The 121,896-nt window shown below is 43.0% G+C and overlaps 6 protein-coding genes across 9 annotated transcripts in view; 3 read left to right on the plus strand and 3 right to left on the minus strand.

The window, feature by feature from the left end:
• Positions 1 to 57,416, plus strand: part of LOC310857779 (A-type voltage-gated potassium channel KCND2-like) — a gene marked incomplete at both ends in the record, with an annotated part of 74,981 nt that extends 17,565 nt beyond the window's left edge. The window contains 5 exons of the mRNA XM_083763658.1: positions 44,983 to 45,145; positions 48,236 to 48,337; positions 50,231 to 50,329; positions 53,090 to 53,325; positions 57,254 to 57,416. Of these exons, the coding sequence (XP_083619784.1) occupies positions 44,983 to 45,145; positions 48,236 to 48,337; positions 50,231 to 50,329; positions 53,090 to 53,325; positions 57,254 to 57,416 (763 nt within the window). The remainder of the gene's footprint in view (positions 1 to 44,982; positions 45,146 to 48,235; positions 48,338 to 50,230; positions 50,330 to 53,089; positions 53,326 to 57,253) is intronic.
• On the plus strand, positions 1,407 to 2,441 carry LOC310857973 (nudC domain-containing protein 3-like; the record flags this gene model as incomplete). Its single annotated transcript, XM_083764018.1, has 1 exon — positions 1,407 to 2,441. One exon carries the CDS (start codon positions 1,407 to 1,409, stop codon positions 2,439 to 2,441), a length of 1,035 nt encoding a protein of 344 aa, XP_083620144.1.
• Positions 57,417 to 60,234: 2,818 nt separating the features above from the next.
• LOC310857064 (melanopsin-B-like) lies at positions 60,235 to 66,482 on the minus strand (the record flags this gene model as incomplete). Its single annotated transcript, XM_083762674.1, has 4 exons — positions 60,235 to 60,300; positions 65,361 to 66,125; positions 66,214 to 66,294; positions 66,402 to 66,482. 4 exons carry the CDS (start codon positions 66,480 to 66,482, stop codon positions 60,235 to 60,237), a joined length of 993 nt encoding a protein of 330 aa, XP_083618800.1.
• Positions 66,483 to 70,927: 4,445 nt separating this feature from the next.
• On the minus strand, positions 70,928 to 92,944 carry nt5dc3 (5'-nucleotidase domain containing 3). 2 transcript variants are annotated; one of them, XM_083763660.1, is made up of 14 exons: positions 92,543 to 92,944; positions 91,786 to 91,970; positions 90,694 to 90,768; positions 90,283 to 90,338; positions 90,107 to 90,197; positions 89,622 to 89,759; positions 85,829 to 85,889; positions 85,532 to 85,634; positions 83,095 to 83,196; positions 81,719 to 81,800; positions 81,148 to 81,234; positions 80,094 to 80,219; positions 79,173 to 79,237; positions 70,928 to 74,068 (listed from the first exon to the last, which is right to left on the minus strand). In XM_083763660.1, the coding sequence occupies exons 1-14, from the start codon at positions 92,850 to 92,852 to the stop codon at positions 73,819 to 73,821; spliced, it is 1,731 nt and encodes a 576-aa protein (XP_083619786.1). In that variant the 5' UTR covers positions 92,853 to 92,944; the 3' UTR covers positions 70,928 to 73,818. The 2 variants fall into 2 exon arrangements, with proteins under 2 accessions (XP_083619786.1, XP_083619785.1); XM_083763659.1 differs by having other exon boundaries at positions 80,094 to 80,234.
• A 1,182-nt stretch (positions 92,945 to 94,126) lies between these two features.
• lrrc61 (leucine rich repeat containing 61) lies at positions 94,127 to 101,440 on the minus strand. Of its 2 annotated transcripts, XM_083763140.1 has the most exons (10): positions 101,307 to 101,440; positions 99,216 to 99,311; positions 98,882 to 99,028; positions 98,713 to 98,773; positions 98,070 to 98,155; positions 96,608 to 96,673; positions 96,415 to 96,483; positions 95,222 to 95,350; positions 94,997 to 95,107; positions 94,127 to 94,827 (listed from the first exon to the last, which is right to left on the minus strand). In XM_083763140.1, the coding sequence occupies exons 1-9, from the start codon at positions 101,341 to 101,343 to the stop codon at positions 95,001 to 95,003; spliced, it is 798 nt and encodes a 265-aa protein (XP_083619266.1). In that variant the 5' UTR covers positions 101,344 to 101,440; the 3' UTR covers positions 94,127 to 94,827; positions 94,997 to 95,000. The 2 variants fall into 2 exon arrangements, with proteins under 2 accessions (XP_083619266.1, XP_083619265.1); XM_083763139.1 differs by having other exon boundaries at positions 94,127 to 95,107.
• A 1,220-nt stretch (positions 101,441 to 102,660) lies between these two features.
• On the plus strand, positions 102,661 to 121,586 carry cib2 (calcium and integrin binding family member 2; the record flags this gene model as incomplete). Of its 2 annotated transcripts, XM_083762431.1 has the most annotated exons (6): positions 102,661 to 102,711; positions 108,428 to 108,462; positions 114,435 to 114,546; positions 118,044 to 118,191; positions 118,781 to 118,976; positions 121,565 to 121,586. In XM_083762431.1, the coding sequence occupies 6 exons, from the start codon at positions 102,661 to 102,663 to the stop codon at positions 121,584 to 121,586; spliced, it is 564 nt and encodes a 187-aa protein (XP_083618557.1). The 2 variants fall into 2 exon arrangements, with proteins under 2 accessions (XP_083618557.1, XP_083618558.1); XM_083762432.1 differs by lacking the exons at positions 108,428 to 108,462; positions 114,435 to 114,546.
• Between the last annotated feature and the right edge of the window lie 310 nt (positions 121,587 to 121,896).

Below are 121,896 nucleotides of genomic sequence, written 5' to 3' on the forward strand. Positions count from 1 at the left end.
ACAGTACAGGCCTATGTGAGAAAACACATTTAAACATTCACGCCAATCCCACTGTTGTTAGAGAGCATTTTCTCTGCCTTACTCCACTTCCAGCTAGTCTATTAGCACAGAAAAACCCTAACCGAGCTGCGGCGAATCACACATATACAGTACAGGCATATACAGTACAGGCATATACATAGCGCATTATTTGACTATGGCCTATCTTGACGCCCACCGTGTTGTACAAGATATAAGAGCCATGTGTCACTGGATCAAATAGCGTGTGAAAATCACCGTCTGGAGGGCCCAACGGCAATCTCATTTTGAAAGCGTGCGTGCTGTGTGGCTTATGTACATGCTCAGCATTTACATACAGATGAAAATGGTTTGTCTGCCACTGTTATGCATACACACATAATGCCTTTCTCATCACTTTGTTGGAAATTCATGCAACAAAAATACCGTACTACAATGGAATCTCTCTGCGGGCTCTATCTTCTGTTTTATGAGGCTCCATGGTGCCCGACAATAATGATCATGTACAGAAAAAACATCTCACAGCTCACAATGTGCTGCATCCACACAATGTGCTGTAAAGCTTGTAGAGTAGATCACCTGTTCTCGGCATGCGTCACTGTCGTATAACAGTGTAAACCATTAAGACGCCTAAGGGCGAGAAGCGACCTCACCCTTTAAACAACAGAGCTTATTAAGTCAGTCATGAGTAGAGTTGCTGGCCGGCTCCATATATGCAGATCTAGTATGTCAAACCATGTATGGCTATGTAGGGTTTGATGAGGTCAGTGTCGTGATCTTCATGGAGATCCAGCTGATCATAGTCAGCTCCACATATGGAGATGTGATGTCACGATGCATGACCATATATGGAGGTGTGGGTGACTAGACGTGATGTCTGTGAAATAACAGATTGGATTTCGTACAAACCGACGTGGACAGACGGACACAGAGATCTCCATATATGGGCATATGGAGATAAGACTGATGACATGGGTCTGACATCACAGATGACCTGGAACCCCATAGTTGGGCATGGATGACTCATCGTGACGAGAAGACTGACCATTGAACTCAGCGGGAGAATGCAGTGAAGTTGGTCAGCCAGTGGTTGTCCAGTATATGGGCCAATATATGGGCATATAGTGATGACATCAGCTATCTCCATGGGTATAAAAGGGATGTGGACAGACGGACACAGAGATCTCCATATATGGGCATATGAAGATATGAAGAAGAGTGATGACATGGGTCTGACATCACAGATGACCTGGAACTCCATATTTGGGCATGGATGACTCATCGTGACCTCATCATGACGACAAGAACAGTATAAAAGAGCCCTCAGTGACATGCACTCTTCACATAACATACCCTACTCTGAGTACCTTTTACAATTAAACTTTGCGATGGCATCACCACTGGAAATGACCGAAATGTACGACAACCCCTTATTTGGCATCTTGCAGAATGTGGGAAATGTGGAAGACTTTCTACAGATCTACCTTGGGTTTCTGTATCGCAAGACAGACTTCTACCGTCTGTCATCAAGTCCTCACGACCGAGTGGGGTTCCGCCCTGGTGTGGCAGAGAAAATGCTCCTGAAGACATACAGGCTATTCGAACGGATGGCGGAGCAGGACAGAGCTAGGCAGCTGAGAGAGGAAAACACCAGAGCTGTTCCTCCGGCAGCAATAGAAGAGCTCGAGGTAGAGTGTGCTCAGCAGCAGGAGGCATCGGAACAGAATGGCATGGATGTCCAGACAGAGATAACCTCTACTTCAGGTGCCATGGAGTATCCAGCCTGCGGCCCCCTGCTCCAGTCTCCCCAGGGAGAACAGACAACGGCAACCAAGACCAACTCAACACAGGAGCAATTTCAGTCCAACCCAGACAGTTACAATGGTGCCGTGAGAGACAAGTACAGCTGGTCTCAAGACTATGCAGATGTGGAAGTTCTTGTAAATGTCCCTAAAACTGTCGTCAGGGGCTCACAGGTGGTGGTCAGACTGCAGAGCTACAGCGTACGCGTCTGTCTGAGGGATGGAGCACAAGACAAAGTCATGATGGAGGGAGAGTTAACTCACAAGATTGACACGGAAGACTCAATGTGGAGCCTTGAACCTGGACGATGCGTTATTCTGTCTCTCAGTAAGTGCGGAGAGATCTGGTGGAAGGCATTACTGAAAGGAGAACCGGAGCTTGATATCAGCAAGATTCAATGTGAGCGCCCCCTGGAGACAATTGTAGATGAAGAGGAGCGCGCAACTCTGGACAAACTTCGATTTGACAACCATCAGAAGATGCAGGGCAAGCCACAGAGCCATGAGATGAGCGTGCATCAGATGCTGAAGAAGGGCTGGGATGCTGAAGGTTCACCCTACAAAGGGCAGCAGTTTGACCCCTCCATGTTTAACATCCAGGATACAAAGACAATGGTTTAGTTCAGTGCCCCCCCCCCCCCCCCCCCCCCCCCCCCCAAAAATGTCAATATATTTCACGGTGTTTGGGTGAGATCAGGCTCCTTAACTCCGTTTGTCTGTCCTCAATCAGCCACCACCACTGTTTGTTTTCATAGAGAGCCGAGTCAATAACATGTTTAATGTCTGCCGTGGCTGCGCGAACATTATACGCCCTCGCGGTGGTGGCACCACTGGCATGTTTACTGTAATGAGAGCTGGTTGAGAGCTAGACTCACAGCTGCTCCTTTATTTTTAGTTTGCTATTGTCACCGTCGTTAAGTGTGGATGGCGGATTTTGCAAGTTCAAATCAATGTTCACTGTAGCCCCAATAATACGGTATACGCTGTGTTGTTGTTACTATAGTGTACATTATAATTCCATCTATTGTTTAAGGAAGAGATCGAGGATGTTTTTCTTTGTGCCCAAACTGCCCATATTCTTTTAATGTGCATGATGAATACGTCTTACAATGACACCCTTACACAGGTCGTTAGAAAGACAACCCAAAGTCAAGACCCCACTATGTGAAACAATAAGACAATGTAGAAAATAAGAATCATCACTCTTATGTTTTAAAGGTTTCATGACATTAATTTTCATTTATTGTTCTTTTAGGTTTTATGACCTCATTACACCCATCCAACCTGAACTTTGAACATTCAGTGTATTTTCTGAGGTCCGGGGTTTTTCTCTGTGTGTTCCGAAGCATTTTGAGCTGCAATGAAGAAAGGCAGTGCTGCCCTGGTATCAGATCGAACAATTGGCTCTTTCCCCTTTCCCTCCTCTTATCGGTTTATCCACAAAAAAAGTCTCCCCGGGCTCAAGCGTACCCCGTCATTTCCCATTTACAAGAAACATGGAAAAAATTCTGGCAATACTTGCAATTAAGGCACTTACTATGTGGAATATTTGGTTCACCCAGAACTCCGCCTCGGCACTCTGAGTTGTTGCATGGCATCACCATGGTGTTTGGTACAGGTCACGATGTCACGGTGCCGGGCAGAGAAGGTGTAGGATCCAAGTGCAGACAGTAGCAGCGGAGGAAGAATTCAGGTGCAAGATCCAGGTTTTATTAACAATGCAGGGAAACAGGGAACTGGCACGAGGAAACGCAAGAAACTAATACTTGTAATACATGTACATATACATGTAATACATGTAAGCTCAAAAACAGGACTGAACAGAGCGACTACAAACAACGACTCAACAGAGAACTGAACACACAAGGTCATATAAATAGACAAGGGATAACTAGACAGAGGTGAACACCACTGACAATCAACACTGGGATAGGCTGGGGAACTAAGGGGACACAGGTGGAAACACTGGCAATCACAGGACTAGTGAGACAAGACAGGAACAGAACTACAGGGGCAGACAGGAAGGCACAAAACAAGACTACAAAATAAAGGTTCACAGTGTAAAGCATAACTGCAACTACGAAACAAGGAAAATACAGACTACAAAATCACAGTAACAAAAAAGAAGTAAAACACTAACTAACTAAAAACCAAGGAACACATGAAAATCCAAAACATGCCACAGAACGTGACACACAAGGCCTCATTTTACTATTCTAACATCTTCATTGAAAACGCCAGGGTACCTAGCGTGTCAAAAACTGTGTAGGAGAGGGATTTGAATATAGATATTCAAGAGGAGGAGTGGGATGAAATCTGCAGAAATTCAATTTAAAATTCTCAACCACTTCTATTGGACACCCTGCATGGTTGCACAGACTGGGTCTTAAGGACACAGCTGAGTGCTGGAAGTGCAAGGATCCATCATCGGTGGGCACCCTGGTTCACGCTTTGTGGGACTGTCCTGTAATTGAGAGTTATTGGAAACAAATTCATAATTGTATCTTAGAAATGACAAAGGTATTTTTCATGTCCTGAGTAAGAGACCACACCTCTACTGGGAGTATATTATAGTCTCACTGCTCTACTCGGAGCAACGATGACCAGGCCAGGATTAACACCTAGTTGAGTTTAACTCACCCGTCGCCAAGTGCGCCGTTTGACGGATAATTTCATATGTACCCTTTTTGAGGGGCACTCGCCCCTCCTATATACAGCTTTTTGTCATAACTGCCATTGACAATGAAAGGAGAATTTACGTCAAGACTCGGTGGTGACAGTGCTGGTGGTGCGTTGAACGCAAATCACATGCATGGGGCATTGGGGCCTTTTGATTTGGTGTAGCGCCCTCAGAGGGGTTCATTTTGCATTGACGATGACCGGTCACTAAAAAAGGCAGGTCTTCCAGTTGTTACAGCTGCTGTCTCCCACTCACCCACTCTGACTTACTGTCACTCTCCCACCCATGAGGAATACGTAATTGCGCTCTCTCTCCCTCTCCCTCTCCCTCTCCCTCTCCCTCTCCCTCTCTCTCTCTCTCTCTCTCTCTCGCTCACACATAAACCCACACGCACGCTCTAGGGTAAAACGTGCAAGGTGCAAATGCAGTAAGTTTGCACGTGATGGAAGGCAGTTTTTTAAATTATGATGAGCTGAATGCGGAAAGGTTGGATGCAGATAGCCCCATTGTAGATTAGTACTTGCCTTGAGTCAGCCAATGTCAATACGAGAGGCTTCATGGAGAGCATGCAGTGATCAGTGGTCATAAGGGAACAACAAGAGTAGCACAAACATACATTTATTGGATTTCCATTCACAAAAAAAAAAAAGAGTTCAAATGAGTCCGAAAAAAAGCCCCATTAACATGATAGTAAAGTCAGATTGTATAAGATCTGTTTTGGACACTGTCACTGGCCCCACCAAATGTATTGCATTCAGCAGGGACATTAAACTGAATATGGGCACATTATAGAGGAGAGGTGAGATACGATAAGAACCACCTAGGAGATTGGGGCATTACTACAAGTAGGAATCGGATGTAAAAATCAATTACAATAAGCTAACATGGAACATTGGAAACAGGAGATAAGTACACAATTTTCAACTAAATATCACAATTGAAATGTGTGCAGTTTCAGTTCAACACCATTACATCGTACAGTACCGTACAATTAAACCTATAGTACTGTAAATTCACAAATATACACAATATGCCACAATATGGACAGAATACATAGAGACTCTCTATGTATTCAGTCCATATTGTGGCTAGAGACCTGTTTTTACACAGGCCTCTGTCCAAATATTAAGAGGAGCACTGCAGTATACTACTACTGCAGTATAGCACTATGGCACATTCGTGATTATTGTTTCCACCTGTGTGTACTGTACAATACAAACATTTCATTCATTTGTGTAACATTTCTTATTTTTGACCTGGACGTGAGAACATACAGGCATACAGCCTACTGGAAAAGTCCCCATCTCTGATCCATTCCCATAATCTTATGAAACCAGCAAGCAACAATGGTTTGCAACACGGAATTGAAATGCCTGTGGCGTGTGAGTGCACCGTGCAGGGGCGTTGGACCTATGGCAGCTCACACTATAGCCAGTGTTGTTAACCCAATTTCACCCTGTGTGTCTGCCACAGGCTCCAGCTGATTATTAGTTTCATGAGTGTACATAAGTGATGTCGGTTAACACACAGTCACACGGACACGGACACGCACATACACACACACACGCACGTACGCACGCACACAATTCACGCATACGCGCACACACCACCTGCTGCGATGAGTGATGTCAGCCTGTCACCCCAACCCATTGGAGGGCTGCCTCCTGCCTGCCCCCCGGCTCCTATAAATAGCTCCACATGTAGGGCATTTGGTCAAACCTCAGCTTTTGGGGGCTGATGATGTGCCTCTTTCTCTCTTTCAACCGGCCCACTATAGTTATTATTAACGCTACAACCTTGAACCTACAACCATATATACTGCAGGGTTCCGATTTATTTCCACACTAAGAATCTCCTGAAAATATCTTGAGAACCGTTCATTCGATCGACTTCACACTTCACAGGTGTTACCTGTGTACTGCTGAGGACCCGAGGGAGCGCCATGTTGAGTGTAAGGTCAATGGGCCAAGCTATTCTCTCCAGAGTGCTGCAACCTGGAGACAAGCAATATGCGCCTTTCACAAAGGGCCATGCGCTCCAAACCGCCACGCCCTGCACTGCGCTATAGTGAGATATAATCCCAGGATAATCTATCTATCTATCTATTGATCGATCGATCGGACAGCACGGTGCACGTACAACCTAGTCAGATCCTTTTCCCCCCCGAAACGGTCGGTACTTAAGTGACCCACTTGGTGAGAACAGTCGATACCATGTGAGGATCTCACACCCTGCTCGGTGAGAACAGCCTAATTATTCATGATCAATTATATTAATCCATGTCGTTCTGCCTTTCAATTATCGACAAAGACATTAAAACCTACAGTATATGAGCAATACTGTCCAGGATCAGGATCAAGGTCATGGTTTACACAAGGTCACACCGTCCGTGGTACACAAATGTAAAACATGGCAGTTCTATACCTGCTATAAACACCATGACTTTACTGTAATGCATTACTCATCATTGTTCACAGTTATCTCACATCGATGCATTTTATGTCCGTTTAATTCGGATCAATAAAACGTGAACAACAAAGAAAAAGCTTAGTTAGAACAGAATAGGTCTAGGTTGATACGTTTGTCTTCTAGCCGTGTTATTCAAGAAAACATTTTTGCCTGCCTGCCTCTTGTCCATGCCAGTTATTTTCTCTGACCAAGAAGCATCCCACACAGGGGTTTTCTCAGCCTGCCTGATGACTGCATTTCAGTGCAGAGAATCTCAAGTCATACTCCCAAGGTATTATGGGAAACACAAACTATTATCAGAAGGAGCGAGTGCATTCTCCGGCAGAGGCACCTGCCAGGGGAGGTGGGGGGGGATTATTACACTCCACTGTCACTCCGTTCCGCGGCAGTGTCGGTCCGTCTGGCAGCCGACGGCGAAACTACCGAGACATGCGATGCCAGTTAAAAGTCACCCGTCTCTTCCCTGTGAGATTAGGGTTAGAGTTTGGGATAGGGTGTCAACGTCGCTGGTTAAAACTCACCCGTGGCTCCTGGCATGCGCTGCCGGTTAAACAATCAGCCGTGTCTTCCCTGTGAGGTTAGGGTTTAAGGTAGGGAGGGTGTCGGTCTGATGTTGCCGCAGAGAAACACTGCAGGGTGTTGTCGGCAATTGGCGGCGCGACTCTGCGGCATCAGCCGCTGCCAGAAAATGCACTCGCTCTCCCTCATTATTATTGTCGTTTGTTTTTTCCCCCCTCTCTCAACCAATTATATACACAGGGCTATATATTTCGCCACCCCTTAACCCTTAATTATCCCTAAACAAATGTTTTACTATTTAAAAAAAAACCTTTTAAACTAGTTCAAATAGCCGATCTACAAGCTCACAATGTCTCGATGTAGGGGGTGCATACTTAGTTTAGACTACTCATTGGTTAGACATGGGTTACGGTTAGGTTTAAGGTGTGCTGCCCCGTGGGAGGTTAGGTTTAGGGTGAGATCGGCTATAGTTGAACTATTTTTAAATGTTTTCCAAAATAGTAAAAAATGGCAAATACGTTTAGGGATAAGGGTGGCGCAAGATGGAGCCCATAATCTCTGCAGAGGAGCTTAACCCATTCTGACCGGGCACCCATTTTGGTGTTGGCATCATGTTATGCTTTAGCTATTGAAAAATAGCAGATCTACAAGCTCATATCGCGCCACCGAGTGGCGCGATACGAGCTTGTAGGTCTGCTATTTTTTGAAAAATCGAAGAGCGACTGACATTTCTAGAATCTGATCTCAGGTCAGAATGGGTTAATCAGACCAGTGTGTGTCCGGCGGAAACCTCGTATGAATCTGATCTCAGGTCAGAATGGGTTAAAATGTTAGGTAGTATTAGCATGGCTGCGTATCTTTACACACCGGCCTATGTGTGGAAAACAGAATGCCTGGTGTTGGAACTAAGCCAGCCAGGCCTTTGAGGCAACGATGAGCAGATGACTTCCATGGAGCAGCCATGCAGACAGACCACTAGATAGTGTTAATAGAAGTGGACTGTGCCATCAATTGATAATTCAGCTCAGTGTCGTCCGCAACGTTACAGGGAAAAACCTCACACTCTTACAAACACACACACACACACACACACACACACACACACACACACACACACACACACACACACACACAACCCCACACACACACACACCACATTTATACATTCAGCAAACGGCGAGGCCTCAGCCATTGAGCATTATTGGATTGAAGTTGGATTCTCTCTCTGTGACTCCAGCCGTCTTTTGGAGGTCATGGGAGTCTGTATGTTAACATGCCTGGATGCCCAGGATTCAGAAGCATGCTGTTTAATGTGACATTTAATTACATCCCAGGTTGTAGCACATGTCACGGTCATGTAACCAAGAGGACAAGCAATCCAACGGGGGAAAAAAATCAATTTAGCTGCTTTCCATTTGGGTGATTTCTGTGTCCTTTATGTTGTGCTTTGCTTTCACATGTTGCCGTCATTCCCAACCTGACAACCCGTTGTTGTCTTGTCTGTGTGGAGTGGCATCCATCAAAGTTAATGAACCACTATCATCAACACAATGGTGTCACGCATGCCACTTTCTCTCCTGAATATTGAACCCCTTGCAAATGTATTATGTAAAAAACAAGATGTGAGGGGAATGGGATTTCTCTCAACCATCACCCAGTGTGATTTATGGTCAGAGCAGACGTTCCCAACCACTGGTACGTGTACCTGTGCTGGTACACGGGACATGTACCACTGGTACGCCAGAAGGGAATCCCAAGTTTTCCCGACCGTGAATCTATATGCGTCACCAGGATCAATGATATGGTCAATGGCCGTGATATAACATTATGTTCAACAGCCCACAGTGAGGCCTTTAGGAGGGCCATTCAAGCCACAAGTGGAGCCAGCAGCACCACCATTGCCCAGGTGGAGCCTGCAGAACCATTGCAGCTCAAGAATCCACCACTCCTGAATGAAGTGTCTGGTGCTGGGAGTCTGGCGCAACGCACAGGTCCTGGACCTGGTGAGAGCAGGAGTGGACCTGGTGAGACGTAGGAGGCGCCCGGACAGGAGTCAACCCACAGAGCCTAGTCCTTCCACACGCCAGATTGGGCTACCTCCCAGAGTAGTTTCAGAGCAACGAATTGTGTGGCCCTGGTCTTTCCCAAATGAGACTGATCGAGGGTTAGCTCCTGGGACGTAAGTCGGGACTTGATCACCCCGAACATTTTAAGAACCGCCAGCCGGTCTGTGGTAATAAAAAGGATGGGAACCCCTGGTCTAGAGGGGCGGGATCAAATTTGCCGGCGGAAAACAGCCGTGGATCCTATTGGTTCACTGATCTGTGCGCATGGAACAGCCATGGAACCCTATAGGCTTTGTATTTTATTTACCAAGCAACGCAGCTACAGCTAATAAAATGAATAATGAGTTAATAAAAAATAAATAAACTAAATTGTGTTACATATTTAGTTGTTTCCTGACCTGAGCCTCAGGTGTGCCATGTGCAAAATCATAGACAGTATTTACAAGACCTAAATCTAACACACATTTTGATTAGCTGCAGCTGTGTTGCTTGTCTTGATGTTAGTCTTAACTTAACCTGCAATGTGTTTTTCTTACCCAGCTGCAGTTTTTAAGCTGACCCAGTAAATCAAATACAAAATCAGTCATGGGTATAATCCTCCTTCGAATTGGAGCAATTTGTTGTGCAAGTTAAACTCCCAGAAATGCTAATTCGGAATCACAAAGCTCAACATGTGACACCTTGCAAAGTAACATGCATTTGAAAAGAATGCCAAACACCAATGACAGTCACAATACGTATATTGTATGCTGCAGTGCCAACTTCAGAGTCGGGCAAATCTACCCATTAATCTTTACTGATTATGACTTGTTCTCTCCAAGCTGTCCCAGGCCCAGCTGGACTTTGATTATACACCATAGCAATGCACGCACGCACACACACGCTTACTGTACAGTACCAGTGCATAGTCTGGCAGAGGCCCAGGAACAACTGTCCCCTATGCATTGCTGTGTTTGATAGGATGTTTTTAGCCTTAGAATCCCCAAAGGCAGTCTGAAGACCTCAACAGATGGAGGAGTCCAATTAGAAAACGGCCAAATGAACGGGAGAGGAAAATTCCATCTATATGTTTCTCCCCCAGGAAAAAAAAGCTTTCAATAGTCTCAGAGCACAGGTATAAAATAACACCACCACCACCTGCACCAGCATACTCAATTCAAAGGAAAGAGATGAGAAAAGAGAACAAAATATGAGATAAAAGGTATTAGATTTGATTCCTATGCAGGCACTATAACAGTCAAAGCAGAAAGCGGCATTACCACTTCACATCTACATATAAATATCTCCTTCTGCATTCTTCTTCATTTGTCTGCGGTATAGTATCATATTGTTGCTGTTGGTAGTAAACCACCTACAGTGTTTTTTTTATAAATCAGTGCTATTGAACACCCTTTATGTGTCGTATATTGAACCAATGGAAAGTAGTAAACAAAACCTCTTAACTCCATTGGATTGGACCCTCAAACTGTCTGCTAAAGCAGCTAACTCCACCACCTCTCCCCCTCTCATGATGCAAGTAATTGACAATATCTAAGTCACAACACCAACTTTGATGAGGCAGTATTGCTTTGTGTTCAAAATATAAGGTTTTCTTCACTTCCTTAGGTGGTTTCTTCCAGACAGCAGAGACATATTAAAGCATTCTCCTCTTCACAACGCCAGGGTCACTCCCACAGTCACCATATCTCCTCGGCCTTCAGCCCCCCCCCCCCACCACCTCCCCCCATCACTGCTGAGCACAGGGGCAGATGCCATGGGGGAAAACAATTCTTGACTGATAGACACGTGTGTCTGCAAGATGATGAACGAAAATGTTCATCATCAGGTTGGCTCTTTCAAGGTCTGCTCTGCTCCGCTAGGTGCTCCTTATAAAGGCTAGGCCCCTCCCATTTAGACCAAACCAACCCCTGATTGATTCCACAATCAAACCAGTGCATCAATGTCCAGAGACATCACAAATCATTCATAAGTCATAACACACATTTTAAAGTGTCACATACAGTACTACTCTATAAATGATTCCCATCATATAACCAAAGTCAAGAGTTCTCTAAACACAACCCTCCCACTGTTGGCATGTTCCCCACACCCCACAGCTATAGTAGTTGCTCCCTTTAATGGAGTCAACAGTAAATTAACAACTTTAATCAAGCATCACACAATATATATATAGTCAAAACAACAAATATCACTCTGCAATCATAAATAATAATTAAAATGTTAACCATTCAGTCTCAGTGGCAGGTTGAACTGCCACAATGTCCCCGACCTGTGTGCACACACTGTTGAGCTGTGCTGTCACAGAGTAGAGAGAGAGGGAGGGAGCCATGCTGGATGGATGGATGGATGGTAGTTGGGGGCTCTTTGCATGCTGTGCTGCAGTGGTGAAAGGTAACTAAGTACGTTCACTTAAGTATACTGTACTTATGTACAATTTTGAGGTATACTTTACTTGAGTATTTCCAATTTCCAATATTTTTACTTCTACTCCAGTACATCTCGGAGGCAAATATTGTACTTTTACTGCACTACTATACATTCATTCACTGTATTTGAAAGCATTAGTTAGCCTACTAGTTACTTTAATTATTATTACAAAATATACATTAGCCATTCAGCCCTATAAACATTTTGGCCATTTATATGTTTATCCATTCGGCACAGTGAGTACTTTCTACAAGTACATTTTGATGCCAATACTTTTGTGCTTTTACTTACTTGAATTACGGACGTAGCAGAGTAGTTCTACATTGCAGTGTTGATACTTTATTTCTACACACAACGCGGGCCAGGCCAGGCCAGAGCCTATAGCCTCGGTCCCAGCCTTGCTCATCTGCAAAGAGAAAAGCCTGGTCACAATATAAGGCAGAGATTGCATAGCCGGAAGTGTCTAGCCGGAACATCCGTCAAATGTATTTCCCCCGGATATGATATTTTTCAACCAATCACAACACTTGTTTCATTCACGGAGAATGTAAACAGATTTGTAAAGCGCCAACGTCATTTCCTTGAGCGGTGCTTCCGCCAAAATCCCGATATACTTACGCCAAAATCCAGCAATGCACTCTACAGCGTAGGTCTATACAGCAATGCACTCTACAGCGTAGGTCTACAGCAATGCACTCTACAGCGTAGGTCTACAGCAATGCACTCTACAGCGTAGGTCTACAGCAATGCACTCTACAGCGTAGGTCTATACAGCAATGCACTCTACAGCGTAGGTCTACAGCAATGCACTCTACAGCGTAGGTCTATACAGCAATGCACTCTACAGCGTAGGTCTACAGCAATGCACTCTACAGCGTAGGTCTATACAGCAATGCACTCTACAGCGTAGGTCTACAGCAATGCACTCTACAGCGTAGGTCTATACAGCAATGCACTCTACAGCGTAGGTCTATACAGCAATGCACTCTACAGCGTAGGTCTACAGCAATGCACTCTACAGCGTAGGTCTATACAGCAATGCACTCTACAGCGTAGGTCTACAGCAATGCACTCTACAGCGTAGGTCTATACAGCAATGCACTCTACAGCGTAGGTCTACAGCAATGCACTCTACAGCGTAGGTCTATACAGCAATGCACTCTACAGCATAGGTCTATACAGCAATGCACTCTACAGCGTAGGTCTACAGCAATGCACTCTACAGCGTAGGTCTACAGCAATGCACTCTACAGCGTAGGTCTTGCCCAGCGTGGCCAGAGCCATATGTGGCATGCCCAGTGTTGATACTAGTGTTGGGCCCCAGGGGACCATGGGCCCATGGCATGAGGTGACAGCTGTTTGAAGAGCAGCCGCTCTGCTGGTCCATCAGGCCCACTTCCCATGCCCCCCCACCCACCACACCCCCCCTCCATGCTGCTGTTATCAGGGCCCATGCTGCTGCTGCCTGCCTGGCTGCCATACATACAATGTACAATTTACAATTTAGGCATTTAGCAGACGCTCTTAATCCATGGAACATTAAGCAAGAACAAAAAAGCACAGCAAGGGCAGAATCCATTTGTACCGGCCGGCCCGTCGGTCGGTGCGATGGGTCGGCCGGTCCGTGGATAGGCCGGCCGCCTCACAGCTAGAAGGTCCTGGGTTATGTGGGCACTGGGGGCGTGTTCTCTCCTCCGCGTCATCACTGCCCGTATACCCGAGGCAGGGTTGGCGAAAGGGCCTTTCTTTGTGGAGTTTGCATCTTCTCCTCGTGTCCCCTAAGGTAGGTATAGGCCTACCCTCACAAAAAACATGCAGTAATCCTGGTCTCTAAACTGCATCCCCCTGGCCAGCCGAGGCGCCTGAAGGAGGTGAAAGGAACTGTGTTCCTTCCTTGTTAACGTGTTCCCTCCACGCACTATGTCCGGCCGGGGAAACTCCACCCCTGTCAGGTGAAAAGAAGCAGCTTGGACTCCTCATGCATAGAAGGAAGCATGAGGTCAGTCCGCTGCCGCTACATTAGATAATTGACGCTGGGTGAAAAAATGGGTTGCAAAATCGTGGGATGAAAATTATGAGAGACAGAGAGAGAGAGAGAGAGAGAGAGAGAGGGAGAAAAGACAGAAACTGACTGAATGACGGACAGACAGACACATAAACAAGTAAAAAATAATAACGATCTAATAATAATAACCTATCCTGCTGACACTGACATTGATATATTAGATTTTTTGAGCGGTGCTAAGCGCTCACAATAAAGGACTTTGTGTGTAGGTCTATCTGTCTACACACAAGTTCCCCCTGCACCCCCACCGCGCACACACGCACGTGCGCATAAACACACAGCGATTTCTTTGTGTACTGCAGAGCTCTTTAGCTCTACATTTACAAGAAAACAAGCATGGAAGGAAAAGACACTACAGCCTAGATGTGATTTTCCGGTTGTGTGGGGGATGGGGGATGCCTCTAGTGATTTACTTTCATCCCCGGCAGACTTTCTAAATGGAAGTCTAAAAGCATCCTATCATCTTCTGGTTGGTTTTCTTTTAGCTTTTTTTTTTTTTTTTTTTACAAAACGCACAAGCCATTATTGGAGGAAGCTGACATGGACATTTCCATGGAATAATAAAATACCTGCGGGGGCTTGCTGCATGGGACAACACTTTATAAAAACGTCTTCCCAGACCTAGCCTGGGTTCCTGAACGCTGCGTTCCGTGATTCTGAATTGTCGCTCGCTGGAAAGGCTCCTATCTCTTATAGGCGGCGTGGCTTCTGATTGGTCTGTGCTGCGGGTTGGGGCAAAAACACCAGTTTGACATTGTATCAATGCGCAGCTATACTGCTGTTGCCCTGCGACGTCCCCTTATCATTCACTAAACTCACCCACACAGCTACTGCTGTTGCCCTGCAACGTCCCCTGGCCCTTATATTCACTAAACTCACCCAGCTACTGCTGTTGCCCTGCGACGTCCGTCACGTCCCCTTATCATTCACTAAACTCACCCACACAGCTACTGCTGTTGTCCTAGTTTTCGCCGGCTGCCGGGCGCGGCTGCACGAATAACTTTGGTGCAGGCCCGTCTAGAGTTTAAATGGACAGTTATCAGTCAGAAGGGAGACATCAAAGAGGATCAATGAAATGTCATAACAGGTTCTGACATATATCCATATATAGCCCTGGTCCAGTGCTTACAGCGAGTCTCTCTCGGACGCCCTGTGGAAGTCCCTTCGGCAGCCCACTGGTGATATTCTCACTCCCGTGCGAGGATTTTCAAATCCCAGCAAACAAAGCCTGCTAGACCTTGGTAAAAGTCTATTCTCGGAGCTGGGAAGCGTCTCAGGTCCCCAGCTTCTCTCTAAAATGCACTATTTTAATCATTAAATAAAATGAATCCAACCATATCGGCGCAGGCAAAACCCGGAAATGCCGTAGTAGAAGAAATGACTCATTCAATGACGCATTTTAGAGAGAAGCTGGGGACCTGAGATGCTTCCCAGCTCCGAGAATAGACTTTTACCAAGGTCTAGCAGGCTTTGTGTCGGTGAGTAGTTACGTCGTTTTGTTTATTTGCTGGGAATTGTAAACACTCACACGGGAGTGAGAATATCACCAGAGGGCGTCAGAGAGAGACTCGCTGTAAGCAGGGCTAATCCATATACTAATATTGATGACATCAGGGATGATGTCACATGATGTCACAAGACCTGGGCACCATACTGTATATGGGGGCTTCATGTATGGGGATTTTGAGTGATACACTGACTGACCGACCGACCAACGACCGACTGACTGACTGGCGGGAAATGCACGATTGCATTGTTAACTGAACAAAACGTTCAGAATGTACTTGAGTAAAAGTACAAAATTATTAGCAACAAAATGTACTTAAAGTGCCAAAAGTAGAAAGTACTCATTATGCAGAATGAGCCATTTCATGTTTTCAAATGTATAAAAAATAGAAAATAGAAGATCAACAATGCGTCGCATTGTGGGCTTGTAGGTCGTCTATTTTTAAATGGCCCAAATGTACGTATAAGGCTGATGTGGTTAAAGCACGTTTTGTAATAATTATCAACAGTAACTAGTAAGCTAATGTTTTAAAAGAAATGTAGTGGAGTAAAATGTACAATATTTGAAAGATAAAAGTGGAATGAAATATTTATATTACTACAGGTAGTTCTTCTGACCAAGCAATTGGTTGAAATAGGCTCTCAAGCCGTGCTGAAATGAGCATGACAGCCAGTGGCGTGCACAGATAGACATTAGGGGGTGCTCTTGGCAATGTGCCCTTTTGGGAAAAAAAGGGAAAAACAGTATGTGGACCATTGATCAATTCTTGATAAAAAAGCTTCTAATATATTATTTAGGCCCCAAAATCTATAAATCTCACACTATTAAGGCAACCGGCCGGTTCCACGCGCTGCACAAGGTGCCCTTTTTTTCACCTGAGCACCTGCCCCTCTAAATGTCTGTGCACGCCACTTATGACAGCACACCTAGCCGTTAATAGAAGATTTGAGAACGGATTAATCACATTAGAAATATCATCAGTTGTGCTGATTAGTGATTAGACTAGATTATCAGTTATTATGGCGGTACATAAAGAGCCAAATATTTTCTTAGGTGGTACTTCAGTATAAAAGGGTTGGGAACCAATGCTTTACACTCACTCTGTGTGAGGAGTCACACATCAGAGTTAATCTCTCACGTCTGTTATGGCTCTGCATGATGCGCCGCACCACGGAGCGCTATAATCTGCCTGTCAGTGTGATGAGTCTCCTGCCCTGGGTTCCCCTCTCTCTCTCCACCCACCCCGCAATCCTCCTAATCCTCCAGATCTTTTATGCCCGCCCCAGCCGCGTCACCTGACCACGTGCTCAAGGTCAAAGTTCAACAAGTGATTGTACACGTGCTGAAAATAGCTCACAACGCGTTGGGCGCGACGCGTTGTGAGCTTGTAGATCGGCTATTTTCAGCATGCAGCCAAGTGTAAAATGACTCGTCTTTTACTTATACTGGATCTCTTCTCCAGTAGTTCCTTCCTAACATTTTAGTTTTAGTAATCATAGCTTAGTTTTAATTTAGTTTCCATTTAGATTTTGTCAGTGGAAAAAAGGTAGTCGACGAACATTTTGTTTGTCATAGTAGCCTATTAGTCGACGAAATCTCTCTATCCCTTGTGTTTCTGTTTTATTGTATTACACTCCCTGAACGCAGCCTGTACTTGTTGTGCTATATTTAGTGGTAAATTAATTTCCCAGCGTGGGTTTCATAATACTATTCTGCTGCTGATGCTATTTATTACTGAAGGAGGGGGAGTAGTGTGCGCTTTGCAAACATGGATCCTCAACGACGAGCCCTGCCAAATATATCACATCCAGAGTAATAATAAAACCTGGCAGCACATCCCACAAATAAGACAGCACTGGCAGATAAGTCGTTTCACCACTGGCACACAGGGACAAAGGGACACATTCTGGTTTTACGACATTAAAATATTGACTCCCATGGGAATCCATAATTAACATTGTTTCCCTGCCGTGTATTTCACTAACCTTTGAAGAAGCACCCATCCATTATCGTCGTTCCGTGTCATGAAAATCTGCTTTAAAATGATGCGATGGTTTGTTATAGTGTTCGAACATCATCCACCACTCAGAAAACCAGCGAGGAACAGGGAAGCACAAGTTTCAGGACTCTGTTGTGTCCTGCAGCGGACAAGACTCAATGTCCATATTGCATGAGCGCAACAAGGTCATAATGGAGAGCGCGACATTTTAACTAAAGAGTATATTCAGGCATACATAAAATTATGCCTGAAGAAGGTCCTCAGTGACCGAAACGTTGCCTCGTTTTAAAGTACAACTTTGTTTTAGATTTTTCAACCAAGGTTCACGTTTTCGGTTGTTATTAGAGGAAACAAAGTGTTATGCATTCACACCCGATCGGCTCAGACAGGTGCGTAGAGGCAGGGATCCAACTACTTGACATTCAAATTCAACCTGAAGAGGTGGCTAAAAACAAATCAAATCTGTAATCATGAGTAATTCTATTTATCATTGGTGTCATTTCTCAACTCACTCTGCGGTTGTTTTTGTTTTTGTCCCCTGTGCAATGTTTTATTGTTCTCGTATTGCATTGTATTGTACTGTATGTGTCTTTGTATGTATAGTTTTACTACCATTTTAAGAGCCTGCTCAGGGACTACAGATGTAAATTAGCTTATGGCTAACTCTGGCACATTTACACGGAAGTGAAAACTGAAATGTTGATTAATGAGCATTGTCCCTGTCAAATAAATACATAAACGTATTAAAAAAAACAGCACAAAAAGTACACACTGTCTGCACTTGCAAAATAACACTTTAATGATTTAAGCAACGTTTCGGTCAATAGACCGAAACGTTGCTTAAATAATAAAAGTGCAGGCGGTGTGCGGGTCATTGTGCATTGGAATAGGCGAAAGGCACCTCAATCGGTGTCAGCAGGCGACGGCAGCGCATTCAAATGCCATCACTGCCAAAGACTGTCACTCACGTGTTGGGCTGCTCAGACAGTCAGACACACAAAGCACTGTTCCCTCAGCACCACCTGATCCAATCCAAGTGTGCTTGTACGCCATGGTCTCTCGAGACTGAAGGCCGCTACTACTAGAGAAAGCAAGTGTTATTTGTTTATTCATTTAATTTACTGCTTTCGTTGTAGCATTTTTTGTGGTTTTTTGACAGCGGGTCGGGGACATTCAGGTAAGTGACTAAATTGAATGTGAAGGGGGAGGTAACAAACAGACGATTGGGTCCTCCCACTTCACATTCAATAGATCCCGTGATCTTTTGTGGCCAGATGTCATTTCCTGGGGTCTATAGGGGGAGGGCATAGTGACGCGTTCGGTAGGATTTTGGCTTATTTGGGCGCCATCTTCCTGCCTACATGTAGGCTAGTAGGATGCTAGGCTACTTGGCTGCCAGTCTGTAGTTTGTAAGTTTGCTTGTCAGTGACTGTGTGTACACTGTCACTGCAGTACACCATCTTCCATCTCTACTATCTTTGACATGTCACAACTCTTCTACTCTATGGCTCTGGATCGACGGTGGTATTATTATTATTCGCCGTTAGAAAATGTTCGGGTGTTCTGATCTGATCTGATCTGACGTGTCCCCTCACGTCAAAACAGTTCTCAATGTTTACATCTTATTTTGTCATCTGACACCCAAACCATACAGTGTTTATTTAATTTTATACAATGGTGAATGGTATATGTCTCCACAGTGAGGCTGGAAAATGTAAAAGCAGCCGCCTACTAGCCTACTGGTAGGCAGGAAAATGGCAACCAGAATAACCCGTTCTGAGTCAAACTCCTCCCTATGCACTGGCCCTACAGGACTATAGTAAATAATAATAATAAAATAAACATATTTAGCTACTTGCCCGAATGCCCGAAAAGTGAAAATCGCTAAAACGAAAGAAAGCAGCAAATGACATTTCTCTAACACTCATCTTTTACAATCTCTAATAACAACCTAAACCTGAAACAAACATGAGTTGTTCAAACATCAGTTGAAAAACTAAAAACGAATTCTTCTTTAATAAATTGTTCTCTTGAACCGTGCAAATCGATAGTATATAGCAGGAGTAATATTTTACTTCATTACTGATATACACATGCCTATACAAACCTGCTCCTAAAGGCCTATTCATAGTCTGGATTTTCGGTGGTAAGGTGACCACCGCTCCGGTGGTGAGCTGACCACCGGAGCTGAAATAACGTTGAGCGGTGGTGAGTAAAAACAGAGAGAAGGGCTGGAGCGGTGGCGGTGGTTTGCGCTTCACCGAGGCTCGTGACGTCATGTTGTAGTTCGGTGGTCACCCCACCACCGTAAAACCAGACTATGTATGAGCCTTAAGCCTTCACTCTATGGTGTACCTGAAAGTTTTCCTCAAAAACTAAAGAGTAGGAATTTTCAAAGCAAAACATTTGAAGCCATATAGAGCCCTTTTTTGGGAAACTCACTGTATCTGTGTATCAGATCTGCAGTCTTCTGTGCTACTTTAAGTTTGTTTCTGGATTTCCTTTGTGGAGTTATGACGCTAAAGTGACTTAACCTTGCATTCTTACCTAATAGTCAGCAGGGGCAACTGGTTGCAAAAAAGAAGTCTGATTATAGGGATCTTTTTGACATGAAGTGCCATGTTCTTTATTGGGAGTCAGTGTGCCATATCTGACTGTGCCATATTTTAACAAATACATTTCCAGATAGAAAGAAGATAATTCAAGCTTTTCGTACAGCTGCAATGTTGTGAGTTTGACGTTGTTTATACAATCAAGACTTTTCTGTTGAAAAGTCTGATTGGCCTGTCAATGGGATGAATGGCCTGTCAATGGGATGAATGGCCTGTCAATGGGATGAATGGCCTGTCAATGGGATGAATGGCCTGTCAATGGGATGAATGGCCTGTCAATGGGATGAATGGCCAGTCAATGGGATGAATGGCCTGTCAATGGGATGAATGGCCAGTCAATGGGATGAATGGCCTGTCAATGGGATGAATGGCCTGTCAATGGGATGAATGGCCAGTCAATGGGATGAATGGCCTGTCAATGGGATGAATGGCCAGTCAATGGGATGAATGGCCTGTCAATGGGATGAATGGCCTGTCAATGGGATGAATGGCCTGTCAATGGGATGAATGGCCTGTCAATGGGATGAATGGCCAGTCAATGGGATGAATGGCCAGTCAATGGGATGAATGGCCAGTCAATGGGATGAATGGCCTTTCAATGGGATGAATGGCCTGTCAATGGGATGAATGGCCTGTCAATGGGATGAATGGCCAGTCAATGGGATGAATGGCCTGTCAATGGGATGAATGGCCTGTCAATGGGATGAATGGCCTGTCAATGGGATGAATGGCCTGTCAATGGGATGAATGGCCTGTCAATGGGATGAATGGCCTGTCAATGGGATGAATGGCCTGTCAATGGGATGAATGGCCAGTCAATGGGAAATTGTACCTATAGTTCCCACCTTGCTGACAAGATGGCAGCAAGGTGGGAATAGATTAGAATGACCAAGTCAGACGGAAGAAAACCCTATCTTGTCTATCTTTGTCTATCTTTAATTGATTTTTAGATGCAGCATCTCATTTGAGTTAGTCCCACAAAAAAATCGATCTTATTCTATCTAGCTTATCTTATTATTATTATTATTATTATTATTATTATTATTATTATTAGTAATGGTCAAAAAACGATAATATAAGGACACATTCAAGTATCTGACAATGACAATGTATTGCACACCGACTTTGATAAGGCAGTATTGTGTATTGCAGTATTGTTTTCATTTCCTGATTTTGTACATAGCTGGTTTCTGCCAGACAACAGAGATATACGTTACATTTTGTTCTTATTCTGATTTCTGATCAGGAGTCAATGATCATCGTAATGATCATTAGACTCAATAACCAATTCCCATACAGTCAGAGTTCATAGTTTGAATGAATGTAGAATTATGTGCAGGATTCTATTTGTATATAGATGTGACGGGACTTAATTTAATTGACTACGTTTATTTTGTTTATATTGTCAAAAAAATTACTGCACAGTTTTCACTTCCAGTGATAAAACTCAGAACACATAAACAGAACATGTCATCAATGCAAATTAATAAAGAATCATGGAAAAGTGAAGAAAGGAACATCTTAACAATAAATGCCTTACATACAGGAGGGCATGGCTTACAATTTTTAACAATAAAGAAAAATGCTTCTATTTTACATTCGTGATTTTAGCTACTATAGACCGGCTGTAGCGCACCGAGTCAGTAACGAGATCCATGCCCCACCCGGCTATGCAATACCCGTTGTACCCGTGTCAGAGTACCCGTCCCACCCATCTGTCTGTGTCCCTTTTAGCCCATATGGAGTTTTGTGTCAGGCATGCCCAAATATGGAGTGTTGTGATGTCAGAACAAGCCAGCTCCATATGGACCATGGGACCCTGTCTAGAGCCCGGGCAGAGGCCTTTTGTGGCGGTTATGGACAACCGTGGGTCAGACGGACTCGACACCGGGCACTGCACTCCATGTGGTGGTGTGTGTGTGTCGAATTTGAAGTCAGTTCTCAGATAGGTTTATTACAGCCGTACACAAAGCAAAGCAAAGTTCTTTGTTTACCCAGGGAAGTGGACTAAGCTCGAGATGCTTGTTTACAGCCACACCCTGCTCATAGAACATTTCATGGTAGGGGTTCAATGCCTTGCTCAAGGGCACTTCAGCGGTGGTAATTTTAACGTGCCGGTCCGGGGATTCGAACTGGCGACCTTCCGGTATCAAGACCGCTCTGCAAACCGTTCGGCTACCGCTGCCTCGACACACGTACATACAGAGACATGGCGCATAGAAGATAGCACTACGTAGTATCTAACCCTCATGGACCAGAGGTGAGGTAGCTCACTGTCTTTTTGATAGCAACCTTTTGTCTTCTAAGAAGTGCCAGTGCTCTCTCTCTCTCTCTCTCTCTCTCTCTCTCTCTGTCTTTTGTCTACTTGGCGATTAACCTATGAATGATGTATGATGAATATGAAATGAGTTAATTTCCATAATCGCTTGACTGTCTGATGATTTCATTTCATTATCACATCCTCTCGTATATAATCCAGCGAGCTTTGCACTCTCCGGTTCTAGGCCTTAAGTCTTTCATGTTCGCTTGTCCGCCCGGGCCCATCCAGCCACGGAGCAGTAATTTGTGTTATCTATATTATAGTAATGTTGTTACAGTTGTTATTTTTAGCCCCCCATGGCTCTCAAAATTAAAGATGAGTGAAAATCTTAGTTCTTGATAAGGAAGAGTTAGACTCAGAATCAGTTGATGTCCGTTTAATTGCCTGTGCTGATCAAACAGCAGACTCTCTGGTGATTGACTGATATATGAGAGGCAGATTAAAAAATAAATAAAGGCTTCTAAATCCTAAGAGTTTTCTGAAAAACGTATGTTTCCATGTCAGTGGTGCTCAACTTTCCCTAATGGACTGATCGAGGGTAGCTACTGGGACGTAATTAAGTCGGGACTTGTTCACCCCGGCTGGGTCACCCGAGTGAGGGGTATGAAGACCCGAAACCCCGATGACATTGGGAATGGGATACATCACTGAGAATACGTCCCAGTTGTATCCTTGTGATGTTTTTTAGTTCAAAGGTTTGCGTCACAATTTCACAATTCTTCAAAAATAGCAGATCTACAAGCTCGTAGCGCGCTAAGCGCGGCACTCGATGCCGCGGTATGAGCTAAATTATAACATAATACTTAAACATGCTTAAAACACCAGAAGGGGTCCCCGTCCAGAATGGGTTAAAGAGTGTTTGAACTGTAGGAGTATAGTGGTGGAAAGTAACTAAATACATTCACTTGACTTGAGTATTTCCAATATACTTTCACTTCTACTCCAGTATATACTGTACATCTTGGATCCAAATATTGTACTTTTACTCTACATGTAATGTATTTGAAAACTTTAGGTATACGAGTTACTTTGTAGATTTTGATTACGTCAAAACATACATTAACCACTTCAGCCCTATATAAATTTTTGTCCATTTGAAAATAGCTATTATACATTTTATGCATTGTAAAATAGGATCTTCTGCAATCTGGATAATGAGTACTTGGTGAATGGTGCATTTATCTAGCGCCCTTATCCAAGGTGCTTTACATAGATTGTGCATTACATTCACCCATTCACACACACATTCATACACCGATGGCAGCAGAAACCATGCAAGGCACCAACCAGCACATCAGGAGCAATTAGAGGTTCAGGCCCTCATTTATCAACCGTGCGTACGCCAAAATATGGGCGCACGCCGAAATTACCGACATTTTCGGCATTTAACATTTCCGACAAAGCTTGAAATTGAACTTGAGTAGGACAAATAGTCACGTCTGGTCGGGAGCCGCCGTACGCTTTTTTTCTGTCTTACACAAGCGGAGCATCCTTGTCTGAACTGCTGAGAGGCTGTCACAGGCATCTAAACATATATGTATTCACTCCTAAAATGTTTATATAAAATGTATGTATAATGTATATGGGCTACATGTAAAAAATAAATAAATAAAAATGTTAAGGAATACATGTGTCATATGAAATTAGTAGGAGATAAAATTGCGCAATTAAAAACAATGTTGCAAGAGATGCTTAAGCCATTTAAACAGTGTTTTGCATGAGCGCATACATGCGAGGATTTGGGCTGTCTGTGCTGAAATATTTCCATGACGGGACGTTGGAGAGTATAGTGCAGCAGTGCTGCAGCTCAGCTGCGGAGAGTCCCAGCGTGCAGGTATAGCCTACTGTAGCCTAATCTACAGCATGATAAGGCCGATGTCTTTCTTACGGTATGTGCAATATAATAAACCCGTGTGTGTGCCTATTTGTTATTTAATTATGGTACACAGGTTCAGGTTTTCATTCACTAATATATCTTGTTGTATATTAAATTAAAAATACTTTAATAATTTAATATACAACTAACAACACACAGTGAAAGTTGCAAGTAGCGATATGTGCGTGCGTGCGGGGGGTGAGGCGGGCAGCAAGGGAAGCGAAGCGAGAGGAGAAACAGACAGCTTTATTTAATGTGTCATGTAGGTGCGTGCGTGCATGACAGCAAGGCAAGCGAGGTGAGAGGGAAACAGACAGGGTAGGACTAGGCCTACAACTTTATTTAATTCATGCAGGTGTTCGTTCTTTATTTGTTTAACAACACACCAGTTAGTTGGGCTTGCAAGTTGCGTGTGCGTGCTGTGCGTGTGTATGAGAGAGGGGGGTGAGGCGGGCAGCAAGGCACGGGAGAAACCTATTTTTTCATTTAACCATGGTTTCAGGAAACGTATTGCCGTTGTTCATGTCGCAAAAACGAGGGCGAGGCTTGAGTTCTTAGGGCGTGCCAGATCAAATTCAGCCGTGACATTTATTAACGTGAGAACGAAATTAAGGAAGGATCAGCTGTTTGCGATCACTTTATAAATGCCGTGGCGACGTGAGTGTACTACGAAACCTGCACTCGAATCTGTGGCAGATTTTACACTCGATTGATAAATGAGGGCCTCAGTGTCTTGCTCAAGGACACTTCGACACCAAGGTCACATTCACACCGGAGAGCTTTGCTGCGATTAAAACATTTTGCGCTGCTGTCTGTTATATCAGTGCGCTCAGCGCTGTGCCTCCATGCCCAAAAGAACAGTGCGTGGCTGCATGCGTATAGTGAGAGAGCGAGAGAGGTGACAGGTTTCATGGTAGAGATGATCTTGAAAATGGGGGGGGGTCCAGTCCCAGACGGCACAACACATACGTTAAGAGTATAATTTTATCACCATATATTTCACTGTGTAGGCTAGTTTATTAATGGAACACATTGATAAAGGTCCCCCCTGCTGCGTTTCCAATTGCTGCGGATGACAGTGTGAAGTCAAACCGTGTGATTGATTGAAGTATTTTTTAACAGTATATGCAGAATGGGTACATTTCAAACAAAAGCACAACTCAATACAAAAACTGTTACTGTGGACGACACCATGATAAAGCATTACACTTGTTTACAATAGGGTCCACCATTTTCAATTCATCAGAACATTTAGTACGTGCGCACACGCACGTACGTGCGTGTGTGCGTGCGTGCGTGCGTGCGTGCGTGCCTGTGTGCTCGCTCGTGTCTGTGTGTGTGCGTGCGTGCGTGCTCGTGTCTGTGTGCTCGCTCGTGTGCATGCGTGTGTGCGTGCGTGCGTGCGTGCAGGTATCCTGAAGTTTATATAGATTATTTGAACTGATGCACGTGAGAGAGAAACCTAATTCAACGATACAAAGACCGTCTGAATCATAATGGATTCCATTTGCCTTCAGATTATGTTGGCACACTACATTTTTGGGCCGTGCATGGAGGTGTTTAACCCTCATAAAACAGCCATTCACATAAAGTGTCCGCTCGTACAGTAATTACAGAAAACGCTGTGAGTCACCACTGAAGAATGATGAGGATGAGGGGCTGAATTGGAATTGGTGTTTCGGTTTACGAGAGCAGTGAAACAGAGGCAACGTTTTTTCTTTTATTTTTATTATAATTTTTTGCATAGTGCAGCAATCGCCTCTCAAGTGTCAGCAGGTGTAAACATTGGAGAGGAGCAGAAGAAAGGAAAAAAATGTCAAGCAAGCTTCTGCATCGCGGCACTGCGCATGGTAATAGAACAAGAGAGAGGGGAGGGCGGGGGAGAGGATGTCTCCCGAGTCCCCACAGAGGGGAGGGTGAGTCAAAGTCGGAAAAGGGAGAGAGCAGCAGAGAGAGAGGAGGAAAGCTTTTTTATCATCCCTGGTTCTTAAGAAGATCTCCCAAATGAGAGAGGGGGCACGTGCTATATAACGTCAAAACCTCTGTGATAACTAGCCGCCTAGCTTCGCACGGGGCGAGGGTTAAGCTGGGATTTGGTAGGGTTGATGGGGAATACATGTGAGTGGCAGAGAGCGCTGAGGTGCCTTTGCCATATAGCTTATATGTGGGGGGATTATTCCATATGGTTTATCTCTCTCTGGGGCTGTAAAAGGGGGAGACATGTTATTGGCATTTTGTCTGTAGGACCATGCTGTCTCACAGACCCCTGGGGTGGTGAGGCATCACAGCTGAACTGACACTGCAGCAGCATCATGGCCCCCTCTGTGCACACATGGACACCGAGTGCATGTGTGCATGCATACTGTACACACACATGCATGTGCACATGTCACACACACGCACGCACGCGCAATGTCTTTCTTTCCTTGTTAGCCTATACTCAACTTAAACAGCATAAAAACTGCCATTACTTTGTGCTTCTTTATATTTATAGATAGACAGACAGACAGACAGACAGACAGACAGACAGACAGACAGACAGACAGACAGACAGACAGAGCTCCTCTCTTGCAGAGAGGGGGAAATAAATAAAAGGCTACCAGTCATAGTTCCAAGAGGCATCATCACATTTCATGACATGCACAGAACTGACATGGGGCCTGCTTGTTCAGAAGTCCTATAGTTATTGTGACACACAGAACTGACATGGGGCCTGCTTGTTCAGAAGTCCTATAGTTAAGGTGACACACAGAACTGACATGGGGCCTGCTTGTTCAGAAGTCCTATATAGTTAAGGTGACACACAGAACTGACATGGGGCCTGCTTGTTCAGAAGTCCTATATAGTTAAGGTGACACACAGAACTGACATGGGGCCTGCTTGTTCAGAAGTCCTATAGTTATGGGGACAAACGATCTCAAAGCTCTAGCCTGAAGCGAATGTACTGTGTACTGTCGCCTCGATAGTAGAAGATGGTATTGGCTGTGTAAAGCCCAACACACACCGTCTGTGAACGCTTCACATCAAAACAGCCGGCCTCCGTTATTTTCAATGAACCTATCCCACACCGGTGGCGTCAGATGCTCGCTGGCGCGTGTTCACGCCTCGCCTGACACTCCGATGCGCCGCTGTTCTATTTTCCAGGCGTTGCCGCATACGGCCTCCATTCGGGTATCCGTGGGCGTGGCTGGCAGGTCTGTACTAGCGCGCCGCGTCCTGTGGGTGTTGCTGTGCGGCTATGACGCACGGCAATACTGTGCCTCGTCGCTTCACATGTGTGTGTTGGGTTTAACGGATGCGTTCTGTCCCTAGTAATAGCTTTCCCCTTCCTGAGTCACTGAATAAGTTACACAATTAGCCGACCGGTTGGCTTAACAACAAACTAGTTAGTCTCAAAACAATATCTCTCTCTCTCTCTCTCTCTCATCACCTGCAGTGAAAACCTAGCATGTTTAATACCAGTGCCTGTGGGATCCCCAACCCCCACCACCTCCTCGAATGATGTTGATCAGAGTGCTATCAGCCTGAACATTCTAATCCCTGCAATGTCCACATCTAATGTTACCAGATTAGAAGCAGGGATGTCACATCTAATGTTACCAGATTAGAAGCAGGGATGCGGCGTGGAAACACCAGGATTGATAACGTGCTCTTTGGGGATCACACTGGTGATACTTCATGACCTTGTAGCACACTACAGTAGGTCAGTCTGCAACTTTTGTTTTTTAAATCAAGTGCCATGTTTTTATTTTCTACATCAGTGTGACATGTCAACATTAATTTTAATGACACCACATAACAAATTCCCTTTCCCTTCTTTTTAAATGTTTTATTTCGCATTGTTATAATGATCATTCTCTAGGTCGTCCTCAGACGAGCCCTCCATCGTCGTTTCCAGTCATCGCGGTTTTCCATACATCCGGCCAGTTCGTTGGTACTTTGCGCTCCTGCGTCGTTCTTGAGTACATCCACGTATGTTAGCGTAGGACGTCCTCGTGACCCGTGCCCATGTGTTGGTTCCCACAGCACTAGTTTGCTGGCTGGCAGCTCTTGGTGTCTTTGGCAGTGTCCTGCTAGTCTCATTCTCCTGGCTGGATCATTAGACTCGAGCAATAGACTCCCTCCCCCTGCACTATCCACGTTTTCCCCCGCCAAGGCACTGCAGGGCTCCTTGTGTGTGTGCTTTGCTTCCTTGCGATGTCTGCTTATTATAAGCAACCTTTGTAGTTGCTTATCTGGGCTTGCTTCCACATTTATTCACATCAAGGAACCTCAGATTAATATGTAATTGTCCACGGACATCCATCTGAACATATTTTGTGCCATTTTTATCAAAATATTTGTGTTTTTAAATAACAACCTCACAATGTGTCGCTGTGAGCTTGTAGATCAGCTATTTTCATTTGTGGTTGTTTTCATAGGCCTGGTCACTTGTTAGTCTTGCAAAACTGCATGGCAACACAGCAAGAGAAAGAGGAACTTATGCACACACAAACGCAAAGACTTATGGGCCATATGAAAAAGGTGAACAGGTCACATCTAGTAGCCTATAAGCCCACACATCTAGTCACCTACAATAATAGGCTAGAACTAAAAAACATGGCATGGATGCACCTAGGACGTATCCTCAACCACTACTCTGCCGGGACTCCACACTGCTCCCAGTTGCAGTCTACATTCCGGCTGCCAACCATCTCTCGGGTGGTCACCAGACAATACCTATTATTATATACTACTGTATATTATTCCTCAAATACAAACCCCTCAGGCACAGGGTGGGTCGGACAGCCCATCCCAGGGGAGTGGAGGGAGAGGAGAACACTCATCTGTCTGTTCATGGTGCCATTTTGGGAACCTTAAGGAAATATTAGTTGATAAATTATTAGCCGACATGGATTTAGCTATATGTACTGTACACACACACACACACACACACACACGCACGCACACACTTCACTGCTGCGTCACTGCTACGTACTAAATTCAGGTGTTTTAGGTCTGGCGTGGGGGCAAAAAAAGCCAATACATTCTGTTAATGAGTCACTGACCACAGGCAGAAGGCTCTGATGTAATCCCCTCCTCCCTCCCCACCACCCATTCCTTCAGTCCTATATCAATTGACATGCCAGCTGAGGCCCTTGCCGACAGCTTAGCAGCATTGACAATGAGAATCCAAGAAGGATTGTGGGTAGATCTCTCCGCTGAGAGGCTCTGTCAACAGTGTTACAATCCCATCATTTGCCGCGACGGCACTGCTATACTGTATACGAAGACTCTCAACGTTCCCCTGTCCGTCATAATGCATAATGGTATACAGTACTTTACTGTAAAAATAGCAGATCTACAAGCAAAAATCTTGAAAAAGTGCCGCAAATCTTTGAGTATATATATGTTCCATGGAACAACATATTTTCAGATGGGGTTCGGCGGCCAATTACGTACATATGATTTCTGGGGTCCTTGACATGAAAACGTTTGAGAACCACTGATGTAGAAACATAGGTTTTTCAGAAATCTGTCAGGATTTAGAAGATATTATTTTGTAGAATCGGGTCCTAATTTAGGACTGAGACCCGATTCTACAAAATAATGTCTTCTTCATTTAAGACTCCTAAATGGGTTAAAACCAAACCAACCCCGTGCTTGAGACGAATCCTCCAAGACGTCATCTCGAGCATGCACCGTGTGGGTGATTGAACGAGGCCATGATGGGTTATATTGACGTGTCTGTGTCTTAATTCCAATGACCTCCCAGAGCTTTCCAACAAGGTCACCGAATTCCAATCAACAAAGAGCCTGTACTCTATATGAGGTGTTAACCCATGCTGTATCGTCCCGTTCAATCTGTCATGATTGAACGACATTTAGCATTTTGATTTCTGAAGTGATTGGTATTGAGATAAAGCTAAGCCAACGTCACCATTCTCATCTGTGTTATCGGCCCTTATGGTCTCATGTCACTAATTACCGATTAGATTTACGATTTGATACGCTGCCAAATTAATTTCATTTTCCCGTTGAGTGAGAGTTCAGTGAGACTTAAATGACGGTTGAAGGAGTAGCTCTCATGCCCCCTTGAATGCTGGCTGCTTATCCTCGACTAGGGAAATCTTGTTTTCGCCATTTTGATTAATTTCATTTGCCATTTAATTGTTGAGCTGGAGTGGAATTGCCATCAGATGCATGCCCAAACATTACACCACCATCCAGATCGGGTGGAAGCTGCTGATATCACTTTGCTTGTGCCCGTGGATGGGAAATGAGATTTAAAAGGCTATAGAAGCGTGGATGAAAGCACAGATGTGCAATAAAGTTGTGTCGTGACTCGTATCTGCGTGTGTATTCCGTCTGACGATGAGTGGTTTATGCTGCTAGTGCTCGTCTGATTTGCAGCTTTAGGATCGAACCAACGTCCAATGCAGACGCTATTTTGACCGATCCAGACACACGTGCATCGATGTAGTCGCATCGTTAATGTTAAAATCGATTATCGATTCATATCGATATTTTTTTACACCACTACCAAACAAGGCATCAACTTGTAGAAATCTTGAGATTGTGAACAAAAGCAAGGAGGTTTATTATTATTAACATAAAAAATCATGTGTGAACTGATTATACTGTAGGTATACTGTACCACACACACACACACACACACACACACACACGCACACGCACACACCCCCCCCCCCCCCCCACACACACACACACACACACACACACACACACACACACACACACACACACACACACACACACACACACACACACACACACACACACACACACACACACACACACACACACACACACACACACACACACACACACACACACACACACACACACACACACACACACACACACACACACACACACGTATTGGAGCGGCTAGGCTCAGTGAGTCTTTGATAAAACTGTCAATATGCATAATTGTCCTTGAACATGGGATGCATGGGAAGTGGACAGTATTCTTAGTCTCTTCTAAAGGCTATCTTTAGGCTTTTATCTTTCACAGTTCAGTGACGACTGAAGCACTGACACCCCCCCCCCCCCACCCCCCCCCCCCCCGAACCTGCAAGACTGAAATCTGCCAATTACACTGGAGCCCAGACGATGTTCCCACCTGCATCAATCTAAAGACAATAAAGACAAACGATGGCATTAAAAGCCATACAGGAACAGTGAAACTGTAGCAAGGTCAGCACATACAGTACAGATACCCTCTCTTACCAAAGAGTGGAATGCATCTGGGGGCATCGTGCAGGCCGGGGGATATAGATATATACACTATACGTATCGTATAGTATTAAAATCTAATGTAAGAGCTTGACATGGAAGTGACAGAGCTTTACAGTGGCCAACCAAGGGGACAAATGAACAAATGGAGCCTCGTTTTATGATCATGGGTTTTTGCTATACTGTACCTTTACCCGAAAAGGCTGAATGAGCACAGCTTTCATCCTCGCTGACAGTTAAATAATGAATGTACTGAAAAATGAGGAATTTCTCCTCCCTCCTTCATCGCAAAGTTATGGTGGTACAACAATGAATTTTAATGTCTCAAGAAAATGGATTATATATGCTGTCATGGAATTTACGGAATGTTGACAGATGAAAGATTTTCTTTTAAATGGGGGGACATAATATATTTGTCGAGAATGTACATTGTATTGTGTACTTTCAACATAAAGGCTCATGGTTTTATTTTGTGAACATAATGAGATGAACGCAGAAGTATTCCGTTTTATCAGACGTTCCTCACTGACAGAATTCAGCATGTAAAGGTAAATAAGACACTCTCCCATCAGGACTAGAGTTGGTGCATCCCAAGGATGCATTAGCTCACCTGTACTGTTTACTCTTGACACGGCTGACTGTAACACCTGCGAGTCAAACCAGGTTCTCCTGAAATACTCCTGAAACAGTATCAGTGTTGACCAGCTTGTGGAATGGTGTGACAAAAAATATTTGATTATCAACACTGATTATCCACAACTGAGGAAATGATCTTTGGTCCTGGTCCAGGTGGTAAGACACCACCGGTGGCAATCCATGGTTCAGCTATTGAACAAGTTCCATCTCACAAATATCTGCGGGTGATGATAGACGCCTCCTTATCATGGCCCTCTCATATTGAATACATTTGTAAGAGGATACAGCAGCGTATACTCCTTACGCCGACTTAGATCGTTTGGTGCTAGTAGTCAGATCTTGTCTCTTTTGTGATGTCTGTTGTTCAAACTGTCATGTTGTACTGTAGCACGGCCTGGATTAACAGCCCATAATATAAGAACAAACTATAGCCAAATTAAGATCTGCGCTAAAATTGTCGGTAGGCCTGTGGAGGTCGTGTTACATTCCTTTAAAGAAGCCCAGACCAAGAACATGCTTAGACTGGCGAAGAGTATCTCCTCTGACCCCTTACATGTTTTAAATGATGAATATCAACTGTTGCCCTCCAGGAGGCGGTTTAGAGTCAGGGTAAAGGCTAAAGAACACTTTTGTACACCAGTCTGTTCTGCTTTTAAACCAAAATCGGTAAACCAGAGGATATGTTCTTGTTCCTGTCTGTTTCTGTGATGTGTATCCTGTAATGTATCTTTTTTTAATGTATTGTGTCTGTCTTGGTTGTATCTTGAACGGTGATATCATGATGGATGCAAAACAAATTTCAGTGCAAGCTGACAATAAAGTTGTATCGTATCGTATCGTATCGTTTGATGCGATACGATATTGTATCGGTATTGTATCGTATACTCAATTTCAACTTGGCCATTTGGTCACCTTTTAAGAATAGGAAAGCAACATTGCGACTGTTACAAACTGCAAGATGAATTTAAGGAGACTCCACAGTGGTTCAGGAGATACCTGTGGCAGTGGCTCACTGCCTCCCTCACACTTCCTCCCAATAAAGCAGGCCTGCATCAAAGAGATTCTATATAAAGACACTACAATCACCACTAGATGGCGCAGCAGTAGCGCTGCCGGCATCACTCCAAGATGGCGGCAACGCTTTATGTATCCCCTCAAACACGCGCACGTGCACACATGCACCCTGACATTCTGAATGAATATGTTACTAATTTCTGCTTTGATCCATTCATAAATATGATTTAAAAAACATTAGTAAATAGGACAATAGAATAGTAGAGTAGAATAGGATAAAAACACGTTTTGTTTGTACTTTTTAATGTTTTTTAAAGCACACGGAAGTTGCATCATCACTCCAATATGGCGGAGGCACTGAGCACTGGTTGTTACTATGGGACTTAATCAAAGAGATGCTATATAAAGAGGCAACACTCCCATTAACAACCTGCCCAGTGCCTCCGCCATATTGGAGTGATGATGACGCAACGTCCGGTTGCTCTAAAAAAAATATTCATTCTATTCTATTCTATCCTATTATGCTTCTACAGAACTGGTCTGTGTTGAACAGCGAAAAGGTATTATAAATATTGTGGCGTCTCGGTCCTGGACCGTGGGCCATGGGGGATATGCATACTACTTTAATTATTTACTCATTATTTATCATATTTATGAATGGATCAAGGCTGATATTACTTTAGTATCATTTTCATTCAGAATATAAGTATGTGTGCGTGAACGTGCAAGGCCTATGTACTGCCACATACATGTGTGAAGTAATGTATTTCCTGTCCTTGTATGATTATTGAAAGAAAATGAAACATATTGGGTGATAAGGGAATATATTGGTTAAACTATGGTTGAACATTTAACCCTGAAATGTCATGTACGGAGATTATATTGTGTGATGTGTAGTTGACAAAGGAAATAGAGCATGCACCTCCACTCTAGCCCAGGTGCTAGACAAAAGGCAGTACAATAGAAAAAATAGAGTCTGCAACACTGGTATGAAAAACTCAGCTCCACTGGTTTATTTGATTCAACGTTTCGATCCCTTAGGATCTTCTTCAGGAATGAAGAAGATCCTAAGGGATCGAAACGTTGAATCAAATAAACCAGTGGAGCTGAGTTTTTCATACCAGTGTTGCAGACTCTATTTTTTCTGATGTGTAGTTGAACCTGGAAGTGAGGCGGCCAGGGGATCCATTTTGGGGCAGTAAGAAGAGTCAGTGTTTGTGTTTAAGCAATAAATCAGAACTTATTACACCAATAATAAACCTTTTACAACCGCGCCTCTAGCTTATGGCAGGCCGCCAGCTGAGGACTCCTGACATGAATGTCCGTTCCCTTTAGGCCTACACTACAGATCCGGACTACATACACTCGGCCTCTGCTTATTTCGCAGTTTTCTCTGGCACTAGCGCCATGATCTCGCCTAGGGGTCCGGGCAGTAATGCGTTATAACTCATAACATACAATTGTATGGTTCTGATTAGTGTGTCCTTGTCCCTTTTATGCCCATATGGGAAATCCCTGATGTCAGTATGCCCATATACTATTAATGACATCAGAGATATGGGCATATGGCAGTTCTGTTCTGGGACAACTGGATTGGCAGCCGAGTTTGAAGTCGATCGGCCTGACTTTCGCAAGCTATGCTCTACAGCAGTTGTACCCAAACTGATATGCTATAGAGCAGTGGTACCCAAACTGATATGCTATAGAGCAGTGGTACCCAAACTGATATGCTATAGAGCAGTGGTACCCAAACTGTGGTGCGTGTACCCCTCTAGGGGGTGCATGATATCAAAAGGGTAATGACGGTTTATTTAACACAAACGGCAAAATACGGTAAACACCTTTGTAAGATGATGTATAGAGCAGCTGTGGGAGTATACAGCAGCTGCCCGTCTCAGTGCAGTGACATTCTGTGATAATTTGCCATAATCATATTAAAAATGTATCATTTTCGGCCAAATACAACAAGACTTAGTGTTGGGGGTGCATCGGCAGATCGGCTAGGTTAGGGGGTAACAACATGGCCAAAAACGGCTATAGAGTATAGAGAATCAACCCATTCTGACCTGAGATCAGATTCATACGAGGTTTCCACTGGACACACACTGGTCTGATTAACCCATTCTGACCTGAGATCAGATTCTAAAAAATGTCAGTCGTTCTTAGATTTTTCAAAAAAATAGCAGACCTACAAGCTCGTATCGCGCCACTCGGTGGCGCGATATGAGCTTGTAGATCTGCTATTTTTCAATAGCTAAAGCATGACATGATGCCAACACCAAAATGGGTGCCCGGTCAGAATGGGTTAAATACCCTTGCGCATGCACACGCACGCACAGACATACACAAGTTCAGAAGTGGAGACCACCCTCTATACTTATAACAGCCACTCCTCGTTCTCAATCACCTCCCTAAATCTTATCTACCACGCCCGCCCTCATTAGCCACACATTAGCCACAGCCAATCCTTGTTGCAATTTCCACAGTATAAATATATCTGTGATCACTTGTTAGTTCTGCTTCACAGTGAAGCAGGATGCCATTTATAGACTGCAGTACGTCTTGTTTTCTTCCCACTTGCTTTTGCATTCATGTTGTAAACTATGCTTTAAACTACGTCTGGGAAGCAATCTTGAAAATGACGGCTTTCTGGGGAGTAGATTACTACCAGAAACCATTGAAAAACCTTTTGTATACATTCTTTGGGGGTTAAGTGATATTTCTTCAGAAATTGACTCACCTAATCCCTTAGCTCAGTCCTATAGTCACACACCGGTCCCCAGTACTCCCTCATCACCCCAGCAGTGCATGCTGTGATAATGCCAGCCGATGGTCGGAGGCTCCAAGGAGTAGACAGGTCCACAAACACGTTTCAGGCATTTTATTGACCTCCAAAAGTGTCTTTAGACAGTGCAAATACAAAAATAAATAATAACTACTGGCCAAAATAACGTTCCACAAACAGGAAACAACATTAACACAGAAAATAACAAACAGTAACTGTTACAGGCTTAAATGCCTCCTGCGATGAGGCCCTGGCTCACAGTTCCAACCTGTTGCTCTTTCGTGACTAGCCTCAAGTGAGACTGAACTGCCTCCACCTGCAGCAATCCTGCTCTTAAACAGGTGGGGCAAACCACCACTTACTAATCAGTAAGTGATAATTAACTCACCACACGGCTAACTAAAGCCTATGAGTAATCTTTCACACTACTATATTTTAGAGGAATATACAATCAACTACATTTCACACATTTAATTTACTAAGACAACATAATACAATGAAAAATGCAACATAAAAGGAACAAACACCCCTCCTCCTCCACAGTACTTGGCACCCTCCAATCTAGAGAGGAGTGCCAGCCCTGCAGAGGGGAGACAAATAATGCAACCTCAGTGTCAATACAAATATAAACACATTTAAACCTCTTGCAATCATTATGTGGAATAATAACAATGTAATTTGTACAATATATATATATATATAGGGCACAGGCAAGGTTTGCCTCATTCTGTGATTAAATACTCCAACATGTACTGTTTGCTGTGGCTCTGCATTTTCACTCTTCAATTCACTCTGCGTCCCTGACATGATTTTGCAACATCTTGAACCGGAAGCGGCCCCGGCAGCAGCAAGCATGCAATCTGCCTTTTCAGACAGATCGTATACATCGCGCTAGCTCTGCTAACAGCGGTAGTGTGTTGTTTACTCAGGCATACAGTGGAGCATAGCGCAATGGGTGTGTGTGTTTGTGCGTGCGTGTGTGCGTGCGTGCATGCGTGTGTGGCTATGGCAGATGCTACAGTTCAAATCACAGCAGGTCTGTTTGTTGTCCTTTTTTGTCTCGCTCTAATGCAGTTATCTAAAACAGTGACATAAGACCTATTTTTCATTTTTTTGGTTGTGTGGGTTATAAGAAACTAAATTATAAGAACAGTGTTGTTCTGAGAGAAAGTATGTGTCAGTAAAAGTCTTTCAAATGTCTTTCTTCCCTTTCCAACAAACCATATGGCATTCAGATTCCACAGACACAGCCAGGACTCCAGCCAAGACCATCACAGAACAAGATTGCTTTGTTAGGATGGGGGTATGCAGGGTTAACTAGATGTCAAATGATGTTGGGGTGTGTTGGTGCATGCATTCAGTGTGTGTGAGTGATGCTGTGCACATTTGGGGGGTATCTGTGCTGCATGGGTGGTAGAGCTTGCAGTATTGATACCAGTACCAAAACAACATATCCACCTGATGGAAGAGTATACACAGATTTTAATCACAGCACGGGCATGCAGGGACATCCATTCCCCCAATTCAGGAATTCAAATACTCCCATTTTATTATTTCTTGCATGGTCTGAGTCGAATCCCAGGTTTACTCTCTTATACACTGCACATTTCACTGTGTATATAATCTTCAGACGATGCGATGCCAGGGTTTCCTCTGCAATGCCGCTGCCTTTCCTTTCCGCAGGGCGATTCATTCCACCGAGTGCGCTTGTTTTTCACACCGACGCGCGAGCGAGAGCGAGTGCAGCAGTTTGGGTGTGGGTGGAACATGCATGGGGGGGATTGATACTCTGTCATCCCGACATTCCTTTTTCCTCCTCCACCGCTGGCTGGATAAAGATCAGGCCATCCATCTTCATGCTTCACCCACGGCGTCAGCTTGGGGAGGTGAACGTTATCGTTGGTATACCTGGTAGTTGGATACAACATTACCAACAGGAACAAAGCGAGAAACGCTGCTGTAATCTCTCAGTGCAGCTAATTCTGCTCTCTGAGCCGTCATTCAGGACTGAGCTACTAGGCATTTTGTTCCTCTGAATGCAGTTGCTGCATGGTGAAGTGGACCAAATTGATGCCTTTTAGTAAAAGTCCAATCAATGTCAAATAAATTGTAAAGCTTGCTCCCAATCCACAATAGAGATTAGGCATGGAATGTCTGTACTTTTCCTTTACAGAAAGGATTTAAAATTTGTATTTAAGATGCAGTAGGTCTGCAGGGAGAGAGGGAACCCAGAGCAGAGAGGAGCAACATGACAGGATTGTACTCGAACACTCAACACAGGTCCTCTCGCTCAATAGAAGCCATCCTCTCTGTCTTCCACAGAGGATGCTTGCCAATGCGGTGCCAATATCAAATTCTGTATCCCAGTTCAACGTCTGCAGTAGCTTTCACATTGAAGTTTCTAGACAATGCACGTGGGAATAAAACGCTACACTGTGCGAGTGTTCACTTTTATCTGTGAGAATCTGTGTTTTTGTGGGCCTTCCTAATACAATCTGTGCTGGCACGAGAAAATCTCATGAATAGCTACGTACTGTACCCCGCTGTGCCATCCACGAGATCACGAGATTTGATTAATAAACATTAATCCAGAATTTTGTAGCCTACTCACGTGGTAGAAACACCTAAATCCCGATCCGACGCGTACGCTTAATAGTCCTTTTTCTCCTCAAAATGAGACAAACTACGATCTTTGGGACCGTATAAAACTCAAAACTTTGACCGCACTAAGAAAGTGAATCAATCGCACATCAACACACAGCCTAGAATGAGGATGTGGCTCAAATATGGAGGGCTATCACGAGTGCAGTACTTTCATCCGACGGAGCATTGGTCCGAACGACAACCTACCTCCTCCCTCACCCTAACCCTAACCTCCCCCGGGGCAGACACCTAAACCTAACCGCAACCCTCTCCCGACCCGCAGCGAACCTCGGAGCATTACTCCTTCGGAGCAATGCTCTGTCGGATGATAGTATGCCTCCCGGCTATCACTTCCCGGGTCGGGCAGAAGTGGTCTATTCTTCTGCATTTTTCGCGCAATTGCCTGGCACTGGCCTCACGATCCCACCTATAGTAATGGGAGGGAATGTGTTAATAGGCTCTCCAGGGTAATCTATAATTGACACATGCTGTCAAGCTTGGTTGGTGATTACACACCAGGAAAATGACTTGACCAGTAATGAACTGTAAAACGTAGTGACATCTGTGTGAAATCGCTCAACTTGAAAGCAAACTGTTGTACAAGTACATGAAGTCCCATGGAGCATGTTATTAAAATGTCCACTTCTACACATTTTCACCCCGGCTGATCTTTAAAAAAAAAGAGTGAGAAATGTAAAAAAGCCCTGGTGGGTTGAGGTGGACCCATCATGACAGAAACCTGTGTCTAATGACTCAAGCAGACAGGCCACGGGCATTAGAACATTTAGACCTGAGGCAGATTCTAAAAGAATGTCTTCTAACCTATGTTGTCTTCTAACCTATCAGTGGTGCTCAACCCTTTTCATGTCAAGTACCACCAGAATTATCTGTATTTGGCCGCGGACCCCTCCTCCCCCCCCCCCCCCACCCCCACAGAAGCAAAGTTTTGAGGCAAAAACGTTCGCTCTGAAAGAATATTCAAAGATTTTGAATATTTTAAAAAATAGCAGAAAAGCTGCTATTTTTCAACAGCTAAAGTATAACATAATGCTTAAAACACCAAAAGGGGTTCCCGTCCTAAATGGGTTAGACAACTTCATTTGTGAGATCGCTAACCTCCCGTGTAGCGATACATTCACATTACCCCTCCCGCCCGCCACCACTGAGGGATGGCGCGCCTAGCTGTCACAGCCGCTGAGCTTTGCTGATGTTCTTTCATACCTGCATTCGTCTTACTCTGGCCGGGGTAATGGTCTTCGCAGGTCGTTAGCACATTAGGGTCTCAATCATTCATCCAGCCCTCGTCACCTGATGCAGTCCTCTGGCATGACAGTTCTTCCGTATACGTGCCAGCCAGCAAGGATGTTTACTAAACTGGGAAACCATTTTGTTTAACCCACACACACACACGCGCCCTCTGAGTCATTTCTTTGCATCCTTATCTCACCCATAATGGTCCCCCCTGGCGTGACATGTTGGCAAAGGGTTATTCATGATCATATGGCGCTGCTTCAGTCAAGTAATTATAGATTTTCAGTTTGTGCCTGCATGCTACGACTAATTGCTTTGCAGGAAATTGGGTTTGCCTCCGCGTCGTGTGTTGACGTTAAATAATAATCGCCTTGTGTACAGAGGGAAGGGAGACTGTGTAATCTGCCAAATATGTATTTACGAACCAAGGTTGCATTAACCTACTGTACGTGAGGCGCACCATATGGGTGGGATGATATGGGTACCTCACGATACGATATATATCGCGATATTAGGCCCTCGATAACGATATATCACGATATCTGCAACTACAAAAAAAAACGCTGTTTTTGTGCTCGGACACAGGGAGGGACACACACATAGCTGTCTATAGGAGTGGCTGCACCACTCAAACACTAAATGAATACTCAATAAACACCCCCTTTGATTCATACCCTCATCATAATACCTCACAAACGCTACCAACTGACAAATATCACTGGTATCATCATAATGCCTCACAAACACCACCAACTGACCATCATCACTGGTGTCAGTGGGAAATGCATTCTGCATTTTGTATATTCCCACAAAGCTGTTTGGACAAATCACCATCCAGTAATTCAGTACTTCTGGTTGCTGTGGAATGTGAGAGTGGGATTTGCTTTATTTTAGCTGTCATTTCCTCCTTTTCTAAACATGTTGTTCAACACTTCATTATGAACATTATTTTATATATAAAAAATAAAAAAAAGTATATATATATATATCGATATTTCAGCACACGCCTACACCACACTGCAATTAGCTGCAACTAAAACAATTTAGGCATTTAGCAGACGCTCTGAATCGAGAGCGACTTACAGTGTAAGCAAGAACAACACATGGTAATGCATCAGAGAAACAGTCATCAAGGATCATTAGCGACCTAAGAACCTAACATCTGTCTAACAGTAGCTGTACAATGAAACTATGAGTATACACTAAACTGTACACTATAGAAATCTAGGGTTAACTAGTATGTTTGTTTATGTTTGGGGGGGGGGGTGATGGGTTAGCTAGCAGAAGACTGCATGGTGGGCGGTCCACCGCCAACTCAGCATCCAACCATAGGGAGTCATGGCATCCATGCATTGTCCATGCCCATTGGTTGTACTCACAACGGGACACCAAGCGGTTGCCCAACAGCTTGCTGACGGCAGGGCAACCCACTGATAGTGGTGCAGTGATGGCTCGCTGTAGGTATGCTGACACACGCACACACACGCACACACACACACACACACACACACACACACACACACACACACACCCACACACACACACACACACACGCACAGACACGCACAGACATGCAATACAGCTCAACTAGTTCACTGAGATATGTGTTGATATGATTGTTAAAATCCCATTATTTACCCATTACACGTGCATGCGTGCGTGCGTGCGTGCGTGCATGCGTGCGTGCGTGTGCGTGCGTGCATGATAGGCTGACACGCAACAGGCCATTGTTCATAATCCTGGAAAAAAGCTGTCCTTATTTAGCCAGCCTGCTGATCTGAGCCTTGCGGTTGTGGCAGCATACTTACTGCTTACCAGACTGAAGCAGCTGAAACATTATCGGACACTGTAATCCTATTATAATGTGTTTCCTTTGTTTAATGTTTTATGTAAACATATTGAATTGCCTTGTTATTGAAACGTGCTATACAAATTAACTCGCCTTGCTTTGCCTTGACTAGAGTATGTAAATACTTTTCAACTATACATCACTTTGCCTTTTCCTTTTAGCTGTTTTCATTCTCCATTCTGACGCCCCGTTCAGCTAACAAGTGTGTTAGATACATGCTCTGCACTTACACTTCCTTCAAGTAACTCAGTACAGTAACTAAATTGATAATTAAATAGCCATGTCAGTAGTTAAACAAAAATAATTATTAACATTTTAGCAAATGTCGATAAATGTACTTATGTTACTATGCAAAATATCCCAGAGTTTACACACATTTCCTCACATAAAACAAGTGCATGAGAGCTACAGTACAACAGTCAACAGACAGTACATGAGAGCTACAATACAACAGTCAACAGACAGTACATGAAGTTGTTTCAAAACTAAAAATAACCACTCTTTCTCCAAAGTTATTTTCTCCAGCAAAGCTGTTTTTCTAACTGGGTGAGATGGTTGTACTGGGACAGGGGAGATGGTTGTACTGGGACAGGGGAGATGGTTGTACTGGGACAGGGGAGATGGTTGTACTGGGACAGGGGAGCCACCGTGTCCTCGGGTGGGACCAAATCGGTTGTTGTCCACACATTCTGCACTGTTGCCAACTGTGTCTTTAGGTCACCTATACCTCCCTCAGATCCACAGAAATCTGAACTGATCCGGGAGCACTAGAGCCCAAAAAACCCTGGTCCCACAGTGAGGCTTTTAGGAGGGCCATTCAAGCCGCAAGCGGAGCCTGCAGCACCACCGTTGCCCAGGTGGAGCCTGCGGAATCCACCACTCCCGAATGAAGTGTCTGGTGTTGGGAATCTGGTGCAACGCACAGGTCCTGCGCTGCACCTGGTGAGAGCAGGAGAGGACTTGGTGAGACGTACTGTAGGAGGGGCAGGAGTCAATTAACCCACAGAGCCTAGTCCTTCCATGCGCCAGATTGGTCTCCCAGTCCCGGCAGAGTACTTCTGGAGCGGCAGATTGTGTGGCCCTGCATGGTCTTTCCCTAATGGGACGGATAGAGGGTAGCTACTGGGATGTAAGTCGGGACTTGATCACCCCGGCTGGGTCACCTGAGTGAGGGGTATGATGTTGTGTGACCCGAAACCCTGATGATCTTGGGATACATCACTGAGGATACGTCCCAGGTGCATCCATGCGATGTTTCTTTTTGTTCTAGATATCGTACTTTATTGTCAGTTTGCACTGAAATTTGTCAATTGCGACCCAGCGGCCTTGTATGCAACACATATACACACATTTGACATAACACAAAACAGAATACAATTGCATACATACATACATACATACATAGAAACATAAAGGCAAGAGCAATGTGTCCACAGCTCAGTCTAGTCCTGCATGCCAAAGTCCTGATTTAAGCCTCAAAGTCGACTGATGGGACAAAAGACCTCTCCAGTCTGACCTTATTGTATATCTCCTTCCTGAATGTAGCAACATATATTGTCCATACAACACATGGCTAGTGTTAGAGGTGATATTCCTTGCTAACCTTAGGATGCTGTTACCATACGTGGATTATAGCCTCTGAAGTGGTTGTCCAACAATATTTGAACAAATGTTCAGTTGTTGCTGTATTGTTTAAAGCAAAAGAGGAGTTTTGCATGCTGAGTTTTAGTGTTTGCTTCTGTACAAAAAGAAAAACATGAATATTTTACACGCCATGTCAGTGACGGCTGGGTGTACATTACGCCCAGCACTGAGATTGACTACGCTGTGATTCCCAGACTCTAGTATTAATCTTGTTAATGGGCTGACTCTCCTCCGTGTCACACCTGCTGATGTGTAACCTATTAATGTGCTTACCGACATGTCTGGCTGCTCAATGTTTGGCTGGTGGTGAGAAATGCCTTTACGAAATTAGACGAGACATTTGATATAATAAGCCGGTTCTTTGTGACACAAATCAGGCTAATAGCATGCATGGTATACTATAGACGTTTCATGTCGATCCGCCTTCAGTATTGTCTGTTTGACGCCGTGTCGCGAGGAGAGCTCTGCGATGACGCAGACACAGGATGGAACGCATATAATCACTTACCTACTGTAAGTGCTCGTTGATTGAGAGCCACATTATAGGCCTACTTTCCGAGACCTCGTTTTTTTGGTACTTAGCTCTCGTAAAACGTGGCATAGCTCCCTGTGCTGTTCTGCTCACAGGTCACAGGGGATGTGTGTGTGTGTGTGTGTGTGTGTGTGTGTGTGTGTGTGTGTGTGTGTGTGTGTGCGTGCGTGCGCGCGCGAGTGTGCGTGCGCGCGCGAGTGTGCGTGCGCGCGCGCGCGAGTGTGCATGCGTGCCTGGTCACGGCATGAAAGCATTAGCCAGTGCCAGCAGGTGCGTAATTATACATGAAACATGGTTTGAAAGGATGGAGGCACATATCACGTCACAGCAGTGCATGCTGGCTCATGCAGAAAGTAGGGCGCAAGGAAGACGTCAGAAAAGTTATATTTATTCTTCAGTTGAAAAGAAGATGTGACTTTTCATTTGAAGTCAATGCTGCAGTGATCTCCTGTCCAGCATCATTAAAGAAATGGTATTTTAAGAGGACTAACAAGAGCTGCTCAAGCACTATAGGAGGTATAAAGAGGTATTCTGCCTTTAATCCATGAGGACGGGAACGCATCTGTGTCAATTATTTAAAACTTCAGCTGTTGAAAATAGCAAGCCCATATCTACAAGCCCATAGTGCAGCACCGAGTGCCGCGCTACGAGCTTGTAGATCTGCTATTCTAGAAAAATCGTGAAAATGTGACGCAAATCTTTTAATATATATTCTTTCACAGCAAACGTTTGTAACTCATATGTTTGCTTCTAGGGGGGGGGGGGGGGGGGCACACAAAATATTTTCAGATGGGGGTCGGCAGGCCAATTACATCTAATTTCTGGTGTCCTTGACATGAAATAGTGAGAACCACTGACATACAGTAGAAACATACTGTTTCATACTGTACAGAACACTGTCAGGATTTAGAAGACGTTATAGAATCTGGTCTCAGTCCTAAATGGGTTCATCTCAAATCTGAACTGAATTCCCTTCCTGCTATACCACAACTAACTGACCCATTTCATTTCTGTTCTGTTGTGTTTCAGATACGGCGACATGGTGCCCAAAACCATCGTGGGGAAAGTGTTTGGCTCTATCTGCTCGCTGAGCGGCGTGCTGGTCATCGCCCTGCCCGTCCCGGTCATCGTCTCCAACTTCAGCCGAATCTACCACCAGAGCCAGAGAGCAGAGAAGAGACGAGCCCAGAGGGTACTCTCCTTTTCTTAGTCCCTGCTTTGACATCCCTTCCGTCCTACTCCTCTCTCTCTCTCTCTCTCTCTCTCTCTCTGACTGTCTGTATCTGCCTCTAGAGGCGTGCACAGATAGACACAAGGTAGTGCTAGATCACCTGCCCTGGTGCCCTCTGGAAAGCAATGTGCCCTTATGAAAGTTCCTTTTTTGTACCGTTAGTTCATTTTATTTTTAGTTGTGTACAGTGTACAGTGTGTGCAGTGTGGTGACATCCACCAATTCTCTTTTTTAAGGACCACTTCACCGCTTTTCAACGTATCTTCATATCCTCACTAATGTTCATGATAAAATGCCACCATCTTTTTCTACTCAGTCTGTGTCTCATAGGAGGGCTGTGGGCAGTTCAGAAACCCGTCCACCAGTGACATAATCGATGGGGAATCCAAGCTACTAGATTCTGCAGGCTTTCTATTCCTGAAAAGTTGCAATGCGATAATGGAAGCCACCGTTCTCCCGATAATAAAAATCTAAATATATATTAAAAGGAATCTTGTTTAAAACAAAATCTGCCTAACGATGATGTCACTGGTGGACGGCTTTCTGAACTGCCCACAGCCCTCCTATGAGACACAGACCGAGTAGGAAGAAAATTGTGGCATTTTATCATGAACATTAGTGAGGACCAATTATATGGAGATATGTAGTGGTGAAGATATGGTTTGGGCTTTTTGCCTTTATCGATAGTGGAAAGTGGAGACAGACAGAAAACAAGGGGAGAGTTCACGCTGAGTTTCTTCTACAGAATGAAGTCCTGCTTTTCTAATGCTTCTCGCAAAAAGCTGGTTACAGGCCTCTTCCTGTCGCAGCTCGATTATGGCGATATACTGTCTACCGCTTTGCTAGTTCCTCAACTCTGGGCAAACTCGACCCCTTGTTTCATGCTGCATTGAGGGTCATAAGAAGGTGGCCGCACACACCAATAGCCAGAGTGCCAATATTTATTAGGACAGCAGGTAAGACAGAATTGCATCCGGATGCAATTCTGTCTTACCTGCTGTCCTAATAAATATTGGCATTCTGGCTATTGGTGTGTGCGGCCACCTTCTTGTTTTTTCAAGATCTCCTCTACAGTTTTCTCCCGTGTGCCGGCACCGCCACAAGGACTTTGGTGTGCGTAGAGCTTCTTTGTACACAGCATTGAGGTTCATAACCAATTCCCCCAATTCACTGTACTCTGTACGCCCTAGTGGGTTGGTACTCCTTAACGTCTTGCAGGTTGCTACATAATATAATATATAATTGGTAATATTGGTTACATTTGCTCTAAATTTGAACTTGTCCAAAACTCTCTCAACCTCAGATCAAATGATTGGCTGCGCTACGTCGTGCCCCCAATTAAATCTGAGGCTGGAAAAAAAAGCCTTGCTTATTTCGAACCCTACTCCTGGTGGAGCCCTTCCGTCAATTCCTTTAAGTTTCAGGTTTGCAACCATACTTTCTCGGGCGCTGCCCGGCGGGTCATGGGTATAACGCCGCTGGATGGTCTTGGAATGACTTACAGACCAGACTCAAACTGGCTGCTGTGATTCCCCTAGTGAGCTTTAAAAGGATTGCCATGGACATGCACTTCCCATACACTGCTCCTGCTTTGACGTATAGCAAATGTTCTCTTGCTTTTTAGTTTACTAGCAAATTTTGTTGCTTAGTTTTTATTTATTAGTCTTTATTGGTTGCATTACTAGACTTTCCGTTCCTGTTCTCGCTTTGAGCTTCTTCGGTATAGTGGGTACTGTATTTATGAGCATTGTATGTCTGTCCTGTTTTTTTTGTCGTGTATTTTTTGTTACTGGCAGAGCTGTGTCACTTATTTTGCCTCTTCTCTTGGCCAGTTCACATTTGTAAAAGAGACTTCAGTCTCAATGTGGTTTTTACTGGTTAAATAAAGGTTAAATAAAAAAATAAAAGAGAGACGAAGATAGTGGAAATTGGAGACAGACAGGAAACGAGAGGAGAGAGTCGGGAGTGACATACTAGCAATGTTCATCAGGAACAGGACTTGAACCTGCATTAGGACCGCTAGGCCCGGCCCGGGGCAGCATCGACCAGTTGTGGTTTAATTCACCTCATATTGCCAGCATTTCCCCCCGCTCAACCCTTATTTTGAATAGCCAAAAATCCTCGACCGGATGTTATGATGTCTAACTAGTGAGTGTGTTGTCGCATATCACTTCTGGTCTCCTGCTGGACGATCAGAAAGGACTACCGCGAGGATCACAGCGTCACAGCGTCGTGGAATAAAGCTTGTTTTTACCAGAAATGCCATCTGGGACAACGAATAGGAGATAGAAGCGATTGAAAGAAACAGATCTCTTTTTTACTATTTTGAAAAACATGTTTGAATAGTTCAAATTACAGATCTACAAGCTCACAACGTGTCGGCTGGTTGAACAATTTTAATGTTTTTCAAAATAGTAAAGAAAAAGGCAAAGAAGTTTAGGGATAAGGGTTTTAGCACTGACGCCCTATATCTTGCGCCACCCCTTACCCCTTACTCCTGAACTTATTTGCCATTTTTTACTATTTTTAAACATTTTTAAAATAGTAAAAATATTCTACAAGCTCACAACGTGTTGATGTAGAATTGGCTAGTTGTGGCGCAAGATAGGGTCCTTTGTCTTTCTCGCTTTCTCTCTCCATCTCTCAGGCTATTCTTCTCCTCTGCCCCTTTCCCCCTCTGTTCACACAGCAAACTGACAACCCTATCTTCCACAATAGTGTACCGTGCTGTCTTTATTGTGTCTGTGTGTGCAGTGCACTGCATATGTATATCAGGAGAGGTCGTATGTTTGTTGGCAGTGGGAGAAAATGAGAGAGCCAGGGAATGACAATGACTGAACAAAATACCTATTTACTGTCAGCAAAACTTCACAACAGCAATAGTGCATTTATTTCTCTTCCCCAAAAGTGTTTACCAGGGCAGAAAATCCTAATAGCAGGTTCTAAAGCCTGTGTCGCCGAAAGGCAGACAGAGCCAAGCAAAAAAGAAAAGTGTCAGTCGGGGGAAAAACCTCAGGGACTAAAACAGAGGTCTGTTTATTGTTCGAACAGAAAACGCGGCTCTCTAGAATCCGCGCCACGAAGATTCGAGGCACTAACGCTTATATGCGCTACAAACACAATGGGCTCCTGATCGACTCACTCATGGTGGAGGTAATGTTGTGTGTGTGGGCGGGGCGGGGGCGGGGGCGGGTTGGGGGTGGGGCGGGCGGTCAATGGGGTTCGAGAGAACGTCCGATGGGACGTTACTGACGCTTGCATGCTGCCGCTCGGTGCTCGGGGGGGGTCATGCAACCACTACTTCCGCCAACATTTTAACCATGTATTTATGTCCACACAAAGGAGATGCATACAAGGACACGTATTGTTATTATTATTAGGTGCAGAAAGGTTACATTTCCAAAATCATGGCATGTGTTTTCATGGAGGCATCACTCAGCAGTACTCTATCTATGGGTATAAGTAGCAGCGTCTCCGCCATATGTGGGCGGATGCCAATTATAGCAGAAACACTACTTTGCCAGCCTTTTTGCCCCCCTTTCAGGCATCCCAAGTTGTTGGGGCGGGGGTGGTGTGTGTGTGTGTGTGTGTGTGTGTGTGTGTGTGTGTGTGTGTGTGTGTGTGTGTGTGTGTGTGTGTGTGTGTGTGTGTGTGTATGAGCGGGGTTCGGGACCAGGGGTGCTTTTCATGCTGTGAAAACAGGGGCCGCTATCATCTCAGTCCCTCTCTCTCTCTCTCTCTCTCTCTCTCTTTCTCTCTCTCACATCAGGCCTCTCAGCCATTGACATATAGCTTCGTCAACACTCACTCAACCTCTCTCTGTGTCTCTCTCTCCTCTCTCTCTCTCTCTCTCTCTCTCTTGCTGTGTATACTGCAGCAGGGCCAGCTATAGGTCAACCCATCCCTATACTCTAGGCACTCGCACACGCACGCACACAGACTCATAACCAGGCTCTGCATGTCTTGTCCAACAGGGTTTGGAGGGGAAGGAGGGAACCAAACATAAAAAGGCTTTAGCGTGCACCGTGCACGGCGTGCAGTACAGGAGGCTTTCTGGCCAGCCGACATCTCCTCGAAACTCTGTGTTTTTATGTTGCTCCTCAGATCATTCACCCAATGGTTTTATTTTTAACAAAACGTGTCTTTGCATCTATAAGGCCCGCTCAACCCTTATCAGTGTGTGTGTGTGGGTGTGTGCGTGTGTATGTGTGTGTGTGCATGCGTGTGTGCGTGAGAGTTTGCGTGCATGCGTGCGTGATCTGAATAGATTCATGACTAATTGCAACTTCTAATCCTGACCATAATTGGCCACAGATAAATCCCAATTTTCACTATAATTATACTGTATACTCTATGTGACAGATATATTATATGCGACAACGTGTCTGCAGCCGATGCTTTTCTAAAACGGGTCTCCATCTCACCAGGTTCTCGGCAGAATGGCTGCCTGGCTGCTGCGCTGAGCCACGTCTTTGGCCCTCTCTTTGCTTTGTGTGCTCTCTTGCTCTCCACTATACATCATTTTGCTATAGCCGTACGTTGTCTGAGCCAGGGGTTCCCAGACCTAGGACCCCGAAAATGACACTCAGTAGCCTGCGGACCCCTATTTGAAAAGGTGTGCCATGCCAAGGACCCCGATGAGAGAAGACTTTTACGGCACCAGCAGTGATTCTCAAACATTTTAATTTCGAGGACCCCCAGTTCATGGCATTTCTCTCTCTGAGACCCCAATTTATTTTGTAAAATCAAAGTTAATTTAACTCTGAGAGTGTACAAATGGAACCAAATGGACCCGTTAGGGTCCATTTGGTTCCATCTGTACACTCAGAGTTACAGACCCATAAGGGTCCATTTGATTCCAAACTATCATTTAGCTGGGGACCCCCTGGAACTCCCTCAAGGACCTCTAGGGGTCCCCGGACCCCACTTTGGGAACCACTGGTCTGAGCCACAGTACTTATTATTATTATTATTATTATTTTGTTTTGTTTTGCTTCTGAAGCTTATCTTATCTCTGTATGTTGTTCTCTCTGTCTGTTATCCAAGGCCTCCAAAGAGGCAGGGCAGGTTCTGGTGAAGAAGGCAACCAACCCTCCGTTTGAGACCCAACACAACCACCTCCTCAACTGCCTGGAGAAGACCACGGTAAAGCCATTTTTTATGAAGTGTTCTAGACCACTTGATCAGTTTTTAACGCATTTAGACCTGAGGGCGATTCTACAAATGATTTCTGACAGTTTTCTGAAAAACCCATGTCGATGTCAGTCGTTCTCGAACATTTTCATGTCAAGGACGCCCAAAAATGTATGTAGGCTATAATTGGCCACCGACCCCATCTGAAAATATGTTGTTCCAGGGACCCCCCAGAAGTAAAGATTTGAGTTAAAAACGTTCGCTCTATCATTATCATTGTCGATAATATTCATTGTCATACAAAAAATGCCTAATAAAAACAGTATTAAAAAAAAAACGTTCACTCTACATATTCAAAGATTTGCACCACATTTTCACGATAAAAAATAGCAGATCTACAAGCTCATAGTGGCACGCTATGAGCTTGTAGATCTGCTATTTTTCAACACCTAAAGTAGGCCTATAACATGCTTAAAACACCAAAAGGGGTTCCCGATGTCCTGAATGGGTCCAGCTATGAGACGTTAACGTCTCATAGCTGTAAACGTTTCTGGCGACAGGTAAACAGTGTGCACTAATGCTAATGATAGCAAATGTTTACAGTGAGTGTGTGTATGGTGCATGGTGGGGGTGGAAAATCCTTCACTAGAAGGTCTGAGAGGTCATTTTGACCGTTTTTTATTATTTTGAAGTTGATTATCTTTGCCCATAAGAAGGTTCCCCTTCCATGAGCATCATCATCCATCACCATTCTATCATCTCAGAAAATCTTGACATCTGAAAAAAATTCTAAATGTGAATTTAAGCACATGCAAATGTAGCTGATTTTACTTCAGACCTTCTAGTTTAAACACTGATGGTGGCACAGCTTAACTTCATTTATGCTAACAGCTAGCCGCGATAAAAGAGTTACGTTATTTCAGTATAAAAAAATCACACGCGCTCTCGTCATCGTGAGAGCACGTCTGTTACATACATACAGATCAGTTAAAAATAAATAGCTATAAATGGGGCCAGGAAAAGTTGCCATTCGTCTAGCAGCAGCAACATCATGCCAAAGATAACATGCCCCTCGATCGGCCCTGCAGTCAGTGTAATGATGCGGTGCCCTCAAAAAAAAAAAAGAACGAGCAGACTTCGTTTTATATGCCATCTATAATTTAGAGATATAAGAGCATGAGCATCTCTCACTAATGTTTTGCTGCATGCACCGTGACTTTGTACTTATACACGTGCAACTCTGTCTAAACTCCACGCAGACGTAACGTGGATGGACAGTAACAAACAAAAATCAGTGTCTCTCCTCCTCAGAGATGGCCGTCCTGCCCTCCTCCTCTTCCTCAGTAAAAGGCTTAGCTGCTGCTGGTCGAAGGGGGGTGGGGGGGACAAAGGGGGGGGGGGGGGGGGGGGTAGTCAGAGCGAGTGTCGCTCTGATCCCGGCACACATGTTTACACCAAGCCTCTTATGGTGTGCATTATAGATGTCAGGGAGCTGAACACAAAGACATACAGAGCAGGAGGAAGGATACAGACGCTGGGGGGGAAGGTGATGCAGGGGCGGGGGGGCGGCAGGGGGGGGGTGGCGTGGTCCTTGCCTGGTGACAGCCTGCCATCTGGTGGCCTGTACGTGAGATACAGTGGCGGAAAAAGTACTCAAATGTTGTACTTAAGTAAAAGTATATAAATACTGCGATGTACAGTAGATGTACTTATCCGTTACAAGTAGAAGTCCCCGGAATTCAAAATGTACTCAAGTAAAAGAAAGTACGAAAGTATCTGCGTCAAAATGTACTTAAGATACTAAAAGTAAAAGAAAGTACTCATATTTGCACAATGTCCCATTTCAACAAGTTCAATATTTTGAAAATAGCCGAGCTACGCTCCCTAAGCTATATGTGACGCAATGTGACGCGTTGTGAGATTGTAGATCGGCTATTTTCAAATGGTCGAAATGTATAGGGTTTAAGTGGTTAATTAATGTGTGTTTTCTAATAAAAAAAATAATCTCCAAAGTAATTAAGTAACTAAAGTTTTCAAATAATTGTAGTGGAGTGGAAGTAAACGTATTGGAAATTGGAAATACTCAAGTAAAGTACAAATACCTGTACCTCAAAATTGTACTTACGTAAATGTACTTAGTTACTTTCCACCACTGGTGATATGTAATGCGCCCGGTAGCCTGACCTTCAAGTCTGGACCCCTGGTTTGTCACAGCGATAATGGCGATGAACGTTTCCACAGATGGCACTTAGTGTGGACATCTGCGGAGGCAATATATTTTGATTCCATCAATAACGCATTTTTCTACTGCCACAGCTTTTGTTTACAGCATTTTAAAGTGGAGACAGTCCTTCAAGTAGCCTATATCGAATGAGCCTATCGCCCTATATATATATAGCCTACAATTATTGCTGGTGTAAGAGAAGTAATATGGGCGACATTCAAACCAATGTCATCGTCACAATTCGGTCTGCGAGCTTGCAGTATACATATACTGTATGTCCACCTGACCCATTCAGGACGGGAACCCCTTTTGGTGTTTTTAGCATTGTTATACATTAGCTATTACAAAAATAGCAGATCTACAAGCTCGTAGCGTAGCAACATATTTTCCGATTGGGGATCCAATCCTTTGACATGAAAGAGGTTGAGCACCACTGACATAGAAACATAGGTTTTTCAGAATCGGCCTCAGTCCTAAATGGGGTAATTGCTGGCTCAAGCGACCAGCAGTGTTGATCTCATACCCCTGGCTGTCTACTTGTGGCGCAGAACCACGAGTTTGTGGACGAGCAGACGTTCCAGTCCAACTGCATGGAGATCGCCTTGAGCACCAAGCAGGGATCATCTCGACGTTCCTCCTCCGTGTCCTCGTCTCCGCACGGCGGCCTGTCCTCCTGCTGCTCCAGACGCCAACGCAAGAAGAGCAACTACAGTCTGCCCAACAACTCCAACAACCAGGAGCTCAGTACCATACAGATCAGAGAGAGACGCGTCGTGACCAACAGGTATAGCCTCTCTCCCTATATATTCCCTTGGTGTTTATCCCCTCATAGTCCAGCAGCCAACAGGCACAAGTGGGAAATGTGGTATATATTTTTTTATTGGCCTAAATTATTGTCTATATATACATACATACATTCATGAATCCACTTGCTGATCGGCTGTCAGTATTGAGCAATTTCTTTTCATAGGGGGATATACTGTATTTGACCACAATATTAACAACCTATAAGGCAAGATTTTCCAATTGTCATTATGTTTTATGTAGCATGTGGCATGTCAAACTCTGGTTTCTTCATGATTCTGAATCCATTCCAAGCATTCGTTTTGCACCAAAAACACTCCTTGGGCTAAAAATGGCCATAGACACCAAATGTGCCCAAAATGTGGCAGTTTCTAATAACCCAAGGAGTTTTTCATGCAAAACTACTGCTTGTAATAGATTCAGAACCATGACAACCCACTAGTTTGACAGTTCACATGCTACTAAAAGCATAATGACATTTTTGCCTTATGGTATGGTCACATAATGTTTAAACCCCTATAACAAAAATTGCTCAATACGAACAGCCAGACAGCAAGTGGATTCATGAATGTATTTATGTATGTATATTATATAGATAATATTTTAGGCCAATAAAAAAAGAAATACCAAATGTCCCACCCCACAGACCCTGGCTGCCGGACAATCATGCATACGATCCCTTTCCTTGTCTCTGTCACTCTCTCTCCCTCTTTCCGTCTCTCTCGTCTCGTGCCCCCACCATATCTCTGTGTGTCTCTCTCTCTCTCTCTCTCTCTTGCTCTTCCTCTCTAAAAACAAATGGAAGTAACCGTATGAGTCTCAGTTCAGACACAAACTAGATGTAGCAGAGCAGCGTGGCTGCATTATGCATGGACATTTCTGCTGCAGCAGTAGTCCCATTTAAAATGTAGGAGACCAAGATCTGCCTGGCTGTAATTTTACAAGAAAACGTAATGGAGTCATCTCCTCCAGCCCCCACATCCCCCTCAATCCCCCCCCCCCCCCGCACACACACACACACACACACACACACACACACACACACACACACACACACACACACACACACACACACACACACACACACACACACACACGCACGTAAGTACCACAGTTTCAATAATGGATTGTGACTATGACTGCTGACTTTTATACAATCATAGAACATAGTGTCAGAGATGTTTCACAGCCGACTCCACTCGAGACCACTGACCCAGAGCCTGTGCCTCTTAAGTGGACAGTGGACACTGTCAGTTGAATTCCTCTCGTGCAAGAAGAACAAAATATTGCTATATCTTTTATACAAAATGCCATCCTAATGCCCATTGAAAATAAGCATTCTATAAAGGTTCTTGTAAATACTTGTAAAGATTTCTGCACGATCACATTCAGACGATCGTATAGGCACGTAGAGTCCATGTCCCAGCAAGCACAGTCAGCACCTGGACAAATTAGTGACCTCTCGATTGTGGCCAAACCAAGACTAGGCCCAAAATATCACCTGATTTCAACCAACATAAAAAGATGGGACGTCCCATCAACCTGCTCAGGGCTCAGTCCTCTCTCACCGGTATATGGCAGTGGTTTTCGACCAGTGGTCCTGGGACCACCAGTGTAGCCTGGGCTCCAGCCTGAATCGTTGCATTCCGTGATTCAGAATTGTCACTCGCTACTCAGTCTGGACAGAGGCTGCTTGACTCGCAACCGTCAACTGTTAAGTAGCCACGTTGTCGCTGATACGTCATCAAAAAAATAGCGCCGTTCGAGACTTGAGAATAAAAACCTTTGGTAAAAATTAAACGATTCAGTAGTCCACTGTCAGATTGAGTAGTACAAAAAAAATTACGGCTGTGTGGGGTGAGTTTAATGAAACAGCAGTAGCTGTGTGGGGTGAGTTCAGTGAATGATAAGGGGACGTTGCAGGACAACAGCAGTAGCTGTGTGGGGTGAGTTCAGTGAATGATAAGGGGACGTTGCAGGGCAACAGCAGTAGCTGTTTGGGGTGAGTTTAGTGAATGATAAGGGGATGTTGCAGGACAACAGCAGTAGCTGTGTGGGGTGAGTTTAGTGAAACAGCAGTAGCTGTGTGGGGTGAGTTTAGTGAAACAGCAGTAGCTGTGTGGGGTGAGTTTAGTGAACGATAAGGGGATGTTGCAGGACAACAGCAGTAGCTGTGTGGGGTGAGTTTAGTGAAACAGCAGTAGCTGTGTGGGGTGAGTTTAGTGAACGATAAGGGGACGTTGCAGGACAACAGCAGTAACTGCACAGTCCGCATTGATACATAACTGGTGTTTTGCCTCAACACAGACCAATCAGAAGCCACGGTTCCATTTCAACCATCATGTCCCGCCTACCTGTGGAGAATAGGAGACTTTCCAGACTGAGTAGCGCAGTGACATTTTCAGATCCACGGAATGCAGCGAATCAGGCGAATTCCAGGTGGTCCCCAGCTAGATGATGGAGAGTTGGTAACCAAATGGACCCTTATAGATCTTTAACTCTTGAAGTTTCAATCTACGTTTCGATTTTGTACTCGCTCTCACGGCCACTCGCATAGCGCATTCAGCGGACTTCCACAGTCGGTTCTCACCGGAGCGCTGGACAGTCCGCTCCACAACTCTCTCCCGAAGTTGACTTCACCATGTTAATGCTTTTTTTCAGACCTCCAGTTCTAGGAAACACAGAATGGGGGGACTTTTTTTTATTATTTCCACACAACAGCTCTAAGGTATATTAATGACATAGTAAAATGTTGAAAATGAGTGGAATTCCACTCCATCTGTAATGGTCCATTCGGTTACCAAATCTTCATCATTTAGCTGGGGACCACCTGGAACCCCCTCGAGGAGGACCACTAGTTGTCCATGGACCACTGGTTGAAAACCACTGATTTAGAAAATTGTGATTCATAAGTTGGTGGTAGAGACGGACAGGAAGGAGAGAGAGGGGAATCAAGCTGTGGAATATGAGCGATATTCAAACCAACGTCATCACAATTTGGTCTGTGACCTTGCCGCACAGTATGTCCACTTGCTAGCTGAACCAGCACATTGTTGATCTCTTGACAATATTTGTCTTTGAAATGTAGTGGAGTGAAGGCCAGCCAAAAATACAAATTAATGAAAGTGAACAAACGATGTAGTTATTAAGCCAGAACGCCATCCAGGCCAGAACGTGCAGGTGCCAGTGCCAGACAAATCAGTGAACATATGCATAGGAGACTTCCGCCCGGCTAGCCGTCCATATTTGAGCCACATCCTCATTCTAGGTGAGGATGTGTTTGTCTCATTTAGAGGAGAATAGGGACTATTAAGCGTGCGCGTGGCCACGTGTGCGTCGGATCGGGATGTAGGTGTTTCTACCATGTGAGTAAAAGAAAATCTAAATAATCGATAATTAAGTATTTTTAATCAAATCTCATGTTTCTCATGGATGGCTCAGGTGACCTTAATATAATGCCTTTCCTCGAGATATACAACGTCTGGCACAGACACGGTTAAGTTCGGTACTCAAGTAATGCTTCGTTATTATGGTCCACCACTGACCACAGTCCTCTCACTTTGTCTCATTCTCAGGGGTCGTCAATCAATATGTCCGTACACGGACAAATGTGTCCCGTGGCAAAGACTTGGTCTTGTCCATGGCAAATTGACGATATATATTTTTTTACACACCATTATAATGTTTGAATTCCACGTTTTCTTCACAATATGTATGCCACTGATTTACTACGACACTATGACACATTAGGAGTCCAACTAGTACTAGTGGTTCTCATATTTTATGGTCATTCAGGGCTATAGCTCGAGTTTCTGGTAATATTATCGTCCACTCCACGCACGACAAAGCAAATATTGGATAAAGGCACTATATGAATGCACCATTTACCACTGATCTCTGTCACACAGCCGCTCCAGCCTAAATGCCAACCTGGACGAGACGGTGCCCTTGAAGAGTGACAAAGCTTACAACACGCCCTCCATGGTCACTCTGTCTGCCCCGCCAGCAGACGGCTCGTCCAGCACCATCGCCTACTCTCAGAGCAACATTGTGCGCGTGTCTGCATTATAGGCCATCTGGTCCTAGCACATTATACCAGACGCTGTGGATGGAGAGAGGATCAAGGAGGGACCACTGAGCATCCAACCTGCCATAATTTTAAAAAGAGGATTGTATGTGTTTGCAGAGTGTCAGGGTTTTTTAAACCAGCACCAGTTATACCTGAAGGGGAGGAACTCTGCATTGGTATTAGAAAGCTGTGGATGACTGCCTTGGGATTTAAAAATAAATAAACAATAGAAAAACAGGGGAGCCCTGAAATGTTTGCTCCTTAAAGCACAGTAAAGCAAGGAGACTTTAGGATGACTTGGTTATCGCTGTTGCCTAAAAACTAAAGGGAGAGGGAAAGAAAAGTACGGATGAACAAAAACTTTATTTTTGAATATCTGTAGTCTATGTATGTGTTGTCTCATGACTCAAGGTTGGGAAAGGAGGATTTAAGTTCTATGGGTTATTCGTGGCCTCCGATACGATAAAGCACACACTTAATCATCAAACGAAGGCTATTTTTGTGAATATTGTATTAAGTCTATTCACACACTGCACCTATTTAAAGCCACTCGACCACGATTTCACATTGTTTTGTCTTTGAACCCTTTAATAAACTGATGACGAATAATTCCCATTGATGTTAAATGATAAACCATACATCCGCTGGAATGGATAACCGTTGTGAATATTCATTTAACTGGTCGATGTCACTGCTTGATGAGTTTAAAAAAAAGGGGGGAAAAAGTACTCTGCATCCCCAAAATGTCTGTGAAATGTGCAAGTGAGAGTCCAAATGACAAAAGATCTGTGTTGACATAACAGTTACATTCTGATGTGGATCTATGTGAAAAAGCCATAATAGGACAATTGATGGTTGATTATACAGAAATATACAGGGTATATGTTAGATAGCTCACAAGGTAGGAACAATCAAATGTTTTCATTAATGTTAAGATAATATTAAAGGTAGGGTGAGTGATTTTCTTTGGTTAAAATAAGTGTTAAAAATGCTCTATATTGTGATAGTACTCATTGCTATATAGAGTGGTTTTTTTCCAGTAACAATGAATCCATGTCTCTCCGGCTTTTTTTATTATACAGAAAATGCATTTTCAAGTCGGGATACCAATTTGATCCAATCAGGATAGAGAACGCAGTCAGGAATCAGGATACAGACTAAACAAGTGGTAAGTGATGACACAAAGAAATGAGCAGACAAAATGGGAACTGGAACACTGTTAAAACGAAGATCATAAATGGCTACTTTCTCCTGATTGGCTGAGACAGGGAGACCCCTGTTACTGAACAAACACTCTATAGCAATGATTACTATCACAATATAGTGATTTATTTGTATCACTTACCTACCTTTAATCCTATCTTGGACACATGCTATAGACCTGGGACACTGTATGGTATTGGGCATGCGATTAAGCATCAATTCAATAAAGACCCTTCTGATAATGTTTAAAAAAAAACTAAAAAAAACTTGATAGGCCCATTTTGTATATTTTTCATAAATATTATACTGATAATACCTTTGTAAATATCTTGGTTATAACTTTGTCAAACACCAACGAAGCCATGGCTCCTCTGATTTCTAGGTTTAGTTAAGTTCTTCACATAGGCTTCTATTTCTGTCTGTTGACTGGTTGAATAAAGGATTTGCATGATGTCATTGCAGAATTCGGTTTTATTCAAATGATATTTCTATTTATTGTATGTTTAAGTTTATGAGAGACTTTAGACTTGGGATGTGTTCTGAGGGCAACATTTAATTGCATTGGTTCTCCTGCCCATGATGCCCATCCAATCAGTGAGAGCAGTCACTTTAACTGGCAGTTGTGCCTTATGAGACTTCTGCCGTGCGTTTTTAGAAAACAATGCCGACCTAACCTCACAAAAACTATGCCTAAACCCGCACAAAGATTATGCCTAAGGTTGCAAAATTATGCCTATAAATTGGCGAAATTATGACTGATGAGAACATAGATTATTACGGCTCTAGCAGTGATTTTCAACCATTTTCATTTCAAGGGCCCCCGGTTTGATCTGAATTAGGCTACAGTCCCTTATTTAATGGCATATCTATCTCTGGGACTCCAATGTATCTTGTTAAAATCAAAGTTAATTTAACTCTGAGAGTGTACAAAATTTGGAAACATTTCGTTCCATTTGTACACTCAAGAGTTACAGACCCATAAGGGTCGATTTGGTTCCTAATTATCTTTTAGCTGAGGACCCCCTGGAACTCTCTCAAGGACCCCTGTGGGTCCCCGGACCCCACTTTGGGAACCAATGGTGTAGAGAGTGGGATTCAAACCCATGTTATTGTGACTGGAATCCTAACACTGAGCGTAGCACGCCACCAAGGCAGCTGGCAGAATTGGGTTGCGGCACTGATTTGATGTGTTTCACACCCCATAGACAGAAAGGTAGACGCCTCCTTCGGCTCTGCAGTTCATTGGAGGCTGCCGTTTTGAGATCCGATATGGCGGAGGCAAAGCACGCTGCCAGTCAAAGTGACTACTGGCCAAATCACAGCCAGTCTTTTCCGGCACTTGGAAGTGATATGTCACTGACGAGGAAGTGATGATTCATATTGGAGCTCAAAATGTCAGCCGCCATATGATAGACCCCAGAGCCGGAGGAGGCGTCTATCTTTCTATGTCACAGAAGCTTCCGTGTGCGTCAGAGAGCGGAGTTGGCCAATCAGAGGAAGCTGGGGTCGCAGCTCTTAAGAGGCAGCTGCGCGGGCGTGCCTTACAGTGCGATACATGTCAGTTCCAATGAACTGCAGCAGCCAATGACGCATCTACAGTAGGTTTCCATGTCTATGTCACAGCCTGGTGTGCTCGGCTTGTTTGAACCTGCCTCCCACGTCCCACCCCGCCTCCTGCTCCCACTGATTGGACGGGCGGGAGAACCAATGAAATTAAATGCTTTGATTGATTGACATTTTTATTTCACAGTATGTAGAATGGGTACATTTCAAACAAAAGTACAGGTCAATCCAAAAACTGCTACTTGAGGATACAACCAGAAAAAGCACAAAAACTTGACTACAACAGGGTCCTCCATTTTCAATTCATCGGGACATTTAATAAGGTAGAAATAGGCCTGGGCCGTGGCTCAGTCTGGCAGTATGCCGCGGGTTCGGCTCCCGATCCCGACGGCCTTTACTGCATGTCACTCCCCCATCTCTCTCCCTCATTTCCTGTCAGCCTACTGTCTGTCCCTCTATAAAAAAATATAAAATAAAAAGGCGAAAGCCGAAAAAATAATAATAAGGTAGAAATATACAGTTCTATGGAGAAAAAAAATGGAAATCATATACAGTAAAAAAGGGAAAAAACATGTTTCCCTCAGAGCATTATTCTAATGAAACCGGTGAGTCACATCTCCCCGGTTACGGTATACCATGGTGTGAAAGATGCAATAATCACATGCCATTTCCACCTGAGATATGAATAATTACGTATCATTTTGACAATGACCTGGATTGTGACCTTGAACTTTGAATGACTGAACTGAAAATGTATCATTTTCGGGCCGGAACTTGGGGGCAGCCTAATGATCATTCCCACCCAGTTTCATGAAAAGCTGCTCATCAGGGGAGCGTAGGGGGCACACCAAGCCCCCAGAATGGCTGGTCAACTTTGAAGCCGCGAGACGTAGTGGTCAAAGCTGGAACGGCAGGCAGGCCCCTGCATTTAGCACGAGGAAAGAAACCCCGAGCAGCAGCTGGGGTTTAACATTGAGCGCTCGTTTACACTTCCACATTTGCCAAACAACATTTGGTGGTCAAATGTGGAAGTAAGTGTTCTTCCGGGTGCTTCAAAACGCCACTGAGCAACTTCAATTGAAATGAATAGCTGGCGCTCTCTGTCCCCACTCTATCCTTACCATTTTAGACCTGAGGCCGATTCTAAAGAAAACATCACACCCGAGTGAACTGAGTGGTGCAGCCCCCCCCCCATTAGCAGGCAACATTGAAGCACTAGCCCTCTCTCTGTTTCTGGCGCCCCCTACTGGTACCCTATAGTCATATACTCGTGCTCATGACAACATAGGTAGACACATAGATAGATAGGCACGGACATTGCTGGTTGTAGGAGTGGTTGCACCACTCAAAAATACTTCTAAATCATGACAGTTTTCTGAAAAACATATGTTTCTATATCAGTGATGCTCAACCTTTTTCATGTCAAGGACCCCCAGAATTATCTGTATTTGGCCGCGGACCCCCATCTGAAAATATGTTGTTCCAATTTCCAGGGACCCCCATCTGAAAATATGTTGTTCCAGGGACCCCCTAAAGTAGCCACTCAAAGTGACTACTGGGTTGGGCTTGCTGGATACATGTTCCAACCTCTAGTATAGCTGTCAGAAGACGTTATGGGGTGATTTCCCTTGTGCGACTTTGACCTTCATATAGCTTGACCTTTTATACCCAAAAGTCACTCATCATTTTGGGGTCGCCTACTGGTCATTCATTATTAAAATATGCAGACTAATTTTTATTTTGTTAACAGACAAACAAAATGGGGTAAAACATATCATATTTGATTATGAGTCATAGGATAACAGTAGGGTGATCAGATCCAAACTGTTCATTTGAGGGACAGAATGATCGAGGGACAGGATGATGTGGGACAGGGGGACGGGACGGGGTTAGCACGTTATTACTTAAGTTGCTATTAAATGCCTTGATGTCATATTTGACCATGGACCTAATATTGCCTATTATTTTGTTATTAAACCCCTCTGGCGTCTCACATGTTGTTTTAAAATGCAAATGTTGGCGGTATGGTCGACTTGGAACTGTAGTCTGTAGCCTAAGAGACAAGGAGAGAGCTTTACACCTAAAGCCAACTATTAGGGGAATAAATATTTGGGCATTTCAACACTGCTGTCTGCCAGTCACAATGTGGGACAGGATCTCAATTTGTGGGACGCCTGAAAAGTCTTAATTGGAAATGACTGAGGGACTGTCCCATGCAAAGGGGGGGGGGGGAGACATCTGGTCATCCTAGATAACAGAAATGACATAAGAATGAGTATGACACAATAGGCATTTGGTTCCGTGGATAAAATAAATAGTTCTACTAAATATGTACCCATGTTTGCTATTTGACATAGGATAGTGGTAGCATAATCTAAAGCCTATAAATTATATGCATCATGCCGCACACATACATTAGTCTATTTTCAGTGAGCGTCACCGTGGTGCAAGTAAATCAGTAATTGTTCAATTCATTTCACAATGTTTTGGTAATCATTGAGACATGCTGTGAAGCTCTCCTCTGAAGAGAACAGCGTGCTGGTGACGAGATAGTATTAACATGTGTGGACCTGACTGGCCCAGTGGTAGGTCCTGTGGTCGAGACCCAAACACAGCAGCTGTGCTGTGAGGAGTTGATTGCCTTGTTCGCTCAGGTCCGCTCTCAGCATGCAACCCCCTCAAGTGTTTATTAACTGCCATGGACGTGACAAATTTAATCCCACTGGAAGATTGTGTTCAATTATTGTCTCCATGACAGGACACAGCAAACTCCCCAGAGGCAGCATCGTAAAATAAACATGGAAACCTAACCTTTCCCGATTTCAATTTTCAGTTGACCTTTTTGAAATACTCTGTGAATACATTATGAAATGAATTTGCCAGTATTTGTGTTGGTTGTCAAGCACTGAGCAATCAGCTAACATTTTGGGGGCTTCCCCGTGGTCCGACCTCCCGTTAGGGCAAACATGCATCAAGGTTGGCGAACACGTGTTCATCTTTTTTCATCTGGTCCTGGTTTCATGTCTTTCAAGAGTGGGAAAACAGTTGCAATCACATTTTGCAAAATGATTTCCACTTGTTCCTGAGCCTGTAAAACTCTGTCCGAAACTGAGGGTTCACCACTGCATATATTATGGGATCACTAAGGGACGTCATGCAGGAAACTGAGACGGATAGGACCTAGAAACCAGAAGATAGCGATGTCATGAAATGGCAAAAAACATTTGGATGTTTTCATAATTGTACATTTTATTACAGGCTACCTGCTTAACCCTTAGATGCAGTCGAAATGTAAACATTTTCGAGCAATATTATAATATTGTAGCAACTTGGTTGTATAGGCCTGTAGTATAGTACATGAAACAAATTGATTGAGGGGAGATTATTTATCCAGTACCTGTACATCCAGGCCAAACAAATTATGTTGTTATGGAATGTTTTACTGTTATACAGTTTAATAAACTGGACATCTGTAATAACAGAAAAACTTGAATATGTTACTCATTTTTAAATAATTTTGTATGGCCTGTATTGATTATTTGTTACTGGGCAATAATTCCATATTCTATCAATATCGTGATATGAGACTAGATCGCCTGGGATCGTTGACATGCAATAGTACATTTATTGTAACTAACTACTTCTGCATTATAGTCAATTGTGATTTTCCGAACTTACTTAATGTTCTTGCCTGTTCTATTATTTGCCTTCACACGATTAGTTATTATTATTATGGCATTACCATATTTTCACAAAAATATTTATATAGTATGTGAAAGCACCAAATACCTTGATAAATACTGTGAGCATGACTGTTGGTGCTTTCACATAATATAAACAATATAAGATTTGGTAAAAACACAGTAATGCAATTAGCCTATAATAACTACAGTAAGCACGTGGAGGCAAATAATAGCACAACCAAGACAGAGGCTGCTGGTTTTTTTTAAAGAATGTTTCACTGCTTTACTGAGATAAAAAAAATCACACCAGTGTGAACTGAGCGGTGCAACTATACATTTATTGTTATAGTTACGGTACAGTATTGTAGTGTACTGTGCTCTGTACTGTACTGTGATTATTTTTTGGAAGAAATGACAGTTACTGCGTTGGGGTCCCCTGGGGGGTCCCCGGAACATCCAACCATTGAAAACGCCTACCTCTGATCGTCTGTTATGATGGCCCAAAGAATTCAACAGAATAGTTGTAATCAGTGGCAACCAGAACAGGAGAAAGGTGAAAATGATGTAACCAGAGCGCTTAGCCATTTTACTTTCCTTGTTTTTGTTGACTCTCTCTTTATTGCCTAAAGAAGGCATAATACAAACGGCACCATCTGTCTCTGCACGTGACACTTTGCTTGCGTGATGTGCTTGAGCTTGGGCAAATGCACTAACTTGATCATCTTTAACGACAAACACTTCTCTGCCGCTATTGTCTGTGACTTGCTCTGTGCTCATCAGCGACGCTGAAGAGCATTCAGTCCCATTTGCCTGTGGTGCAGATGCATTTTCAGGACGTCGTTCTTTCGTTTCATACAGCTCCTTTTCGATACACACTTTCTCCTTTTTGAAGATGCTTTGTACCTCCGTTACCGGGCTCATTAAATCAGCCACAGTAACTTGATTGGATGGCTTTGGCTCTATTTGCAGCACAAGAGGCCGTTGCAGGCAAAACAGTGTTTTCTCTTTTAGTTTCAACTCATTTCTATCATCCGATGTTATAAAGCTGCTTTGTGTAACAATGGTCCTCAAACCAACTTCCACTGGCTTATTATCTTCCTTGGATGACTTTGTGTGTATTTTAGTGTCCGCATTGGTTAAGATGCCTTTTGGCTTTTCAGTCACGTCGAGCAGGGAAACCGCCAAATCTTTACCGGATGTGCTGGGTTCCACTTGCTTCACATGAGGAATGCTTTGTTCTAATCCGGGGAACAACGCCTCCACTTTTACTTGAGCTTCCGTGTCATCTTTGTTGCCTGCAGTGTTTTTGAATCTACCTTTCGTCACCTTTGTTGCATTTGGTTCAGCTTGCTGCACTTTCACAGGAGATTTTTCCTGAATTGACTCATGTAACCTCACTGTAGCTATGAGTTCAATTTTACTCTCTGGTGGTTTTGTTGAGCCCAGTATAACAATCAAAGAATACTTGTTTGACTGATTTGGTTCAGCTTGTATTACCTGCCCCACCTGTGCAACCGTTTGCCTCTGGGATTGGTTTTGCTCTGATTCACTTTGTCCTTTCTCCTCGACACCTTTGTCCTCGTTTTTCTTTTGTTCATCTGTCGTGTCCTTTGTTTTTTCTTTTCTAGAAACATGGACAGACCCTTTGTCAAATATTTTACGGCCGTGCGCTCGTACTATTGCAAATATGCGAGCGTAGAATCCAGTGATCAAAACAAAGCAGGCTGTCCACAATGGGCCCAAAATGTATAGTCCAAAAGTGTCGGAATGCATTGTTCCCAAGTGTGTTCCATTGCATTTCATATAGACAGGTGAGTCCTTCACAAATGTTAGACAAAGAATGGCAACTACAATAGCCAAGGTCCAAATCAGAGGAAGCAATACCATAACACGTTTTCTCCTTGTTTGAACAGATTGGAAGGGGTGTGCAATGGCCTGGTATCTCTCTGCGCCTATGCATGCCAACGTCATCAGCTGGACGCAGCATCCGAAGGAGAAAGTAACCACCTGTGCATTGCAGATCAATTCCCCCGCCCGTTCCCTTTGATGCACCACGGTGACAATGGCGAAGAGCATGGGGCAGTCCACGGCACAGCGAAGGACGTCTATGATGGCAAGATTCACCAGCAGCGCATTGTTCCAGGTTTGCAGTGATTTCTGGTGATACACTGCCCAGACAACAAACAGGTTAGCCACGACGCCAACAACGGAAGTCATCAGCAGAATGGAGCAGTTTGCCACAAGGAACGCAATGTCAACGTACTGCTCCCAGATTGTGTCGTTCCGAGAACCCACAGAAACGGTTAAATAACTTTTCATCTCCAACTTTAATTAAGTAATGTCCTGGTACAGACTGGGCTCTGGTCTTCTCGTGCCCACTGAGCATCTGTACAGCTAAGCCGTCATTCTCTGACAGGCACTTGAGCCGCAGCTGAGTAAATGAGACGAGATCACAGTTTGATCCCTAAGCCATTACCGGCCTCTGATGTCAAGTGACGCCCTGGCCTCCCTTTCATCAACACCCTACACAAATGTCACCTGGGAGCCCTCGATGCTCTCCATCTTCATTAACACCTGCAGGCTGCGGGATCGACCCACATCACAGATGATTGCAAACATGTTTATACATGCATTGAAGCACTGTTCTTTTGGGTTATTCTTATTCCTTTATGTCACACATTACATGGCATTGTAGGCCTAATAAAATATATACAGTATACTTTCTCTGTTGGGCAGATTAGGCCTGTATAGAGCGTCGCAGTTCATGACGACGCCAGGCCCAGGAAATAATTCCCAATGCATTTTCCCCATAAACATTTCAAAAAGTATTTATTTAAAGACATTTTAAGTGTTGTACGAAGCCAACTCGAGTCGTGACAAATCATGACAACAAACACAATATTTTGGACCAAACAAATAATTACAAAGAAGAAAAACTAAATGTGTTGTTTTTTCTTCTTTCTAATTATTTGCTCCGCCCAAAACATTGTGTTTATTGCCATGATTTGTCACGGCAAGAGTTGGCTTTGTCCGCGGTAAAATTCTTTAAATAAATACTTTTTGAAAAGCCTATGAGGAAAATGAATGGGGAATTATTTTCCGGGTCTCTCGAGGGGGCGGGACTGCGATGCTCTATAGGCCAAGGCAACTTGTGTAAATGGTTATTTAAAACAAAAATGGGGAAAAGAAATCTGTGTTCCAATGGATCCAATTATTATTATTTAGCAATAAGCTCTTGTTGATACTTTTAGGTTAAATATCTATAAACCCCACAGACAAACTCAACTAATTTCAATCTGTCATGCCTAATTTGGGCATGTCATTATAGGCAAAATGTAGTTTTACTATTTATTTTCTATTCAAGTAGTATAGGGCCTATCTACAAACTAACAATGCATAGAGGAAGCTGGAAGAGAGCGACTGGGAAGTCCTCTCACTCCAGAGAAAGCTCTGATTCGACTCAGACTGGACTACAGTGGAGCGTTCAAGACATTCAATATGTCTCGTTTAAGTCAGAAGTTTGTTGACCATGTGGCCAACCCCAAGGATGTTGTTCACTTGATCAGACACGGTTAAAAAAAGGAGCTTGTGCGCTTGTAGATCTACTATTTTTGCTACTTTTGTGCGACAAATTATAAAATAGGCCAATAGGGCATTTGTATAAATATTAAGGTAAATTCAGATTCAAGGTTTTTGATGGAGAGCAACAATATGAAATGAATCTCTGAATGCACAATGCTGTCATTCCCTCCATTTACAGCATCTCACAAAGTCACTGAACCTTATCCATAGCATAGGAAATATCAAGTTTTCTTGATATGGATGGGGAAGCATGATCAAGCATGCCGATGGATTAGGCTACAGCAAGACATATTATAATCCTATTTATTAGAGAGATCAAGTGTGAAATGCTCTTTGCTCAGAAAATTGCAAGCCATCAAGATAATGGACGTATGAAGCCCCTTAGCTGTAAATTCACTCCTCTGATGAAAACCTTTCTTCGTAGAAGAAATGGTCTGTGGATCTTTATCAAGGATTACAAAGAATTAATACATCAGACAGTTTTCTGGAAAAGCTATGTTTCTATGTCAGTCGTTCTTCGATTAAAAAAAATAGCAGATCTACAAGCTCGTAGCACGCCACTCGGTGGCACGCTATGAGCTTGTAGATCTGCTATTTTTCAATAGCTAAAGCATAACATAATGCTAACACCAAAAGTTCCTTCGGTGCTAGTAGACAGATTCTTCTTTTGTTCTCCAGTACTGTTGTACCACATGGTATGGATGTTTGTCTGCAGCGCTAAAGTCACAACTGCTGCAACAACTGAACATTTGTTCAAAGATTGTTGGACAACCACTTCAGAGGCTATATACATCCACGTACAGTATAGCAGCAATCTAAGCTTGGCAAGGAACTTCACCTCAAACACTACTACAGTACACTAGCCATGTGTTGTATGGAGAATATAGGTTGCTGCCTTCAGGAAGGAGATATGGTGTCCCAGCATACAATAAGGTCAGACTAAAGAGGTCCTTTGTCCACCAATCGACTTTGAGGCTTAATCAGGAGTTTGGTCAGGTAGGCTGAGCGGTGAATATTGCTCTTGTCATCATGCACTGGTATGTAATCTTGTTTTGATCTTTGTACTGTCAAATGTGTGTATGTGTTTCTGCATACATGGCTGCTGGGTCGCAAGACTGAAGTGTGAACATAAAATACTATATCGTATCAAACCTAAAAGTATGTATTACATCTTTTCATACAACCAACAGGCATCAGTAACGAAACATAATGTCTGACAATAAAGAGAGTTCATAAAGCAAATAAGGTTGATTGTGCCAGTGTAATGCAGGGATGGGCATCCCTGCAGTGAAAGGAATACAACTGGTTTATTTAGTCATAGCCTAAAAACAGTCCAGGGCATGAATCCAAAGCAAGTTTGAGACCATTCGGTCGGACGTCATATAACTGGGGAGCCACAGGCCCAAAAGCTCAAGGAATAGAGATTAACCTGTGATGTCATGACATACTTTTTATTTGTTTTCTTTTCTATTTCTATTCACTTGGTCATTAAGGTCCATTCTAAGCATTAGTTTTGCACAGAAAACACTCCTTGGCCTAAATTCGCCGTTTTTAGGCCAAGGAGTATTTCTCAACTAATGCTTGGAATGGATTCAGAATCATGAAACCCCCCTAGTTTGACATGTCACATGCTACTTAAAATATGATGAAATTTGGAAATTTTAACCTTATATACTGTAGGTTGTCTATGGTGTGGTATACAAAAATGGCGAGATTTATAGTATAACTGACAAACATTGTTCATGGATGACAGAATGTTCAATTTGATTATTTTGGTGAAACGACTGTGAGCCCCCTCCCTCACTTTAGGTTAATGGGCCTAAAATAGGCCTACATTGTTGTGCTAGTTTAACCACTTTCAATCTGGCATCCCTATTTTGGGCAGGTAAGTATTGTAATTTATTTTTGAATCTATACATAGTACCCCCTCCCCCTAGCAAGTACACCTCTCCCTAGCATCGGCGCCTGCTTCCGTTTCTGAAAGCCATTACTCACTCCGTCCGTCTAAAGAGTCCATTTCTCTTCAGAACATTAATATTGTCACCTGGGGCAGCGGTGGCCGAACGGTTTGCGGAGCGGTCTTGATACCGGAAGGTCGCCAGTTCAAATCCCCGGACTGGCACGTTAAAATACCACCGCTGAAGTGCCCTTGAGCAAGGCATTGAACCCCTACCATGAAATGTTCTATGAGCAGGGTGTGGCTGTAAACAAGCATCTCGAGCTTAGTCCACTTCCCTGGGTAAACAAATAACTTTGCTTACCTTGACAGCATAACATCAGAAATTACATTCCGAGAAAAACAGGCTTTTAAAACGGCCCAGAAACAAGGAAGCTTTGAGAAGGAAAGGAAGTGGTCACGTGACTGGGCTGCGCCATGACACTTTCATGGGACCCAAACTCACACCAGAAGTATTTCTGAACAATTGAGACATTGAGAATATAAACTAAGACATATCACAGGTTGTTTTCTATAATCACTTGCTTTTCGATGTGCACAAATATGCACAGTATATCATTTTATTTGAGGATCTAAACAGCAGCAGGTATCGTTTCTGGCTCGGAGGTATAGGGAGATTTGGCTGCCAGACAGGAAACAGTGGGAAGTCTCGCGATACTTGGTACGTTCAGAAAGGTTCTTTGTGCACTTTAAATACGATACTTCTATAAAGTTACAGTATACACATCGAAAATCAACACAGTAGACAATAATGTGTTACATGTCTTCTGTTATTTGCCAGAAGCGATTACTTTACAAAAGGTCTCAGTCATTCAGAAATAGTGTCTGTTCATGAGCTGGTCACTGAGCTCTCATTGACTCCAGTGCATTCTGCTGAACTTGTAGTTTTGCTCCCATGAAAGTGTCATGGCACAGCCCAGTCACGTGACCACTTATTTTTCTTCTCAAAGCTTCCTTGCCCAGAAAACAAGGACTATCTAAAGAGGACGGAAAGCGAAGACCGTATGGTGGACTCCATGTTGCTCCCTGGAAGGAAAGAAACATGCGCAGTTGAGACCAGGAAGTTGTACATGCCCAATTTGGGCATGTAAAACGTGAGCTTGTGGAATGTCTATTTAGATTTTTTGTAAAGCCATTTTGCAATAGTGGTGCTGCAGCCAGGCCTACGGCTATGTGGGGGTCCTACTTGGTATGGAAATGTTTGGGAATCACTGCCTTAGGTTATGGAGCAGCTTATCTCTAATCCTTGTTGAAAGGACAAGGCAATTCAGGATTTCGAATATAGGTCTTATCCCAGATAGTGCATCTGTCTATTTGAAAACCAATAAGGAAAATTGCTATCCAACATGGTTTGGCAGTTTAATCCCAAGAAATCCACTGAATAAAAAAGTGATTTTGAAAGAAAACACCCTATGTCTTATTACATTCTCTACCTGACCTCCAGAACTAATAACAAGAGCAACATTTAGAACATCACACAAGACACAAATGTTGGACCACTACCATTTTAATAAATAGCTAAATAAAAATACACTTCAGCAGAAGTAAAAACTCAACTGGAAAAAAATCCAGAAATAAAGGTGGCCAAAGCTATTCAAGCATTTCCCTTTTTCAAAAAGTATACAATCCATATCAGCTTTTACATTATTAACATATCACACATTTGCTGAAAAATAATCAAACCCTCAAACATGTCAACCATTGCTATATTTACTGGCAAACTGGTAAATAGTAATACTCGGTGAACAAGACTTGTTAACAAATTGGCTCAGGAAGGCCAGAAGGTCTTTGAGCAAGACACTTACAGTTACTGTACTGTAGGTGGCGCCACTGCTTCTAATACGAGGGGTCAAATGCATAGAACTCATTTCCCCTTGGGGAACAAAAATACAATTAACAAAAAAAAAGTGCAGTTTATTCCCAGTTGTCAGTAACTAAAGGAAAAAATCACACTTGATGTCAACGTGGCGACGTCACGGACATTCCGTTCTCAAACGGACAGGCTGACACACAAAGCTGTGCATTGGAGCAGCTACGGCGCTAGAAAAAAAAAAAAGTTAAAGCTCAATAGAGCGTTGCAGTCCTGTCCCGCCCCCTTTCAGAACGACGAGGGCACCAGAAGAGAATTCCACATACATTTTTCCCATAGACGTTTTAAAAAGTATTTCTTTAAAGACCTGTAATCGTCGGACAAAGCCAACAGCTGAGTTGACAAATCATGACAATATGATTAGAAAGAAGAAAACTCTAACAAAAGTGTTGTACCCTGCCCTGTTATTCTTCTTTTTAAATTATTTGTTTGGGCCAAAACATTTTGGCTGTTGGCTTTGTCCGAGGCTTACAGGTATTTAAATAAATATGTTTTGAAACGTCTATGGAAACATGAATGGGGAATTGCCCTCGCAGGGGGCGGGACTGCGACACTCTATAAGGAATATCTCTAAATGGTCTGTAGGATGGTGGTGTATGCTTATAGTGTGGTTCACCAAACTGTTTTTTACCCTGAATAATAAGTCTCTTGCTTCATAGTCATTGAAAGTCCTTGAAACGGCAAATAGATGTAATCTGTTTCGAAGTGATTCGATCACATTGCTATCTACCCCAAAGATTTAGTGCTGCAACATAAGACCAGCTTTGAGCTCGTCTAGTTTTTGGCACCCGGCCCATTGACAGCAGCGTGGGTGATTGTTTTCACAGCAATCAACAATTTGTCCATCAAAATCCATTCAATCTGAACACAACACTTCAACTTCAGCAATTGATTGTTCCCCAAACACATTATATTAGGCCTAATCAGAATTAAATCAAAACAAGTTTGCTCTCCAAAGAAAGACGATCTTGTGTGAGGAGAAAATGAGAGAAAAATAAAATGCATTTCTATTTTATTCTTGGTCCTAAGTATGTTGTTGATCCAAAGCTGCCGTTAGAGGTGTGCATCAGCACTGCCCTCACAACTCTATTCATTCCATTACCATTTACCAGGTAACAAATCCATTCTACGATGCATCACACTTTTCTATATTGCTGCACAACATGGCACATTTTTGTTATCAGTCAATACAAGCAGTTTCATAGTTTACTATGAAAACCTGCATCTCCCATTAGGGAGATTTGACATCACGCCTTGTATAATATTATATACAGTATTATAATATTACAGTATTATGTCACATTGCTGCATTGCAGCATGGCCGAATTGCGACGCGTTGCTGAATCGATTATTTTGACACCCCTAGCCGCCGTCCTGACATTCATCTGTCTCTGTAGCTACCTACAACTAGTAGACACGTCCTCTTTTTGTCAACAAATATCTGCAATTCAAATTTCCTGTAATCCGCAAATTGTGACTGTTAATTGTGTTTGCATTACCAGTTAATCAATTTTGCTGCTAAAACATGCCACCGTTTCTCAGCCTCATTAATCCATCTACTGTATGCCGCACCCAATTTAGAACCGATTTACTATAATTAAAAGTTCTCTGTAATCAGCAAAGCGTGGCGTTAATTCGATGTATCAAATGCGAGTTTATTTCCAGTCAAACAAATGCTCTTCACTGGCAGGTGAGACAGGAGTATAGGATACAACAGCAGTGATAACACACAGACATGTACCGGTATGTGGGGAGGAATTAATTGGGGCTAAGAAGCAAAACATACAAAGAAGCCTTCTTTCTGGATAAAAACCTCCCATGCATGCCTTAATTCTATTTTGAATGAATGGATTCAAGATGGTTGGCTTACTAGTGCTATACTGCTTAAAAATATTATTATTTTATAAAAGATACCCAGAATTTCCAGCTTTTGTTATTAACATGACTAAAACCTCATTTACAGGTTCCACGTCAACAGTGCGAGGCAACGCATGTGCATTTCCTGAATTCTGAGCTTTACGTGAATGCTATTGTGTAGAGAGTATATAAGCAAAAAAGCAGCATGCGTCTTTTGTAAAGCCATTCCCCACAAGCCTGGGTTCCAGCCTGCTTCGCTGCGTTCCGTGTTTCGTTTTGTCACTTCGCTATTCTGGACAGGGTCCTATCTCCAAGGTAGGCGGGACATGTAAACGGGTGAAATCGTGGTATTGTGAAATCCGCAGTCGAAAAATGATGATGATGATGATCAGCAACATGGCTACATAACAGACGTTATGAAATCGAGTCAAACAGGAGGCTGGTCAGACTGAGTAGCGAAGAAACAAAACAAAGGCTAATTGTATTACAACGTTGTAGCTTGTGTAGCACTGAATGCATGAATGCAAGTAGAAATCTAGCATCTAGTCACATTTAAGGTCTATGTCCAATAAAAGTCTGGACTGTATGGCCTATATTTGAAAATATAGGCCATAAGAGAAGATTATTTTTGCTCTAGCAGTGATTTTTCCCCCGGTCCCCACTATGGCCCTCTTACTCAGAGTCTCTGCTCAGGCCTCTGGTGTCCTGTGGGGCTGGGGGCTGTGGGCAGGCCTCTGCTCAGGCCAGAAGGGCGACTCGTGCTGCAAGGGGGTGCGGCGAGGGAAGAAGGTGTGCTGGAAGTCATAGTTGAGCAGGCAGCTGATGGAGGGCATGTAGATGTCAGCGAAGCGCGACAGGCGGCGCGAGAAGTAGGTGGGGTTGTGGTACGTCCGGAAGAGGCTTCCAAATTGCTCGTTGAAGATGTCCTTGGTCTGGGACCTGTCAATAAATTATGAACCTTTATTGAAAGGATATCCCCTTGAGATGTATACCATCTCCTTTTCGAGGGAGGGGTCCAACAGAAAACAGCAAATACACTAGACAAAATAATGCAACAAATACATCCATGCATTAAACAGACAAAAACAAAAAGCTCTCCCAAAACTGGCCGCTCCCACCCCGCCTAATCACCCATAGAATGCACCCCAACTAATCACCCATAGAATCCACCCCACCTAATCACCCATAGAATCCACCCCACCTAATCACCCATAGAATCCACCCCACCTAATCACCTATAGAATCCACCCCACCTAATCACCCATAGAATCCACCCCACCTAATTACGCATAGAATCCACCCCACCTAATCACCCATAGAATCCACCCCACCTAATCTCCACCCCACCTAATTACCCATAGAATCCACCCCACCTAATCACCCATAGAATCCACCCCACCTAATCACCCATAGAATCCACCCCACCTAATTACCCATAGAATCCACCCCACCTAATCACCCATAGAATCCACCCCACCTAATCTCCACCCCACCTAATTACCCATAGAATCCACCCCACCTAATCACCCATAGAATCCACCCCACCTAATCACCCATAGAATCCACCCCACCTAATTACCCATAGAATCCACCCCACCTAATTACCCATAGAATCCACCCCACCTAATCACCCATATGCCCAATCCCAATTGCCTCCCTCAAGCCCTGAGCCCTGGACCCTCATTGACTTTAATGACGTCAGCCGTAAGTGCTTGAGGGTGAGAGGCTGCAAGGGCTCCAAATTGTTGTGAAAGAAATGGGACAGCACTTTGAAGATGAGTCCGCCATTCATGACACTTTATACAAACTGTCCTCATTCACAGCCAGTGCCTACCTACATGCTTGGCCTATTTATATTTTATGTCTATCATGTCTATTTTAGTATTTAAGATGATCGTTTTATTATTAGTTTAATAAATACACTTTCCTGTGTGATATGAGTTGTAATATTCATATATAATAATATGCATTATACATTTTCAAAATTTCATTTCCATATTATTTTACTTTGCTCATTAGTCATTTCTCATCATGTTTCCCTTAATATTATTATTGTTATTAAATATATAGCCTATATCCTTCCATTCCGTCTCCTTTTGAGAACAGTGAGAAAGCACTATTGTGTTTGTTGACATTCTAATCGTGATACATAACTAATTTGCATACCTAAATGATTGACGTTCGGAGGACCCCCCTCATTCCACTGGTAACGCTATGAACTGTGGGTAATTTATTTGCCAAAGTCAGCCTAAAGTCAGCATCGACCCTGACTTTGGCAAAGGGCACATAAAGGGGCGGGGCTGAGCCCTCACTGACTTACCGATTTCAAATGGGACATCCCTCAAGCCCTCGCAGACTTCACATGAACGCGCAGCTAAGTCAGTGAGGGCTCATTGAGTCAGCAAGGGAGTGGATTGGTATTGGACCATAGAATCCACCCCACCAAATCTCCATCCCACCTAATCACCCATAGAATCCACGCCACCGAATCTCCACCCCACCTAATCACCCATAGAATCCACCCCACCGAATCTCCACCCCACCTAATCACCCATAGAATCCACCCCACCGAATCTCCACCCCACCTAATCACCCATAGAATCCACCCCACCGAATCTCCACCCCACCTAATCACCCATAGAATAAGAGACACCCACCCCACCTAATCACCCATAGAATAAGAGACTTCATGCTTCAATGTATTCATATAAATATATAAAGATGAACAAAAAAACAGACTACAGACCGTTACATACGTACATATGGTATCATGCATTATACAAATATGAACGTGCACATGCAGCATGGATGTTCAATTACAAGGTATTCACAGGCTTGTTTATAAGAGACAGAGGGAACAATCAGAGGCATATTAGAAGCAGGGTATTTGAAGATGAGTAAGGATAGACGATTTAAAGATATTGAATGAGTTAATGGATCTAATGGCCCCTACACACTGTAGGAGTTTTAAAGTTGTCGGCGAGTCATAAGATCGTTTTTTTAATCGACTGTCATTATATCTGTGTGGCTTTCACACTAAACGATTGATAGCCGACTAGGCATCACACAGTGCAAGAGTTCACCACGATGCGATTCAGACCTGATACATATACAGTAGAGTTCACCACGATGCGATCCAGACCGGATACATATACGTACAGTAGGCTGCATCATTTGTTTTACACGTGCAGGATGCCGTGATAGACCGACACAGGTCGGTCTCTCTCTCTCTCTGCGTGCACGCCACACACACACACACACACACACACACACACACACACACACACACACACACACACACACACACACACACACACACACACACACACACACACACACACACACACACACACACACACACACACACACACACACACACACACACACACACACACACACACACACACACACACACACACACACACACACACACACAGGAATAGCCAGGCTACACAGGGCAAAATGTTTGTGATAGCGTACTGTATAGCCTACGTGTGCGACAAATCTTGATTTTCATGCACACACACACACACACAGACCACACACACACGGTCCAAACTTTGCTCTGCACTGTTTATTACGATGCGGTCTTATCAACATTATTCAAGTGAAATGCCTTGGTTTTGACTATTTAACAGCAACATTGGGCTAATATAGCTACCAAGATGTACAACACAGGGATTTACCCAAGGAATAAAGGTTATATCATCTGATCATCTATCAATACAGTCGACAGACAGACAGACAGACAGACAGACAGAACAGCTGTCCTGTGCTCTCATTGGCTGTATAATATGGCCTTCTCGGGATGCGGTCGCAACCCATTTCATACTCAAGGATGTCCAGTCGGCGAGAGAGCCACATTTCAAACCTGCTAGATATTTAGGAAGGCATCGGCAAGCGTTTTTATCGGCGCTATATCTGCTCGCAGAGCCTTTCACACACAGCGAGCAAAACCTTGGCGACCAAAGCCTGATCTTGCGTCAGATCGGGAGTTTTGTCGGCGAGCGCCAAAAAATGCTCCCAGACAGCATAATCGGAGCAAATATCGTGCAGTGTGTACGAGCCAAAAGGGAACTGGGAAGATTGTTCCAATCGTCAGGAGCTTTGTAATTGACAGCACGTCGGCAAACTTCTTTCCACCATTGGTGGTGGGGACAATGAGGTAAGGATAATCTGTATGCCTCAGGTTATAATGAGCTGAAGGGATGCACATAATTATTGTTTTAGATATTCAGGGTAGTTCAAATAAATGCATTTCAAGATAAATAGCAGCCAGTATTTAAGTGGTACCAGTTAAGAGACTCATATACATAACACAGTGGTGGGTCATATAAGGACACCTCAGTATATCTGCAAAGATTGTTACGTTACATTAAGAGGATAGAGGTTTGTTTCAGAAGTATTTTGATAAACAATTTCAGCATAGTCTAATATTGGGAGGATTCATTGTGAGATCTTTTTCTGACCTGAAGGGTGAAACAGTTAATGGATGGCTGAAATTTACTTTCTGGACAACAGAGGTAATATGAGACTTGAATGAGAGTTGAGGGTCGAGCCAGATTTAATTCATCTACCTTTTCCATTTGTGTGCCATCAGCAAATGTAATAGATAAAGGTAAAGGAAAAAAGCATACTAAAGGACTTTTTCAATATTGGCTTGTTGAGGTGAAACCATCTTTGAACTGCATCAAAGGCAGCCTGTAGTGTACACTGAATTAGGGAAAGGAGATAACAGATTTTGAGGAATAGATGACTGTGTCATCGACATATAATAGAATGTGGCAGTCAGAACAAATTGTGGAGAGGTCATTAATAAAAATGGAGAACAGCAGAGGACCCAGGGAAGGACCCTGGGGTACACCTTTCTCCATAATCATACATTCAGATCGGTTCCCCTGATACGACTTGAGACTCACTGACGTCTAAGGTGGAGACATGAGTTAAACCAGAGAACGGACTCTCTTGAGAGACCAATGGAATGCAGTTTGTCGAGAAGTAGGTAATGGTCTACCAAAACGAATGTTGTTTCTACATTGGCAGCAGCCTACCAAGTCTAATTCCTTGTATGACAACTAGAGACCTGCAAGCCCGTCGGGTACCGACGGGGCCCAGCCCGGCCCACCAAAACGGGCCGGGCCGGGCCGGGCCGACTTTGTCAATGCCCAACGGGCCCAGGGCCGGGCGGGCTCACGCGCCGTTACATTAATTTTCCGATGTGAATTTCACCCAGACTGGACTTGCTTCAGCAGCGCGGCAGCATGCTGCTGTCTGCTCCATAGTGACGTCACGTGACAATAACCCCTCCACACACACGCACACACACAAGCACACTAAAATCTGGTCAAAACTATAAAGACTTTGAAACAACGTGTTTTACATTCTATCTCTCTCGCTCCACGCCTATAAACTCTCGTCCTCTCTCTCTCCTAATTATTGTGCAGCGCAGCTGTACACACACACACACACACACACACACACACACACACTAAGTAGTACTAAGTAGCCTATAGGCTACGGCTCTCCTCTGACAGAATTCATCTCAGCTCCGCAGTCCACAATAAAAACAAATTAAATACTGCAGGAGCATTATTACCACACTAAACAAAGTTGGATTTGGTCTACTCTGGGTTTTATAATGCAGCGTGAGTCCGCGGTAGCCGATCTGCAAGCTCACAACGTGTTGCGCTGATTGACAGTGCACGTGCAGTGCAGCAGCTACTGTATAAAACTATAATTAAGTAGGCTACTTTTTAGTGTGATGTCTGTGTGTTAGAGCGACCGCGGCGGCGGCACGCATGCTTGAAATATTAAATAAAACTATGTCGGGGTTCCGGGCCGGGCCCGGGCTGTTTCTGGACTTTACCAACGGGCTTAGGGCCGGACGGGCCTTAACTCCACGGGCCCCGGGCCGGGCCAGGGCCTATATTTTAGGCCCGTGCAGGGCTCTAATGACAACTAACTCTGCTCCTGTGCAGCAGTAAATGTTCCTGGGAGCTCAAAAAGTGCAATATGTTGTGGCGGACAAACAAATGTTCTTTACCTCATGGTCTCTCTCTCTTTTATCCACTCCTTGACAACAGCTCGGGAAGACGGATCCCTGTGGACCTGTTTCACAAAAGAATGGAACAGAGAAGATGAGCGGCTCGAAGCACACACTTCATAAGTGAACATTCATTCATTCATTTCCATGTTTCTGCCCTGAGGCCATCTAGGTAATTCTTTATGTATAATAAATTAACCCCTTAGTGTTCACCCATTTGGTGAAAACAGCAGGTCGGCTATAGCAAAGAGATTTAGGGCCCTATTTTCGTCAGTGCTAAACCCTTTATACCTGAACTTCTTTGCCTTTTTTACTATTTTGAAAAACATATTAAAATTGTTCAACTAGCCGATCTACATCAGCACGTTGTGAGCTTGTAGATCGACTACTTGAACTATTCCAAAATATTTTTCAAAATAGTAAAAAAGGCAAAGACGTTTAGGGATAAGGGGTTTAGCATGGACAAAATAGGGCCCTTGGTGTTAAGGGAAAAATTTACCCCTAGGGTACACTAGTAAACCTTTTTCTTTTTTTTTCTTTCTATTCCCTGTTTGCTTAGTTGCTCTATGGAATTGACATCCTAAAAAATCTGTCAACTATGTTGGCTAATATTATTAATTGTATATACCGGTAGGCAAGTATTTATACTGCAATCATGTTATTTGTAAATTATATACAGTAGATTCATATTTTGTTCATATTTCTTATTGTGATATACTGTACATAGGTATAGGCCTCATATAGTCAGTCCCTTTGGGCTTCTTGTCTCCTCCTGGCACTTTTGTTTTTATCTTTGGTGTACCGTTTGTTTCAGTTTTTTGTTTTTTACATTGTGCTAAATAAATCAAATCAAATATAGGGTGTAAGTGGTTAAGCATGATCTGAAAAAAGTGTGTTCTTGCCGATTGATTATGATCTGACCTGCATGTGTTCGATGAGTCCGGTCAGCGCCTGCAGCCAGGTCATCATGTGGACGTATTGCTGCGTGTTCATGATCTTTATCTCCTTCCTCAACTCGGGGATGATGGCGCCCGTCCTCCAGCCGTGCTTCAGAGTGAGATCCTGCATGCAGAGAGAGGACACCCGTCATACCCAATGAGAGGACAAAGACGCAGAGAGGACACAGATGCAGAGGACACAGACGCAGAGAGGACACCCAATGAGAGGACACAGACGCAGAGAGGACACCCAATGAGGACACAGACGCAGAGAGGACACCCGTCATACCCAATGAGAGGACACAGACGCAGAGAGGACACCCAATGAGAGGACACAGACGCAGAGAGGACACCCGTCATACCCAATGAGAGGACACAGACGCAGAGAGGACACCCAATGAGGACACAGACGCAGAGAGGACACCCGTCATACCCTATGAGAGGCCACAGACTCCTTCGACCCTTCCTCCTCCTCCACCTCCTCCTTCTTTAAACAACTCGATAACGTTCTCATGTTAGTTTGATACTTATTTTCTGAGCCATGCAAATAAACAACAACCCGCACTGACCGGAGACAGAGAGGTTCATGTGCCCCGTGCGTAAAGCTTAACCAGAAACAGGACAGTCATTGTGTCAGCACGGATGTAGCCTCGGAAACCCAGACGTTTCTATCTGTTACTTCTCTGACACAGCGCAGTTCAAACTTCAAATTCAGCCAGTCAATAGTGGGACACCGCTCGCTGAGAGCCACATACACAGCTGCAGTTGGTTTTTAATTAAGGGCGCGTTCTGAATGCAATGCAAACTAATAGGCGAGTGCGCTCCAGTGCATATGGGAAAGAATGACTTCTGTCCGTGACAATAATCAATGCTACAGTTTGAATTCTGTACACACTCACACATAGAGCAAAAAATATGATATGGGGAAAACATTTATTTATTTATTTTCAACTTTCGACTTCTCCTGATCTGAATCGACTTGTGTTAATGACATCGATAAATCAATTTTTTTTGTGAATGCCCTAGTGTCTACTTACAGCCAGGTCACTGTAGATGTGATCTCCAAAATAGAGCACCTTGGACCCCCTCCACCCTGTCAGCCTCAAGAACTCATACAGGTTTCCCTGAATCAGAGATACAAGCAACAAACAAACAGACCAAAAGAGGGTGATTAGGGATGCACCAATGTATCAACCGATATTTGCCGCCATCGGTCAATATCGGCAACTAAAACTGACATTAACCAATGGCAGTATAGCTGATATATGTTGTTGATAAGCATACATTTTGCGTTGGTTATCTGTAGCCTATACCAATTTGTAGTTTCTAAAAATGTATTTCCTGTATTGAAGATTCATTTGTTTCCCTGGCACAAAAGGGGGAAATGAAAACAACAAAAACTAAATAAACATAGCCGTATCAGTATCGACTGAATTGTGATTTTAAACATCGGTAATAAATTTCCATTAAACTCTAATGTCTCTGGATGTCTGGAAGGACCAGAACTCAACAGGGGTGCGTTAAAACTTAGTTTAAGGTTAGTTTTTAGGTGCGACTGTGCGTGTGCGTGTGCGTGTGTGTGTGTGTGTCTGTGCTGGTACACAACACCTGCTTATAGATCTGTCCTTTCTCCAATTTGTGAATCCTGTCCCAAAGCAGCACCCCTTTGGATGTCACTCGTCTGAAAGGTCTACAAACATAAAACATGATCATCAGGTATTATTATAATATAATAAGGAGGAAGAAATTTGTTAAAATCATGCTTTTATTTGGACACCCCCACCAGTTCATTAAGTTTGCCTGGTGGGTGGTGATCCACCTGAACTGAAGCCGCACCCACAGCTGTAGTTGTATGATAATGGGGGAGGGGTTAGGGTAGGGCTGATAGTGTGATGTTCATTGGCCCGTTTGACTGTCAAGGGTTCAGCCTCCAGGAGGAAACCCTGAATACAAAGTTAATACACCATTGCACATAAAAACGACTCCAGGCTGTCTAATGAACTACTGTCACCTCAGACACATGAAAAACTGGAGAAATACAAAAATTGTGGCACTCCATCTTTAAAGGAGCATTCAGTGATTTGGGTGATTTGGGAAAAAACATCGGTCCGCCCCGGTAACAAGATGTGCACATGCACGTACTACAGTGGGGGGACACGTGACAGGCCAACAGCACGCACACCAAGGTCCGCCCCCGCTCGATCATGATTGGCGGAAGGCCCCTCTCTATCCTGATTGAATGAAGGCTGGGCCACCTAGCCAAAAACGAAACCTAAGGTTTTTTGACCCCAGGGGTTAACTGGGGACAGGGAGGAACTCCTTATATGGTCAGCACACTCTATAGTAGGGAGGATTATCACAAGACAACAAAAAATAAGTGATATTTGAATTAAGTGAAATCACTGAATATACATTTAAGTGCTATTGCTTTCCCTATACCGATTGGTACCCACAAGACAGTGGGGTAACAATGACAATTAATTGCAAACAAGCCTATAACACGAAAGCTTATAGAAAGTTTACTCAAATAGGTCACACACATGCACGCACGCGAGTGGGTGAGTGTTCTCAAGCACAATGAATATAATGTTCAATGTATATATAATTTTACTCTCACTAGAGACTCTGGGCCCTATTTTTGTCAGTGCTAAACCCCTTATCCCTAAACTACTGCCTTTTTTTTTTACTATTTTGAAAAACATAAAAAATAATTGCTCAACTAAGCCGATCTACATCAACACATATAGCTTATAGATCGAACTATTCAAAAATGATTTTCAAATTAGTAAAAAAAAGGCAAAGAAGTTTAGGGATAAGGGGTTTAGCATGGACGAAAAAATAGAGCCCTCTCTCTCTTGATACTCTGGTGAGTTGAGAAAGGACAGTGGCTGAGACAATTGCCCTCTGCTGCCACCTAGTGTATTAAATCACAAACACGCACATAACTTTGTATACACGCACGCATGCACGCACACTGTACTCACTTTCTCCTGTCGTTGAAGAAACCAGGTTTGTCAGCCTGCACAATAACCACATCAAACAGGTCCCTCCAGTCTTTCCCTACGATGTAGCTCATTCCCCGGTTCCTGCATGGGGAAAACAAACAACAGCTCAGCATCAGGAATATCTGAACAATTGTCATGAGGGTCACATGTTCTGTGTTGCATCAGGTCAATTGATAGTGCAGTGTAGTAGTGGTCAGTGATATCAATCAATATCAAACTATTGTAATTAAGTACAATAAGATGAAAATGAAACTGCTCGACTGGCAACAATTTCCCACGGTTTTTTGCAGTTATTTTCCATGATGTGGGACTCGAAAGTAAAAAGCTCTTCCAGCAAACTTGGTACACCCACCGATTCAATATATCAAGTAGTTTCGCTGCTTGCATTAGGACACAAAGTGGTCTGTTACAAATATTAGCCTTTACGGTTCCTGGTTTTCGCAGGTTTGATTCCAGGCCAAGCCAGCAAATGTGTCGCTGTGTCCCTGAGCTTGCTCCCCCGAACTTCTTGGAATGGCTGTGCCGTAGGCTGGGTAAATGCAGAGGACCAATTGCACGTATGTGTGCATATGTATATAGTGACAAAAAACACTGCAATAAGTGGAGATAAATATTTGAAATATTAGTTGTTTTATTATTATTATTCCAGGCTGCGTACCAACCCAGACAAACTGCACCTATCAAATGTGACCAAATTTGACTGAGGGACTGCCATTGGATTTTTTTGAATTTTCGTTTTTTCATGTCATGAAAGCAGGGAATCATAGCTTCAAATTGACATATTAGTTGTTCAGTTTGACCCACCAGTTTTGGAGATATGGCTTATAGAGTAATGTTTTGCAGTAAACAGCGAGTTGAGAAAACAGGCTTGAAAGGTTCACTTCTGTGGTCTCTAACATTACACCAAGCTACATGTTTAAGCATTTATTTCATATTTACATGTCGATTTCAGCTGACACTTATTTCAGACATTCTCTAGTATGTGAAGAGTCCGCCTGTGCTAAAAAGAATTATGTGTGCCTTTATTGATGGTTACAGTGAAAGAGGGAGAGAGAGAAGGGGAGAGACATGCAGCAAAGGTCGTCATGAACGGGACTCGATTGCACGATACGCTGTCAGGCCAGAGCCTATATGTGGCATGCGCCTGGACCACTAGGACCATGCTAAATTGGCTGGTGTTAGGGATTTGCCAATTTAGGGTTAGGGCCCGGGTCATGGTTGGGGTTAGGGATTTCCAATTTAGGGTTAGGGCCATGGTTGAGGTTAAGGGTTGCCAATTCTACCGGAGGAGTCAGCATTTACAAGCCTCAGAGGACGTGGGAAAAAAGTCCCACTTCACGTCTTCTCGCCATTTCAAAGGGAGTGAATAGCATTGATTTAAACAGTGATGGAGATGTGTTGATTACTTGATTTATCATGCTGTGGACTCTGTGGAGACAGAGGAAGACAATTCAAATGAATTGGACTTAAAGCCAAGTAAAACCATCAAGGAATTACTGATCATGATTCATGGCCACGGCAGAAGAGCGAGTACTATATCCAACTTGAAAACTTGTATTGGATGTCTTTAAGGGCTGTGTGGAATGAATCAACAGGTTCATGGGTGGTAGTGACTATGCACTTAGATTTACCATATTCTGAAAGGGAGAGAAAGGCTGCCTTGATTAGTCTGTTGTCAAGAACTTCTTGTTTCCATATAAATAGCCTCATTTTGACCACAACTTCCTTCCTACACTATATAAGACTGCCTAGAAGAGGGTGGGTGAACAGACTTGGACGACGGTGGATGTAACAAATCCTTGTCACGAACGGGTGTTCATGTGTCTGTCATGAGAAAGGTCACACCAGGGGCCACGTTGTAGTGGGTGACCCGTGTGGGGCGGGCCAGTGCGCGTCAAGACATTTTCACTTAATTGGCTGGGGGGTTCATATTATTCAGAAATGCGGGACCAAACACTTCTAGTAAGTTGAATTCACCCAGTATGATCACTTCAGGTTCAACAAAGGGAGCGTGCAATGACATTGGTGCGACCCCACACTATGGTGCTCATGTTTCCTTAGTTTTGAATAAACACAACTAAACAACTACAACATGCTTTTAACATTTGTGTATTGCTTGCCATGAAGACTGAGACTGTAACCAAGGACACAAGTTGGATATCTTTTGATACTGTGTGAAACGCTCGTGCATGTGTTCCATAAAAAAGGGCCTTTTCTGCTGTCAGCATAGTGTCAATAGAGCCCCAATGTGAGTGATAGTCATGGCAACAGTAGTCTTAGTAATTTAAATATTAAGACTATTCGAAAGGCTCAAAAGCAGCTTACCGGGGACTGTCAGACTGCTGAACACTGTCCAAATAAAATGCACTTTAGTTTTTCGTTTCGCTCTTTTACAGATGTGACAAGATGGACTTACACAAAGTCAAATGGGCTGTTTGTGATGAGAAACATCTTTTTCCCGAATGCAGCCAGCTTGTTCAACACCGCCTGACTGTGTTCACCATAGCAGATGTATTTATCTGGAGAAAGGCAGAGAGAAAGTGTAACAGGTAAAGAGAGACATGGCCTTGTGCAGACAATATGAATGATGAAAACAATAATACCAGCCTTGTTATTCCTTCTTGGCACATACATAATTTCATGTTAAATTCAACAGATTTGACCAGCTCAAACAAAGACAATGACATTCAGGGGAATGCTCTGCATTTATTACCGATATCCGCCTCCACGGCTCTATACATGATGCCCTTTACGTGAACATCTCCGATGGCCTCCTGTGAGAGAGAGTGAAAAACAGACACAGTCGTCAGCCAGGGGAACGAAGACTTCATAGACACAATGTTCAGCATTCAGGAGGGTTGGAATATTAGCACTTTGTTCTGCAGGGAAAACACCTGAGTTTGCAAACACAAAGGAGTGCAAATTGTTTGTGCGACAGGAGGAGCAGCATCTCTGAATACAAATGCGAGTAGCAGACAAGAGAGACAGCCTCCATTGTTGTCCGGTCACTTTGTAGAGATGGGAGACGAAAAGTCTCTGATGGCTTGTCAGTAGTCAAGCCAAGAACAACAGTTTATCTATCGTTTAGCTGTAAACTGGAACGGACAGACGAGGTAGAATTTGGGTGGGTTGGGGGGGGGAGAGAGACTACATGTGAGGAAGGCCTTATTAATATTAATATTTATTAACAGTTTGCAGAATTACAGTACATTTCAAGCACAAACTCAATACAAAGACAATTACCAATTACAATGTTTTAACCGATAACTTGAAAACAAGAATGAAACGCGTATCATTATCTGCCAGGTGAAAAAAGCACTTTCCGTTGTGCATCTGTGCCCCCGTTTTAATTAATTTTTCTCCCCAATTATTTTGTGTTATTATTTTAACGTGCATGTTTCTGACGACCTCGCAGCTGTTGTTTGCGTTTGTTTCAGACATGCTTTTGTTGGTTCAATCACTGCGTTTTGTTCTGTAACTCCAGTTTGCTCATAACATTAGCCGCCGTAGAGTAATACTGCGGCGTTGCAGAGTCTGGGTTAAAACTTCTGCATTATGGCCTTTCAGGGCTTTCAGGCTTAGGCGGCGTTTCAGAGTATGGGTTCAGACTCGGGGCAGCCAATCATGACTAGGTCCTCAACGCCAACCCGAGCAAAAATTGTTGGAAAACTGGAAACCGGAAACAAACACAAAACGACACCACTCTTCAAAAGGGACAGCTTGCAACGTGACGGGACGCACCACTTGACAACTTGTAGATCAGCGCAATAGAGTCCCTCACGTGATTAGATGTAAATTAAAGGAGAATTCCATACTAGAAGGCTTTCTTACCTTTCTTTGTAGTTGTTACGTCACCATCAAAGAGGTCCAGGTGTTATTTTGTGAAAAAGCTCCTTATTGGCTATTTCCCCTACCATAATCCCTAAATGAATTGCATTGAATTGAATGGGGCTATGGGGTGTTGTGCTAATTCGCTTATTTCCATCGCTCAAAATTATATATTTTTTGTATACATCCTCTCTTCATAATGTAAATAATAACCCAAGCGGCACACTTTACTACTTATTATCACAACACCCCATACATCCCATTCAATTCAATGCAATTCATTTAGGGCTTATGGTAGGGGAAATAGCCAATAAGGAGCTTTTGCACAAAATGACACCTGGACCTCTTTGATGGGGACGTAACAACTACAAAGAAAGGTAAGAAAGCCTTTTAGTATGGAATTCTCCTTTAAGTAAATAGCCAACTCTCAGTCACATGTAATGACAATAAGTTAGGCTGATAAAACTTGAAATGGATATTATATAAGCCCTTTCTACTGAACAACAATGCTCACTCCCCTTTGCCGAGGTAAAGAGATGATGCTAGAATCTGCTTTTGTCCCTTTGGTCAGTCTTTCAGGGCAGTTAAGAGCTCATTTGGGCAGGTGTGTGTGTGTGTGTGTGTGTGTGTGTGTGTGTGTGTGTGTGTGTCTGTCTGACAAGTGTGAAAACATACATTTTTATATTTTCTGACGTGCTACTTGGTGTAAAAACACAGATCTCTGGGTAAGCCGGGTTGGTTTACCCAGGGCCTGCCAACTTTGGAAGGCAATCATCAAAATCGTAACTTTCCGAGGAATGCCAACTAATCTTATAAAAGAAGAATTCAGAAAATGTCAATGACAGTTGATACAACGTCCAGTTTATTATTAACAACTCATTCTGTGCCGCGGTCATGTGCAGAACCACTGCATTAGAACATGCTACGGTACAAAGGCCACAGTGAACGGGGAGAGAGCTGCCCACACACACACACACACGCCCTCAGAGTGAGAACAGAGGGCCCCCCCTCCCTCTGAAAAAACCAGAGCCAGGTGCTGGGGAGGCTCTGAAGCAGGCCAGCCAGAGCTCTAAAATTAGACACCAGTTTTTTTTTTCCACACCTAAAATGTCACCGACTACATAAAGTATGCTCGGAGTCACAACAGCCCCCAACCTTAGAGTATATATGAATAGAGACGGCACCCGCATGTGTGCTGGGCTTGTTACTCGGTTTCAACTTAATCATCACGCTAAAATATGTATCTGAAAACATTATAGGGTAGAAATAAGCCACATAACAGTAAACTGGTACAGCTGGCCAACTATCTGACTTGTAAACAAACACACACCATGCTGCTGCGTCCCTAGCTACCGTCCCATCGCTTGAAGGGATGCGACGCTCTGATTGGTTCAGAAACTTCAGACTGGTGTTTCATGTTGAAACCATCTGAAACTTCAAAATAAAATGATCACCATTTCCGTTTCCCTTTAAATGGTGGCTGGCTAGCTGCTGCCTCACAGGTACATTTGGGGGGGAAATACTACCTTCCCAAATATAAAAATAAGCAGCCTGGAATTGATAATGTAGTCAGAATGTTTGCTCTTCCATTCAGCAAAGTATTAACTAAGTATGTTTTTTCCCCGATGACCTTGGGATACATCACTGAGGATACATGCCAGGTGCATCTATGCAATGTTTTTTGTTATAGTTCTTCTATTTATAGTGACTCATAGGAATAGACTATGTGACAACAAGTTATAGTCTGGTCACTCTGGTGACCACCGGAGAGACGGGTGACAGCCGGAATGTATAGACAGCAACCGGGTGAGCAGTATGGGTTAGCGCCCCAGCCTGTGTCCTCCGTGAGGAAGAAGCCCAACAAACCCTCTGTGAGGGCCATTCAAGCAGCAAGCGGAGCCCGCAGCACCACCTTCTCGCTCGGGTGGAGTCTACGGAACCATTGACCACCACTCCTGAATGAAGTGTCTGGTGCAACGCACAGGTCCTGGGCCTGGTGAGAGCAGAAGTGGACCTGGTGAGACGTAGGAGGGGCCAGGACAGGAGTCAACCCACAGAGCCTAGTCCTTCCATGCGCCAGAAGCGTACCTCCCAGCCCTGGCAGAGTTGCTCTGGAGTAGTTCCAACGGATTGTTTTGCCCTAGTGGGACTGATTGAGGGTAGCTAGTAGCTACTGACGTAAATCGGGACTTGATCAACCGGGCTGGGTCGCCTGAGTGAGGGGTATGATGTTCGAGAGACCCGAAACCCCAATGACCTTGGGATACATCACTGAGGATACGTCCCAGGTGCATCCATGCGATGTTTTTATTTTGTTATTTCCCTGTTTGGATTTGACATGAAAAAGATGTTGATTTTTTTTTCTCATTTTCTAATTGTTGTCAGAATGAATACACTTTAGACTTTACTTGAACTGATTTTGATTTGTACGGTTGGTTCATACTTAGTTTTGCGCTGGTTGATACTTTGCAGATCTGCTTCATTTTTATTTTAGACTACTCATTTAGTTGGTTATAAAATATCCTTATTTAACGTCAGTGAAATTTGTGGCTGCGCACATCCCTACTTTGGAGGACTGAATTCCTGAATACCATAACCAAACATCTAACAGAATCACGGTCCCCACAGAGATCGTTAAACAGAGTGGGAGAATATTTGCAATTAATACTGTACGGTACCTTCACATCTTTGTAGAGATGGACGGGCTCATAGTCAATGTTGTGTTTCATGAAGAAGTCATTGACGCACGACAGGAGGGTCATCTCAGGCAGGGAGAAGATGTCCATGTACTGCTTCATGGTGGAGCCATGGGAACTCTGCAGGAAAAGCAAAAAACACCACCATTCAAATGAAAAACAACATACTAGACACTGTATTACATAGTTTTATTTGCCAATGTGTGTATGTAACCGATACATCAGAGGGTCAAGATGTATTGGTACACTCTAAAGCTACTGTAAGTTTTGAGCACTGTGACTGTCCAGTGTCCACACACTGCACGCAGTGGTTTTAGCCTGGTTTAAAAATGTTTCATGTGACATGAATTTGCACAATCCGTGCAGGGAAACGTGCCTTAATAATAATATTAGTAAAAGAACAATGGTAGTAATCTCAGTCACACTGTAGTAGTATGGAATGTATTGTGTGTGTATTGCCGTTTTACCTTCCCATAGAAATCACTCATATGCTCTAGAGGGACATGGCTGCCCTCATACATGGCAATAACCTCCTCGTCAGATACAGGATGGAGACCCCTGCAGAATAAGTGATTATATTTTTTTGACCGTGTCAGGAAAAAAGCATTCTCAATCTGTTCTATGCGTTGCCATGCATACATACCTGTACACTGTTCCCAATTGGATGTAGTGAAAGGCATCAATCTTCATCAGTAGAGCCTGAACAGAGCAAAGTCAGTGAATGGATTAATGGCTCCATTTTGTGATTGTGTGGAAGACCACCATCTGAAAGAGCTAGGCTCTTGACAATAAGATGCTGGAACCATTTAAATGACAATGTTTAACTTTTTGAGTGGCTTAACCCATTCTGACCTGAGATCAGATTCTAAAAATGTCTTCTACATCCTGACAGTTTTCCATTCTGACCTGAGATCAGATTCTAAAAATGTCTTCTACATCCTGACAGTTTTCCATTCTTACCTGAGATCAGATTTTAAAAATGTCAGTCGCTCTTCGATAAAAAAACACCAAAACACCAAAATGGGTTAAAAACAGACAATGGTGTAGGTCTCACCTTCTGAACGTCATAGTGCAGGCCCCTGATAGCAAAGTTTGGAATGTACTCGTAATCCCGGAGGCCCTCTGGGTACTAGATTAGAAATAAGAATACGTTATTGTGAGCGTCAACAAAAAAATAAACAATAGATGATAAAATAATAAAATCCAGTAGAGAACCAGTGGAGAGAAACACAGCAAACATGTCTTAGATTGAAATTTCTGTAATTTTCAGATTGAGGTTATAATTATGTGCCCGGGTCTACGTGTATTGTGTAACATATAATGAGGTTAGTCTTACTGCATTATATTATAATGCAGTAAGACTAACCTCATTATATGTTACACATAAAAGAGGCTGTCGAACCAGGAGTGGGGGGGGGGGGGGGGATTGTGTTCTGTGCTTTGATAATTTCGTTTTCAACCCTTTTCATATCAAGGTCCATTATTTATTGTGGATTTGAGCCACAGACCATTTGGCCTCTCAAGTTAAAGAGGGTCCATTTGGTTACCAACTCTCAATTTAGCTGGGGACCACCTGGAACCGCCTCAAGGACCACTGGTTGAAAACCACCGATTTACAGTGCATTACTTGACGTCACACAGTTTCGCTAACAGGACTGATTCTGCCAGGATTGGAACATGGAGCCGTGAGACATGCGTGTTGTTGTGTTGTGTCAGAGAAGAAAATGGAACAGAAGAGAGAGAACACACAGCCCCACAGCAGCAGCACAGCCACACTCCTGACTGTACATAAACTGTTTTTTTCCTACTGTTTTTACTCTTGCCAATACTAACAACTATTGCAGTACTATATGACCATTTATTTGTATTGCATTGGATTGATGCCAACAGATTAATTTCGTTGTACACTTGTGTCCAATGACAAAATAAAATCCATCCATCCATCCATCCATCCATCCATCCATCCACATACCCACCCATAATGCATACACACACACACACACAAACACAATGCACACGGTCACAGCTACACCCGGACACAGCTACACCCCACCACACAAACGCATGTGTGTGTACGTGTGTGTGTGTGTGTGTGTGTGTGTGTGTGTGTGTGTGTGTGTGTGTGTGTGTGTGTGCGTAAACGCACCCTTTTTTCTGTGATGAGGATGTCACGTGCGATGTTGAAGATCAGTGTGTGGAGTTGACTGGAGTAGAATGCCAGGGTGTAGTCATAGTCAAAGCCATAAATCTCAATGTCGTCCAGGTTCATCTCGTTGTTGGCAAAGATGGTGTCGGGGTTAACCGAATTCTTTGTTATTACTGGAATCAAATCTAGAAGGGAGGACAGGGAGTGGTTATGGTTATTAATAGTGCCGCACAATATTATCGGTACATCGATATGCCATTAAAAATGCATGGATATTCTGTATCGAACTGATATAAAAATAACTATTTTTTTATTATCGGATACCGATATAGGCCAAAATGTCAATATTGTGCATCTCTAGTTATTAACTTTTCTATTGCAGCTGCTGGCAACTGTTCAGCACTTTTCCATTTTCCATTTTGCCTCTTGAATAGGAATTAAAGTGGGAGTTCCATAACTTCCATTTCAACTGTACCATAATCAACAGGTAGCCCCTATCGGAACCCTCGGTTACCTTTTCTGTATTTTAAAGGGGCTAATCAACAGTATTCCACAGGTCAAAATGATGATGATGATGACAATGATGGTTATTATTATGATTATTATATTATTATTATTATTATTATTATTAGTAGTAGTAGTAGTATTAGTATTAGTATTGTATTGTACATTTGTTTAACTACAAGTAGAGTTTACATGCAGTCATGTTTGAGGCAGTCAGAGATGACCCCTATAAGTCTAATATATTCTTTCTTACCTTCGGTTTCTCTTTTGGTCTGGTGGTAAACAGACCACAGCCAGTCGCTCATGTTTTGGTCACCTGAAGAGCTGCTGGTACAAAATGGCACTGTTGTGGTGTTGTTGGCACCATGCTGGGGTCGTGGTGCCAATAACACATGTCCCACTCCAAAGTCCCGTTTACACACTAGTCGAGTCCTGGGCTCTGATGATGGGTGTCTGAAGAAGAGCCTCCTCTGCTGTAGGACATTACAGACAACAGACAGCTTCTGCAGACACTCCGTATTTTTTAAGAGAGTGGAAAGGGACAGCGACATGAAGGGCGTCATGGCTCTCCTCCCGTTTGGGGTCGTCTAAACCCGTGTGTATAGGTCGTGGTGGTGGGCTATGATGATGCATGCGGTGGTCTACCATAGGGTAAATATACACACACACCGCCGTTAGCGAATATTGTGTTAGTGCCCCCCGGGCTCCAGGCTCCAAACCATGCACGACGTCACTTCCCTGTTCTAAATAAAATCCCATTGCCAGAACGGACAGCACTACTGTCTGTGAATGGATAGTTGGTTGTCACTGGCAACCGCAATTGTGGACAGTGATATTTGTGAATTGTACAGATCATAAAATTGAAAATGTAACTAACTTACTAAAAGTAAACTAACCTATAAAGTACTCTTTTGTCAGTTCAACTGACTCTGGTTCTTTTTTTTTTAATTCAGTTTAGTTTCACTTTATAGTTTATATAGCTAGTAGTTTAATTTCATCAAGTAATTTTGGTTCCAGTTCATCCCTCAATATACACATGCCTAACTAAAATGTCATGCCAAATACAGGATGACTGGTGGAATAAGTCTGGTCTGGTGACACAAGGTTACAGAATGACTAGCAATAGATAGATGCACATGCACACGCACCTTCATATATATTTTAGCTCACGCACCTTTATATATATTTTATCTCATTCTCAGGTACTATGTGTAAATATGTTTTGGACCTTGTAAAAAAGAATTAGTTGTACAGTCTTGCAGCAAAGTCAATATCTGATGTTAGAAAGCATGAGGACCCCCCCCCCCCCCCCCCCCCACACACACACACATACACACAGGGAAAAACCTTTACTTGTACTCTGTGGAAAAAGCTGTATGAGACCTTTCAGTTGTATACTTTTTGTAGCAAAAGCTTGAAAATAACTAGGACCCACTTAAGAAAATCCTTTACCTGTAGCCTACTTTTGTGGTAAAAGCACTCAAACTTTCTTTATTTCCCTGACTTAATTGATCTCCTCTGCATGGTAACATAATTATTTTTATTATTTTGTTTTTGCTTTTTGTTTTCTGACCTCAATCACCCATATCGTTGTTAAAAAACAAAGATATGGATCTATCCATTGGATCTGTGGATCTATCAACCAAGAAAATGCATTTCAAACAATCAAAACTATTAACACATAGATCACACCATCAAATTAACATAACATTTGATTTTATTAATTTATTTAAAAAGAAAAGAGCAGCTTATTTATCAGTTTCTGTTATGAGACAGAAATGGCACTGCCGGCAAGGAAATAAGGTCTTGCTGGCAGTTTAGCAACACTCACTGCAACAAGGTCTGTTGTCTGACTCTGACACCACATTTCCAGCAGGAGGAGCCATAGCATTGCATCAGACACAGTGGCATACTATACAGTACACAAGTTAGTACATTCCTTTAATTTGCAAACAGATTGTAAGATGAATAAGATAAGTACAGATCTCTGTTCATAGAAACAACTGTATAAGTAGAAACGGATAGTTCTGATTCTGATGCATGGCGATATACTGTAGGCAACATTTTAATTGTGTGGTTGTTTGACAATTGTCGTGAAGAGTTTATCTATGGACAATGGACATTATGCACAATCTAGCTGTCCAAAGCTACACCATATTCATGGTATAAAAAATTCAAATACACTATACTGAGGTATGAATTACATTCAGTCTTTGTAAGCGCTGTACTGTCCACCATTTGGTTAAGCTAATACTAGAATGTATGATATAAAACTCACCAATTACAAGAAACTAAGCTTCCATCGCCAGCTTACAATATTTCAGTTCCCAAAAGGACCAAGCAATGCAAAATGGAAAAGTATTCTCAATAAGAGAAAACCTACACGAATACTAAAGCACAGCTCTCAGCATAGCCTAAGATGCTACAGCAGATTGCAGAATGCACCGTGTGAATAAACACATTTTTAGAAGCAGCCCTATAGGGATGTCAGCATGGATCACAGTTTGAAATCACTCAGGGTTGTATCATCCCTCAAACCTAATGCATAGGACACAGGGACAGTTTCCGTCTCACATTGCAGGAAACATCAAGCATGTGAGTGGTCAAGCATTTGGATATAGCACAGTAATAAAAGGGAAAAAAACAAAGACAAGAAAACTTTGAGACGTAAAAACGTCAACCTCACACACAAAACATAAAAATATACCATTTCAGACTGCATACTGCTTTGGTTGCTTCTTGAGGCTTAGGGATCGTTCCGTTTGTGAAATCATGTGTGTTGCTCTGTTGTTCAGGAGTCTGCATTCATGAAGGACATCTGAAAATAATGGGAGATTTGACACTGGAGTACAACTACAACACTTGGTAACCAATTTTGCACATTGATGCTGCTCTGATGAAAATGGTTCTGGGCAAAAACAATAACTCTTACCACTGAACTGTTTGTAGGCTTCTTCAATAATGGCATTGTTGTTTGACCTCTTTATTTCCCAAAAACTGTCCTCCACCCATGGCTTGCAATCAGTGACATCAGGGAGCTGTCCATTCTTGTATAAACCAGCTAAACAGAGATTAAAAAAAGAGTAAGATGTCAAATACAACCCTCACAATCTGTAACAAACTACTCATCTACACATTCCAACTCTGTATGCCTGTGTCTGGGCGACCAAACTACTTTTCTTTTCTTTGGAAAGGGAGGCGATAACCACATTTTGACATCATTCAGAACTTCGGGTTACAGTATTTAACACTTTGACTCCCATTCACAAGTTAAACAAGTTAATTGATAACGACCTCGTTCAGCATCAGTGTTAATCCAATAAGACCTGAGGTCAAAATTCAAAACAAATTCTTCTAAATCATGACAGTTTTCTGAAAAACCTGTTTCTGTATCAGTGGTGCTCAAACTATGTGAAGGAACCCCAAACTTATATGTAATTGGCCACGACCCCAATCTGAAAACATGTTGTTCCAGGGACCCCAAAGAAGCAAAGATTTGGAGGGGAAAGGAACTGGTTGGAATAACGTGTTCCTTCCCGCGCTACGTCCAACCAGGGAAACTCCCCCCTGTCAGGTGTAAAGGAGCAACTTGGACACTCAGGGATGAAGGAAGCATGAGTTCAAGTCCATTTCTCTACCCATGTCCCTCATATATGGGGACTAGATTGGTGGAGGGTGTGTAGAGCCCAGGATCACATTAGATAATTGACACAGGGGTGAAAAATGGGTTACAAAATCGTTGGATAAAAATGTAAAAGAAAAAAAAGATAGTACGTGTCGATGTGGTGTCTGGTTGCTAGGATCGAGCTTGCCAGCACTCCACGTGCCTCCCAACTTGCCCCAGACTATTCATAAGTATTCTGACTTGGGTCTAGGCTTATTATCCCACCCTCCCTTCCTTCACATGTTGTACAGTTAATATAAAACGCATTATTCAGGCACATTTCAGCCACCTCTTTTGCCCATTAGGACCACTAAACGCAACGTCATCAAACAGCGACACACACCTATGTACCTCATTGTACAGGCTGCAGGTTTCTGCGTTACACCATTTTTTTTTAAATCCTGCTAGTCAAGCTTCTAGTCCTGTCATTCAGAAAGGGGTACAACAGAAGGTGAATTTACCTTTGATGGTGTCATCTATATCTCTGCATAACTGATATAATTCACTCCCACGGCCAACCACTCTTTCACCTACAGTTGAAAACAGGAAATAAAATAAAGAATTATATGTATTATTATTATTTTCCTGGAGGGATGGATGTTACCAATAAACAAACCAAAAGATCATGCAAAAACCATGCAAAAACCATCTTACCATCGAGTACTTTGATGTTGTGGAACATTTCTAGGAGTATATTTCTATATGGTGTGTTCCTGCAAACTAAAACAAAACAAAAACATGATTTTAGTTTATTTTACCGACAGTAATGCGTCTGTGTGAGTTTGATTCTTTTACACTGAATAAGCACAGTATTAAGAAATAACACTTACAAACATACATATTAGGGATGTTAAATTAATCGCTGTAAATTAATTAATTTAAACTTAACAGTTAATAATTCATCGAAAATTCTGAAGTTCTATCATGGATTTCTGTGCCGTCTGCGGGTGCATGTGGCCGAGGAACGCACATGTAGGCCGGTAAAAAAAGGTTCCCACCAGCCATGGTAGCCACAGAAACGTCTTGTGATGTGACAGACAAGACAGTGCACTTTTCATGTAATTATATTCCTCATTACTCTTACAAAGATGCCATTGCCTGGCACTGTATCGCAAATGGTAAAATAAATATATGACTAAGGAATATAATATGCCTTTTGTATTCTTTCTGTATATCAGCAAGCATATCAGCATATCAAGTGTAGATTTTTATGTTAGAAATTAAGATTATCAGATTAAAGGAGAATTCCATGCTAGAATGCTTTCTTATCTTTCTTTGTAGTTGTTACGTCCCCACCAAAGAGGTCCAGGTGTTTTTTTGTGCAAAAACTCCTTATTGGCTATTTTCCCTACCATAAGCCCTCAATGAATTGCATTGCATTGAATGGGAATTGAATGGGGCTATGGGGTGTAAAATAACACCTGTACCTCTTTGGTGGGGACGTAACAACTACAAAGAAAGGTAAGAAAGCCTTTTAGTATGGAATTCTCCTTTAAATAAAAACTGCGCTTATCGACCAACCGGTTTATTGATCGATAAGGTTATCAAAACGTATCAATTATCAATGAATGACTTAATCGATTCCCATCCCTAATACGTATGAAAATGGATAAAGAAAGAAACCATGTACAATACATAGGCTAATATGGGAAATATTTGTAAATAATTAGAACATTAAACATTAATTAAAACATTTTGCCCTTCCCCCGGCAATTGTTTTCGTAAATAAATGCTCGACCAAGCTGGATGCACAGCGTTGGATTCGAACCCCCAGGTAGATAATGATTGTGCCATCCCGAGCACCCATGTACACATACATTCATATACTGTACCAGTACAGTATATGAATACGGCTGCCTGGCGCGGCTGCACAAATAACTTTGGGGCAGGCCCGTCTAGAGTTTAAATGGACAGGTATCAGTCAAAAGGGAGACATCGAAGAGGAAGGATGGATGGGGAAGGATCAACATATGGAATGTCAGAACAGGTTCTGACATATGCGGTATCCATATTATATACCAATATTGATGACATCAGGGATCTCCATATACTGTATGGGCTTAATTGCAACAGCAGCATTTGTATTCAAATAACTGAAACGGTCATATAACTTTACCTGGATTGGTATAATTAAAAGTGTTGTCTTTTAGTCGTATGTTCTCTAGCTTTCTCAACGACTGAAGGTAATGGAAGTTCTCAATGCTGTTGAAAAAAAAGAGTACCAAAATAGTAATGAACAAAACAGTTTTGAAAACATCTCTGTAAACTACCATCAAATCATTATTTGTGTTTGTTGTTCTGGATTAAAGCTGCACTATGTAACTTTTCTCTTCCACCCCTAAATAGAAGAGCAGGGAGACCAACCAAATGTACATAATGCCGCTTTAACGTAATCCAGCTCTTAAATGTAAGGTGTAATGTAACATACAACAAAATTAATAATTAATTTGAAGAAATAACGTCAAAGCTGCAATTAACATTCCTTTATATCACTCCAAACTGAGTCAGAGTCATGTTAAATAATAATGTTTCCTGGGTATGGTACTGAGTCAGTCAGATTATAGAATGATACCCGAGTCAGGTTCATCACGTCACATAATGATACCTGCATGTAAGTGCACTAAGTCTGAATCATGTCTGATTGTAATTATATTATAATGATACATTGATGTGGCATTGAGTCAGCCATGCCATATTAGACAGCATAATGAATGCTGGTGATGGCATCGAGTCAGTCATGACATGTTACATAATAATACCTTGCTATGGCATTGCCAGCCACATTTAGGCTCTGTAAACTGTCACAGCTGCCAAGGGGTTCTGAAATTAGAAGAGCAAATTACACACACATCAAGTTAATTTCTATTAAACACCAGTTCTTTCAGAAAGGAGAGGAAATGCCACTGGATCAGAAATTGGAAATTGTACCTAAATTGGAAATCCTGTTTGCAGACAGATTGAGCACAACAAGAAGCCGCAGAGATGAGAGGGGAGCCAAGTTTGTTATGTTATTTCCAGAAAGGTCCAGTCTCTCCAAATTGATGCATTCCCCAATACAACCGAGGTCATGGATTCCTACAGTATAACACACAGCACACATTCGCACACATTTTGACAATGTTAAATAAAAACACCCTCTATTTTGGGCAAGTCATTGTACACTCACATAAGCGGTTAAAGAAGCATCCATTTAAGGAAATGGACAATCCTCATCCATATCCATAAAACAACAAAAACAATAATAATAATCATTACACCTTACCAAGTCCTCTGAATTTGAGGAACAAAATAGATTCCAAATTGAATTCCCCTGTATGTGACTTGAGCTGTACGGCAGTTATCCTCTCAAAGGCTGCGTCTGAAAGAAGAAAGATGAAAATTCAGTGCACGCATGCACGCTCAAGCGCACAAGCGCACGCACAAAAGCACACACGTGCGTTGTGAGCGAGTCTTTATTTCAGCAAGGTCTCAGATTATTGTCTCTTCTGTTCACAGAGAAACAAGGAGACAAGCCCTGCAGCCATCTATAAATAGTAAGGTTGTACCATCCAATTCAAGTAGCCCACTTATGTTCCATGATCTGACAAGACAAGGAGTCACAACCGGACACATAGGGCTGTATTTTGCGTGTCTTAAATACCAGGTCTTATTCCCTAACTTGAGTAAACTAAAGACCTGGAGGCGTGATCAATGCCATTTGGCTATTCTGAGTGTCCAAAGAGCATTGATCACGTCTCCAGGTCTTTAGTTTACTCAAGTTAGGGAATAAGACCTGGTACTTAAGACACGCAAAATACAGCCCTATCTTGTCGTTTATCAGCTACAACAGTGGTTTTCAACCTTTTTCACATCAAGGTCCAATATTCTTTTTCAGAATTTGAGCCACGGACCACCATTTGATGACATTTAGCCTCTCAGACCCAAGACTTAGAATATTTTGTTTTCGTTGGATAAGATTTTGTCCACAATTCCATGCTGTATTGATGTGGTACCATTAGGAGAGATAATAGGTAAACGTTGATCAAAATAACAATTCTTCTAACTCTTGAGAGTGTAAAATGAGTTAATTTTACACTCTCAAGAGTTAAAGATCTATAATGGTCCATTTGGATACCAACTCTCCATACAGGGACTTTAAGCAACGACGGCTCCGGCAGTCCGCTTCGGCAACCGGAAATGGATCAGTGCTCGATACATCTACTTTCTACTACGGAAGAACCTACACTTACACGTAGTGTCAACATACAACGCCATGTCATAACCATGTTTATTGAAAGTAGCTGTCATACATTTACACCGATTGCTCCATCACCTCTCTTATGCAGTGTAATGTGTTGGCATGCTCTGAATGAAGAGATAAAACTGTCACTAACCATTATACCATAATGTCATATAACCATGTTTATTAAAACGGTTTTAGAATAACACAGATTTCTCCAGCACCGTCCTCTTTCCACTGCTGATCATGTCCAGCGCATGTAAGAATAGGCTAAGCACTTAAAAAGGTAGCACTACAACACTGTATACAGTATACCAATACATACAGTACATACACAGTATATAGTATAGAGAATGAGATTGTTGTAGTTTTACTTAAAATGGGTATTTTAAATTGTTATTATTATTAAGACAAACGTGCAATATGGGGTGCCCTGCCATCATCAGGACAGTGGTTTTCAACCAGTGGTTCGGGGACCACCACTCCTTGAGGGGGTTCCTGGTGGTCCCCAGCTAAATGATGGACAGTTGGTAACCAAATGGACCCTTATAGATCTTTAACTCTTGAGAGCGTAAAATTAAACAAAATGGACCCATTTGGTTTCATTTTTTACGAGTTAAATTATTGTTAAACATCTGCGTTTCTTAATTAACAAGATGTCTACACAATTAGAATGTAGAAAAATGTGTTTTATACCAATGTGTACCATATGATGCAGCATGGACTTGTGGACAAAATCTTATCCAATAACAAAATATTCTGTAATTTTGGGTCCGAGAGGTTAAATGTCATCAAATGGTGGTCCGTGGCATTGATATGAAAAGGGAATTGGATTATCATCATCATGGGGATTACAGACAGTGCATGCATGGTCACAGGTGGTGATGCTAGTTTAGCGTTATGCTACAAAAATGTGTGGATTTACATGAAAGTGAATGGTGGTGGTTTGCTGAGGTGATGATGATCCTTTTGGTCCAATCAATGTTTAATGGTGACTCCGTTTGGTTTACAGAAACACACCAACTGTCGCACACATGTTTATATGGCTTGATATGAATGAAGGGAACGCTATAGCGTATTGCTAAATTGCTAACATAAAGCATAGCAACATAATGCTTCTCCTTCACAACTTACCTCCATGGTCTTTATTATTGTCTCGCTTAGAGTCCATACTGTATTATTCAGCAGCCAGCAGGATATGCTGATTGCTGAACCTTAATGCACTGAATATGACCAGTATATACACACGCACAAACACTGTCAATGTGAATCTGGCATCTGTCCGTCCCGACAGGGTTTATGCAGCTGAGTTTACGCTTTTTAAATAAACTTTATTGAAAATTATTCAAGGTTTACAATGTATGCAGTCATCCGCTCTGATGGGGAGGTGTGCTGTGCGCATGTGTGTGTATGTATGTGTGTGTGTGTGTGTGTGTGTGTGTGTGTGTGTGTGTGTGTGTGTGTGTGTGTGTGTGTGTGTGTGTGTGTGTGCGCGCGCTCGATCAATTTGGACTCGGAGGACCTTTCCTTTCTGAGATAGAATAGAACATTAATTACGTTTACAGTCACACTCTTAACTGACTTCACAAGACCAAGCATGATACAGAATAAAATATAATGAAAACAATTGAAAATGGGGGAGTACAGTATTTGTAAACAGAGCTTGTATGTCACATTGCATCGTTAAATAAATGTTATATAGCCTACACCCTGCCTACAGGGTATTAATAAGGCATTTTTATTTAAACAAAGCAGCATTGTTTATTTTATTTTTTTGCAGTCACTTTGGGACAAATAACATTTTTTTTTAATTAATTAAGCTCTTAATTAATTGAGCTTAAAATGAAACCAAATGGTTTGGGTTGGTTTCCTTTTACGCTCTCAAAATGATTGTTAAACATCGTCATTACTTACAAGAAGTCTACACAATTAGTGTAATGTAAAAACATTGTTTTTGATTATTGATTATTTTGATCAACGTTTCAATACAGCATGGAATTGTGGACAAATTGGGTCGAGGGGCTAAATCTCATCATGGTGGTCCGTGACACAATATATGCCAAATGGGCCTTGAAATGAAAATGGTTGAAAACCACTGCCTTAGGGTCATAGACGCCCTCTGGTGTTGAACGGTGGTTCGCTGGTTGTAACTCAAGCTGCATGCGGACAGCAACCGGTGCTGAAACGGATCAATTCACACGCCTCCTCTTAGCAAACAGTACACACCCTGGTCATGTCTCTAGATCATTTTGAATTTCTTTGCTGCCGCAAACCCCTTTCTTTTTTCTTTTTCTTGTTTTCCTTTTTTTGAATCCATGGGGGATATATTATTTTGGAAACGCAGCAATACTTTGAAGGAATTCAGTCGACAGATGTGCGGGGGCGTCTTGATCTTCCTCCTGGACCCCCTAAATGCATAGATTTGAGAAAACACATGGAACTGTAAATGTAATGATTCTGTACAGGAGAAAAACAACTCGATTAAGAGATGGGTAATAAGCAGACCATATTTACGGACGAGCAACTTGATGCATACCAGGTAAAGCTTCCTATATTCTTCCTCTGACTTATCTTATATAGCCATATTTATATGAGCATGGCATGGCATATAACAGCATATTGTGCATGACAAGTCTGTAGTAGCTATCTTCAAGGTGCGTTTAGTCTGGTGTAGCCTGTTATGGGTGTGTGTGGGACTAATGCATGCTTAATTGAGAAAATGTAAAGTATAAGCATGAGTCCTTAATTACAATGTAGATTTTAACAACATTGAAATTAAAAGGGATTATTTATGATCATAGGTAGTGGTGGTGGCATGCCCAATAAAATCCCCATGTGTTAGGTCAATTTTTAACTTCCATAGTGTAGATCTGTAATTTATCCAAAGTTAAATAGCACTGATAATTGTTATTGTGCGGTGAGTCAAGGAACTAACTACCGTAATTAACTAATGTTAATACAGTTGTGTGATCCACCCGATGTCATTTGGCTGATTTTGGATATGGGTCATAATTGGAAATACATATAGTATCCTGCATGGTCAACATATCTGCAACAACAACAAAAAGCAATGGTTAAAATGACCAAATACCCTCTACTGAGAATAGAATTTTTCTAAAAGCTGTCAAATAGCAGGCCATATTTGTATGTTTTAGTAGTGCTCTACAAGTAAAATCCTCAGTTACAATAAATGGATCAATCTGGGAACCCATCTGCAAAACAAAGGGAACACAGCAGCACCCTCTTTTCCTTTGAACTGAGAGTCAACAGTCTGTCTCGAGAGACTACAAATGAATAAATAACATTGAGGATTGTATTGGGTAGACAGACAACCCCATAAAGGATACATTTTTAGAGCCCATATGAAATTAGATTGTTCCATGCTTACATCATGTGCAATGATGATGCACAATAATGTATTTAAAACAAATGAATAGCAGAAGGCTCTGATTTCATTTCAACTGGAGGATCTCGAGGTCTTCAGGGCAACATCTGACATGATCTGAGAAGCCCTAACCTTTTGCACTCTGTAACAATAGATGCCTCGTCCTGTGAAGAAACGCCAGCTATGTCTGCACAGGTTTATCATTACGATTAGGTGTGACTTAATTATTGATGCCAAGCCTCAGTATGATACTGTAGCATGCCTGGAAACACTACCCTTGGGAGATAACTTACTGCTCAAGAGCTTCTCTGGTTACTTCTGTTGCTCTTAACATGCCCTTATTTTAGAAATAATGATATTGCCTATACAATTTAAAGAATCGGACAGAGTTGCCATGTGGGGTATATGCCTGTATAGGATAATTTCCTCAGCACACTGTTATAGTGACAACTCCAAATATTGGTGTAATATGCAGGAGATTGAAGTTATTGAGAGTTATTATGGGTCCATTGGGTTACATTTGAACACTCTCTGAGTTTTAAATGGATAGGCCTACATTTAACTCTGAGGATTTCACTGTGCAGCAGACTTAAGACACGTCTTCTTGCTTTCTCTATTTTAAGTCTCTAAACTGGATCATGAATGTACAGTAGATGACATTATTACAAATGTAGCTCCAGACGACTCAAACGAGCCAAGATAAATATTAGAAGGAAGGCTGTCCTGTACTGACTGGTTTACATACACTTAGTTAGTCTTTTTCACGCGTGAGGGGAGGATGGAGAATGAGATCAGCCAGAAAATCGGAGCGGCAGGGGCGGTATTGCAGTCGCTGTACTGCACTGTTGTGACAAAAAGAGAGTTGAGCCATGGGCAAAGCTCTCTATCCACTGAGCAATCTTCATTCCTACTCTCACCTATATGGTCATGAAGTGTGGGTCATGGCCAAAAGAATAAGGTTGCGAATACAAGCAGCCAAAATTAGTTTTCTTCAACGGGTGGTTGGCCCGAGAGAATTTCAGTCACGCGAGAGAGACTTGGAGTAGAGTCGCTGCTTCTTCGCCTGGAAAGGAGCCAGCTTAGGTGGTTCGGACATCTGATTAGGATGCCTCTCGGGCGTCTCCCTAGTAGGGAGGTCCTCGAGGCAAAGTCCCACTGGGAGGAGACCCTGGGGCAGACCAAGGCACAGTTGGAGGAAACACATCGACTCACTGGCCTTGAAACGTCTAGGGATCAGGAAGTCACTAATGTTGCTCTGGAGAGGGAAGTCTGGAGCACTCTGGTGGAGCTGTTTCCCCCGCGACCCGACTACCAATAAGTGGTTGAAGATGGATGGATAGTTACCATGCAAAGTGTTTCTACTATATTATGGCAGTGCTTCTCAAACATTTTCATGTCAAGTTCCCCCAAACTGACATATTATGCAACGGACCGATTTGAAAAGATCTTTGAGCCAGGGACCACCATAGAGAATGTATCTGTCTGTGTGTGTGTGTGTGTGTGTGTGTGTGTGTGTGTGTGTGTGTGTGTGTGTGTGTGTGTGTGTGTGTGTGTGTGTGTGTGTGTGTGTGTGTGTGTGTGTGTGTGTGTGTGTGTGTGTGTGTGTGTGTGTGTGTGTGTGTGTGTGTGTGTGTGTGCGACTGTGCGTGTGTGCGTGTGTGCGTGCGTGCATGCCTGTGTGCGTGCGTGCGTGCCTGCCTGCGTGCCTGCGTGTGTGCGTGCCTGCGTGCCTGCGTCTGGGTTAACAGTGGAGTGAATGGAAACTTTCTGAATAGTCAAACTTGTACATTATCTTCTAGCCGGTGGAATTATATTGAAAGTAAACTGTTCCTCATTTTGCTGACAATCAATCACCTCTGGGGTAGGGACCCTACTTTGAGAACTGGTAGCCATATGGGATTTAAAAGGCTTTTATATAAGCTTATACTGTAGAACAATTTTAAAGAAAGCATAGGCCTATGTTTTTTTTATATTGAATTATGACCTAATTCTATATGAATCAATAGATTTTGGGTGGTAGAACCTAGTGTGTTACAACCTCCATAACTAATTTATCCCAGAACAATGGTCAGTCAATAAAAATATGTCTGATAGCGCTTGGCTCTTCATCCGCTTGTGGTTCATCAAGCAATTCCCAGCTCTGCATGCTACAGTACATGCAGACACACTTTCCTTTGCAGTTATATCATGAAGGCAATAGTCCAGTGTTGCACTAAATGAATTAAGCTCAGTCTGTCTACAAATAACAAAGATTAGTGGCTTGGCTTTACATCACTGTAATGTCCCGGTATTTCAAATGAATGAGAAATTAACAATGCTCACACAACTAGGGGTGTAAAGATACATTTTAACAGCAATACGTATCACGATACATGGTTGACGATACGATACATGGACTGGTTTATTATGGCGATTCGATACGATTCAAAATCGACTATTTAAATACATTACAAATGTGTGAAATATGTGTGAAACACATATGGACAAACCCACGCCTTGACATGACCACAGAGAATACACACATTTTTCGATATACCAATTATAGCTGGAATGGAAAAGTATAAACCCATCTTTTACTTTTTTGTTCTTAAACTTGCTAAAATACAATGCACAAGTACTTAGTATTGACTAAATTGATTATTTCCATTGCAAATGATATGATACAAAGTCAAATGATACGCTACTTGCTGTTTACATATCGATATACATCTAAATCGATATTTCTTCGAATTCAACCCTACTCACAACCTGATGTCGATACCTTTTAAAGGGGCTCTATGAGCCCCGCAAAACTCCTTGCATTGGTTTGGCATACTCTGGCGTGCGTAAACAGCAGAGCTAAATCTTTGGCTTATAAAGCTGTCTCTGATAACTGATAATGCTCTGGACTGGTTCACACGCAGCTCAGCCTGTACTGACATGAGATCGTCTTGATTAATACCTGAGGGGAAACAGGGAAATGCAGTGTGCAAATGCATATCGATAAAGCTGCATGTTACAGGAAGAAATAGTTTACCTCAGAAGTCGGAACTTACACACACGCCTCAACGCAATCTAAAATACAGCAAATATCTCAGTGTAAATCTGGACAGAAATTAGGCAGGCGTGGCAATGTTTATTGTTTATTGTTTATAAGGATCCCCATTAGCTTTTGCCTTGACAAAAGCTAGTCTTCCTGGGGTCCGACACAGACAAACATTTAACATAGGCAATACTTACAAACACTAACTCAAAATAAAACATAGTAAAATAAAATATAAAATAAGAAAATAAAAAACATAGGAGAAATAAAAAACAAAGAAACATCACTTTCAACACATTATACATTTGAATTGTTCTTTTCCCAGGGTTACTGCAGTATGATTTACATAAGGTGTTCTTTTAACTTGATTTTAAAGATGAATTTTGTATTTGTATTGGTTATACACCTTGGTAGTGCATTCCAACCTATTACTGCTCTATAGAGAATAGAAGATTTAAGAATATTTGTTCTTGGTTTAGGTGCCACCAAAACACCCAAACTGGCATGTCTAGTCATATGGTTATGTTCGTCTCTTAGATGTGCTACCTGTTCAAAGAAATACTGTGGTTTTTTGTCCATTAATACATTTCTGAAAACGTAAGAATACGTGAATGTAATCTATTCTCAAGAGTAAGCCATGATAGATTTCTGTGCATTTCTGCAATGTGTGTCCTGTTGGAACACTGGAGAGCTAATCTGGCAGCTTTGTTTTGAGCTATTTGTAATTTATGTATGTCTGTTTTTGTAGCCGATGACCAGAAGACTGGGCAATACTCAAGATGTGATAACACTAGAGCTTGCATTACTGCTTTCCTAGTGTTTAGTGTTATGTAGCTAGAACATTTCCTGGTTACGGAATGTTCAGGTTCAGAATCAGAACAATAACACTAATGTGCATGTGCAAACTGTGCACTGTGCACATGTGTCATGATGTGTGCAAAGTCCAAACCTCTGGTGGCTCCAGCAGGGCTGTTGTGTTGGATCATATGCACAGTGCACACCCCTATGCGGTAACTCATCAGTGCAGACAGCCACACACACACACACACACACACACACACACACACACACACACACACACACACACACACACACACACACACACACACACACACACACACACACACACACACCTGATCATGTTCCCTTGCCTCAATGTGTGTATTGCAACTACCATGGGTGACACAACATTCTGACAACAAGTCATACCTTTAGTGATACTTGAGACCTCATTCAGGGCTTAGTGTAATAGCTAGGCGTTCCGCTGACTTCCAAGGCCCCGTACTGTCATTCTATATGCCACCTGAGCCTGTCATACATATACCAGTGTGGTCCACGTCGACTCCTAATACTGATGGTTCTCTAGCCAGCCAAGTAGTTCAATGCACTCAACCAACCCTGTATCCTTTTCAGTTTTGGAACAGGGATGCCAGATAATTACGGTAAGCCGTTGAGACCTCAGGCCAATTCTACAAGATGTCTTCTAAATCCTAACAGTTTTCTCAAAAACGTATGTCAGTGGTGCTCAAATGGCTGCTCAAGGACCCAGAAATATGTATGTGGCTATCGACCCTCACCTTAAAATATCTGGTTCCAGGCACCCCCAGAAACAAAGATTTAGTTAAAAATGTTTGCTTTCAAAGCTACTGATTCAAACTGTTTAGGACAACTCTACGTTTAGGACAAGGTACTCCCTGTGTATAAAATATATGATAACCATTTATTTTTACCAGTAATCTTTTTGTCCTTTGTGTTTTGGGAATTCTTTGTAGTTAATCATTTGTTTGTGTTTTTGTTTGTGCTAATTCATGCTTATTCATTTGACACACTGCGCTTTCTTTCCTACAGGACTGCACTTACTTCACACGCAAAGAAATCCTTCGGTAAGTGGAGCCACCCCACTTTCTTGCATCTACCTGGGACGTATCCTCAGTGATGTATCCCAAGGTTTGATTGATTGATTGAAATATTTATTAACAGTTTGCAGAATTTACAGTACATTTCAAGCACAAACTCAATACAAAGACTGTTAACTGTGAGTGGACGACCCAATTAAGCATTACACTTGTTTACAACAGGGTCCACATTGTTCAATTCATCAAAACATTTAGAGACATACAAATAGACATTTCTATGTAGCTAAAGAACAGAACAGGAATTCATCATATAGGAAGCAAAAAGGGAAAAGATACATATACAGTGAGGGGAAAGGGGGGGGGGGTGGGGTGGGGGGGATTCAGATCTTACAGAGGCCAGTTTCGAATTGCAGCCATCCGTAGGTGCCCTTTGAGAGCGGTTTTGAAGGAGTCAAGGGATTCATGACTGTTGGTAGGGCGTTCCACATTTTGGTGGCATAGGAGCGAAAATAATTTAGTCCCTTGTTTGTGCCGAATCTGGGTTGTACATGGTTTGTTGCACTCCCTCTGGTGTTGTGGGTGTGGACTTCGTTTACATTAAGGAAGTATTTAGACAGGTACATGGGTATCTTGGTGGTGTAACGAATCTTGTGGACCAGACCCATTGCAAGATGCTGTACTCTGTCGTTGACCCTAAGCCATCCCAGCCTGTCAAAGTGGGCAGGGGTGAGGTGGGTTCGGGGGGTGAGGCCAAGTAGGAGCCTGACCAGTTTGTTTTGGTCTGGAGCCTTGTTTTAAGGGCCTTTGAGGTGCTGTGGTACCAAAAGGTGGATGCATAGTCAAAGAAACCTTGTACGAGGGCTCCTGTTAAGGTCTTCAAGGTGTTTTTGCTGACCAGTGAGGAGATCCTGTAAAGGAATCTTGTTCTTTGATTGACTTTTTTGATTACGTTGGTGGCCATTTTATCACCGGAAAGATTGGCCTCCAGGATGGAACCTAGGTCATCGGGGTTTCGGGTCTGGCAACATCATATACCCCTCACTCAGGTAGCCTGAGCTAACGTGTTAGGTTTCTGGTCTAGAGGGGCGGGTCGCGGCTGAGATTTGCGCACACCCTGATTGGATCTCATCGATCTGTCCGTCACCCCCGGCCCCTCCTCTGCCCCCTAGTGCAGCGCTACATCACATAATTTGGAGCGACGCCCCGGAAGGGTTGACTCCCACTTTTAGACCAGAGCGGCCAATGCGTTCCTCCAGGCTTTCAATTTTTGCACCAACAAAAATGAAAGCCTGGTACCGAGGCTATCACTCAGGTGACCCAGCCAGGGTGATCAAGTTCCGACTTACATCCCAGTAGCTACCCTCGTTCAGTCCCATTAGGGAAAGATCAAGACCACACAATCTGTTGCTCCGGAACTACTCTGCCAGGACTGGGAGAACCAGATTCTGGCGCGTGGAAGGACTAGGCTCTGTGGGTTGACTCCTGTCCGGGGCCCTCCTACATCTCACCAGGTCCACTCCTGCTCTCACCAGGACCTGTGCGTTGCACCAGACTCCCAGCACCAGGCACTTCATTCAGGAGTGGTGGATTATAATGGCCCTCCTAAAGGCAGGGTTTTTTGAGCTTCCTCCTCACGGAGGACACAGGCTGGGGCGCTAACCCATACTGCTCACCCGGGTGCCGTCTACATTCCGGCTGTCACCCATCTCTCCGGTGGTCACCAGACTATACCTGGTTGTCACATAGTCTATTCCTATAGTCACTATAAATAGAATAACTATAACCAAAAATACCTATACTTATACTTCTATCTATCCCTTGCTGATCAACATTTTGGTAAAACAGACAGTAATGTTAATTTACGAAGCAGGACCAGCCATAAATCTGGGGGCCCTAAGCAAGATTGGGTTTAAGCCGCCCTCACTGTAGCGCATACAACACCAAACAAACTTGTGACTCATGGTGTTATTTCAAACACAAGATATGCATGCAGTAAGAATCATGCCAAACTGACTTTGTTCCAAGCAAGCTAAGACTCTGGTAAGCAGAGAACTGGCCTTGTGAGAGGATTGGGCGTTTTTTTTCTTCTGCAACGATACATACACAGACGGGACGGGACGGGACAGGACAGGACAGGACAGGACAGGACAGGACAGGACAGGACAGGACAGGACAGGACAGGACAGGACAGGACAGGCGACATCAAACATAATCCCTTAAAGATGATCTTTGGTATGATGATAGAACTGTGAATTTAATAAACTTCAGTGCATGGTTTCATATAATTGGATCAAAATTCATGCGTAAGGATTCATGACATTACAGTAGGGCACTCTGTTGGATTCATCTTTGCAGTTCTCAATAGAATGACAGAGGCAGCTTTATTTGAATCTAAAATTAAATTTTATCAAATGTAATGATCCATGACTGAAAACGAACCTATTTCATGAGATTATACTCGTCATGTTTACTGTAGCTAGATGACATTAATCATGGATATTTTTATAGCTCCATATTATGGTGCTTTCAGGTTGCTTTTTTAATCTAATCAGAGCATGTAGAATTGACCGTAATGGAATTACAGGTCATGAAATGTGTCACGGTCATATGAACACCATCAGTATTTCAGTAAATTGATACTTTGTCTGTTTTTGCTTTGGCTCACACTTGTAAACACAAGAACACAAATAGTCTAGAGTCTAGACTATTTGTCTAGACTCTAGACAAATACAGATATTTGTATTAAACACAGGACACATTTGTATAGGATATTTATTATTTGGGGAAAAAATAACACATTAATATTGACAGTAGACTCTAGAATTCTAGACTCTCTTTTCCTTTGCAATCATTCCCAATGTTTTTGCCGGACAGTGCCCCCCCCCCCCCCCCCGACTTGTGGATGAATGCTGAACTGTTCCTCCACAATGACATTGAAACTGCCTTTGATTACAAGGCCAGCGGTGCGCTGAAAATGAAATTGACCATACCGAAATTGATCTCCATCATCGAGCGTAGTAACATCGCATGCAGCTTTATGACCTTCATAAAACATCCCGAGCTTGTGTTCCCAGCAGCACACACCATGACACAGTTATGAAAGAGCTTGTGTTCCCAGCAGCACACACCATGACACAGTTATGAAGCTTGTGTTCCCAGTAGCACACCGTGACACAGTTATGAAGCTTGTGTTCCCAGTAGCACACACCATGACACAGTTATGAAGCTTGTGTTCCCAGCAGCACACACCATGACACAGTTATGAAGGAGCTTGTGTTCCCAGCAGCACACACCATGACACAGTTATGAAGCTTGTGTTCCCAGCAGCACACACCATGACACAGTTATGAAGCTTGTGTTCCCAGCAGCACACACCATGACACAGTTATGAAGGAGCTTGTGTTCCCAGCAGCACACACCATGACACAGTTATGAAGGAGCTTGTGTTCCCAGCAGCACACACCATGACACAGTTATGAAGCTTGTGTTCCCAGCAGCACACACCATGACACAGTTATGAAGCTTGTGTTCCCAGCAGCACACACCATGACACAGTTATGAAGCTTGTGTTCCCAGCAGCACACACCATGACACAGTTATGAAGGAGCTTGTGTTCCCAGCAGCACACACCATGACACAGTTATGAAGGAGCTTGTGTTCCCAGCAGCACACACCATGACACAGTTATGAAGCTTGTGTTCCCAGCAGCACACACCATGACACAGTTATGAAGGAGCTTGTGTTCCCAGCAGCACACACCATGACACAGTTATGAAGGAGCTTGTGTTCCCAGCAGCACACACCATGACACAGTTATGAAGCTTGTGTTCCCAGCAGCACACACCATGACACAGTTATGAAGGAGCTTGTGTTCCCAGCAGCACACACCATGACACAGTTATGAAGGAGCTTGTGTTCCCAGCAGCACACACCATGACACAGTTATGAAGCTTGTGTTCCCAGCAGCACACACCATGACACAGTTATGAAGCTTGTGTTCCCAGCAGCACACACCATGACACAGTTATGAAGGAGCTTGTGTTCCCAGCAGCACACACCATGACACAGTTATGAAGGAGCTTGTGTTCCCAGCAGCACACACCATGACACAGTTATGAAGCTTGTGTTCCCAGCAGCACACACCATGACACAGTTATGAAGGAGCTTGTGTTCCCAGCAGCACACACCATGACACAGTTATGAAGCTTGTGTTCCCAGCAGCACACACCATGACACAGTTATGAAGCTTGTGTTCCCAGCAGCACACACCATGACACAGTTATGAAGCTTGTGTTCCCAGCAGCACACACCATGACACAGTTATGAAGGTGAGAGACAAAGATCATCACTGATCATTATGAGGCGATCGCTTTGTGAGGTCCACAGCTCTACCTGAAACATCATAGTTGGTTTTACCCAGGAACAGTGTTGATTTTTACAAGCAAATTTAGATTTTAGTTTTAGTCATAGTCTCTCGAATAGTTTTCATTTAGTTTTGGTCACATTTTAGTCACCTGGAATGTTACTAGTGTTAGTCTAGTTTTTGTCGACTAACTATCATAACTATCTACAGTTGATTTAGTTGACTAAAATGTATTTTGGTGAGCCTTGATGCTGTCGTAATGGCTGATTTTACACTTGCTGAAAGTAGCCGATCTACAAGCTCACAACGCGTCGGGCTGCGATACGTTGTGAGCTTGTAGATCTGATATTTTCAGCATGCAACCAAGTGTAAAATGATGGAGCTCTTCCTCTTGTCCACTAGTCCCTTCCTAATGTTTTAGTCTAGTTTTTATTTGTTGACGAAATTGTCAATATATCTAGTCTTTTTGTCATAGTATTAGTTGACGAAATTAACACTGCCCAGGAATACAGGTGTGTCATTCTTATCCATTTTAGTCTTTTCAATGTGCATCATGTGCATAACAAAAATCTAAATTCCATAAGACTCGTACTTTCACTGTTGTAGTTCACTTTATTGCATTGCATGGAGGAACAAAATGAGCAGCATAATGGTCAATACGCAGAGTTTGTTTGCTTTTTAGTTTGGAACGATGTTTGCATTGATTTAGTTTTTTCAATAATCAAAATGAACCATGGCTTGTTAAATTAATGTCAATATGAAGTTAATTAGAAATATAACGTTTTAAACTAATAAAAAAATTAGGAGGTTCCAAATGAGATAAATTATAGTATGTTGAACTGTTGTTACAGTGGTGTTGAAGTTGAACGTATCAGTACAGTAAACCAAGCAGAATGCTGAGTTACATAAAAAGGTTCCAGTGCTGTTGTACCGAATATCAGTAGGACCCGTAGAATGCCTTACGGTTTGTCCAATCAAAATGCCTTTACTAGAATTAACTGCTGTATGACCGATCATTGCAGCAGCAGCAGCTGTGTCATTTTGACAGGTTTATTTGATTTGAACTTAATGAGTTTGTCCTCTATAAGAGCAGTGACCCCAGAGATGGATGACACTGCTATAGGATGAGGAAGGACGCACGTACAGTAACAGGGATGTTCAGGGGTCAGAGTGTAAGAGGCTTGTAGATTACTGCCGACCTCTGATGACACACTGTGTGCGTGCGTGTTAGGTTTAGGCCACTGTTTCCCCAAACAGTGGGTCGGAACCCATTTGTGGGTCGCTGACACATTATGTATGGGTCCTGCATGCATGCGTGTGAGCGTGTCTGCGCTGTGTCCGAATATTTTCACTACTTCTTAAACATTTGTTTTCCCAATTTATGGAATGTCTTAGATTTTTATTTGTATTTACTCAATGATTCATGATTGTTCTAATTACTAATTACTTACTTATTAATAATTTAATTTGGTATTAAAGAAATTTTATTTTTTGGAGAATGTTTTTGAAAATGTTTTGAAATGATGATAATGTAGGAAACCTCTCTCTCTCTCTCTCTCAGGTGTACTGAAACCTGAGAAAATGGATTTGATGATACAAGCAGTATTGCTGTCTTTTATTTATTTGTGTGTTCTAGGTTGCACGGCAGATATCATGAGCTGGCCCCACATCTTGTACCGATGGACTACACAAACGACCCAGACTGTGAAGTGCCGTTATCCTTAATAGTCAACATGCCAGAGCTAAAGGTAACTTAAAATCGTACTAAAACTGGATAAAGTAGGCAGGCAATGCACATTCCTTCGGTTGTACCGAAGGCCCCTGACTATATGCTGGGCTGTTCGCACCAGGGCGCAGACGTTGGTCCAACACATGGCGTGGCCGGTTAAAACTCAACCGTGGCTACCGACATGCGTTGCTGGTTACGCGGTTAAAACTCAACCATGGCTCCCAACATGAGTTGCCGGTTACGACACGCGTGGCCGGTTAAAACTCAACCGACCCTGACCCTGAACTTCTTCAGGCGCCGTTAGCATGCAGTAGAGGCGTTGTTGTGCCCTTTTCACCACACAAGTGGGTGTGAGTGACCCACTTATGGTCGTCGTCTATGTGTGTGCCAAGGAATTTGAACTCACTCGACTCTCTCCACTGCAACTCCATCGATGTAGATTGGCGTGTGCTCCCTCCTCTGCCTCCTAAAGTCCATAATTAGCTCGAAGGTCGTTCCAGCATTGAGAGCTATAGGTTGTTTTCCCGGCACCATAGCGCCAGTTTTATTGACCTCGTCTCTATAGGCCGTCTCACTCACTGGTGTCGGTGATCAGCCCCATGAATGTATAGTGTCGTCGTACCTACAGTACTTGATGATGACATTACAGCTGTGCGTGGCCATACACACATATGTGTGTACATGGAGTACAGGAGGGGGATGAGCACACAGCCCTGGGGTGCACCGGTATTGAGCATTGGGTCAGATGTTATACTGTATATTCACCAGGGGGATTTATTTCCCCTGAGTATTGCTCTAAGAAATGAGAGAAAACTGTAGGGCTAGAGCTGGTGTGACAGCGACCACCTCAGCTATTGAATCTCAGACAGCTGCGCACTGTTAGCGAGATGCTCTTTGGAGTGCCAAGCATGTTGCTTGAGTGAACCACGGTTGTGTCAAAAGCATGTGTGAAGTTCTGGTGGGAGGTGATACGAAACATCCATGATCGATCTAAGATCTATGAAGCAGGTAATTTAAATGGCTAATATTATGATTTATTACTTGGAAAGGACCAATATCACATGAGGAGAACGATAAAGCCACAGATGACCTCGTGCATCGATCTGTTGTTTTCTCATCCTTTCAACAGTCCCTCCCCTTTTCGGTTACTAGTGGACACAGATAGAATTAACGTTCAACAAAAACAGCTAGTGGTCCCCGCATGCGTTGCAACAGCTGTAGGCCTGTTACACACACACACTGAATGTCCCCACACTACTGGGAGGACAGTATTGCGATCCTCGTCAGTTACAGTGTGAGCCAAGTGTGTGACCTTAGTTTTAGTCTGAACCCATCAGCCACCTTCACTGTTGTTTGCACCATGCCACATCCTCTGGGCTTGTGAAAGTTAACATTATGTGAAAACGTCTCTCAGTCTACTGTATATGTCCCGTTTGTGAAGCACTTTACTATGCTGTGTAACATGAAAGAAGCATTTATCTGGCAATTTTCCTCCTATACATATCAGGCAGAAGTACTAACTAATTTATGTGGAGTCCACCTCCAGGGAACCACATTTTAGCACAGTCTCATAATGTGTCCTTCCATTGGACACAATTGGCCTATGCCCATAAAGCTGTCACAGGCCAGCTGCAGGAAGACAGAGACCACTCAAGCAAGGATTGATGATGGGAATTTACACGCAGGTCTCCAAAGTCCTGTAATCGCATCATAACTGTAAATCTAATCCTTGCTTGCCTCAGCATTTGCGTTAATTGGCTTTGTTGAGGAGACGATTGCCGATTGTGCCGAACCAAAGGCCTTTTTCCGGGGTCCATTCAGGAATCACAGAGTTCCTGGTACAAAAAGCCATTTTGTTGTTACAGTATGTGAATGGTTCTTTTGGAGCTGGAACAATCTCTGTCCCGCCCCAGTCCCATTATTTGCAGCACCAGGAAAGGTGGGTTGGAGGGGAGCAGGGCGGGGTCGACATATGCCCTTACTGGGCTGCGTTCACACTTTCAAGACACCTGTCTTGTGTCTGAACACAGCTTTGATGGATGTGTTCTGCCAATTTGGTCAAACCACATGGGCTTCCATTGGAAATGCATTGGAGCGGCCATTAAACACAGACAAGACACAACACAGACACAAGACATCATGATGTCTTGGTATAGTGGGCAGGTGGTTAGAAAGTGTAGCTCTGTTTCCACCACATTTTGTGTGCAGTGGGTGCATACTTAGGGCTCCATCTTGCGCCACCCTTATCCCTTATCCCTAAACTTATTTGCCATTTTTTACTATTATGAAAATCATTTTAAAATCTACACGTTGTGAGCTTGTAGATCAGCTATTTGAACTATTTTAAAAGGTTTTTTTTAAATAGTAAAAAATGCCAAATAAGTTTAGGGATAAGGGTTAAGGGGTGGCGCAAGATATAGCCCTTAGTCTTTCTTCTCTTGGGAGCGGGGTCTGTCTGTGTGAAAGACCATGCTCAGCAGAATACACTACAACCTATACGTTTTGCAGCATATAAACAGCCTATAAACACAGAATGGCCATGAAACTGTCATGGTCATGACTAATGAAACATGTAACACCACACACAGTTGTGAAGAATCAATGCAACATATCAATTATTCATGTATTTTTTGTTTTTTTATAGAGCACATTTACAAAAACATGATCGACCGAAGTGCTTTACAGAAAATGAGAGGAAAATAAATAACGGAAAAGTGTAAATGCTTTAACTTTAACTGGTCGTTCTGTCCTTATTGTGTGGTGTTTTCGACTGTGTTGTTTTGCGACGGCAGGTCACATTTACTATGAAATCGTACTTTTTTGTCAGTCACTCACAATCCCCATACATGCGGGAAAGCCCCCATGGTGCCCAGGTCTCGTGGAGATCCCTGACGTCATAGTAAATGCGACCTGCTGTTGCAATTAAGCCCATATATGGAGATCCCAGATGTTATCACTATTGGCCAGCAACTCTCCATCTGACCTCAAACCCTTAGATCTCCATATATGGACATGTCAGAAGTGACCTGTTCTGACATTCCATCATTTTGATCCTTCCCCATCCATCCTTCCTCTTCGATGTCTCCCATTTGACTGATACCTGTCCATTCAAACACTAGACGAGCCTGCCCTAGTTTTTGACATTCTGACATTCCATACAGTATGTTGTATCTGCATGACCTCATCAAACCCTGTACACTCAAGACATGCTCCTTATGTATATGGCCAAATTCATTCCATGTTGATCTGACCCCCCATGCCAAAGCGCCAGCACTCGCTCGCCCAGCAGTCTGCCGTCAACGAGGCGGATGCGTGCACGGCTGCACGCGACCTCACCCTTTAGGCTATAGGGCTGGTGTATGCTGTTTTGTTTTCTTATTTATAAATACAGTATACTGTATGGTGCAAGATTAATTTCCATATTGACCAATACTTTTTTATTAGTGTATGTATGCTATTCACGTTGTTTTGTCAGACACATTCAATTATCCAACGTTTAACCTGCTTTATGTGCAGGAGAACCCGTTCCGAAACCGGATAGTGGAGTGTTTCTCCGAGGATGGCCAGGGGAACCTCAGCTTCAATGACTTTGTGGACATGTTCTCCGTCCTCAGTGAAACGGCTCCCAGAGAGCTGAAGGCCATATTTGCCTTCAAGATATATGGTAAAGATGGACTTCTTCTCTAACAAACCTTCACCATGCATGGGTTCCTCCTATAGGGTGTGGTTTTCTGGTTCCACTGATTTACAGATTTACAAAATTATTCTAAGCCTAAGCCTAGATACCTTTTATTCAGTGATAAAGCATTATTGAATATTTATATGATATAATACATTTAATAAATACCTTTTTTTGCAGTTTTAATCAAATAAATAATCAAAGGTTTTATGGTCATGATTCACCATGGATCCTGGATGACTTGATTCTCGGCTTAACATAGGCCTAATTGATTTAAATATTTTTGTAAATCAAAAATGGGGGGAAATGAATGGCTGATTTTTCAGTGGAACCAGAAAACCACAACCACTGCTATATGCCCTAGCTATTCCCTGGACTGTGTTTTTTTTTGTTTCGTTAAATTATTATTGTTTTTTACTTTATTGTGTTATGTTTTCCTGTTTGTTTTAACTTGTTGATTGCTTGTTCTGTGTACACTGTTCAGCACCTTTTTATAAATAAAATGTACTTACTTAATACTAAAATGAATCTATAGCTATTGTGTTGATTTTCATGTTCCTTGTGGTGTCCACAGATTACAATGTGGATAATTATCTGTGCAAAGAGGACTTGGAGAAGACTCTGAACAAGCTGACGAAGGAGGAGCTGACTCCGGAGGAGGTGGACCTGGTGTGTGAGAAGACCATCGAGGAGTCCGATCTGGACGGGGACAACAAACTCTCCTACGCTGACTTTGAAAACATGATAACTAGGGCTCCTGACTTTTTAAGGTAATGTATATGCACTACAGACAGTTTCTCTCTGATTATATTATTACTATTAGGGCTGGGACTTTAACCGATTAACTGAGATTCATTAATTACAGAAACAATAACGTGATTAAAATAATTAACGCATTTAATCACGCATAGTTTTTCACCACAGAACCTTTCTCACTGGATAAATTTCAGGCATACCAGCAGTAGAAGACCGCTTTGTTTGGCCCAGTGGATGGGAAATTTAGATTTAAAACATTTAAATCTAACATTTACACATTACACATTCACTCGAATACCAAAATCTGTTTACCAAAAAAGCTTCTCTCAGGTTTATGTAGACTATGATAGCACCTTATGTGGACAGCACTAGTCTATACGTATAGTATGCATAGTTTAATTATATAGATATTCCACTGTTATGACGTATGATTCATGATAACTACTTTTTGGTCAGGTGACGACCTGACCAAATGACCAACCTGAAAATGAAGACCACATGTTCGCCACATGTTCGCCACCTAGTCGACTCTAAAAGAGTTGCGAAATTGAGGGGGCAGAAAACAACTTCTGGTTGTCCCCATTCAAAAGAAGTCTATGTAGAAGAGCCGCCATTGGACTGAAGCCCCATGAAGTGCACAGAGTTTGTGTAACTCTGGCTCTGGTCGACTCCAGGCAGGGTTGCCAAGTTCGCTTATTTCCAGCAAAACGTTTGCAATGTTAGAACGTCACTCAATATAACTTCACTCCAAACGTGGCTGCATACACGTTACTAAAATAATAATCATACTATATATGGGGGGGGGGAACACAACGGAGACAGCGCACACAACGGCCGCAAAGTGCGAGGTTGTGACACACAAACATACACGTTACTAGTAATAAAACAAAACAAAACAATTATTATTATTTATTACAACGGAGACAGCGCTTCTTTCACCTGACCATTATATCACATTTGTGATTCAATATTTGAAGTTTTTCATTAGACTTAGGTCAGGATTTAGGATTTAGCGTTTTTAGAATCGACCCCCATGCATGTGTTAATCAACACATGCATGCCATGGTCATGATGCATTTACTGTACAACCCCCAGTTGGCTGTTTGTCATTTTAGTGGCTCTGCTCTCATTATTGTCAGACTGAGCCTCCAGTATGTGTCTTCATCTAAATGCAAACGGCCCATGTGACATGTCTGATTTCATTACCAGCCAGAAGCATAAATCCCTGCTGAAAAACAAATCACTTATTGTGACCAAAGGTCGCAGTGGAATCGTGCATTTCCCGTGTGTCGGGGATGAAGATGTGGAGACCCTGATGTCATAGTAAACGCGACCTGCTGTCACAGTTGGTTGTTGCAGTATGCAACAACAATGCAGTATCCATCCTTCCTCTTCGATGTCCATTCAAATTTCACTCTATACGGGCCTGCCCCAAAGATATTCGTGCAGCCCGGCAGCCCGGCAGCCGGCGAAAACTAGAGTTCTCAACAGGCCGGAAAATTAAGGCCTGGCCCTACCTGGGCCCTCATCAAACCCTGTACACTCAAGAGAATGTCCCTGCTACCCTTAGATCTCCATATAGTACTCCATATGGACTCTTGGAGTATATGGCATATACTGTATGGAGCTCACCTGTTCTGACATTCCATATGTTGATCTGACCTCATCAAACACTGTACACTCAAGACATGCTCCCTTACTGTATATGGCCAGTACAGAATTCACTCCATGTTGATCTGACTCCCCATGCCAAAGCTCGCCCAGCAGGCTGCTGTCACCGAGGCGGATGCGTGCACGCAAACTCGCCCTTTAGGGCAAGGTCGCTTCTCGCCCTCAGCCTCAGGCGTCTTACTGGTGATGGATGGCTCTGTATATTAACACTACTGGTGTGGTATGTCTGCAGGTAGAAAGAGGTCATTCTAAATTATCTTGAAAAGCAGATAACTGTGTTTCAGAGCTCTGCCACCATGGCATATGTCTGTTACGTGTGCATGCGAGGAGAGTATAGGATCTTAAATGTACAGATCTCTGCCAGGCTGGGTGGCCTACCCTACCCAGAGGCCAGAGCTGTGTCAGCCCTCGTGTGTGGCAGTAGTTGAGAAGCCACGGGTGAAATCGAGTTGTACTTGAAACAGTTGTGCATTTGTGGGCAGAAGTGAAAGTGCGGTGTACTGAGGTGTATTCTGTAAGGGCCCCTCAACATGCTATTCCAATATAGGCCTTTTGCATAAATCAGTGCTATTGAACACCTTTACGTCTGTGTGTTGGTTAAAAAAACATTGAACCAAAGCAAAGTAGTAAAAAGCGCTTCGGACATACTCCATGCATTGGATCCTCAGATTGTGTCTGCTAAAGCAGCCAATTTCACCACCTCTCCCCTTCCCATGCAAGTAATTGACAATATATAAAATCACAATACCAACTTTGATGAGGCCGTATTGCTTTGTTTGAAGAATAGGATATAAGGTTTTCTTCATTTGCTGAAAATGTTATATTTTTCATTTCCTGAAATATTTTGGAGTAAGCTGTTTTCTTCCCGACAGCAGAGATATACAGATTGTGAAAGTAAAGTTTTGGCATTTTGTCTTACTTGTGCCTGCAGTACCTTCCATATTCGAATCTAAGAGGGCCTCCACGTTGGTTACATGGTGAAGAAGCTGGACTCATCAGGACAGACCCTCCCAGACTCTACCCAGACCGTGCTACAGTATACAGCAGTGGTTCCCAAAGTGTGGTCTGCAGGGCTAGGGGTCCTTGAGGGGGTTCCAGGGGGTCCCCAGCTAAATGATAGTAAGGAACCAAATGGACCCTTATGGGTCTGTAACTCAGAGAGTGTACAAATGGAACCATTCCATTTGGAATCACTCAGAGTTAAATTAACTTTGATTTTACAATATACATAGAATAGAGATAGAAATGGGGGACCGTAGCCTA

This window comes from Protomyctophum parallelum, assembly GCF_964188405.1.
Source record: "Protomyctophum parallelum genome assembly, chromosome: 4".
Lineage (NCBI taxonomy): Eukaryota > Metazoa > Chordata > Actinopteri > Myctophiformes > Myctophidae > Protomyctophum > Protomyctophum parallelum.

Coding starts and splice junctions, on each gene's coding strand:
- nt5dc3 (XM_083763659.1), bottom strand. CDS start 92,852: ATGACGCCCTTCATGTCGCTGTCCCTTTCCACTCTCTTAAAAAATACG. Junction 83,197..85,531: donor AACAGCCCATTTGACTTTGT/GTAAGTCCATCT, acceptor TTCCCCATGCAG/GAACCGGGGAATGAGCTACA. Junction 80,235..81,147: donor ACATCTACAGTGACCTGGCT/GTAAGTAGACAC, acceptor CTCTGCATGCAG/GATCTCACTCTGAAGCACGG.
- lrrc61 (XM_083763140.1), bottom strand. CDS start 101,343: ATGGACTCTAAGCGAGACAATAATAAAGACCATGGAG. Junction 96,674..98,069: donor TTTTAATTATACCAATCCAG/GTAAAGTTATAT, acceptor GTTTTGTTTTAG/TTTGCAGGAACACACCATAT. Junction 95,351..96,414: donor TATAGATGACACCATCAAAG/GTAAATTCACCT, acceptor ATCTCTGTTTAG/CTGGTTTATACAAGAATGGA.